This window comes from Sturnira hondurensis, unplaced genomic scaffold (genome assembly GCF_014824575.4).
Source record: "Sturnira hondurensis isolate 20B ecotype Veracruz unplaced genomic scaffold, ASM1482457v3 Scaffold0001074, whole genome shotgun sequence".
NCBI lineage: Eukaryota > Metazoa > Chordata > Mammalia > Chiroptera > Phyllostomidae > Sturnira > Sturnira hondurensis.
In genome coordinates this window covers 1,406,767-1,513,441 of record NW_028073705.1, presented here as the reverse complement: position 1 = coordinate 1,513,441, position 106,675 = coordinate 1,406,767, and the positions used below count along the sequence as shown (strand labels likewise).

General features: G+C 37.0%; 1 protein-coding gene and 1 non-coding gene across 4 annotated transcripts; one reads left to right on the top strand and one right to left on the bottom strand.

Moving 5' to 3' along the window:
* Positions 1-1,070: 1,070 nt before the first annotated feature.
* DNAJC15 (DnaJ heat shock protein family (Hsp40) member C15) lies at positions 1,071-84,461 on the top strand. Of its 3 annotated transcripts, none has more exons than XM_037060108.1 (6): positions 1,071-1,221; positions 20,940-20,991; positions 23,435-23,508; positions 41,763-41,839; positions 55,370-55,440; positions 58,206-58,283. In XM_037060108.1, exons 1-6 carry the CDS (start codon positions 1,117-1,119, stop codon positions 58,208-58,210), a joined length of 384 nt encoding a protein of 127 aa, XP_036916003.1. In that variant the 5' UTR covers positions 1,071-1,116; the 3' UTR covers positions 58,211-58,283. The 3 variants fall into 3 exon arrangements, with proteins under 3 accessions (XP_036916003.1, XP_036915993.1, XP_036916013.1); XM_037060098.1 differs by lacking the exon at positions 58,206-58,283 and adding an exon at positions 83,950-84,461 and having other exon boundaries at positions 1,073-1,221; XM_037060118.1 differs by lacking the exons at positions 1,071-1,221; positions 58,206-58,283 and adding exons at positions 19,186-19,215; positions 83,950-84,461.
* On the bottom strand, positions 74,279-74,385 carry LOC118997100 (U6 spliceosomal RNA). The gene has a single exon (XR_005068610.1). It is a non-coding gene; the product is annotated as a U6 spliceosomal RNA (small nuclear RNA).
* Positions 84,462-106,675: the final 22,214 nt, after the last annotated feature.

Here is a 106,675-nt window from a genome sequence, read left to right as displayed (position 1 = left end):
TTGCACAGTTATACAGATTACTTCCGTATCTTTTTTCATTTTATCCTTACAACTTCCCTGAGTCAAAATGTTGGACAAATGTTGCTCTCCTCCATAGAGAGGAAGAAATTTGGAGAGGTTACTGGACATGCTCAGAGATACAAGCCTAGAAAAAAACAGAGTATACACTGGACTTAAATCTTTCCCATCCTTCTAGTCCAGTTCTTTATACTGCTGGACAATGCATGTGTTCATGTTCTGGCATGTGTTGTTACACTCTGTGTCAGTGTTAGTTCCCCTGCAAGACTGTACATTCTTACAATCCCTAACTTATTGGACTTGTTGGTAACAGTAACTAAATAAATAAGTTAATAGACCCTCAAAACTTTAAATTCAGGAATAGAGAAAAGAAATTTCTCTTCTTGTAAGCTGCTTTTGCAATGGGTATAAAGGGCAAAACTGCTGTCAAGTTGGTATACAGGAGTTGGAAAACAATATACATGCTTCATCTGTTCGTTAATTTTTGCTCAAAAAGGCTTGACTTGAAAATTCAAAATAAAGTGGGGTCTTTCTACATTCAGGTCTCCAAAAAACCATTTGTGGTGAGATTTATTCTTTGCAAGTTTGTCTTAAATATAGCCATTTATATTGGGGAGGGGTAGGCAAGTTGCCTCTAATATTGCTTTCATGGATGGGAGAATTGTGGCATCAAACAGAAGTATAATCAGTAGTAGGGGCTAGGAAGAAAGGTCTTATGTGAGTCAGGGACCTTCAGGCATTGCAGTTCCATGATACCAACACCAGGGCTTAGGCTTAAACCAAAGCCCATGGGGCTACTTGGGGAGCTGGCCAGGGCCATCCTTGAACTGTGTCCCAGGAGGCCTTAGTGTTGGCTTTAGACCAGCAAATCTGAGACAAACAAAACACCCTACTCAGCTCCGAGTGTGACTCTATACTTTAACCGAACAAGCTTGCCCCGGCCTAGGTGAGATCTCCCAATGACCCGCCCTCAACCAGCGGGTGCAACCTCTACTAAACCAGCAAGCAACCCGCCTAGTTTGTCCCTGCTGCCATCCCATAGGCGGCGCAGACGCTCTCGGTGGGCGGCATTGTTGCGTCTCTGTCGGCCGGATTGTCATGGCTGCGGGTGGTGGCGTCTCAGCGAGGAGCGAAGGCCTGCGGTATGCGGAGTACTCGCCGCCCTCGACCAAACAGTCCGACGCGGAGATTGACCAAGGACTGGTGAGTCCCCCTGCGCTCCCACCGGTCTCCAGCTCTTAGCTGCGGGCTGGGCCTGGTAGCAGCCGCCGGGAGTCCCTCTGAGTCCCGCCTCGCCTCTGTACCTCCTTTTCCCTCGAATCCTGGTTCTCGGCTTTCATTCACCATCGTCACCCCAAGGTTAATTCCTTCGGCTCCAACGCTGTGCTGTGCCTGGCATTGCAATGAGGCGTGTTTAGAGAATTTCTGTCCCCTCAAGGAGCTTGCAGTCTCGTCGGGGATACAGACCAGAACAGGCGTTTGGAGATTGATTGTTGTGAGTGCTGTAGGGTGGATTCTCTTTATCACCTAGGAGATCCCAGTCCAGTTTTGGAAAGAAAACAGTGTATTTTATTCATTATAGCCACCATAATATTTCAATCATGGTAAGCAACGTGAAAGAATTGGGATATTCTGAGGACAGTGGTACCATTTTGATGAGTTTTAAGTGAACGAGTGATAGTAGGGCCATTGTACGATTCTCTCTGGCCATGATTATAGGAAGAATGAATTAGATGGGGGAAGTCCAGCAATGCTTTATCCCTTTTCTGCACCACGTTCCCTGCTACACCAGCCCGGAGTGACGTAGCTTGTCTACTTAGTGTCCAGTAGAGTCTTAAAATTTTGAGGGATGCAGACAGTTCTTTGATTCCGGGGTTGTCTGTCTCATACTTAAGGACTTCTAGGATCCATAGTCCTCCATCCACCAATTATCTTCTCTCCTACCCAAATTATTGTGACAACCAAAAGGAATAACAGATTTTCGAAGTGCCCCCAAAGGCCTGTTCTGCTCTTGTTGGGAATCATTCGTCCAAGTAATAACCAATGAAGATGTAGAAAATAAGAGTTGAGAATAACTTTGGGGAACTTGGAAGTACTAAGAGTGATGGGAAACTGAAAAAGAGTAAGCGTTAAGAAAGAATAAATGACCTAGGTCGGGGACATATTCAGTAATCTTTTTGAAAATAATAGAACATAAAATGTTTCTCAAGGAGTTGAAGAGAAAATGTGTCTGCTAGATGGTAGATAACTTTTTCTCAAACAAATAGTAGTAGAGTTAAATAACTTTTGCTTAAATAAGCTTCTCTTTAGGAACTAAGAATTAATGTTTATTAGCATGTTTAAGGGATTAAAAAGAAAAAAGTAGGTAAAAATATTTGTGTAGTAGTTTTGAGTGAAATAGTAACACAAAATTAATTGTTTAATAATTAGAGGTCATAGTAAAACTTTGCTTTAGCAAAGCTGGTTCTCATTGAAAAATAGGAAAGAAACTTCAAAGTTAAAAAGGTAATATTGTCAGTTTTGAAAGCAGTTAGAACAAAACTCAGGTTGTGTGAGGGGTAGCCTTTTAGTTTGCAGTACCTTTCTGATGGTATAACTCCCTAGTGTCCATTAGGGTAGTGTAGCGATTTTCAACTGATTTGCTGCAACAATTTTTGAAACACGTGATACCTGACTATTTAGTCAGGGGCACTGACTTCATTTCCATTATACAACAATAGCTATCTGGTGTGAGTAAATCAAAATTATACTTACTTTTTGTCAGATTGGCAAAAATATATTTTTTGATGTGCCACAGAATTTTAGTCATTAGTTTATATGTGCTTTGAGGTGAAAAGGGTTGAAAATCGCTGGGATAGTGATTTTCGTAAGAAAAGTAGCCATTGATGTGTTTAATATGAACAAACCTTATGTATGAAGGCTAAAACCTGTCAAACACATAAATTATCAAGTATTCATTCCCTGAAAAAAGAGACCACTTCTACAATTGTTCAATTCCAGTTTTATATAAAACATGTTTTACCGTACTACCTGGAAGCTTCCATTTGAAGAAATCACCTGGGTTATGTATTATATATCCATATTTTTAACTTTCATTTTTTCCTTGCTGATCTTTATATCATAAGAAGAGGCTGAAACGTAAGACAGGAACTTTATTTGCTCTCTGATTGCGAGCCTTTATAATGATGCTTGATATGTGATTAGCATTCCAAAAAGAAATTGTTGAATGAATAAATGTTATTCTGGACTGGGAATGAATGAGAACTATTCTTTCAGTGAATAGAGTTAATATATTCAAAATACAAAATTCAGCTTATCTAAAATGTGACTCATTATATCTTCTTGCCAAACATGCTTATTCCCTTATTTCCCTTATCTTAAATAATCCCATACTCAACTCCACCTCTCCTATACTTCCCACATCCAGTTCATTAGCCACTTACCCTGCACTCTGTGGTTTCTTTCTCCCTCCCTTCCCATTGCTCTTCTGTTAGTCTTTATCACCTCTCCCTGGCCTAGAGTAGTATCCTTTAAAAATTAGTCTCTGCTTCTAGTACTTTGCCTTTTTCAATCTCCATACTGCCATCAGTTATTTTTCTGTAATCCTGACCTAATAATGGTATCACCCCTTTTAATAAACTTACCATGGCCCAAACTTTCTTCGAGGCAGTATACTGGATTCTTCATAGACTGATCCACAAATCACTTATCTAGCCCCATCTCCCATCCTCTATCCTCTACTGCATTCTGTGTTAATGACTTACAGTTTTTGCCTCTGTTTGAAACTTTGCCTGGCAAACTCCTGTTTATTTTTTTTAAGGCTCAGCTTACTGATGTGAAGCCTTCCTTGACTCCAGTTCCCTCTCCCTAGTAGAATTAAGTTGTTTTATCCTATGTATTTCCTTAGAAAGTTATATAATTTTTTTATTCTAGTATTTCTTGCATAAAAAATATATTTACCTAAGAACCTTGGTTGTGAAGTCTTTGAGGCAAGAATTTTTTTATTTGCTGTGATTGACATTGTAATTGACATATGGTATTCACTTGTTTATTATACAAACAGCTATTAACTTTTATTACTGTTGAGTAACTTAATGAAAAAATAATGGATTTTTGGTTCTAATATACTGATGCACTTACTATTTCTCTGTAGGATTTTTCCTTTATGTTACCTTCTAAGGGAGAACAGTAAACTCTGGATCTGTCTTGCTCACTGCTCTCTCCCTAGAACTTAACACAAGGCCTGGTGTATGCTAAATAATGTTTGTATATTTATATGGCAGATGTTGTAAGTGTTATAAATAAATATTTATTGAATAAGAGAATAATCTCCATCTTTCCTCTCCATCACAGTCACCACTTTGCTTTTTGAGGCAGAAGAATAACTCTTCCTTGTTAATTTCCCTCTGGTATAACTGTTGTTTATCTTGAACTTATGCTTGCAGTCTCAAGATAGAAGTTTTAACATTTTATAACACTTTGAGGCAGTTTACATTTATCTAGAAAGTTACCTACTGCTTATGCTGTTTCGGAAGAATGAAATGCCTTAGAGATTTGTAAACAATTTTGATGCCTTTTTTCCCCCCTCAGCAGTAGCAGCTTTGATGGAGTAGACTGTTATACCAGTTTTCAGAAATTCTTTGATTCATGGTAGTGGAACATTTAATTTTTTCATTTTTTTCCAGGTGGATATTTGAAACTAGGGGACAGTTAACACATACCTGACTTGGCCCACTTGTTGATTTGCTGGCATTATTTAAATAGTGCTTGTTTTCCTGTTTGGGATATGTATTTTTAACTAAGATTAGTTTTTTTTTAATTTATTGATTTTTAGAGAAAGAAAAGAGAGCGAGAGAGAAACATCAGTGAGTTGTTCTACTTATATGTACATGCATTGGTTGATTCTTGTACGTGCCAGAGCTACTGGGGGTTGAACCTGCAGCCTTGGTTTATCAGGATGACACTCTAACCAACTGAGCTACCCAGCAGGGCAAATTAGATATTCTTTTTAAAATTTTAATTGTTGTTCAAGTACATTTGCCTACATTTTCCCCCCATGCCGGCCATCCACACCTCCCTCCCCTGATCCCACCCTCCTCTTTGTTTTGTCTATGTGTCCTTTATAGTTCCTGAAAACCCTTCCCCCCTTCCCTCCATTATTCCCTCCCAACTCCTCTGGTTACTGTCAGATTGTCCTTAATTTCAATGTCTCTGGTTCTGTTTTGCTTGGTTGTTTGTTTGTTTTATTGATTAGGTTCCACTTAAAGGTGAGATCATATGGTATTTGTCTTTCAGCGCCTGTCTTACTTCACTTAGCATAATGTTCTCCAGTTCCATCCATGCTGTCACAAAGGGTAGGAGCTCCTTCTTTGTTTCTGCTGCATAGAATTCCACTGTGTAAATGTACCATAAATGTACCATTCATTTACTGATGGACACCTAGGTTGCCTCCAGCACTTGGCTATTGTAAATTGTGCTGCTATGAACATTGGGATGCATAAGGTTCTTTTGGATTGGTGTTTCAGGGTTCTTAGTATATAATCCCAGCAGTGGAATTGGTAGGTCAAAAGGCAGTTCCGTTTTTAATTTCTGAGGAAATTCCATTCTGTTTTCCACAGTGGCTGCATCAGTCTACGATCCCACCAGTAGTGCACTAGGGTTCCCTTTTTTCCACAACCTCTCCAACACTTGTTGTTTGTTGATTTATTTATGATGGCCAATCTCACTGATGTGAAGTGGTATCTCACTGTGGTTTTAATTTGCATCTCTGTGGCTAGTGATGCTGAGTCTTTTCATAGGTCTCTGGGCCCTCTGTATGTTTTCCTCCGAGAAGCATCTGTTCAGGTCTTTTGCCCATTTTTTAATTCCATGTGTATAATAGCTTATGGGAAACTTCATTCTGGGTCACAACTCTGCATCTTAATAATCCCATTTTTATCTTCTTACTCAGCTCTTCACCCTGTATAGCTAATGAGGTTTGAGAGTAAAAGATTTCCTTGTCATGGAGTCAGTGATTTCAGCTTTCAGTCCACCAGAGGAAGTGTAATTACTCCTGCAGCTTCAGCAACCCTCTCTTTTCGTTGATTAGTTATGTCTTTATTTTTGTTTTTTTAATGTCTGGTGTTAGGGACTACTAATAGAAGGTGCCAGGGGAATGTGAAAGGAAGGAGGGACTTATCAATCTTCTATAGGCATACTTCAGAGATGTCGTGGGTTCAGGTCCAGACCACTGTAGTAAAGTGAGTATCACAATAAAGTGAGTCATAATCTTTTTGCTGGTGGAGGGTTTTGCCTTCAATTTGTGAAAAAATAACACCTGTAAAGTACAATAAAGAGAACCACAATAAAATGAAGTATTCATACTTTTAAATTTGTTTGTTTTTTTCTGTAAGATGGCTTTAGTAGTACTTAGCTGTCTTTAACTTCATTCGAAATGATTTGGTTAGATTGTATTGTGACAGCTGTTATATCAACATGCATTAAGAAAAACTTACCAAAATTGATGAGTTTTTGTGTAGCCATTTTAATATTGAAGATGGAAGAAAATACGTAACATTTTCAGCATATTATGCTTTATTATTTCAAGAAAGATAAAAATGCAACTGAAACGCAAAGAGAGATGTGTACAGTGTATGGAGAAGGCACTGAGACTGATCAAACATGTCAAAAGTGGATTGCAAAGGTGCATGCTGGGGATTTCTCACTGGGAGATGCCCCACAGTTGGGGTAGACAAGCTGAAGTTGATAGTGATGAAATCGAGACCATTAATTGAGACCAATCAAAGACATTTTACATTTTTACCAATAACTTTATTGATTTGGATATTTTGAGTATGTTGGCTGATCCTCCCATGTGGTATGATATAGATTGTTCTCAGTTAATGTCTAGATTTTATTATTATCAACTTCAGCCAGTCTTCCTCAATCATCCAATAAGAAATCTCCAGTTTGCAAACCACTTTTGATATATTTGATCAGTCTCAGTACCTTCTCCATATACTGCACACATCTCTTTCTGCGTTTTGGTTGCATTTTCACATTTCTTGAAATAATAAAGCATAATATGCCAAAAATGTTACATATTTTCTTCCATCTTCCATCTATTAAAATAGCTACACAGAAACACGCCAATTTTGATTTTTTTTATAAATGCATGTTGATATGACCCCTGTCACAATACAATCTATCAAAATTGTTTCAAATGAAGTTAAAGACAACTCAGGGTTAATAGAGCCATCTTACAGAAAAAAACAAGTGAACTTTTTGGCCAACCCAATACATAGAACTTAAAACATTTCCAAATATATTATATGATTTTGTAAAAATCATATGATTTTTGATTATATGATTTAAGTAGAAGTTTTAATAAGTGGCATAAATTGATACCTAATTTGTATATTCTCTTGATTTGTGGTAACCCATTTCAGCCTTTCTTTCCATTCTAGAAAACTTGCGATAGTCTATAACAGGGGTATCTAACCTTTTGGTGTCTCTGGGCCACACTGGGAGAAGAAAAATTATCTTGAGCCACACATTAAATACACACACATTAACAAGAACTGATGAGCAAAAAAAGGTCCATGAATAATTTTCATGATATCTGCCACCACAGATGAGTGAAAAAGTCCTCACGTAATAATCCTAATTATCTAGTGGGCCTTTCAATAATCTTTTAAAATTTTTGAATAGGTCCCACGTTTGTGATCACTAATACAGGAAATGTACATATCTAAATAATAAAACTAATGTTTTAAGTAAATTTATGGTTTGTGTTGGGCTGCATTCATAATCATCCTGGGCTGCGAGTTGGAACATCTGTGGTCTATAATTTAGAAACAGTTGGAATATCATGCATTTTAGAATTGTTGACTCATTCGTTCTTAGTTTTAAGTGTCAACAGATTTATTTCTAACACCATATGTATTGTCTGTTTTATCAATGTGATGAGATTTTTTTCACTGAGGTTTTTGTAAAAAAGGATCATAATTTTATGTCAGGGGTGTCAAACTCATTTTTACTGGGTGCCACATCAGTCTTGTGGTTACCTTCAAAGTGCTGAATGTAATTTTAGGACTGTATAAATGCAACTCTCCTTAACTAGGCGGGTAAGGAGCTTGGCGCTGCCTCTGGGTAGGAACCAGGTGCCAGGCGAGATAAAACAAGGTTGCAGGCCTGCTGTTTGCCACCTGTGATTTAGGTCCTTATAGTAAAAATTCACTTGTGGACATATGTATTTTTGCCTTTATTTACCCTGAAACAGTTTCCCAATCTTTTCAAACATAAGGTCTGAAAATTTTAATAACTGTCTCCTGCTCCATAATGTCAGTAGTGTTTTCAATTTTTATTCATTGATTGTATAGAAATCAGATAAAAATTAATGATACAAGTATATGTACTGAGTCCATTAAGGAGGAAGTGAACTGGCAATGAGTGTATGTCTACTACATTCCAGACACTGTGATTATATTTTTCTATTTCTCTTAATAGTCTTGGGAAGTTCGTTTTTACTTTTCACTATTTCATATATAAGAAAACTGAGGATCCGAAAAGTTAATTAACTGTCTCAAGGATATATACCTAGTAAGTGGCAGGTCTAGAGTATGAAACCAATTTTGACTCCGAAAGTTCTTAACTTTTTAACTGGACCATATTCCTGCTTCATCATTTATATAGATATCAGAAATTGATGAACTTCAACTTAAAGAAATGATTTATAGTCTTTTGTACTAATTTTCAGTCTTTAGATAGCTCAAGACATGTTTTAAGATTTTTAAATTTCAAAACAGTTCATTTCATTTTGAAAAATTTTTTTAAATGATTTATTTTTAGAGAGAGGGGAAGGGAAAAGAGCGAGAGAAACATCAACATGTGGTTGCCTCTCACATGGCCCCCACTGGGAACCTGGTCCGCAACCCAGGCATGTGCCCTGACTGGGAATCAAACCAGCGACCCTTTGGCTCACAGCCTGATTTCAGTCCACTGAGCTACACCAGCCAGGGTGCAGAGTTCATTTTATTTTATCTTAACTGAAAAAAGACGGAAAGAATGTGATGAGATTTAAGCTGTAAGCATTACTACTTTAAGAAATTGCTGCCTTAAAGTAAATAAAATAGACTTTTATAAGAGAATAAAAATATCTTTCAGATAATAGGATGGTTTCCCAAGCAAAAAGAATTAGCAAAGCTACAGAGTGTTGCAGGTAAGTATAGATCAGGTGTAGGCCAAGAGAGTTTAAGGGGTACTTGCCAAGGACTTACTTCAGAGTTAGTGTGGTAAGTCTGTAGAAATACACGATAGAGGGACTGGCTAGAGACACAGCCAGATCGTTTTTATGGTCAGAGTGTAAGATTAAAAGGGGGGATAGCAAAGATTAATGTATTTGTTTTTATTGAAGAGTGCTAGGAAGAATTTGTATTTATTTTTAATAAAGTTTTGTTGATTGGTTTCAGAGAGGAAGTAAAGGAGAGGGTAGGAGAGGGAGAAACATCCATTTGTTGTTCCACTTACTTATGTATTCATTAGTTGATTCTTGTATGTGCCCTGACTGGGGGTTGAACCTGACACCTTGGTGTATCGAATGATGCTTTAACCAGCTGTTCTATAGGGCCAGGGCAGAATTTGTTTTTAAAGTTTATTTTAAAGTACACAGGTCAAAAGTTTTTCCTACTTAGGAAATTAAAAGTTATTAACTGTTGACCAGGTAGGATCTTCCCAAGATTTTTCTAGTAAGTTTCATTTTTCTCCTGTTTTTCAAAGAAACAATTGTATAATAATATCATATTCTAATTATAATAGCTACAATTTATTGAATGTTTATCCATGTAAAGTACTAGGTGATATGTTTAGATGTCCTAATTTATAAAAATTCATCCCAATCTAAGGAATCTAAGGAAGTAGGTATACTTATTACCCTCATTTTACAGATAAGGAACCACTAGTCTAGAAGTTAAGTAACTTGGCCAAGGTCATGGAGATGACAAGTAGGGAGCCAAATTTCAAGCCATATTTCTTTGATGTGTAATACAAAGACATTGTTCTAATGATAAAAGGTAAATACTAAGACGATGTAATTACTGTTAACATTTTGGTGTGTATCACTTTTTTCTATATCTATATGCTGTACATTTTATTATATAATTTCTTCTTATTCTCTGTTTAACATATTGTCTGTAAATATTCCCCAATGTATTAGTTAATTTGTCTGTGTATAGTTCATTTAGGGCCCAACTTATTTACTTATTTTCCTACTTTTGGGTCTTCATATCGTTTTGTGTTTTTATATTATAAGTAATGCAGTGATGATATCCTCATGTATAATTTTATGCACCTCATTATTTTCTTAGGGTAATATGTTTAAATTGTAGTTACATTGGCAGGTCGCTAAATAAATGCAAAGCAGTGCTTATAGGTTATTTTTAAGAAATCACAATGTATAACAAGGACTTAAGTTTGGAGAATTTTTTTGTTAATTATATTAGAGAGTGGAGAAGTACTCATTAGTCATAACCCTAAGAATTTTGTTTCTTACTGTGTTTGACTTTTGGTTTGATTTGCTCTGTTTTTGCTTTACTCTTCTATTTACTCTCTAGTGTTGCTGTAGAAATTAATGCTTGCCTGTGGTTCATAAAATAAATTAAGTTACTTTGAAGTGGAGCAAATACGAGTTATTTAGTGTTATCTTTCCTTTTTTACTTAATTTAAGGTTTTAATGGGAATTGGTGTTTTGAGAGGAGTTCAGTTGTATTTGTTTTTGGCAACAGAGTAATAATAGTAAGGGCCAGGTAGATTAATATGAGTTGGTCCAGTTTAAATAGGAATATCTGTGAAAGTCATGTCAGCTTGTCTTGAAAATTGTATAGAAGGATAATTGTAAGCATTTTTTCCTAAAGTCATTTTACCATTTCTGACACTTTTTCTTGAGTGTATATTCCCCTCCCCTCCATTTGATCTCCATGTTTAATACCTCTCATAAACTTTGCTGATTTGCTGACAGTCTTTCTTATTTCATTTCTTTTCTTTCTTCCACTTGCTGTTGTTTACATTCATAAAGCTTTCTTTATAGAAATTGAACCAAATAATAAGGCAGCATAAAACACTGAGTTCAGCAGAAAGTGATTTGCTTGTGATTAACCCCTGAGAGTTGAGTCACTGTCAGATAGGAATGTTTTTTGAAACAGCCTGCTCATTCTTCTTTTTTGCTAGTAGATGAGACCTTTTTAAAAAAAATAATGCTGTGCTTGGACTTTTATTATCTCATAATGGCATGTTTTTAGAAAAAGAAGTTCAAAGGGGAGCTTATGACACCCCTTCTGCCCCCACCCCCCGTCTTCTTTTTTTTTAAATATAATTTTTATTTAATTCTTGTTCAAGTACAGGTTTCTGTCTTATATTCCCAACCCTGCCCACCACCCGCCCCGTGCTCCCCACCTCCCTCCCCTTTCCACCCCCCACCCTTAGTTATTGTCCATGTGTCCTTTATACTTGTCCATATGAGTCCATTCCCTTTTCCCCTTTGATTCTCTCCCCTCTCCCCTCTGGACCCTGTNCTAAGGAAAACAGTATCAAGATACAAAGAGAAGCAACTGTTTGGGAAAACATATTTGCCAATGATACCTCAGATAAGGGTTTAATCTCCAAAATATACAAAGAACTCATTGGATTCCACTCAAAGAAGACAAGCAACCCGATCAAAAAATGGGCAGAGGACTTGAACAGACATTTCGCCAAGGAGGACATACAGAGGATCCCCCATCTTCTTTTAGTCTTTCCTTTCAGCAAAAGGGAAGTCCATTAAGGCAGTAACTGTGGCATTCTTTTTTCTCCCCCCGGCTTTACTGAAGTATAATTGACAAATTCTATGTGGTTAAGGTATACAATGTGATTGAACATACACATTGTGAAGTATTTACCACAGTCAAGCTAATTAACAAATCCATCACCTCACAGTTACTGTGTGTGTGTTTGCATGTGGTGAAATCACTTAAGATCTACTTTCTTAGCAAATTTCAAATATAAAACTTATTTTCTCATAACAAAAAGTTTGACCAACCTTGTCCCACTTTCCCTACCCTCAATCCAGCAACCCACCATTCTGCTCTGTGCTTTTGTGAGTTTCACTATGTTTTACATTTTCTTTATCCATTCATCTGTTAATGAACACCAATTTTTCTCTTTCTCTCATACCTCATATCTAGTCTCTCAACAAATCTTGGCTTTATCCTGAATATATACCAAATCTGATCACTTTTCCTTATCTCCATCACTAATAATCACTCTGGTCCAAACTACTGTAACATTATCTTTCTTGGATTATTTTAATAGATTCCTAACTCCCTTCCATGTTTTTGCCTTTGACATGTGTATTCTCAACATGACAACTAGAGACCATTTTAGGATTCTGAATAAGATCATCTAAAGCCTGTGCTCAAAACAGTAATGTCTTATTTCACTCAGAAGAAAACAACTGAAGTCTTTATATTGATCCCTAAGGGCTGTCATGGTCTGCTGCCCATGTTACTCTCCGACCTGATTTCCTATTGTTTTTTACCCGTTCTCACATTCTGCTGAGAATGGCTCTGCCTACGCCCACTGGTCTTCCTTTACTTGCTTAATTTTTCTCCATGTTGTATACTTTCCTCACTTATATTGTTTGTTTTCTGTCTTGTGTTAAAATGTAGCTTCACAAGGATAGGGATTTGGTCTGATACATCCCCAGGGCTTAGAATTGTGATGGGCACATAGATACTCACTGAGTGTTTATTGAAATCAGTCAACCAATCAGAAACAGGAGATAGCCTCCAAATGGCTGCTCAATAAATTACCTAACTCTTATTGGAAGTTGCTTTATTTTTCTTTATGTTTGTTTAGCAAATCAATCATTCCTTTATGCTTTTGTACTGTGGATTATTTTTGTTTCATTTTTATAATAAAATTTACCTGACACAAGGCCTTTAATATCATTTTCTGTGTCTTCCATAAGACTTTTGGGTATATTTACCTGGTCCAGGGTATTTTGAGGCATGATTATATGTTAGTCTCTTAATTAAGTTTTACTATCACTGTCCTTTATAATTTTTCTACTTCAAAACATAATTCCAGTAACTGGCAGACACCAATACAGTACACAGAGGCATCTGGATGGTAGGGAAGGTTTTTAAGACTGTTTTTATTCCATCGTACAAACTTCCTGAAAACACACTCTGTGTCAGGTGCTTTGCTGGATTTTGGAAATCCAGATAAATACAGTTCCTATCTTCAGAAGGTCTCATTTTAGAATGGATTTGAAATAGGTAAAACATTATTAAATAACATGCAGTGTATTATAATAGGTCTTCTAAGTACTGTGGGCCAGTGAAGAGTTTTACCTAGGTGAGGAAGTGGTCAGGGAAAGCTTTACTGAGAGATGACCTTGAAATTGGTTCCTGATAAGTAGCAGAGCAAACAGACTTGGTGGTCTTGGAAAAGGATTCTGTGTGGTAACTCCCACCATTTTAGAACCAACCAATGGATGATATTGAGAATTTACCCTTTGATGATGGCTGTAGTGCTGTTATGCATATGCTTGGAAATATTTAAATCTGAATTACTCATGCATTGTGTATGGTCAAAGGGAATGCAGTGAAAACTATGTTTTTTGGCAGTTAGTAAAAAATATAAAGTCATGCATTTTTAAAAACTTAAATATCACTGATCAATATTACATAAATTTGTTATGCACATATATATCATCTTTGTTTCCATGGTGACCATTGTTTGATCCACCAACCGGGAGAACAAATGTCGGAGATTTTCAGGGATTCAAAGATGTTAATTTATTGGCCAAGTTTAACCTGTGCAGGGGCGATCCCTCCAAGTGTCCGGAGACACGGTGCCCGCTGGGGGCTCGTCCGGGACTTACAGCTAAGTCCTTATATATAGGCCATCAAGCAAGCGTTTTGCACAGAAGCAGATTATTGGCTTATAGGGCCCACACACGAGAAAAAGGGTGAGGTCTGACTCAACTGAAAGGGAAATTTTGAAACTAAACAGATGGCAATCAACTTACAGGGTGTCTGCTAGGGTTTCAGGCTCCTTGGGGCTGAGGCCATTTTTCTTGTTCCCAACAACCATGATGAGATTGTTAAAAACTGAGTTTAGAGATTTGGTATAAGTTTATTGTTTTCTGTTTTTCTTATATAGACCACTGTTCATTCCCAAACCCTAATTTGAACCAATTATTAAAGAATTGGTTGGTGGAATTTTTAACTGACTTTTCTTTTAGGTATATATGTACACATATTTCTAGGATCAGATTGTTCTAAGTATGTGGTGGTCTAATTTTGTGTGTGTGGATCTTCTGCAGGCCTGCAAAATGTTTGCTCTTTTTCTAACACATAAACATCTGGATCTTCAGAAAAAATCTTTCAAAACTAAAACTTGCCCAAGGCAATCTTGTAAATATTTTTTAAAAAGAAAAGAACAGCCCCTGGTGTGCATCCACGTTTACCGTGCCCTGTCTCCTGCGTGTGTGCGGCACCTGTGGCAGTTGCAGCTTAGGCCAGTGTACAAGGTGTTCACGTATCTTGCTGCTTAAGTCACACTGCCTGATTTTATTTTCAGCACACTTTCTAATTTTTCTAGTCGAAGAAATCACAGCATTTGTCTACTTTCTGTCAATTCACAGATGTACCACGATATCAGTCTAGTTGCTTGAGCAATTTTAGACCTTTAACCTGGTTATTGCCTAGTTAGTAGAAAATGACTGTACTGTGGCACTAACACTATGCCTGAGTCACCATGTTGCTTTTAAACTGCCTTTCCAATGTCATTTTTATCATTCTGTTACTGCCAGTTTAATTTTAAAACATCATTGTTTAAAAAACATTCAGAATAAAAATTGAAGTACATCTTTGTGCTTGCCACCAAATCAGATACTGTGTTGCATTATAAAAGAAACAGATCCTGTTAGCCAGAGGATACAGTACTGAAGTTTAAATAAATGTGAAATGGCATGGTGATAAAGCAATTTTTTTTCAACAGAAGTAAAATAGAGAAGATGTTGATGGAATTGTTTATTAACACAGTAATGTCAAATGAACTATGGGCTATTTAAAAGCCCCAGTATGTTTTTAGGTGTTATTATACTTTTTAAATTAAAAATTCAAATAAAGTTTAGGTCAAGAGTTCTGTGTGGACTACTTGCTCAGGTTTCAGATCAACTGTTTTGTACTGCTTATTTTCTGCATTTGCAGTTGGTTTGTTTTTTCTGTTTGGGTCATTCACATATGTGGAGGGTTGGGGGAACTTGTTTTAGAACTCTTGAAATTTGTATCTGAAAAAACAAAAACATAAGCCAATGACTTTTTAGTTAGTGAAAAAAGGTAGTATTACATATTTTTTTCTTTGGGGGTAACATCATATCCTTATTCTAGGCTAGTTAGGGTTAAAGTTTTAACTTATTTGCTTATGTCTAAGAGCTTTAGTATTTTTTACAGATTTTATTGATTTATCTTTAGAGAAGAAGGGAAGGAGAGAAGGAGAGAAATATCAATGTATGGTTGCTTCTCCTGAGTCTCCTGCTGGAAACTGGCCTGCAACCCAGGCATGTGCCCTGACTGGGAATCGAACCTCGATTGTGTGGAAACTCAGTTCGCAGGCCCGTGCTCAATCCACTGAGCTACGCCAGCCAGGGCAAGCTTTAGTATTTTTATAGAAACCTTTATGAGGACCATTACCCTTATTTCAGAGTACAAAATCTGGTTGTGTAGAACATTTTTTTTAAATTTCAATTTGGACTCAGTTTCCAAATAATATATTTTTGCTTGTTATCAATTGTTTATGCTAAAAAATATAAACTATTTTAATATCAAGTTAATGAAAAATACAATTAGAGAAGTAGATCAGGTACAATACCATTTCAATAAGGAATTTTAATTGCAATAAAGAATTGAGTTTTTGATTACCTGTGCTATACTTTGTCTTCTCAGTGTGGATAGATGAGATTTTGATTGCATAGTTTTTAGTCATTCATTGAACATCCTTTTCTGCTCTAGTGATCCACCTAATTTGGGTTTCTTTTTGTTGTTTTTAAAGGTGGCAAGGCCTTCCGTATTTATTTTTCTATAATGTTAGACTTTAGAAGTAGAGGTTAGTTCTGGAAGCAACATTATTTTTCTTGAATTTTTGAATGAATGGAAAACTAATATATGTGGCAGGTCTTGCTCTAGGAGCTCCAAGGTGAATGAGATGCCCTCCTAGACTTCAGTGAGCTTGCTTGCTTGCTTATTTATTTATCTCATTGTTTCTTACGTTGGGGCTTGTCAACTGAAGGACTTTAGGGGGTGTGTGTATGTATGTATGTGTGTATATACATGTATTTGTGGTTTTCGTTGGTGATGATCTAGAGATTTCATCATATTTTCAAAAGGCTCTTGATATCTAGAAAAGTTAAAGGAGACAGAACACTGAACTATGAAGGGAGACTCCCCTCAAAACAGGAATTATGTTCTGGAAGGTGGGGCCTCTTGTAGTACAGGCTTCCCCCACTAGGTGAGTGTTCTAGGAACCCAGTTGTATCTGTGTACCAGCTGGCATTGTTGTGAGAGGCTGTGTTTGGCTGCAGCAAATGTTTTTTGAAGATTTTCAATGCTTTTGTCCATTTCACAATGGGGGATTTACAGAGGGCACTTGCCCACACCCACCACACTTAGTGTTCAGCAGTTTTTGACCAAAATGGCATGACCCTCGTGCTCTGCACCCCTCACCCCTCGTTCATCCCATCTCTCTCGGAGCAACATTTTGTTTTTCCGTGGATAAAAAGAAGTCCTTAAAGGAAAACTTTTGCCAAGTGAGAGATGTGAAACAAACAGCAGAAGCCTTAAAAGGCATCAAAATTAAATAGCTTGTTTGATCCATCAACCGCGAGAACAAATGCTGGAGACTTTCAGGGATTCAACTATGTTAATTTATTGGCCAAGTTTAACCTGTGCAGGGGCGATCCCTCCAAGTGTCCGGAGACACAGTGCCCGCAGGGGGCTCGTCCAGGATTCGCGCCTAGCGCTTACAGCTAAGTCCTTATATATAGGCCATCAAGCAAGCGTTTTGCACAGAAGCAGATTATTGGCTTATAGGGCCTACACTCGAGAAAAAGGGTGAGGTCTGACTCAACTGAAAGGGAAATTTTGAAACTAAACAGATGGCAATCAACTTACAGGGTGTCTGCTAGGGTTTCAGGCTCCTTGGGGCTGAGGCCATTTTTCTTGTTCCCAACATAGCTCAAGACTGTTTTGAGCAGTGGGGACGTCTTGGTAGGTGTATTGTATGAAATGGAGAGCACTTTGAAGGCAACTAAAATTTAAACATGTATGAATAAATACTCAATTTTTACAAATTGTGGTGTTTTTCTGGGGGGCTCTTCTCTTGTATAATGTACTGTAATAAATGTTATAAGGATAAAAAGAAGTAAAGATCTTTGGGAGATTAGCATAAATATTGGAGGCCAACTATATTTAAGGTCCTACACAGGGCTCATTGCCTTGTTCGTGTTGCTACAGCTTTTGAACATAGTATAGTGACCAGTATAAAGTGTGATGCTTGTATCGGTGCTGGCTATGGTAGTAATAGGTGGGTGGCTTTTTTGAAGATAGTTTAATGAAAGGACTATTTGCAGAGGTGTGGGCATAGGTAATCAAAAGAGATGATGAATCTGTCAGGGACCAGCAACAATTGGAAACTATTATCCCCCTGGGCAAAGGGCAAGGAAGAGGATAGGAATTATGTTTCAGAACTCAAGAGTGGTAGGCATGGAAGAGGAGCCACATAAACAGGAAGTGTAGCCAAAAAGGAAACGTACCTGGTAAGAAATTGTACTGTTATTTCTGTCTCCTTCCACCTTTTGCTTTTCTGCTGGTTTTTCCTGTTGGGAAAGGCAATGTCACGCACAGATTTTTGACCTCACTGTACCCACTTTGGCTTCCAGCACTTCCTTACTGAGAGATGAGGAGCCACACCGACTGTACTGGGCTTATCACCTTAGAGGGACTATCATCCTCTTCTTCAGGCTCTGAGTGGTCTTTGTTCTGTTTAAGCATAGTCAGTGGCCCTCAGGCATGCCCCCAGCTTTCAGTACTTCAGACTCCAGGGGTAGGGTGGAGCGTGGGGTGGAGCGTGGGGTGGAGCATGGTGGAGAGGAGGTGAGTGGGGTCTTTTCTGCTCCAGCACAAGAGCATGCTCCTGGTCCTGTTCCTTTTGACCACCACTCGGGGCACCCAGTAAACTATAAGGGACCCATGCGCACAATTGGAGCTGATGTTACTCTGTCTCTTCTCTGTGTGTTAAAGCATTGTTCTATCCAGTACCGGACTATGTTGTGTTTCCTTGGAAACTTTGATCCCATGATGCAGTGGGCAGAAGTGTTTGGAGTCCTCCCCTGGGATTGGTGACCTGAGTATGGTGTTTTGTTCCACAGGTCCTCTGATTGGCAAAACCCAACCAAAAGCAAGAGGGCAGCTGAGGACTAGATAATGTAATCCTTAGAGACCAGGGGAGGCAGAGGTACAGAATAAGGCAAAGAAGGGTGTAGAATGTGTCCAGAGGGACAAACAAAATAATTAGCAGAGTTCAATTCTTATTTGTTAATTTAAGTTGAACTTTTATTGTTAAACACAATTTAGCCTTACATGTTACTAGATTAAAATGTTTAATGTTTAATGTTTCTGGTATAAATACCTTAAAGTGAAAATTCCTTTGTAATTATAGAGGAAACTATTTGTCTCATGTATTTTGAATAGTTGAGATAGTAAAAATGATGTAATAATTATTAATCTATAAAATGTGAAATTAGGATAACTCAACTTTTTAAGACTTTGTATTTTTTAAATATGCATTTTCCATGTGGAAATTTGGATTATTTAATCTAGAGAAGACAATTCATTTTCTAGGGCCTGCCTCAAAAACCACTTTTAGGAATTTCCTTAGATAAATTTAAATGTATTAAAACCGTGTTTAAATGTATAAGTGGTATACTTCTGTTATGCCACTTATATTTATTAATGCCTAGTTGTTTTTACCATGTGCCAAGCCACTATGCTAAGTCCTTTACATAATTATTACATTTTATCCTCACAGTGATCCTAGGAAGTGTAGACACTGTTGTTGGTGTTTGAGATTCATTTATGGATAGAATATGTTCCATAAAGGCCAGAGATGTTTTATATTCTGGTATGAATAGTTCTGTGCCTATTGGTGTTTGTTGTTGTTGGTGGTAGTCCCTAGTTACTTTTCAAGTTGAGCACCTTTTCATATGTTTATTAGCCATTTAGATTTTTTCCTTGAGGTCCCTGACCTGGTCTTCGTCTTTTTTTATTGGGTTGTTTGTCATTTTATTTTTGATGTTGCAGAATTTTATGTATTTTTGGATATATGCTCATTGTTACATATTACAGATGACTTCTCCCATTCTGTGGCTGAGCCAAGCTGAAATATTAAAAATTGGTTAGATCTGAGAGGCAAAGATAAGTATTTCTACTCAGATGAAAAAATTAAAAAGTTCGTAGTGAAGTAAAGTAAATTCACCCGTGACACAGTTGAGTAGTTTGGTTAGACTGAGGGTCCTTAACATGGACCAGTAGAAGATAAGACTAGAGAACGTAAAATGTATTAGTACCAGGGAAGCTCTAGGAAACTGCAGAAATATACCTCAGCAGAACATATGTCAGTACTCACCTTCTTACTGGAGTATAAAGTTAGAGCACCATCATTCATGTCCTTGGTGACCTGATGTTTCTCATTGTAGAGTCTCCTCCTAATGATGTGGCGCTTGGATTTCTGTCCTTTGCAGAACTTTAAGACCCATGTCTGAAGGGCTTTTTGGTTTCAGCAATGCTTTCAGTCTCAGCCCTTCATCTCAGAACTCCTGAACAATGTGAAATGAACCCATTCTGTTCCCTAGTGAGATTATTCTAGCTTTTAAAAAAAGCTTTGCTAGCTCTTAGGGATTTGCCTTTCACACTACTATTCAGACAGAAACATTTCTCTGGTGTCCCTCCTTAATTCTGTATCCACAGGTAAGTCTAAGGGAGGCTTGGAAATACATGGCTGGCTAAAATGGAACCTTTGACCCCATAGAAGAAAGGGAGACAATATCGGGGAACCACCATTGATCTCTGCTACATAAACCCTTTTCTGTTGTACTTACATACTCTCCTGAAGTGGTCAGCAGTGGTGTGAGAGGTAAATCCATAAAATCCAGCAGAATTTTTTTTAAAGCTAGAATAATCTCACTAGGGAACAGAATCCCTCACTAGGGATTCATTTCACGTTGTTGCAGAAGTTGTACGATGGAGGACTGAATGAGACTGAAAAGCAAATAATAAAATGGAGTGGGTACCAATTTAAAATAAATTTTTATCCAGATTAGCTCATAACTTTAGATCGAGAATTCTTGATTCTTATTTTAATTTTTTTTACATTGTTCTAGAAAGGTAGAAATAGAATAACTTTTAGATTATTATTTTTAACAATTTTTGGATTTTGACGTATTTACTAAATATGCATCTAATGTTTTACTAAATTTTTACATATAGCAAATGCCATTGAATATCACAAGTGTGATGGAGGATGAAATATGTGCCATTTATAGGAAACAAATTTATTAAACCCACTATTAAGAATAGTAAACATTTTACCAATAGGTAATATAAAAGCTCTAGGTTCGAATGAATTCAAATATATGGAAGTTAAATATCAATCTAGAATTACTTCACTGAAAATTGACTGATGTAGTGCACTGCAGATAAAATCTCATAGACACTGAAGATTTTTTTAAGTTCTATTCACAGTAGAGCTTGAAGAAAACTGTTTAACATAGTTGTTCGTATTATTAGAAATGATTTACTTGAAAAACCCGGTGTGTAACGCTGTAAGTAACTATTTTTCCTTCATAGGCAAGAAGCCTGATAACTGTAGGACTGGGCGTTACAGCTTTTGCATTTGCAGGTAAGATAATTGAAGGTACATACCAATAAATGTTATGAAATATTTCCAAATTGTTCCTATAATGATTCGTAAGCAGACTCTTAGTATTCTGCAGTTTTTGGTTTTAAGACATTGTGCATTTCTATTCTCTCCACCATTTGTATTCACTAAACCATTTATATTTGTTAGTGCAGCAAAATCTAGATAAAATTTGTGGTGAAGAAAAGTAATGATGGAAAAGTTAGGAAATTAGGCTTGATACTAGTGGATCTTCCTGGCAATTTTTTAGTCTGGGCCATGGTGTACTGTAAAAAAGAATCTTTAATAGGAAGCAGTATAATTGATATGGGGTTCTTTCATTTTTTATTTTTTATTTTGAGAGTACATTTATTAAAGCTGGGGACAATGAAACAAGGAGGGGGCTAGGATAGAGGAAACACCAGGGGAGAGACTAGGTGGGGCTGCTTTGGCTCTCTAGAAACATTATGGGGAAGAAAGTGAGCTAAGACAGGGTTGCTATCAACTCACAGGAGAGTCAGAAGAGGCCTTGGAGACAGTATTAGGGGTCAGCCCAGGACTAACCAGCATTGCCCATAGCTCCCCTGTTGCAAGTGTCTGGGGTCCCTTAGAGCTTAGCTGATGTGGGGCTGTGGGGAAAGAAGAAGGGAAAGGGAAAGAGGCGGGGCAGCTCCCAGGAAGGGGTGTGTGCAGATATGGGGTTCCTTTATTCTCTCATATGTATTTTTTCTTGTGGGTAGGATTGCAGATTTCCTGAGCTATAGTTCATTCTTTCTTTTTTTCCCCTTTACATTGAATTTTTTTTGGATTACACTGGTTAACAAAATTATATAAGATTCAGTGCACAATTATATAACATGTCATGTATACACTGTATAGTGCATTCACCACCCCGTCAAGTGTCCTTTCTTCACCATTTATCCTCCACCTCCCCCACTTCCACACCCCCCTTCAATCACCACACTTTTGTCTGTGTTCACAAGTTTTTTCCCTCTTTGTTGCCCAATCCTTCCACACCACTAGTCCTACCCCCACCCCCACTGTCAGTTTTTTCTGATGAGCATAGCTGTTGTTCCCTGTAGTGTATTTATTACTTCATTTTTAACATATTGGTGTAATGTCTTTAATAAACTGCCAAAGTCACATTTTTAAGAAAGATTTTAAGGGAAATTACTGTTTCTTCAACTTACAGTTTAGAGTCATCAACTTAGTTTTAAAGTGCCATTTACATTTAATGTTAGATTTACATTTTTTAATTTAAATTTAGCATTTGCATCTCTTAAGGTTCATGGAACTGATCTTGTTCATTGAATCTTCTTTTTAGGTGAAGCTACATTCCATTGTGGCTGTATGGAGTTTAGTAAGATCCAGTAGAAAAAGATTTTTGTTTTGTTTTGTGTGGTATTTAATTTCATATCAAATGGAAGTTGATATCTATATGATAAGAGATCTGGGTGAGTTGGGGCTTCAACCTTTTGTAATTAATGTTCTCCTTGATCTCAAGAGCTTTTTATCTCTTAATTAGATTAGATGCTTCACCTCTCAGGTCTAGCACCCTGTTTTTCACTATAGTGAGTTTGCACAGGAATAGGTGTATTCAAATGGGTAACTCCTTCTAAAAGATCTATGTGGTTCAATTTTCCCAGCAGAAATCTTGATTTGCAAATAAGGTTATAGTTAGAAGTTGAAGTTCAGAGTGTCAAAACTGGTTTTCTATCAAGACTTTTGGGAAGAGAAACAGTAAGATTCTGTTTCTTAGTCATTCTGATTAGGGTACAAAAGGTAAATATTTTATTCTATATCCCCAAAACAATTTAGGCCCTCTTTTGTTACTGATTCTTAGTTGTCAGGACTTGAGAATTTTTTTATTATTAGAATGTCTAAGAAAGAAATACTAAAAATAAAATAAATTTTTAGGAGATTGGTTCTCTTCAATAAGAAATTGCTAATGGACATTGGTAGTAAAATATTGGTAAATGTTTTCTACATAATCATGCTTTTACTTTAGAGCTAACTCCATTAAAATCACTCCTATGTTGTATAGCTTCTAAACTGTATTTGTTTTCTATATATTCAAAGTGATTACTCCTGTGAAAAGTAATATAAATAATCATTTTAAATTCATGCGTATCTTTATGTTAAAGGACTTAGTCTGCAGTGTGGTGTGGAAAGAGCATTAAGACTTTTTTGTGACCTATAACATTGTATAGAAATGTAACATCAGTTTTTTGTTGACTTTATGAACCAGAACTTGATAAATTTAATACCTGCAATAACAATAATAAATCAGAAATTTGAAAAATATGACTTTGTGATGAATTTTGAAATAGTTACCAAAATAATACATATAAAATAAATTAGTAAATACTGTGGTAAGCACCTTATGAGTATTGACTTTGATTATAGACAATATATTATGTTGGCTTCTATCCTTGTTACTTTTTAGGTCGCTATGCATTTCAGATCTGGAAACCTCTACAGCAAGTAATCACAGAAACTGCAAAGAAGATTTCAACTCCTGTAAGTTAATAATACCTTTCATTGGAAAGCTCATTTTGATTTTTAAGTATCATATTTGGTAGTAATTCAGAAAATGTCTTGAATTTTCCAACTTTGTATAAGGTTTATTTTAATTATGTCATCAGAGAATTTGTCTCATTCATTGATTTAGATTTTTTTAAGCTTTTTGAACATGTTGTTTTTGTATCTAACCTTTTTCCTGGTTTTGACATCTATTTCTTAGTATTATATTCCTTTAGTAGTATTACATCCACTTTGAGGCATTTTCATTGGTTAATTAATATTCATTCACTCTGTGACTGGTCACTATAAACCAGACCTTGTGCCCAGAGCTGGGTGTGGCTGGTGAACAAACAGGTATGGTCTGTGGTCTGGTGGTGCTTCAAATGTTTATTTCATCATGAAATTTGAAACTGCTTCCTTATACCACCACTACTGGCCATCTCAAACATGAAATTTTAACATTCCAACCTTGAAATCCTGTAGGGCTAATACATTTATCTACCAGCATTGTAGTTACTCTGCTGAGCCAAATATAAGTAAAGAATGAATGACAGCGGCATCTAAAAACTGTAGTGTGGTCAACTGTGGTGTGTGACCATTGGAGACAGTGCAGAGAGAATTCACTGAAGTGGTACAGCACAACCATCAGCTGCTGGGAGATAAAAGCAGGTGTAGGATAGATCTGCTTGGCTTGCAGCAATTTGAGAATGTATTATTTTGGCAAAAGCATTACAACTTTGTGAGGCTTAGTTAGCCATAAGCAGTAACCTCACTTTCAAAGGATAATGTAGTGACAAATAATTAAACTCAAGTTCAAAAGAACTATAAGAAGTTTTCCAGATCTATAAATGCATGTCTCTGATTAAAGGGACTATGCATTTATTCTCTGTTTTCTTATTTATATTTTATTTGGGTAAAGTATTAATAGGTGTTTAGCATTCATTCAATAAATAATCATTAACTGTCTACTACCTACCAGGCATTATTATGTGGAGTGGGATATGGTAATGAATCAAAGACACTGCCCTCTGGGAGCCTACATTTTTAGTAGACAATTGACAAATGAGTAAGGTGTGTACTATGTAAGTGTTGAATGCTTTTAAGAAAACTGAAGGAGAGTAAGCGGTCAAAGAATAACAGCAGAAAGGAATCTCTGTTAGTAGGTCTGGGAAGGCCTCTGAGGAGATGAGGGAGTAGGTCTTGTAATCACATCAAGACAGGAAAGAGTTTTCTAGGCAATAAAAACACTGCAAAGGTCCTGAGGTGGAAATGAGTTTAGTATCAAGAGTAACTCCAATGAAGTATGCTAAGGGAATAGTGGTAATTTGGGCCCAGATCACTTAGGGCTATGATAAAAACTGCAAATTTTCTTTTAAGTATGATGGAAAGTCTATGGAAAGTTTTGAGCATGGGAGCAATGTGATTTTTTTATTTTAGATTATTACTCTTCCTGCTGCATAGAATATTGACTAGAATGAACCAGAGTACAAGCTGTGAAACTGGTTACAAGGCATTGAGATAGTCAGATAATAAATGATGGAAACTTGAAATAGAGTTAATAGGAAAGGTAATGCTTACATAGTTCTTTATTTTATTTATTTTTCTTAGTTCTTTTTTAAAAAAATATATTTTATTGATTATACCATTACAGTTGTTCTATTCCCCCCCTTCATTCCCCTCCACCCGCACCCTCCCTCCCCGACCATTCTCCCCCCCTTAGTTTATAACCATGTGTCTCAAGTGCTTTGGATTCTATATTTCCCCCACTATTCTCTCCCTCCCCCTATCTATTTTCTACCTGCCATCTATGCTATTTTCTGTGCCTTCTCCCCCCTTCTCCCCCTCCCACCCCCCTGTTGCTAACCCTCCATGTGTTCTACATTTCTATGGTTGCACTCCTGATCTAGCTGTCCTCTTGGTTTGCTTTTGTTTTAGGTGTGGTTGTTAATAACTGTGTGTTTGCTGTCCTTTCACTGTTCATGTTTATCATTATCTTTTTCTTATATTAGTCCCTTTAGCATTTCATATAATAAGGGCTTGGTGATGATGAACTCCTTGAACTTGACCTTATCTGAGAAGCACTTTATCTGTCCTTCCATTCTAAATAAAAGTTTTGCTGGATAAAGCAATCTGGGCTGTAGGTCTTTGGATTTCATGACTTGGAATCCTTCTTTCCAGCCCCTTCTTGCCTGTAAGGTCCCTTTTGAGAAATCCACTGACAGTCTGATGGGTACTCCTTTGTAGGTGACTGTCCCCTTATCCCTTGCTGCTTCTAGGATTCTCTCCTTCATTTTGGTCTTGGCTAATGTAATGATGATGTGCCTTGGTGTGTTCCTTCTTGGGTCCAACTTCTTTGGTACTCTGTGAGCTTCCTAGATTTCCTGGAAGTGTATTTCCTTTGCCAGACTGGGGAAGTTCTCCTTTATTATTTGTTCAAATACGTGTTCCACTCGTGGCTGTTTCTTTCCCCCTTCTGGTACCCCTATAATCCGGATGTTGGAACGTTTAAAGATGTCCTGGAGGTTCCTAAGCCTCTCCTCATTTTTTTGAATTCTCATTTCTTCATTCCTTTCTGGTGGGATGTTTTGTTCTTCCTTCTGGTCCACTCCCTTGATTTGAGTCCCCGTTTCCTTTCCATCACTTGGTTTCCTGTGCATCTCCCTTCATTTCAATTAGTTTAGCCTTCATATGTTCCTCTAATTTGTGACTATTTTCCTCTAATTTGTGACTATAATCTACCAGTTCTGTGAGCATCCTGATAAATAGTGTCTTGAATTGTGCTTCTGAGAGGCTAGCAATTTCCCGGTCGCTTAGAGTTATTGGCTCTGGGACTTTGAGTTCTTCTTGCACCATCTTTTGGGCTGTTCGTGCCTGTCCTGTAGCAGGATCAGAGCCCAGAAGTGTTCACTAGAACAGGGCAACTAAGTCGTTGGGTTGTGACCTTGTATGTGGGGGCGGGGTCAAAGAGGGACTATGGCGTCCTGTCTGCCGCCTGCCGCCTGCCCCCTGCCACCATGGCCCTCACTGGTGCCGCAGTTGCTGCCGTCACCGGGCCCACACGTTTTGTCCCACTGCACTCGAGTGTGCCACCACTGTCAGCCCTCGCCCCCTGGGGCCTGCGTGGTCTGTCTCACTGTGTGCCAATGTGCGACCGCATTCAGTCTGCCCTGCACCCCAACTGGTTCCGGGCTGCCTGCGTGCCTGGGTCAGGGGACCTGTCCTGCCCGACCTTGCTCGCTGCTGACTCTGCCCCTCTTACTGTCCCCATTGAACGGTTAGACGTAGTCGGACTTCCATATAATTCAATTTTCTGTCCTTTGGTTGTGTCTTTGTTTCTCCAAACCTTTCTTGTATTCAAACTTGGTTGTGGGAGAAGGCACAGTGTTTCCACCTATGCCTCCATCTTGGCGGAAGTCCATTCTTAGTTCTTTATTTTAAAAAAATATTGATTGATTTTATACAGAAAGGAGGCAGGGGAGGGGAGAGAGAGAGAGAGAAAGAAACATCAATTTGTTGTTCCACTATATATACATTCATTGGTTGATTTTTGTATGTTCCTTGACTGGGGATTGAACCCACAGCCTTGGTATATTGGAACAATGCTCTAACGAACTGAGCTAGCTGCATGACCTAGTTCTTTAAATGAACATTATTTATGTCTTTCCATATGTTTATATATAATAAATGGAGAAAATTTAAGAAATCATTTATCTTCTGTTAGGGTGATTTTTAGTAGATATATTTATAGCATAAATAGAAGACTCCCAAGTTTTGTAGAAGTACATTATTTAACATTGTAAAGGATGAGAAAGCAAGAAAATGTGAAAATTTTCACTGTTTTGTGGAGACTCACAAATAAGGTTGAGTACACTGAACCTGGCACCTCCATTTCTTAAGGAGAGAGAAATGATACATGCCTCCGTCTTTTTCCTTCTGGGCTTCAAGTTAAGAAATATGACTCTAGATATATTTTGCCTCGTTTTCATAAAATTCTTGCAGTTTGCAGTGAAATATCTTAGAATATCTTTATCAATTTTTTCTTAAAATGTTATTTGCTTCCTCTAACATCATCTTGTTCTTAAATCTCATTTTTCTTTTTCTCATACATTTTTTTTCTTTTTCCATTTTGCTGGAATACTGCCTAGAGTAATTTTTTATATAGGTTGTATGGATTTTTTCATATGGGGTACCTGGATGATAAATGCTTTAAGTTCTTTGTTAAATAATTTGTATTCTTTAGCCCGTACTGTTAATTATCATTTGAGCTGCTGGCTCCTTGGAATCTGCTGGGAACAGTTTTAGAGAAGTACGGTCATCTCTGCTCAGACTGGATCTCCGTGCCCTTCCGTATCCTTTCTTGTGTATTCACAGCTAGATTTTTTTTGGTACTGCCAGACTCTCAGCCAGATTCCTGATGTTCTTATTTCTTTGTGTGCAGCCTGTTTTAATTTTTTGTTGTTGTTATTGCTTATTCTTTCAGTTTTAGGTTTTGGTGATTTTTGTTTGTTTAGTTCTGGAAATTTGGGGGACTTTCTCTTTATTTTTGATGTTCTGGTATTTCACAGAAATTCTTAGTGAGCCTTAACTCTATGAAATTGTCTGTCTTTATGTTTTTCCTTTAATGATTTTATTTTTTAAGTTTGTTTTTATAGTATTTTTTCCATTACTATTTATCACTCTTATTCCCTCTTCCACCTCCATCTACCCCTGTCCCCCTGCAATCCCCACACTGTTGTCCCTGTCCATGAGTCCTCCCTCTGTTGCTCAATTTCTCCACCCACGATCCCCTAACCCAGAGTTGTTGGCCTGCTCTCTATCTGTTTTGCTTGTTAGTTCATTTTGTTCATTGGATTCCATATACAAGTGAAATCACACAGTATTTGTCTTTCTCTGACTGGCTTATTTCACTTAGCATAATGTTCTCCAGGTCTGTCCATGCTGTTGCAAAGGGTAAAATTTTTCTTCTCTTTTATGGCTGTGTAGTATTCCATTGCATGAATGTACCATAGATGTTTTCTTCCATGTGTTTCTTCTCTGCTCCTAGAACTCTTTATTACAAAGATATTGGGCCCCTAAGTCTGTCCCTTATGTTTCTTAACATTTTATATCGTCTTTCCGATCTCCTTTATCTTTCCATTCTACATTCCGCAGTATTTCCAGAGGTTATTTTCCAGATCACCAGGTTGGCCCTTAGAAATGGTCTAAATGGTTATTCAGTCTATCCACTAAATTTTTTACATCAATAATTTTTTAATATTCAAGAGTTTTTCTTGTTTCTTTCTCATAGCAGTTCATTCTTTCATGGATGTGTTATTTATTTGAATATCTCTAAAGACATTAATTCAAACTTTAAGTTCTCTTCTGTTTCCTAATTTATCTCCTTCCTTCAAAGTCAGTTGTTAATTGTTTATCTTTTTTCCAAAAAGATATTTATTGCATATTATTAGTGATCATATTTTATAGCAAAATTTAATGTATACAGTTTTTACAAACATAAAATGGAAATAAAGACATCTATCAAATTTATATGGTGAACCAAAGTCCTGGTTTTTCGAATTTAGTAGTCATTATTCTGGTCCAGGGCCATCAGTACATGATTTACGATAGTTGAGGATTTTGTCAGTAATTGGAACAAAATCTTTATATGTAACAGTTGTTTCCTATATAGAACCCTTTCAGGGACTCTCCTAGTTCATCCTTTTGCTCTAATTCACTGGTTGGCTCAGGAATTTTATTTGTTGAGACACCTTTTTGTTCTATTTCATTACCTAATGGCTCACTCTTTTTCCAGCTAAAGAATAATAAGAAGCCCAACATGGTCCGAGCACCCAATGTGTATGCAGGTCACAGACATCTGCCAGTACCAAGATGTGGCCTGGTCCACCACATGGCCTAATTGTTCATCTTGGTTCTATTCCCTTCCCAACCACCACCACCATGATATTGGATTTATTTAAATGTCTGATGTTCTTTGGTTTTTGATTTATATTTATGAGGACCAAGTTGATTGATATGCATGTCGTCCCTCAGCAGTTTGATAGGCTTGCTTCAACACTTGAATTGAATGAGAGGATTTACAGTGGTGTGTGGCTACATAGATGTGCTGTGTCAGTAACCATGTCTTCCAGAGCAAGGAGCCCAGAGGCAGGCTTGGGACCAGAATCCAGGAGCAGAGTACTTGGTGTCACCCTCACCAGCCTTCTGAGTTCTGGAATGTGATCTGTTGGTACTCTTTGCTCCTTTTGGGACTTGTGCCACCTGCAATAAGATGCATCACAGGCATATGATTCTGTTTAAACATGAGGGTTAAAGCAGCATGTGGGAAGCTCCTTATGATCTATGTTGATAGAATTAGGAATGGTCTATCTCTGCTCTTCTGCTTTAATTAAGTACCCTGATACTGTTTTTTTCTATTTGTTAACTCTGAATTCAGTGTTTTTTCCTTGATTTCTGAGAAGTGTATCTTTCTGTCCTCTGATGATTGGGGCTGCTATGGCTTTTCTGTATGTGTAACCTTATGTTTTCAGCCTTCCGGGGTTTCTCTAAACTTTCTGGTTTGCTACTCACCCCATTTCTTGTTTTCTAGGTCTATTATGGATTTTTATTGTTTAAAATAAAATATGTAAAAAAAAAAATTTAATGTTTTCTCATTTCAAGGTCACTTTGGAAAACAAAAGACCTTTATTATCTAGTCTGTTGTTTTGAACCAGTCCCCTTTTGCTTGCTTTTTAAAGTGTGAGTGTATATTATTGACTCAGCTAATGTCTCATTACTCCTAATGTTTTTCCTGGGGGAAAACCCAAATCATTGACATTCTTTTGAGGCTTTTATTTTCCTTTATGTGGATTTTATCCTTTTACTTGAATATAGTTTTTCTTTTTTTAAATTAAATTTCTATTGTTTATGGTTAAGAGAAATTCATGGAAATAACATTAATTAGAATCATCATTCTGTGGCTCTATAAATCAAATAGATTATTGTATATAATAAAAAATTACAGTTTATGGTAAATGTATTTCTTCTCATAAGACTGTGGAATGATAGAGTTCTCTGGTTGTCTGGTGGGACTTTCGTATTTCAAAGTACTGACTAAGTAAATTAGCTAATGACTTTTGTGTAACTTCATATACATATGAAGTTCATTTCATATACATATCCTTTGATAACATATGACACTAAAAGGATTTAATGCTAATTTTAGGAGGAAAATGGTTTTGAGTTCAGTTGTATATATACAGGGGTGGGTAAGAGTAGGTTTACAGTTATGAATGTGCAAAACACAGAGTTTATTCTTATTTATTTTTTATTATATATTTTTCCATATGAACAACTGTAAACCTACTTTTGCCCATCCCTGTATATACTTTATGAATAGAAAATACAAATATAAACATGATCCACATACATGCTATCTACAAGAGACCCACAAAACAAAAGATCTACACAGGCTGAAAGTGAAAGGATAGAAATAGAAAAAAGTACTCCAAGCAAATGGGCCTGAAAGATATGCTGGGCCAGAATACTTATATCAGACAAAATAGACATCAAAACAAAGGCCATAACAAGAGACAAAGATGGTAGCTACACAATACTTAAGGGAGTTATTCAATAAGAGGGTACCCTTATAAACATATATGCACCCAACATAGGAGCACCTAATACATAAGGCAAATCTTGGAGGACTTAAAGAAGGAGATTGATAGCAATGTACAGTCATCGTAAGGGATTTTAACACCCCTTTGTCAACAATGGGTAGATCTTCTAAAGAATCAATAAGGACCTTGTGGCACTAAATGACATGCTAGATCAAATAGGCTTAACTGATATATACAGAACTTTTCACCTCAAAGAAACAAAGTATACATTCTTTTCAAATGCACATGTATCATTTTCAAAGATAGACTACATGGTAGGACACAAATCAAGCCTTAACAAATTCAAGAAAATTGAAATCATATCAAGCATCTTCTTAGATCACAATGGCTTGAAACTAGAAACCAACCTCAAGGGAGAAAAAAACCTGAAAAACCTTCAAATACATGGAGACTGAGTAACATGTTGTTAAATAATGAATGGATTAACAATGAGATCAAGAAAGAAGTCACAACGTGTCTAGAAACAAATGAAAAAGAACAACAATACAAAATCTATGGGACATAGTGAAGGCAGTCCTGAGAGGGAAGTTCATACCAGTAAGGCCTACCTAAAGAAGATAGAAAAACTCAGATAAACAACCTAACCCTACATCTAAAAGAACTAGAGGAACAACAATAAACAAAGCCCAGAGTGAGTAGAAGGAAAGAAATAATCAAGATCAATTAAGTGACAGAGAGACTAAAAGAAAATCAAAAGAATCAATAAATGCAGGAGGTGGTTCTTGAAAAGATAAAAACAAAATTGACAAGCTTTTAATCAGACTCATCAAGAAAAAAAGAGGACCCAAGTAAAATTAGAATCAAAAGAGGAGTAGTAACGACTAATACCACAGAAATGCAAAGGATTGTTAAAAAAATTACTGTGAACAACTATATGCCAAGCAACTAGATAACCTAGGTAAAATGGACAAATTTCTGGAAACATACAGTCTCCCAAAACTGAATCCAGAAGAGGGAGAACGCCTGAATAGACTAATAAAAACTAGCAAATTTGAAGCAGTAATCAAAAAACGCCCAGGACAGAAAAGCCCTGGACTGGATGGCTTCACAGGTGGATTTTACCACACATTCAAAGAAGAAATAACAACTGTCCTTCTCAAACTATTCCAAAAAAATTTAAGAAGAGGGAAGATTCCCAAACTCTTCTTATGAGGCCTGTACTATCCTAATTCCAAAACCAGGTAAAGATACAACAAAGAAAGAAAAGTACAGGCCAGTATCTCCAATGAACATAGGTGATAAAATCCTCAACAAAATATTGGCAAACCACATCCAGCAATACAAGCAATACATTAAACAGATCATACACTATGATCAAATGGGATCTAACCCAGGGATGCAAGAATGGCATAACATTCACAAATAAATAAATATAATACTTCACATAAACAAAATGAAAGAAAAAAGTCACATATCATATCAGTAGATGCTGAAAAACCATTTGATAAAATCCAGCACCATTTGTGATAAACACAATTAGCAAAGTGGGAATAGAGAGATCAAACCTCAGCTTAATAAAGGCCATATGTGAGAAACTTGCTACCGACATTATACTCAATGGACAAAAACTAAAAGCATTCTCCTTAAGATCAGGAACAAGACAAGGATGCCCACATTCATCACTCTGACTCATCATACTCCTGGAAGTTGTAGCCACAGCAGTTAGACAAGCAGAAGAAAGAAAAACCATCCAAATTGGAAAGGAGGAAGGAAAACTGTCATTATTTACAGACAACATGATAGAATACGCAGAAAGTCCTATAATCACCAAAAAACTACTTTACCTAATACGTGAATTTGGCAAAGTAGCAGGATACCAAGTCAATATTCAGAAATTGATGGCATTTATGTATATCAAGAATGAAGTATCAGAGAAATTAAGAAAAAATCCAATTTACTATGACAACAAGAAAAATAATGTACGTAGGAATAAAATTAACCAAGGTTTTAAAAGACTTGGAAGATTATAGAACACTGAAGAAAGAAATTGATGAAGACAAAAATAAAGGGAAGCATATACTGTGTTCATGGATTGGAAGAATTACCATAATTAAAATGTCCATACTACCCAAAGCACTCTATAGATTCAGAGCAATTCCTCTTAAAATACAAATGGCATATTTCACAGATCTAGAACAAATAGTTTAAAGATTTTATATGGAACCAAAAAAGACCCTGAATGGCCTCGGCAATCCTGAGAAAAAAAGGACAAAGTTGGAGGGACCACAATTCCTGATATTAAACTATTCTATAAGGCCACTGTAATCAAGACAGTCCTGTACTGACAGAAGAACAGACACGTACATCAGTGGACCAGAATAGAGAGCCTAGGAATAAACCCTGGTCTCTATTGTCAAATAATAATCATCAAAGCGAGTATGAGCATACAATGGAGTAGAAACAGTCTCTTCAATAAATAGTGTTGGGAGAACTGGATTGGTACATGAAAAAAAAAATGAAACTGGACCACCACCTTATACCATACACCAAAATAAACTCAAGTTGTGATATCATAAAAGTCCTAGCAGAAAACATAGGCAGTAAAATTTTAGAAATTTCACGTAACAATCTTTATGCCAAAATATCTATCTCCTAGGGCAAGAGAAATAAAGGGAAAAAATAAACAAATGGGACTACATCAACTTAAAAATTTCTGTGTGGCTAAAGAAACCATTGAAATAAAAAAGGGAACCCACCATATGGGAGATATAATTGATGTACTGATATCAGTTATAATGATACAACTGATAAGAGATTAATATTATAAATAATGCTATATCAGTTTGCTAATGATATAAATGATAAAGGTCTAATCTCCAAAATATATAATTTTTTTCAGGGCATAAAATTTTTATTTATTTATTAAGATTTTATTTATTTATCTTAGAGGGGAAGGGAAGGGGGGAGAGAGAGAGAGAGAGAGAAATATCAATGTATGGTTGCCTCTCGTGCATCCCCTGCCGGGAACTAGGAACTGGCCTGCAACCCAGGCATGTGCCCTGATTGGGAATCGAACCGCGATTGTGTGGTTTGCAGGCCCGTGCTCAATAATCTCCAAAATATGTAAAGAATTTATATGACTTAACATCAGGGAAACAACCCAATTAAGAAATGGGCAAAGAACCTGAATAGGGACTTCTCCAAGGAGCACATACTCATGGCCCATAGACATATGAAAAAATGCTCCACATCATTAGCCATCAGGGAGGTGCAAGTTAAAACCGCAATGAAATATCTCACACCTGTCAGGATGGCATTAATAAATCAACAAACAAGTGCTGGTGAGGACGTGGAGAAAAGGGAATCCTAGTGCACTGTTGGTGGGAATGCAGACTGGTATAGCATCTGTGGAAAATAGTGTGGAATTTCCTGAAAAAATTAAAAATGGGACTGCCTTATGACCCAGCAATTCCAGTGCTGGTAGTACCATATTTTTCAGACTATAAGATGCACCACCCCCAAATTTGGGAGGAAAAGCGGGGGGTGTCTTAGAGTTCAAATATAGCTTACCTGGCTTGCTGTATGTTGGGGGGAGGTGTTGGAGTGGGATCACAGAAGTCAGGAGCAGGGTCGCTGCTACATTTTCCTCCCAAATGGCGGGGGAGTGTGTCTTATAGTCCAAAAAATATGGTATACCCTAAGAATCCTGAAACACCAATTCAAAATAATTTATGCACCCCAGTGTTCCTAGCAGCATTGTTTACAATAGTCAGCTGTTGGAAACAGCCCAAGTGCCCATCAGTGTATGAGTGGATTTAAAAAGTATGATACATTTACACAATGGAATACTATGCAGCAGAAAGAAAGAAGGAGCTCTTCCTAACTTTTACTGTAGTATCGATGGAACTGGAGACAATTATGCTAAGTGAAATAAGCCAGTCGACAAAAGACAAATACCATATGACCTCGCTTATCACTGGAATCTAATGAACAAAATAAACTAATGAGAAAAAGAGAACCAGAGACATGGAAATGTAGAACAGACTAAACAGCTGTAGGAGGGTAAGGGGGAAAATGGTAGAAGGAATCAAATTGGAATTGATTAGTCAACAAATATGTATGAGTGGCTCATGGACATGAACAATGGAGAAAGGATTGACTCTTTGTGAGAGGCGAGATGGAGGGATGCCAAAAGGAGAAAAATTGGGACAACTGTAATAGAATAAACAATAAAAAAAGTAGAGAAAAATGCAAATAATGTGTATTTGCAAATAATGTGTAAATGCAAATAGCATAATAAAATAGTAGAATTCCATTATTTCTATTTTTTTAATTCCATTATTTCTGTTGTTGGAAATTCTGTTAGAAAAATATGACCACTTGCTTTGTCTTTTTGATAATATTGCTGTTCCTTATTATAATAATCTCATTTTTATGGGTCTAAATATTACCTTTGCCAAAATGGCTCTGCATTGCATTATATTTATATATTCTAATATAATATAATATTGGTATATTATCTATAAGCTTGAAAGAGCCTTTTATCAATAGTTATAGTTTGGGAGGGTCAAAGAGTATAGAGTTATAATTTTGTGCTTGCTCATTACGTAGATACTAATTTAAACAATAATGTATTTTGGACTTCGGGCCAAGATGGAGGAGTGGGTAGATACACTGTGACTTCTCGCACATCCAAGAGAAGAACAACACATTTAAAAACCAAAAACAACCAGAACTGACAGAAAATCGAACTGTATGGAAGTCTGACAACTGGAGTTAAAGAAGAAACATTCATCCAAACTGGTAGGAGGGGCAGACATGCAGCCAGGGCAGAAAGGACTTCGTGGCAAGGTGGTGGCTCGAGGACTGGGGTGGGTGTCTGCTGTCAGAGCAGGCAGTCCCACATTTGCATTGCAGATAAACTGGGAGGAACAACTGGGGAGTAAGACAGACCACACAAGCCAGGGTTCCATCATGGAGAAATAAACCAACAAAACCTCTAACTGGAAAAAAAACCCGTGGAGATTGGGCAGCGGGGGAAACTCCCACCCTTGCAGGAGAGTTTGCTGGAGAGACTCACAGGGTCCTAGACTGTACACAAAACCACCCACCTGGTAATTAACACCAGAAGGGCCCAATTCGCTTGTGGTAGCAGGAGAAGTGACCGAAAGCCAGCCAAGAGCTGAGGAAGCAGCATTGTTCCCTCTTGGACCTCTCCTCCACATACAGAGCCACAAAACAGCATCATGGGTTGCCCTGCCCTGGTGAATACGTAAGGCTCCACCCCTTACTATGTAACAGGATTGCAGAGATAAAAAAGAAAAGGCCCAAAAGAAAGAACAGATCAAAGCTCCAGAAACAAATACAATTAAGCAATGCAGAGATAGCCAGCCTATCAGCTATAGAGTTCAAAACACTGGTAATCAGGATGCTCACAGAAATGATTGAGTGTGGTGACAAAATAGAGGAAAAAGTGAAGGCTATGAAAAGGGAAATACACAGGGAACCAACAGTGACGGGAAGGAAACTGTGACTCACGTCAACAGTTTGGAGCAGAAGGAAGAAATAAACATTCAACCAGAACAGAATGAAGAAACAAGAATTCAGAAAATGAGGAGAAGCTTAGGAATCTCTGGGACATCTTTAAAACATTCCAACCTCTGAATAATAGGGGTGTCAGAAGAAGAAGAAGACAAGCAAGAAATTGAAAACTCACTTGAACAAATAATAAAGGAGAACTTCCTCAATCTGGCAAAAGAAATAAACTTCCAGGAAGTCCAGGAAGCTCAGAGTCCCAAAGAAGTTGGACCCAGGGAAGCACACACCAAGGCACATCATAATTACATTAGCCAAGATTAAAGATAAGGAGAGAATCTTAAAAGCAGCAAAAGGAGACAGTCACCTACAAAGGAGTTCCCATTAGACTATCAGCTGATTTCTCAAAAGAAATTTCAGGCAAGAAGGAGCTGGAAAGAAGTATTCAAAGTCATGAAACACAAAGACCTACATCCAAGATTACTCTATCCAGCAAAGCTGTCATTTAAAATGGAAGAGCAGATAAAGTGCTTTCCAGATAAGGTTAAATTAAGGGAGTTCATCATCACCAAGCCCTTATTATATGAAATGTTAAAGGGACTTATCTAAGAAAAAGAAGATGACCAAAAATATGAACATTAAAATGACAACAAACTCAGCTATTAATAACCAAACCTAAAAAAAACAAAAACAAACTAAGCAAACAAGTAGATCAGGAAAAGAATCTCAGAAATGGAGGGTTATTGCCGAAGGGGGTGGGGGAGTGAATGGGAGAGAATGGGGAAAAGCTACAGGGAATAGGAAGCATAAATGGTAGGTACAAAACAAGGTCGGGGGGAGAGGTTAAGAATAGTATAGGAGATGTAGAAGCCACAAAACTTAAATGTGCAACCCATCAACATGAATTGAGTGGGGAGAACGCAGGTGGGAGGGGTTGCAGGGCACAGGTGAATAAAGGGGTGGGAGATGGGACAACTTTATTGCATAATCAATCACATTTGAAAGAAAAAACTTAGTATATTTTAAGAACCAGTAAAGTTTTTAATCTATTTAAAATTATGTAAAACCTAATTATATAAAACCTAAATATATAGTTTAGAAGGATGATTATTTCTGAAGAAATGTGCTGAGTAACATAAGCAGTTTTTTTCCCTCTGTCTGCTTTTCTGTATAAAGGCCCCACATATTAAATTTCTATCCTCAAAATGATATAATTATATAAGGGAGGTTCTAATGGTTGTATATATATCGATTGACTTCCTCATAAGTAGGTCTGTGTTTTAGGATATGAGCCTCATCCAGATGCTAGCATTTAAGTAGCCTTTTCTGAGTTTTTCTTTCTACCGGGGTAAACTGAAAGTGTCTTTTAAAAACCTCAGATAAAATACTTTCTTGTAGGGGTAATAAGTTTTGTGATGATAGTAGGAATGACAGTCCATGAAACATCAAGTTATGTTTATTATGCTGAAAATTTGAAATTTTGGAGCTCCCTAAGGAACTCATCAGACTATCAGGGAGTATGATACACACCTAGGAAAAATTTGTTGTATATCATACTACTCACCAGAGAAACCTTAACACCAGCTGCTGTTTTAAGTCCCCTATCCATATATATTTTCTGTGTATCCCTTATTCCTTTATATATTTACCTGTGTATATGTGCATGTGTATGTGCATATATATATATGTATGTATATGTATACATACATATATAAAATTGTCCACGTAGATATGATTACTTAAACAATTTGATTCCTTTTTTCCTCTCACTACTTGGTGTGAGGGATTTTTTCTACTAAATTGTAAATTTTCAACTGAAATTTGGAATAGTAGATCATATTCCTTACAGTTTAGTACATTGATACATTGTCATCTAAATGATGAAGGACAGGATTTGGCCCCCTCTCATTTTAAAAAGTTCCCAGCATATAGTAGGTGCTAAAATGTTTGTTGAATGAATTATTGCCAGTTAGAAATTTATAACAGGATCTTCAAAGAGAGCAGCTTATACAAATTAATAGATCTGGCTCCCTGGGACTCTTTTTTAAAAAGATTTTATTTATTTATTTTAGAGAGAGGGGAAGTTAGGGAGAGAGGAGAGAAAGATCAATGTGTGGTTGCCTCTTTGCCCCCAACTGGGGACCTGGCCCTCAACCCAGGCATGTGCCCTGACTGGGAATCAAACCAGTGACCCTTTTCTTCACAGGTTGGCACTCAATCCATTCAAGGCACACCGGCCAGAGCACAAGACTCGTTTTTTTTAGCTCTGATTAGTTCCTTGTATTCTTCTATTTAGTCCTTTAAAAAAATTTATAAGTAGCCTATGTTCACTGTTGAAAGTTTAGAAAGTAAAAATAAACATAAAAAATTATTCATAAAACCCCACCACCCCAAAATGATATTTTGGCATATGTACTTTCAGACTTTATTTTATGCAGATGTACACTTTATTCTTCTTAGAAAAATATGAATTCATGTTTTAGGAGAAGTGTTTCATTCAGTAATATATTGCATTTTTTCCTTCTAAAAACTGAGTTAATGGATCCTGTTTCTCTATTAAGAGATTCTGAAGAGTTCTCTTTACTTGCTGTCTCTCATTCCCTTCCACCTGTTTTCTCATAAAGCCACTCTAATCAGACTGTCGCTCCTACTCCTGTCAAAGTTTTTTGACTGTGCTAAATTCAGTAGTTGATTCTCAGCTCAAATCTTACTTGATCTATCAGAAGTGTTTGAAACTATTTTTCACTTCATCACTTTTTGGCTTCTGCTTTTCCTCCTGCCTCACTGTTGGGTCTTCTCAGTTTCCTTTGTTGATTCCTTTCCATTTCTATGCCACTAAATATTATAGTCTCTAGGATTCCAGTTTTTGGACTTGTTTTCTGTGCTCACTCTTAGATACATCTCACACCTGTCAGAAAGGCTGTCATCAGTAAGTCAACAAACAAGTGCTGGCGAGGGTGTGGAGAAAGGGGAACCCTTTTGCACTGTTGGTGGGAGTGCAGATTGGTGCAGCCACCATGGAAAGCAGTATGGAGATACCTGAAAAAGTTAAAAATAAATAACTTTTGACCCAGCAATCCCACTTCTGAGAATATATCCAAAAAGAACCCAAAACACCAATTTGAAAGAACATAAGCATCCCTATGATCGTTTCAGCATTATTTACAATTGCCAAGATATGGAAGAAGCCCAAGTGTCCATTAATAGATGAGTGGATAAAACAACTATGGGACATTTACAAAATGGAATAGTACTTAGCTGTAAAAAAAAGAAGAAAGTTTTATCCTTTGGGGTCATATGGATGGACATGGAGAACATTATGCTAAGTGAAATGAGCCAGTCAGAGAAATACAAATACCGTATGATTTCCTTCATATGTGAAATTAAATGAACAAACTGAACTAACAAGGAAAATCGGGACAGGCTCATTGATGGAGAGCAGGATGACAGCCCGTGGGGGTTGGGAGGTGAGGGAGTGGAGGGATCGAACAAAAAGGAGAGGACTCATGGACATGGACAACAGTGTGGTAATTGCTGGGTGGAGGGGTGTGTAAGGGGACTAAATGGTAATGGAAAAGAAATACAGTACAATTAATTTTGAAAAAAAATAGGTGATCCTGTTCAGTCTGATAGGTTTACATACTGTCAGCACACTCATGGCTCTCAAATGTTATCTGTAGGTCAGACTTCTCTTCCATTTTATAGACACTTCAAACTTAATCTAGCCAAAACCATTCTCCTGATGTCATTACCCACAACACAGAACTGCTCCTTCTCTAAATTTTTGAGTGGCAGTTTAAGCAGAGACCTTAAAGCCTTTTGCAGTTTAAGTCTCTGGAAGGCAGATTGAGACAGAGATTAGCAAACTTAGTTTATTAAGGAGTATAGAATCAACAGCTCAAGGAGGGAAGAGAAGGACAAAGGGTGGGGGGACCATTTAAGCTGCAGTGCAGTCTTAAACGAACACCTCAGCCTGTGCCATGTAGAATTTGGAAGCTCAAGTGCTCATTGTGGTTGTCCCAAGTTAGGGCAAGGAGTCATGAGACTAAATGACATCATCTGGGAAGTGAATAAAGATAGGAAGTCCAAAAACAGAGCCATAGATAACCACACTGGCTAAATCACATCAACCAGTTGTAAGATACTGCTCTGAGAAGGGGCATGAGCTTGACTTTCTTCAGCCAAGGCAATTTCTAAAGAGTTTGGTAGCTGAGTGCTGTCTGCCAGTAGCAGCCCATGTCTAAGGAGTAAATCTTTCACTTCTGGGGGAGAATCTGCAGTGTGTAATGTTTACTACATTTTTTTAATTCCTCTCCTTTTCTCATATCCCACCAAGCAAATATTCTATTTTCAAATACATCCAGAATCTGAACACTTTTCACTTCCTTCTTTACTACCATATTGGTCCATACCACCCTCATCTCTTACCTAGATTGTTGTTATGCTCTCTTAACTGGTCTTTTGCTTCCACTGTTGCATCTTTCTTCTGTTCTCTACATAGTAATTAGAATAATCCTTCCAAAACAAGGTCAAGTTATATTACTCTTGGCCAGGGCTCTGATTTCCAGGAATAAAAGTCTAAATTGTTTCCATTGCTTACAAGGCTCTCCACATTCTGGTTCTAATTACTTCTCTACTACTGGTCTTGCTCATGCCTCTCCAGCCACATTGATTTTTCAATCCAGTTTTCTGGTCTCTGTTGGCCTGCCTATCTACTCTCCTGACATCTTCCCCACTTTGTCAATTTCTCCTCGTATTTCTTCTTGGTCTAGTGGATTAAAACAGTGTTGGTCATATCACATTAATTGACTTGGTCAAGGTAATCCAATGAGAAAATTACTGCAGGCCTTAGAAAAAGTTCATCTGTTGCTTTTATTGACCTTATTCTTTTATTTATATCTCAGTGTAGAAATATTATATTCAAAAGTAAAAAAAAGTTAAGTTTTTAAGTATTCATTGTGGTATTAGTAAAGGATCATCTTTTAGTGCTTTCTTTGCCCCTAGAATTTCAAGATGACTTCCAGTAAAATGAATTACTCTTACTGCAACTATGTGATGAGATTGAGGTTATGCCACTTCATACATGGAACTAATTATTTCTTGTTCTTTTTACCTGTACAGAGCCTTTCTTCCTATTATAAAGGGGGATTTGAACAGAAAATGAGTAGGCGAGAAGCTAGTCTTATTTTGGGTGTAAGGTAGGTATCCTGCATAAGTATTTTGCTCTGTGGCCAAGTTGGTATTGGAAGTGGAGAAAATGTTACAATAAAGTTGTCCATATATTTTAAATTATGAATGGGAGACAGAGGAGAAAATGTCAAGTTTTTACATTTTAATACCTTATATCTTAGAGAGTATCTCACACCCCCATAAAAAAATCAGGGAAAGTTGTGATGTGTCTTTATTCCTTAACAAGGAGTTATATTCAATCCTAAAGTTTCAAAGCAATTATAATATTCCTTATTGTGACACTGAACTCTTTCTGGATTCAGTTCTATATTTTGATATGTATTATATTTTCAATTATAATATGGGCTTTGTTTCACAATTCTTTTCTAGTTCTATAATTTGACATTTAGCATATTTTATTATGCTTTCACAGTATGCATTTATTGTCTAACATTAGACAGTATAGGAGAAAGTTAATACTATATGATTGTTGTGTGATGCCATTTAACACTTAAAGTTAATAATTTCCCTACTGTAGATTTACCAATAGCTGTGTTCAGGTTTTTATCTGAGGTTCCTTTAGAGCTCATGTAATTTTTGTGGGAGTTGGTTATAGTATATAATATGTCATCTACAACAAAATCCCCTGGTAATGTGATCAACATAATTAAGCAAATAGATCATGAAGTTTTGTATTGGAATAATGTTTTTAAAATTTTATTTATTTTTAGAGGGAGGGAGAAAGAGAGGGAGAGAAACAACAATGTTTGAGGGAAATATCGATTGACTGCCTCTTGCATGCCCCCAGCCCAGGACCTGGCCCACAACCCAGGCATGTGCCCTGACTGGGCATCGAAGCAGTAACCTTTCAACTTGTAGGGTGATGCCCAACCCACTGAGCCACACCAGTCAGGGCAATATATTGGCATAATTTTTTTTTAATTTTATTTTATTTATTTATCTTTAGAGGGGAAAGGAAGGAGAGAGGAAGAGAAACATCAATGTATGGTTGCTTCTTGTGCATCCCCTGCTGGGAACTGGCCCCTGCCGGGAACTGGCCTGCAACCCAGGAATGTGCCCTGACTGGGAATCGAACCGCAATTGTCTGGTTCACAGGCCCGTGCTCAATCCACTGAGCTACACCAGCCAGGGCTTGGCGTAATTTTTTAAATGTCTTATAGACTAGCAGATTTTTGAGCCCCAAACATTTATTATTTCTTAAAACTTAGCAAGAAAAAATAAAAAGGGAGAGGGAAGAGAGAAAATGGCTCATTTTAACTTGTGCTTTATTTAAATAAAGAGATGAGCACTGTCTTAATCTGAAAACAGAAAAAGAAAAATGATTTTAAGGAGGGGAACCAAATTAGCAAGTTATATACATTGCTAACTATTGTTTGCTTTAATATTATTCAGAATAGCCTTGTTATTTTTTTTATTTCTATTGGGTCCCCCATAACATCCCATTCATAGTCTTGAAATGTGGATATGAAACAGATTATAAGCCAAACACAAAGGTTTTTGAGAATATCGTTCGTAATCAGCCTTGATACTCATATTAGGACAGATAATTAGAAGTTGACTTAAGGTACATTGGGTACACAGTTATAAAGTTTAGAGCACAGACTCGGATAACAGGTAAATCTGGGTACCAGAACTAGTTTTACCTGCATGCACGTACTACCTGCTTGACCTCAGTTTTATTATTTGTAAAATAATCATTTTGTAAAATAGAGGTAATGTTAATTTCTACTGCATATGACATTCTTAACATCGCCCTGGCTGTGTAGCTCAGTTGGTTATCTCATCAACCTGATAGGCCACATTTGCAGATTCCATCCTGGGTCAGGACACATACAAATATCAACCAGTGAATGCATAAATAAGTGGAACAACAAATCAGTGTCTCTGTCTCTCTCCCTTCCTGTCTCTAAAATCAATAAATAAAAATTTAAAAAATTATTCACATAAACATGGCACTTATTAACTACTCAATAAATGCCATATAAACAAAAACAGATTCTTATTCAATTGCTGAAGCACTGCATTGTATGATCTTGGTGAAGTTATTTTTAGCTTTTCTGCACTTCTGTCTCTTTAATTTTGAATTGGAATTAATAATATGTAGTCTTATTAGAATAATATAAATTGATAGGCCAATACCTTTTTTATAAAAGTGCCTGTGAAATAACAGGTGTTGAATAAATGTTGGTTCCTCTTTCTCCCCATCTTCATCATGAATGCAGAAGCTAAATATTTGCTCTTAACCTGTTAGATAGAAGGGTAAAAGTAATTTGCTCTCCTCTAGCCTCTTCTTTCATTTGGGTAATGTTGATTTTGAGGAGATTCTTCAAGATGTCAATACACTGTTATGGTTCTGTATTCTGTGGTCAGTGAATCTAAACTACTTACACTATGGAACAAGTAGATAAAGGTAATATGGAGCAGACTCTTGATTTATTTAAAAAATACTCTGTGTGCTACTAAATGATTCTGTACTGTATATTCTTACAAAGCCTAAAAGTTTTACTGTCCAGGAAAATTATCATACCTGAGACTTTCTGAAATGATGCACATTTGTGACTTTCAAACCTCTACAAGCCTCTGTGGACTCTGTTTAAATGTTACTCAAAAGACCCAACAGGAAAAGGGATGAGTTCCAGGGAGCACAATTTGAAATGGCTAATCTAGGCAACACACTACTTAAAACTGTATTTTCAGTTTTGTGGTGAAATTATCTACTCTGGAAATAAATTAGAACTACGTTTAATTTTTATATTATATTTAAGAACTAGGATTCTCCCACCTTGTGTAATCTTTACAACAGGTAAATGTATTAAAATATATTAAAGTCTAAGGGACTTAAAGAAAAGGGGACAAACTCTGAGGCAAAGGATAGTACTTCATCCCCACAGCTGATCACTAGGAGTCTTATAATTTTTTTCTTAAAGGTAGAATTTTTTAAATTTATTATTTTTATTTTTATTCAGTGGTGTTTTTATATATATTTTATTGATTGTGCTATTACACTTGTCCCATTTCCCCCCCTTTATTTCCCCTGTGCCCTGCACACCCCTCCTACCCACATTCCCTTTTTAGTTCATGTCCATGGGTTGTACATATAAGTTCTTTGGCTTCTACATTTCCTATACTATTCTTAACCTCACCCTGTCTATTTTCTACCTACCAATCATTTATGCTACTTTTTCTCTGTACTTTTTCCTGCTCTCTCCCCCTCCTATTCCTCCACTGAGAACCTTCCATGTGATCTCCATTTCTGTGATTCTTTTCCTGATCTAGTTGTTGGCTTAGTTTGTTTTTGTTTTTTTAGGTTCAGTGGTTAATAGCTGTGAGTTTCTTGTCACTTTAATGTTTATATTTTCGGTCATCTTCTTTTTCTTAAATAAGTCCCTTTAACATTTCATATAATAAGGGCTTGGTGATGATGAACTCCCTTAATTTAACCTTATCTGGAAAGCACTTTATCCGCTCTTCCATTTTAAATGACAGCTTTGCTGGATAGAGTAATCTTGGATGTAGGTCTTTGTGTTTCATGACTTTGAATACTTCTTTCCAGCCCCTTCTTGCCTGAAATTTCTTTTGAGAAATCAGCTGATAGTCTAATGGGAACTCCTTTGTAGGTGACTGTCTCCTTTTGCTGCTTTTAAGATTCTCTCCTTATCTTTAATCTTGGCTAATGTAATTATGATGTGCCTTGGTGTGTGCTTCCTTGGGTCCAACTTCTTTGGGACTCTCTGAGCTTCCTGGACTCCCTGAAAGTCTGTTTCTTTTTCCAGATTGGTGGAGTTCTCCTTCATTATTTGTTCAAATAAGTTTTCAATTTCTTGCTTGTCCTCTTCTTCTGACACCCCTATTATTCAGATGTTGGAATGTTTAAAGATGTCCCAGAGGTTTCTAAGCCTCACCTCATTTTTTTTTAATTCTTGTTTCTTCATTCTGTTCTGGTTGGATGTTTATTTCTTCCTTCTACTCCAAATTGTTGATTTATGTCCTTGTTTCCTTCCTTTCACTGTTGGTTCCCTGTGGCTTTTTCTTTATTTCACATAATTCAACCTTCTTGCTGGGTCTTTTTTATGCCATTGAAGTACCCAGAGAGTTCCTCGAGCATCCTGGTGATAATCAGCGTTTTGAACTCTGCATCTGATAGGTTGACTGTTTCTTTGTCGCTTAATTGTATTTTTTTTCTGGAGTTTTGATCTTTTCTTTCTTTTGGGCCATTTTTTGAGTCTCAGCATGCCTGTTACATAGTAAGGGGCAGAGCCTTAGGTGTTCACCAGGGTGGGGCCACCCGCATCACTGCACTGTGATGCTTTATGTGGGGGAGAGGTCTGAGAGGGAATAGTGTAGTTTACTGTGCTCTCTGCCAGTTTTCAGTCACTTCCCCTCTACCCACAAGCAAATTAGGCCCTTCTGGTGCTGATTCCTGTGTGGGTGGTTTTGTGTATGTTCTAGGACCCCTTGGGTCTCTCCGATGAACTCTCCTGTGAGTCTGGGAGTTTCACCTGCTGCCACCTCAACCCCCACAGGTGTTTTCAGTCAGAGGTTTTGAGGCTTTATTTCCCCACATTGGAACCCCAGGTTTCGTGGTCTGTCTCGATCCCCAGTTGTTCCTCCGGATTCATTTGCATGCAAATGTGGCACCCCCCCCCCCCCCGTCCTCCAGCTGCTGCTTTGCCCCCCCTGGACCTCCAGGACAGCCTTGCCTTGAGTACTCCGCCCAGCTGCCTGTCTCCACCCCTACTACCAGTCTGGTTGAAGAAACCTTCTTTAACTCCTTGGTTGTCAGACTTACATACAGTTTGATTTTCTGTCAGCTCTGGTTTTTTGTTTTTAATTTGTTGTTGTCTTTTTGGTTGTGGGAGGAGGCACAGTATGTCTACCTACGCCTCCATCTTGGCCAGAAGTCCAAGGTAGAATATTTTGAGTGGGCATTCTTGTGTGAAAGGACTTTCCACTGACTTCAATCTAGTTCATTTGTTGGTAGACCTCAGGGTACGTAATACTTAGGGAGTTTTATATACAAAACCATGTGCATTGTTACTTATAGGCAATGCAAGTGATTTTCAATGATAATCTTGACTCAAGTGCTACATTTTGTCTTTCATGCTAAATTAAAGCTTAAAGTCCAAAAAGAGATGCAACTTAACATACATACTCCCTCCCAAAACAGATACAGTGGAAATTTGGATGAGTAACCCATATTTGATTAGCTTTAGAAAATAAAGTTTTTAAAACTCCCCCTTTTTTATTTTAAGATTTTCTACTATGGAATAATCTTTTTAATTGTTAGTATTTACTAATACAGAGCTTTTATTCTTTCAAGGAATTTAACATTTTATAACCCGTTATTTACATTTGGAAGGTGGTATGAAATGCATTAAGCACCTGTTGCATATTTAATACTAGACAATATTTTAAGATCCATATCACAGCTTCTGTCCTTAAGTAGTTTAGTAGCTGCCTCAGGAGACATGTCAAATGTATATACACAAAACTAGAAAACATAACTAACAAATGAAATAGTGTTATAGAGCACCAAAAAATGGGAGGGGAATAATAAATGTAGCTTCAAGACACTAAATCATATAGGAATTTTTCATAGTGACATCTTATTAATACTTAATAGTCAATTAAACAATAAAATATTCATAGCCTTGGTAGAGTTATTAATGATTTTTTCTCAAAATTTGCTAGTTTGTGTATTCAAACAATGTCTGTTGTTCTGGGGAGGAATCTAAAAACCAAAAAGCAAGTTAGAAATGGTCCCTAAAAGACTTCCACAAGCAGCCAAAAGAATACTCTTAAGTTTTTATATTAAAATACTTATTATATATTTATATACTTAAAAAAAACTTAAATACCCCCTAGTTTTTCTGAGATATAATTGGCACATAACATTTTATCTTAGTTTTGGGTGAACAACATGATTAAATTTATGTACATATTGCCAAATGTTTACCACAGTTATGTTTAGTCAGCATCCTACACCTAATATAGTTACTGATTTTTTTCTTGTGATGAGAGTTTTTATGATTTACTCTCTTAGGAACTTCGAAATATACAAGACAGTATTGTTGATTATAGTCACCATGCTGTATGTTCCATCCCCAGGACATTTATCTTACTGGAAGTTGTACCTTTGGACCACCCTCATCTGTTTTCCTCCCACTCCCTCACCTCTGGCTTCTACCAGTATGTTCTTTGCTTCTATAAATTCAGCTGTTTTAGATTCCACATATAGGTGATATCACACAGTATTTGTCTTTCTGTGTCTGACTTATTTCACTTAACATAACACACTCAAGTTCTACTCATGTTGTCACAAATGATAGGATTTCCTTTTTGTGACATTTCTTTTTAAATATTTAAATATATTAAAAGTAATGTTTCATTTTACTTTTATACATATAAATAAGCATATGCATATATAGTATAATCTCACATTTTCTTCATCCGTCAATGGGTACATAGGTTATTTTAATATCTTGGCTATTATAAATAATGCTGGAATGAATGTGGGGATGATGATATCTCTTTAAGATAGTGATTTCATTTCCTTCAGATACACTTGTATACCAAGAAGTAGAATTACTGGATCACATGGTAGTTCTCTGTTTGATTTTTTGAGGGACCTCCATACTTCTTCCATAGTGGTTTTAACAATTTACATTCCCACCAACAGCATAAAAGGGTTTCCTTACCTCCATGTCTCATCAACACCTATCTCTTGTCTGTTTGTATCTTTTTAAAATTTTGTATTTTTTCCAAAACCATTTATCTCCCTTATACTCTCTTCTGCCTTACTCTTCCTCTCTATAATCACCACACTGTTCTCCATGAGCTTTTTTCTTTGTTTCTTGGTCCATCAACCCCCTAACCACCCCACCACAGCTGTCAGCCTGCTCCATCTATGAGTCTGTCTTTATTTTGCTGGTTAGTTCAGCTAGTTCATTAGATTCCACATATGAGTGAAATCATGTATTTGTCTTTGTCTGACAGGTTTATTTCACTTAGCCTAATGTTCTCCAGTTCATCCATACTGTCACAGAGGGTAAAATTTTCTTTTCTACACCAGGTTTATTTCCATTGCATAAATGTCCCATAGTTATTTTATCCACTCTACTGATGGACACTTGGGCTGCTTCCAAATCTTGGCTATTGTAATTAACACACTACGACGAACATAAGGGTGTTTATATTCTTTTGAACTAGTGTTTTGTTGGATAAATTCCCAGAAATGGAATCACTGGGTCATAAGGCAGTTCCATTTTTACTTTTCTGAGATACTACAAAAAAGAAAACTACAGGGCAATATCCCTGATGAACGTAGATGCTAAAAACCTGAGCAAAATAATAGTAAACCAAATACAGCAATACATCAGATAGATCATACACCATGATCAAGTAGGATTTATTCAGAAATGCAAGGTTGGTTCAACATTTATAAATTTTTAAATATGATATACCACATGAACAAAATGAAAGATAAAAACCACATAATCATATCAATAGATGCAGAAAAAGCATTTGGTAAAATTCAGCACTCGTTCATGATAAAAACTCTCAGCAGAGTAGGAATGGAGGGAATATACCTAAACATAATAAAAGCCATATAGGACAACAAACCCACCACCAGCATCATATCCAATGGACAAAAACTACAAGTGTTCCCCTTAAGATCAGGAACAAGATAGGGTTTTCTACTTTCACCTTTCTCATTCAACATAGTGCTGGAATTCCAGGCCACAGCAGACAAGGAGAAAAAATAAAAGGCATTCAAGTTGGTAAGAAGAGGTAAAACTGTCATTATTTGAAGATGACATGATCTTGTACATAGAGAACCCCAAAGATTCCACCAAGGAACTACTACAACTGGTAAATGAATTTGGTAAAGGAGGAGGATATAAAATTAATACCCAGAAATTAGTTTCATTTTTATGAAATGAAATTACTATCATATTTTATGAAGTTTCATTACTATCATACTGATAGTAATGCACTATCAGAAAGGGAAGTCAAGAAAACAATCCCATTCACAATTGCTTCAAAAAACAATAAAGTACTTGGGGATAAACTTTGTTTTTCGATGATAGTCATTGTAACAATTATGAGCTGATATCTCATGGTGGTTTTGATTTGCATTTCCCTGATGATTGGTGATGTTGAGTATCTTTCATGTACTTCTTAGCTTTATGTTTTCTTTGGAAAAAATTCTGTTTAGGTCCTCTGCCAATATTTTAATTGGCTTGTTTGTTTTTCTGATATGTAATTGCATATGTTATTTATATATTTTGACTATTTACTCCTTATTGGATATATAATTTGCAAATACCTTCTCCTATTCAGTAGGTTGTGTTTTCATTTTGTGAATGGTTTTCTTTGCTATGGAAAATCTTTTTTAAATATATTTTATTGATTATGCTGTTACAGTTGTCCCATTTCCTCCACTTCATTCCCCTCCACCTTGCACACCTCCTCCCACCCACGTTCCCCCCCTTTAGTTTATGTTTATGTGTCATAAGTTCTTTAGCTTCTACATTTCCCATACTATGCTTGCCCTCACGCTGTCTATTTTTTGTCTACCATCTATGCTACTTATTCTCTGTACCTTTCCCCCCACCTCCTCCCACTTCCCTGTTGCTAACCCTCCAGGTGATCTCCATTTCTGTAGTTCTGTTCCAGTTCTAGTTGTTTGCTTAGTTTGCTTTTGTTTTAGATGTGGTTGTTAATAACTGTGAGTTTGCTGTCTTTTTACTATTCATATTTTTTATCTTCCTTTTCTTAGATAAGTCCCTTTAACATTTCATAAAATAAGAGCTTGGCGTTGAACTACTATAACTTGACCTTATCTGAGAAGCACTTTATCTGCCCCTCCATTCTTAATGAAAGCTTTGCTGCATAGAACAATCTTGGATGTAGGTCCTTGCCTTTCATGACTTGGAATACTTCTTTCCAGCCCCTTCTTGCCTGGAAGGTCTCTTTTGAGAAATCAGCTGACAGTCTGATGGGAACTCCTTTGTAGGTGACTGTCCCTTTATCTCTTGCTGCTTCTAGAATTTTCTTCATTTTAATCTTGGCTAATGTAATTATGATGTGCCTTGGCGTGTCCCTTCTTGGGTCCAACTTCTTTGGGACTCTCTGAGCTTCCTGAACTTCCTGGAAGTCTATTTCCTTTGCCAGATTGGGGAAGTTCTCCTTTATTATTTTTTCAGATAAGTTTTCTACTTGTTCCTCTTCCTGTTCACCTTCTGGTACCTCTATAATTCAGATGTTGGAACGTTTAAAGATGTCCTGGAGGTTCCTAAGCCTCTCCTCATTTTTTGAATTCTTGTTTCTTCCTTCTTTTCTGTTTGGTTGTTTCTTTCTTCCTTCTGGTCTACTCCATTGATTTGAGTCCCAGTTTTCTTTTCATTACTATTGGTTCCTTGTGCATTTTCCTTCATTTCACTTAGTGTAGCCTTCATTTTTTCATTAAATTTACAACCAAAATCAACCAGTTCTGTGAGCATTCTGATCACGAGTGCTTTCAACTGTATCTGATAGGTTAGGTTTCTCTTGGTCACTTAGATGCATTGGCTCTGGGGTTTTGATCTGTTCTTCCACTTTGAGCCCTTTTTTTCGGTCTGGTCATGCCTGTTATGTAGTGAGGGGCACAGCCTTAGGTGTTCACCAGGGCAGGGCAACCCATGTTGCTGGGCTGTGATGCTGTATGTTGGGGCAGGGTCAGAGGGAACAGTGGCTCTCGCTCATTCTCTCTTGGATCCCAGTCCCTTCGGCCGCCTCCCACAAGCAGATTGGGCCCTTCTGGTGCTGATTCCCATGTGGATGGGCTTGTGTAAGCTCTAGGACCCTGTGGGTTTTTCCAATAAACTCTTCCATGAGGCTGGGAGTCTCTCCTGGCACCTGAACCCCTCACAAATGTTTTTAATCAGTGCTTTTAGGCTTTATTTCCCAGTGCTGGGGCCCTGGGTTGCCTGGTCTGTCTTCCTGCCTTTTTTCCTCTGTTTACCTGCACGTAGATGTGTGGTTGTGGTCTGCCAGCCACCCTACGTGTGCCTCGCTGAGTTTGCTTGTTGCCACCCTGCACCCGGGGTCTGTCGGCCGCTGCCTAACCACCCGGGTCCACCAGGCACCGTACCTTCCTGCCACAACTCCTCTCCACCCCTCTTACTGGTCTGGATGAATGGATGTCGGACTTCTGTATAATTCAGTTTTTTGTCAGTTCTGGTGGGTTTTTTGTTTCTAAATTTCTATGTCCTTAATTTTGGTTGTATGAGGAGTCACGGTGTGTCTACCTACACCTCCATCTTGGCTGGACATTTCAAAATCTTTTTAGTTGGATATAATCCCATTTATTTATTTTTATTTTTGTTCTGTCCTAAGGACACTGGTCCAAAAAAATATTGCTAAAACCCATGTCAAAGCACTTACTGCCTATAGTTTTTTTCTAGGAATTTTATGGTTTCAGTTCTTATGTTCAAGTCTTTAATCCATTTGGTTTTATTTTTGTAAATAGTGTAAGATAGCAGTCCAGTTGTACTCTTTTGTGTGTAGCTGTCAGAATCTGTCTTTCTCCATTGTATACTGTGGCCTCCTTTGTCATAGAATAATTGACCATATATCTGTGGGTCTATTTCTAGTTTCTTTATTCTGTTCCACTTTCTGTGCCTTTCTGTGCCTTTTTGTGCCTTTTTGTGCTATTCTGTGTCTTTTTTGTGCCTGTATAGTACTGTTTTGATTACTGTGGCTTTGTAGTGTAGTTTGAAATCAAGGAGTGTTTTACCTCCAGCTTTGTTCTTTTTTCTCAAGATTGCTTTGGATATTTGTGATCTTTTGTGCCTCCATGCAAATTTGAGAATTCTTGTTTTAGTCTGAAAAATGCCATTGGTATTTTTATGGGTATTGCATTAAACCTGTAGATCATTTTGGGTAGTATGGACATTTTAATATTGTTTCTTCTAACACAAGATATGATATATCTTTTCATTTATTTGTATTGTCTTCAAAAGTTTTAAATCATCTTATAGTTTGCAGAATACAGGTCTTTCACCTTCATGGTTAAATTTTTTCCTAGGTATATTATTCATTTTGATACAATTGTAAAAGGGATTATTTTCTTAATTTCTCTTCCTGATAGATTGATATATAGTTTTATATAAATGCAACCTATTTCTGAATATTAATATTCTGTTCTGCTAGTTAATTCATTTTTTGATTCTAATAGTATTTTAGTGGGACTTTAGGGTTCTCTATATATTGTATTTATATTATGTCAACTGCAAAGAGTGACAGATTTACTTCTTTTGAATTAGGATACCTTTTATTTATTTTTCTTGTCTGATTGCAATGGCTAGGACTTCCAATATGTTAAATAAAAGAGTTGCTGTGGGTTTGTCATATATGGTGTTTATTATGTTGAATTATGTTTCCTCTGTTCTCACTTTGCGAAAAGTTTTCATCATAAATCAATGCTAGATTATGTCAAATACTTTTTCTGCATCTACCAATATGTTCATATTACTTTTATGATTCATTTTGTTTACGTGGTGTATCATGTTAATTGACTTGTGGATATTGAACCACAAGTCAATATCAATATTATTATTGATATTGAACAGCCTTGCATCCCCTGTTGGGAGATTCTTAATTACTGATTTAATTGTATTACTGGTAATTGGTCTGTGCTGAGTTTCTGTGTCTTCATGATTCAGTCTCTGTATGTTGTTAGTTTGTAGGAATTTTTTCAGTCTTTTTAGATTTTCCAATTTGTTGTATAATTTTTCTTAGTAGTCTCTTGGCATGCTTTGTATTTCTGTGGTATTATTTTAATGTCTCCTATTTTTGATTTTATTAATTTGAGTCCTCTTTTTTCCTTGGTGAGTCTAGCTAATGGTTTGTCTATTTTGTTTATCTTTTCAGTAACATAGTTCTTAATATCACTGGTCTTTTCTATTATTTCTTCAGCCTCTATGTCATTTATTTTCACTCTGATATTTGTTATTTCCTTCTACCTAGTTTCTTCTCTTTTTTCTAGTTCCTTGAGGTGTGAAGTTAGGTTATATGAGCTCTTCCTTTTTTCTTGATGTTGTAGTTTATTGCTACAAACTTTCCTTGTAGAACTGCTATGGCTGTATCATAACTTTTGCTATGTCGTAGTTCCATTTTCATTGGTCTCAGAGTGTTTTTGATTTCTTCTTTAACTCAAGGCATTTTATTCGTAGAAAAATGTTTTGCATGCTTTTTCAGCAATTGATAGTGCATTTTGAATGTTTGGTCATTTAACCCTAGGAGATTAGAAGTAGCAAGTAACTGGCAATGGACTGAAACATTGGCAGAATTGAGGATTGACAGCCCATAGTGAGGGAGGCAGTGTTCAAAACACATGGAAAAATGTAAATGAGTAGTAGTATTTGACCATTTAGTAGAAGGGCAAGCAAACCTCTGCAGACTGGAACCATTTATTTGTACTTAATTAATAGTCATGATAGTGCTTTGAGTCATTTAAGGAATGTTAAATTAGGTTATTTATACTCCATTTTAAAAGTAGGAAGTATATAATCTCTAAAAGTACCTGCTTTTATCTACTACAACATGAATCATCCATACAAATTAAATTATTATGAGCTTCACAAACCACCCCATACTTTGTCAGGTATGATTATTTCCATTTGAGGCCCAGATAAGCTCAGTACCTTAAATAAGATCTAAGTAGCAATACTAAGATTTTGTTGTTGTTAGTGTTATTTTTTTCTTTGCCTAAAAATGTACTAATGAGAAACATTTCTAATACTAGATAAATTAGGTTTTACCAACCTAGTTTTAGGTTTATTTAACTTTTTAAAACTTTTGTTTAGAGCATAGATTCTATCAGACAAGCTTTTTCCATAGGATTCTTACAAACTTAAATTAATTATGAGCTACAAAACATTGAGATGCTCTATTGAAAAAAATAGTAATAATAATAGAGCTAACTATTAGGGAACACTGGTTATACAACACATGCTATTAGCACTTTGTTGACATTAACTAATTTAATACCTACAGTTACTCTGTTAGGAATGTCTTTCCTAACTGTGGTGTATAATGGGAAAACTGAAGCATAGGGAGGTTGACAGATTGAAGAAGGTTACCATTCTACATGGCAGTGGGATTAAAATTAAGCAGTGGAGTAACTCTGGAGTCCAAGAACCTGTCTGTTAAACTCTATATACTGCCTTCCCCCCCAAATAATTTAAAGCATAAGTTTTCAGACCTACAGTATAATCTGTAAACTGTGATTCCCCTACCCTTTGTATTGTTTTATTTTTAAATTGGTTGAAAATAAAGACTGACATTACAAAGGACTGAAGAAAAATACATGCACATTGAATCAGTGATTCATTTTGGTGGTTACTAGAGTAAGTGATAGGCTGTAATTTCATATTTATCCACAAGATGGTGAAATTCTCATTAGTTTTTAATTTCATGAAACCCATATAAACCATTAATTTATAACCACATTTGATATAATTTATTATAAGCTCTTTAATTTCTTTTTACAGCCCATCTGCTACTAAGGCCAAGATTAGGACCGCTCACAGAAGAATCATGATTTTGAATCACCCAGATAAAGGTAAGTAAAATTCTTACTTTTCATAATATGTGGTTCAGAATCTGCTCTGAGTTACTTTCAGTTTACTTAAACTCATTATAAGTGATTCAGAGTTGAAATTGTTACCGAACAGAGTTCTGGGGGTGGGCAGTATTTGGCTCACCAAGGTATGCCAAAAACTGCTACAGAAAACAGGGGCCCCTCCCAAGGATGGTACACTAATATCTACTGGGCTCGTCTGTCTGCCGCCAGTTGGAAAGACATCTCTCAATGCCAGAGATTTGTGAAAAGGAAAGGAAAGGTTTATTTAAAGCTGTACAGACTTAAAGTAGTGACCCAATGTCCCCATAAAAATATCAAATTTAGGATATCCATACATGCCCACAGCACTTCCTTCTCCCCCTGCCCTGATTTGGGGTACTGTATCTCAGGAAAAGAAGCACATGTCTGTGTTTCAGGTCACTGGCATTGTGAGCTGTGTCGCTGTCCAGGCAGGATCTCCAGTTAATCCAAAGTCATGTGGCACCTTCTCTCGGTCCACTGGCAAGAGTTCTTCATACCCATTTTCCAGGCAAAGTCTCTCCTGCTTTCCAGGCCATGCAGTCAAAAGGAGCACCCCGAAGCCGTGTGGGCCTCTTTTACCAAAGCTGCAGGGGTCAGCCCTCTGTCCAAAAGCATGTGGCTTTCTTCTTCACCTGGCTGCAGAGGTCCCCATTCTGGCAGAGCACATGGTTCTCTTTCACCTGGGCAAGAGGGGGTCCTAACTCTGCTCAAAACCGCGTGGCTCTCTCCTACATCACTACAGGGGTCCTCACTCTGCCCTAAACCGAATAGTTTTTCTCCAATGGCTGCCATGTCGGTTTAAATCCCCTCACCAGTCCTCCTTTGCAGCCCCATTTCCAACTCCTCCCACAATTGGTTACACCTGCCAGGACTCCCATATTACAAGTTTACTGGGCTGCCATTGTGAGTCTGGGCAGGTGTGGCCCCATGGCACGGAGCCAATCAACTCCAAACTCTCACGCAGGTGCTGTAACTCAGGGAACCAGCCCCCCAGTTACATCCTGGGTGGAAGTCACTCCCTTCTCCCTGGCTCAAAGCATGGCCACAGCTATTTAACATATCTATGAAACCAGTTAAAGGTTATAGATATGTTAAATGACCATTCCAGAGGGTTAGCTGCAAAACTGTTGCTATGCAAAACAGCTCTCAATGGCCCTGCTCCATTTGTCCCTTCTCCCAACTGACACCTGGGGTGGGGGCGGGAAGGACATCTTAATATTACCTGGACACCCTGAGCTCTGGACCCCATCCCAAATCCTTTTCTGGGGCCCCCCCTTTTGGCTGCACCCTGTTACAAAATGAAAGTGTATGTGCTAATGTATTGTGATATTTTCTTACAACAAATGAGACTTTAGGTTGAAATTCAGTGACCCGCAGCAGTGGTAGATTTATATTATCAGCTTTTAAGAACTTAGTTACTAAATTTTATACAGGACTACCTCACCCTTATTTGAGGTTGCTTGATTTTTGACTGAAAAACTACAGTCCCACTGCTGGTACTGTACCCTAAGAATCCTGAATCCCCAATTCAAAAGAACCTGTGTACCTCAGTGTTCATAGCACCACAGTTTACACAATTTACAATAACCAAGTGCTGGGAACAGCCTAAATGCCCATCAGTAAATGAACAGATTAGAAAACTGTGGTACATTTATACAATGGAATGCTACACAGCCAGAAGAAAAGGAGCTCCTACCCTTTGTGACAACATGGATGAAACTGGAGAGTATTATGCTGAGTGAAATAAGCCAGGCAATGAAAGACAAATGCTATGTGATCCCACCTATAAGTGGAACCTAGTCAACAAAACAAAAAAGCAAGCAAAATATAACCAGAGACATTGAAATAAAGAATAGGCTGACACTGACCAGAGGGGAGAGGGGAAGGGAATAATGAGAGGAAGAAGGGGAAGGGGCAAACAAAGGAACATGAATAGAGGACTCATGGGCACAGGCAAGAAGGTGGGGGATTGACTGTGTGAGAGTTGGGGTGGGCGGGGTTGTGGTGAGCAATGAGGATACCTGTAACTGAACAAAAATAAAAATTAAAAAAAAAGAAACTGATTTGTGCATAATGAAATGCATTTATTTAACCTTAAATATAGAAGCACAAGATTTAGAGGATATCCTCCAAATCTCTGAATATACTATGTCATCGAAGATTCCGAATGTCTTAATGTTATTCTGGAAGGCTCTGAGGCTGAGCCATTTATTTTTAACTGGCCAGGTTTTTAATGAAATTTATCTTACAGAAAGACAATTATTATAACTTTAACTACACTACAGCTGCTTGAGAGAGGAAGCCCATATGTTCCTTACTGTTTCTGCTCTAAAATAACAGATGGTAGAAAGTTGTGCTGTATTTCAAAAGTTAAGGTGCGGGGGGAGTGTCAGGGGGAGGGGGAAAGGGAAGTGTCCCTTGGATGTTTATTTATAGACACTTGTTTTATAATTTTTTTGAAAAACATTTTAAAACAAGATTTGAATTCATACCCATCTTAACTGACAACAAAATGAGACTTTTTTTCAGCTTTCTCACTTAATTACTATAACAATTCTTTTTACTAACCATTATCTCCTTTGGTTTTTGAACTTGCTGTTTTTTAGTGTGAATAAACAAGGGAATCACCTTTTAAATTAGTTTTTCCTTAAAATTTCTAAATAGCTTCAACAGTTAACTGAAAGATACACTCACCTAATTAACTTTGCATTGTGGGCTTTCAGAGTAATTGCTTCAGAAAGAAGTGTGTTTACGTACCTCCTTGAAGCTTCTGTCTCCTAAACACCCACTGTCCCTTTCAGGTCTGGTGGATGCCTTTCTCTTATTGATTGCATTGGGATCAAGTACTCATGTCTTTTAGATGACTGACAGGTTATCGATTGTGCCTGCTGGCAAGGAAGCTAGTTGTAAAATGTATCTAAGAGAATAGGTATTTTTAGGTATCTTCCGTAAAAAAAAGAAAATGTTTATATATCTTATGAGCCAGTAGTATTTAAATAATTAATAACCTGATTTGTTCTGAGATTGTATACTTAGCAGAGGTGGATTGATGCCTGACAGTGGTGTGCTTACTAATACAATATCCTCCTATCTGTCCCTGTGAGGGTAACAGGGTATGAGAACGTGGACCTGGAAGCAGGAGGCCAGCAAGAGCTATTTCCTCTAGCTCCTGTCTTCTAGTTAGCAAGGGCCTGGACACTCTCCAAATGCCAGTTTTATCATCTGTAAAATGAAGGGATTTATTTTGAAAGCTCTTTTTGCTTATGTATGATATAATATGATATCTTTATATGCCTATTTAATTTATAAAGAACCTATACCCTATATTTCTATTCAGATCACATTTTTCATTTAATAAAAATGCTTTTAACCTTTATAGATTATTGTTCCCTCTAAGAATGTGTTGGAAACTGGACATTTTGCCCATATAAATTGCTTATCCACTTAAAGTTTTAAAATATTTGGAATTTTAGAGAGTTCACAAACTTCCTAAAATTTATTTGTATACTCATACTTAAGAATTCCTGCTCTAGTGGAAGCATGGGGAGTTAAGGAACCTTGGCACTACTGCAGGGAGAGAACTTGGGAAAGAACTCATGTATCATGGCGTTGGGAGAGGGCAGCTTAGAAATCTGTGAATTGTCTCTTAAGAAGGAAGTTTCTTTTATTTTGTTTTGGTTTTAATGGGAAGACAAAAACCAATTTTTAACAAAAAAGGTCTGATTTTCCTTGGAAAGAAAGCTAACAGCATTTGAGGAAGTCTGAGAATGGGTAACTTTAAAAAATGGTTTTAAATTTTACAAATGCAGTTGACATTCAATATTATATATTGAATGTTTCAGATATACAACATAATGATTAGACATTTATATAACTTACGAAGTGGTCCCCCGGATAACTCTAGTACCTACCTGGCACCATGCATAGTTATTACAATATTATTGACTATATTTCCCATGCTGTACTTTGTATCCTGTGACTCTTATAACTGCCAATTTGTACTTCTTAATCCCTATGCTCCTTCATTCAGCTCCCCAGCCTCCCTCCCACTATCTGGCAACCATTGTTTTGTTCTCTGTATCTGAATTTGTTCGTTTTATTTGTTTACTTTGTTCTTTCAGTTTAACGTATAAGTGAAATATATGGTGTTTGTCTCTGTCTGTTATTTCACTTAGCATACTATCCTGTAGGTCCCTGAGAGTAGGCAACTCTTAGTTCTGCCTCTTCTTTTTATAATTTTCACTATGTTTGTTTTGCCCAAATCAGCACTGTTACAGGTGATTGCAAAATCTGAAATCCTCTACCCAGTGCTTCTGAAATGAATGTGTTCCACCCCCGGTACCCCACCCCAAAGTTACTTTTCTGTTGGTTTTGCTACCTGATGGTAAAAGATTAGAACTTTAACTGTGTGTTCAGCTACTATTTGTTACATATTTCATTACCAGCTTGTGTAAAGAAAGTGACACTAGAAAATTAAGTGTGAGAAGTGGCCCAAGATAAAATCTTTTGTAAGTTTTAAATGAGCATTCATATGTGTTTTGGTAAAAAAAAGGGGAATTGTGCTATTTCAGTTTGTAAAAGTTTAATGCAGTAAAAGAGGTTTTTTTTTTTTTACTGTATTAACTTACATACAAATCTAGGCACCTGATATTTTTTTAAAAATTACTGTGGAGTCAAAAAGTTGGTAATTACTACTATTATTATTATTATTACTATTATTATTATTTTGTGAATCAAAATTATATTTATTTTTTGTCAGGTTGGCAGAAATATTTTTTGGGTGTACCACAGGATTTTAGTAATTAGTTTATGTTTGCCACAAGATAAAAAAGTTTGAAAATCACTGATTTAGAAAAATTTGTAGCAGTTTGACATTGCCATGACATCTAAATGTGTGATACTTTTTTATTTTGTAAATTGGTCTACTAAAGAGTAGGAAAATTTTTTTTTTTTGCTTCTTCAGCATAGTTTGAGAGACACTGACCTAAATCAGTGCTTCCTCCTAAACCAAGATTGTTTCTGCTGTCTAAGTAAATAATAATGGATAGCTGTCCTAAAGATTTCTAGGGATGGGCAGCTCCCTGTTTTTGTAAGGCAGAACACTGGTAGGCATATCTAACTACCAAAAACTTCTTCCTTTCATTCTGCTAATATCTGCCTTCCTACTCTCAGTCTTCCATTTATGTCCCCTTTCAATAAACATAGTATTCTTACTTTTCTTTAACAGTATTTAAATCAAAATAAGATTAAATGTTGAGATTAAAAGCAAATCAAAGTAATTATACTATAGAATGGATTTGCCATGATTACTCTCATTGTAAAAGAAGCCAAATTTGACATGAAGACCTGGTATAATATATTATAATTTATTACAGTATATTACACTTAAAAATGAATTGTAAACATTTAGAAAAAGAAAGACAGGATCACCAGGAGTCAGTATGGATTCACTAAAAAAATGTGATGCATAATTAGCTCAATTTTGTCTTTTGATAGATGACTAGTCTATTATTTGTTTCAGTGGGTTCATCTTTACCTTCATTGCAACATGTTATCAGATTGAAGGCATTGTATTTGAGTTCATTTTTTAAAATATGCATTTATTTATTTATTTGTTTGTTTGTTTATTTATTTATTTTTGAGAGAGAGGAGGGGAGGGAGAAAGGAGAGAAATATCAATGTATGATTGCACATCACATGCCCCTCACTGGGGACCTGGCCTATAACCCAGGCACGTACACTCTGACTGGGAATCAAACCAGCAACCCTTTGGTTCACAGGCTAGCACTCAATCCACTCAGCCACACCAGCCAAAACTCTTTTTTTTTTTTGATAAAAAGATCATTTGATCTTATCATATTGATTTTCCTTAATTAATGGTAAGATCTTTAGAAGTAAAGAACATGACTTATTCCATTTATAACCTGTATGGCTGACATTTAGTATACTACCAGTGTCTTTTTTTCAAGAGTGAATGAATAAGCAAATGGTTAAAAAAGAGATATACAAATAAAATTTATAGACAAAAAATTGTGAGTGATAGCTAATACATAATGATCATATCAAAATTTTAAAATACTTTTTGGAACTATTTTTTTATTCATTCAGATTATTTATTCAACTTCTATAGTGCACCGGACATAGTACTAAATCTTGGGACTTTAACTGTAAAACAAGTTAACTAGATTCTTGTTCACATTGAACATAAATTTTAATGGAAGGACAGACAAAGAACAAGTAAGCATATTTCAAGTTAACAGGTACAGTGGACTGAGATAGACTGTGGGAAAGAGGCAGCTTTACATAAGGTAATTTGGGGAAGGGTTTTCTCTGAGGGACCCTAAAGGATGAAAAGAAGCTAGTTGTGTTGTAGTGGTTGGAAAGGCAAGGAACTAGCATGTGTGAAGGCTTTATGGGAGGAAGAAATTTAGGGTGCCTCAAAACTTGGGAAAAAACAGTGGGAGGCCTGACTGGTGAGGCTCAGTTGGTTGAGCATCGCAAGGTGAGAAAGGTCGCTGGTCCAATTCTCAGGGCACATGGCTGGGTTGCAAGTTTAGTCCCCAGTTTGGGCGTGTGTGAGAGGCAACTGATTGACGTTTCCCTCTCTTTTTCCCTCTCTTACCCTTTCTCTATAAATAAATAAATAAACAAATAGATCTTTAGAACAAATAGTGGGACAGGGGTATAATAAGCAAGGGAAGAGGTAGCATGACATGAGGTGGTATACAGATTTTTAAAACTAGGTATATTTTAAATAATGAAACGCTATAGGTTCTATATAACATTTGGACTTATTCTAAGAAGTTACTTTCAGCTTTTAAGCAGTAGAATGATATAATTTAATGTAATTTTTAAAAACATTTTTCTTGCAATCTTGATTTTTTTAATATGTGATCACTTTTCAAATTTTATTTTTCAGTTACAGTTTACATTCAGTATTATTTTGTATTAGCAGAATTTTAAAAATGTATTTTTAAAATACAGTTAACATTCACTATTATATTAGTTTCAGGTGGTTAGACATTTATATAACTCACAAAGTGATCCCTCTGATAAGTGTAGGACCCATCTTATTCTTAATTATATTTTATATTGAGGCGTGTTATACAGGTAGAACATTGTACAAATCATAAGTACATATCTAAGTAAATTTTTACAAATATACCTGTATAACCAGCTCCCAGATTGAGAACTAGAACATCACCACACTTCTGAACCCCCCCTCAAGACCACTCCCAGTTTGCCATACCCTTAAAAGCAACCACTGTCTTGATTTATATCATCATAGACTAGTTTTGCCTCTTAAATGCATATAGTTGTTTGCATCTGGGTGCTTTCAGTCAGTATTATTCTTGTGAGATTCCTCCTGTTGTAATATGGAACAATAGTTTGTTCATTCTCATTGGTATATAGAAGCCATAACAAAGCTCTTTGGACAACCAGGGGTTCCTGAGACCCTTTCAGGAAGTCTGCAAGGTGAAAACTATTGTCCTTTATTGGGTTGACATTTTGCACTGATGGTGCAAAAGCATCAGTGGGTAAAACTACTGGTGCCTTTGCGTTAATAAAGGCAATGGCACCATGTGGTCATACAGAGAAATTAAATCTTGACCCTATCTCACACCACTTGGAAAATTTATTCTTAATGGACTTTATCCTACTGGGAAAAATAAAACAGTAATGCTGTTCTTTAAAAAATGAAAGAAAAACATAGAATGGGCAAAGATCTCTAAAACAGGGCATTAAAAAGTGCTTACTGTTTATTTAAAGGAATTAAAATGTTTCTCTGTATAATAAGAAAAATTAGCCTGTAATTTTGCTGTTTTGGAAAGTGGATAAATTTTGTTGTCAAGGTTACTCTAGAGTCTTAAAAGGAAGTAGGCAGCGTTCTCCTTTATTTCTTAAATGAATTTGTATAACACATTATTTAATATTTGTAAGAATTCACCAGTGAAGCCATCAGGGCTTAGAGACTTCTTTGCAGAAAAGTTTAAAATTATAGATTCAATTTATTTAAAAGATAAATGTCGCTTCAGATTTTTTGTTTCTCCTTATTTTAGCTTTGGCTAGTTTTTTCCCTAGGAATTTTTCCATTTCACATAAAATTTTAGATTAATTGGAATAAAATTGTTCATAATATCCTTTCATTACTTTATAAATAGCTGTAGTTGCTATAGTATTCACTACTTTTTTTTCCTAATGTTGGTAATTTATTAATTTGTATTCTTTTTTTTTGGCAAGTCTTGCTAGAGGTCAATGTATTTTTACAATGTATTTGCATCTAATTTGTTATACTCCATTTGTAAGTTAAATCATTATTTTGTTGTCTCTATCATCTTTGTGTTTAATTTGCTTTTCTTTTTCTAATCTTTAAAAATGAATACTGACATCATTTGTTTCATTTATTCAGCTCATAATACTGTAATTTCATTATGGTTTTTTTCTTTGGCCTATGTATTATTTTACATGTATTGCCAAATTTCTTAGCAATTGAAGATTTTCTAGTTTTCTCTATATTATTGACTTATTGCTTAATTCCATTTGGGAAAAGAACATACTCTGATTCCAGTTCTTTGAAACTTGTACTTTTATGGTCCAGCATATGGTCAATTTTGGTAAATAGTCTGTGAGCAGAATGTATCTTCTGTAACTCTTGGATGCAATAGTCTAAATAATATGTAAGGTATAATTTATTGTGTTGATCAGATTTCCTATATATTCTTACTGATTTCTTGTTTACCTGATATGATGGTAGATTTGTCTATTTCTTCATTTAGTTCTTTTTTTTTTCTTATTGCAACAGTATGATTTGGGGGCAAATAAATTAGAATATTGTATTTCCTTTTGGATTGACCCCTCATTTAGAAATATCCCTCTTTATATCTAGTAATACTTCTTGCCATAAAGTCTGCTTTGTCTCAAGTTATTTATAGGCACATTAGGTTTCTTTAGGTTCGTGTTTACATGGTACCTTTTTCTATCTTTTTTTTTCAATCTTACTGCACTTAATTTTTGAAGTTTGAAGTTTGTCTCTTTTAGGCACCATGTGGTTGGATTATGTTCTTTTAATGAGTGATAATTTTAGGCTATTAATACAAGTATTTAATTTTCATATGTAATGTACTTACATTAGTATAAGTGCATTACATATAAAAATTTGTTTGTCTCTTTTAGGCACCTGAGTATATTTATAGCATGTTACCATTTGTCTTACCTGTTTATATTTCTTTTTCTTCTTGACTTTTGGTTCATTCAAAATTATTTTTAAAAAACTGTTTACTTTTTTCTTTTAGTAACTTGAGAGACTTTAAAAACTATTTCATAATGATTAAAGAATAGAACATACTTTTTTGACTTACTACAGTCTAAAATAAAATATTACCTTAGCTACCTCTCAGGCAATGCTGGGACTTTAGAATGCTTTTAAGATTTTTCTCTGATTTTTAGCAATTCTGTTGTGATACAACTTGGTGTAGGTTTCTCTGCACACATCCTGCTTGGGTTTATACAGCTTCTTGAAGCTATGGAATGATGTCTTTAATCGTTTTTTGAGGTTTCTGCTCCATTAATTGTAATCTGTTTAAATATTGCCTCTTTTTTCTTCTCCCAAAGCTCAAATTCAATGCATTTCTGGCTCCCACCTTTTTCACTGTGTCTAGAATGTCTTTTATGCTGTCGTAGGTAATTTCATTATTTTTATAGAGATATATTTAGTTAAGTTTTTTCAGTTTGATATTTTACAGTGTCTGATCTGCTCTTAAACCTATATATATTTAATTTCAAAATTATTTTTGAAAAATTGCCAATTCTTTTTTATGGAATCTAAATCTCTTTGAACTCTCTATATGTTTATTTATCTTTTCTACTTTTACACTGTTTTCTTGGCTAGATTACTCATAGTTATTTGAGAGCCTTTGTCTGATACCTGTGGTGTCTAGCTCATCTCTGTTTCTCTTTCTGTTGCATTCCTTCCCCTTTTGGTTTTCTGTGGTGGACTCCAGCCAGCAGAGTCCGCCTGTTGTAGCTGACGATGAGAATGAATGCACAGGCAACAGCAATCCTGTGGAGAAAAAGGGAACAGTACGGCTACTCTCTCAAGGGGAGAGTGCCCCAACCCTTGTCTAGACAGGCTTTTATTGTTTTTCTCAGGTCTTACATCAGAGAAAGACTTATTATCTATTACATGGCATATTATTGTCTACATTTTAGGTACAATCAAGAAAATGAAAATAATATGCAGAGGGGAATGGCAGTGAGCTGATTAGCTCTGTCCTTGGGAGAACTCATACAGGCTTTGGATATTACCTTGAAGATAGACAATACATATTTGTTGTTTTAGACCAGGGTTGGAGTTTTAGCAAGAGCAAGCCATAACAATCTGTATGCATTTTCTAGGCCCCGATTCCCACGGGAAAACCAGGTTTGGAGGTCTGGCTCCTGCCCACTACTTCACTTCTGTGGGTTTTCCATACGGAGCTGAGTCACATTTGGCAGACTAAAACAAACCAGTCCCCTGTAGTTTTCAGGTCTTCTTTGTGTATGCAAAGTAATTTTGAATTAAATTTATTGGGCTGATAATTGGTTTGTAATATTATATAAATTTCAAGTGTATAACATTCTGATATGGCGTTTGTATACTCAATTTCGTGCTTACCACTTGAAGTCTAGTTTCCATACATTGCCATATATTTGACCTCCTTTACTCTCTCTGTCTTTCTCCCACCTCCTTCCTCTCTGGCAACCATTGTTTTGTTCTGTATCAGTTTGGTTTTTGTTGAGTTGTTGATTTGATTTTTTTGAATGTCATATTTTTTATTAAAGAAATAGTATTCAAACTTTTTGGTCTCAGACACAAAACAACTTTATATGGATTATATCTATCAAAACTTATAATAGTAGAAATTAAAACTAGAAAGTTTTGAAGATATTTATTGCCTCATTTTAAAATATTAATCTTGCTACATTTTAATGTAAATGTCATAATCTTTACAAAGATTTGTATTTTGCAAAACAAAATCTAAAAAAATAGAGAGAGAGTGCAAAATGGAGAGAATGGTGCCATGGAAGGCAAGACAGGACTATATTTAAGGCAAGCAGATGATCAACTGTGCTGCCTTGCTGTGAAAGCTCAAGATAAGGAGAGGAGGACTCATAGTAGTTTTGCAACACTGGTAGACTTTGATGACTCTTAAAAACAGTTGTACTTGCTAGGGTGTTGAGGAGTGAAAGGAAGATAAGGAATTTGAGTTAGCTCTTACAGACAGCTTTTTTGTTTTGTGGGAAGGAAAGAAATATATTAGTAGCTGGAGGAGAGGGTGTGTGATGTTAAAGGACAAAATGTTTTTGCTCTCTTTTATTGTATATTGAAAATATACTTTAATATGGAAACTTATTGAATACTTTCAAGCTTGTTTGTGTATCAGTAGAAATGATCAGCTAAAGAGCTCAGTGATTTAGGAGAAACTAAATTTAAATTAAACAAGGATAAAAAACATGAAAAAATTGAACACAGATAAATACAATGTTCTTTTAGGTCCCAAAAGTCAATTGTGTAAATACAAAACAGCTCCTTGCCAGTGTTTATCATGGAAAAGAGCCTTGGAGGGTGTATTTGATCTCAAAGCCTGTAAAATTCAACAGTGTAAAAGCTGCTAAAAATAAGTGAGTGCAGTCTGACAGTGTGTTGAGAATCCACAGTATCTGTATTATAGGACTATACATGACCACAATTTTTTCTGCTTGTCATCATTAACTAATATTTATTACACAGCTATGCCGAACTAGGCAGTTAGACCTTATCTAGAACTTTGTTTCCTTTTTGGGTGCCAGATTTCGAAGGACAGTGACAGACTGAGTAGTTTTCAGAGGAAACCAAACAGGATGATGAACAGCTGGAAGCAGTGTCATGTGAGTAGTGAGTCATTCATTCAGCAGATAGTTATTCAGTACCTGATGCAAGCCAGACAGTGTGTACTAACATGAAGAAGAAAGCAAATACATCCTCTTCATGGATCTTGTCTTCCTCTAGGAGACAGATAGTAGATAGTAATTCTATAAATTGAAAATGGCCACAATTTCTTCACAACAACTGTCATGAAGAGGTGGTGTATTCCTCACCTTTTACCTTTAGGCTGGGCTTATCAATTGCTTTGACCAATAGAATACAGCAGAAGTGATATTGTGTGAATTCAGAGCCTAGGCCTCAAAAAGCATTGTAAGTTTAGCTTTTACTCTCAGAGAACCCAGAGACCAGGTGAAGAAGACCAGGCTCCCCTCCTGAAGGATTAAAGGCCAAGTGGAGACAGAGGCCTAGCCATCCCATCTGAGGTTCCAGTGAGACCACCTGGACCATCCAGCCCTCATTGACCTGACACAGCTCAGAAGAACCACCAGCTAGTCCATAGAATAGTGAGATAAAAAATGTTTTTTGCCACTAAGTTTTGGGGCAGTTACACAGAAAAGGGTGATACGGGAAATGTCCCATGATGGTAAGTACTTTTAATAAAAATTAGTAGGGAGGATAGAGATTGGCAGCTGAAGGGGAGGCAGATGCAGTGTCAATTTATAGCCACCTTAGAAATTTTCTGCGAGGAGATAATACTGGAACAGAGGCCTGAGGGAGTAAGTCATGCAAAAATAGGAAGAAAAGGTATCTCAGGCAGAAGGAAAGTCAAGTGTGAAGGTCTTGAACATGAGAACATATTTTGTGTTTCTGGAATTGAAAGGTGTGCTAGAGCACAGTGAGCAAGGGGAAGAGTGATAGGAAGTATGATCGGAGAGGATGCCTAGGGCGAAATGATGGAGCAACTTGCAAAGTATGCTAAGAACTTTGGCTTTTATTTTTTAGGTGTTATGGAAATTATATTATCTGATTTACAATTTTAGAAAGACTACTTTGGTAGCTGTAGAGAAAATAGAGAGTCAACAGTGAAAGCAAAGAAATTAGAACAGAAAATTGTAACCCAAGAATATTGGTTGAGGCTAGGGTTTTGAAATGAAGGAGGTGAAGAATGGCCTAATTCAGGAAAGCTGATGGACGAGGAGTGAAGAAAAACGAGGAAGGATCCTTGGGGTTTTGGCCAAAGCAGTAAGAACAAGAAACCTTCCTACAGTGAGAAAATTAGAGGAGTCCTGTGTAACATCTAATACTTAAAACGTGACCTATATATATGGAGTCTCGCTTCTATGCCTTTGTGGGGGCAGGATTATGTTCACAGAGTAGCGCTATGAGCAGCAAAGACTGAACTTCTGTTAAGATGGCTGTTCTTACAGTCGGAGCCACCTTAGTTTCCCTTCACATCAATCAGCTAGTAATTATGAGTACCTACTGGAAGCAAGGCCCTGTTCTAAACACTGAAGCTGCAGCGGGAGAAAAAGTGATCGATGTTCAGGCAGAGCAGTGAGGGTAATTTGAGAGAGAAAACTGCGGGAGGGCAATTTGTTAGAGATGCCATAGGAGATGCTTAGTAATATGCAGAACCCTTTAAGACCCTTCCAGCTCCAGGTTTCTATGATTCTCTAATAATCTGATAACCTGAATCAGACTCAAAGTATTCTTCAGATCCTTCTTTCTCTACTTGATTTTTAAGCCATATTGAGATACAATTTATGTACCATACAATTAATCCATTTGTGTTGTACAATTCAGTAGTTTTTGGAATATTGAAGTGCAGCTATGGCAATTTTGGAACATTTTCGTCACCTCCAAAAGAAACCCCGTATCCTTTAGTTATAAACCCCCATCCCTGTCTTCGAATTCTCAGTTCAGTCTCATCAATTTATATGTCCTTGTGCCGCTATCAAAGTCTTGATAACTTTTGCTTTTTAATCTTTTAATTTCATGAAGTGTGAGCCCTAGTTTATTCTTCTTTTGTAGGATTGTTTGGGCTATTTTGGATCTCTTACAATTAAATAAGCTTTTTAGAATTTTAGAATTAGCTTGTCAGTTTTCACAAGGGCAGCTGGAATTCCAAGAGATTGTGTTCAATCAGTAAATTAGTTTAGGGAGTGTTGTTGCTCCATGGGTCATGTGATGTTTTCTCCTTTATTTAGAGCTTCAATGTCTTTCAATAATGTTTTGTAGTTCTAAGAATATAAGTTTTTGTCCTTAAATTTATTCCTAAGTATTTTATTCTATTTGATGCTATTATGAACAAAATAACTTTTTTAATTTGGGGGGGATGAGGCTATTGCAGATGTTTAGAAATATCATTGATTTTTCTATAAGCAACCTTGATGAACTTATTAGTTTCAGTTACTTTTTAGTGGGTTCATTGGGATTTTCTGTATGTATAAAATAGGGATCGTTTTATTTTCTGTATGTATAAAATAGGGATCGTTTTATTTCTCTTTTTGAATATGGATGCCTTTTGATTCTTTTTCTTACCTAATTACCCTGGCAAGAACCTCCTGTACAATGTTGAATAGAAGTTACCAAAACTGACATCTTGTCTTCTTTCTGATCTTAGGGAAATGCATCCAGTCTTTTTTGAATTAAGTATTAGCTGTGTCATGGGTGACCTTTATTGGATTCGGAAGTTCCCTTCTATTTCTAGTTTGTTGAGTATTTTAATCATGCAGAGGTGTTGAATTTTGTCAAATACTTTCTCTGTATTTATTGAGATCATTATGTAATTTTTGCTTTTATTCTGTTAATCTAATGGATTACATTAATTGACTTTTGGCAATTAAACCAACCTTCCCTAGGATAAATCCCACTTGGTTATGGTGTATAACTTTTTATATGCTGCTAGATTCAGTTTGCTAGTATTTTGTTGAGTTTTTTGCATGCATATTCATAAGAAATAGACTGGTCTGTAGTTTTCTGCTATTGTCTTTTTCTGATTTTGGTAGCAAAATAATATGGGCCTCATAAAATGAGTTAGGAAGCATTCCTTCCTCTTCTATAAATCATTTAGTTCTGGGCTTTTCTTTATGAATAGTTTTTGATTACTAATTCAGTCTCTTTACTTGTTATAAGTCTGTATAGATTATTTATTTCTTGAGTCATTTTCAGTAATTTGTATCTTTCATTGAATTTGTCTATCTTTTTAATCTAATTTTTTGAAATACAATTGGTCAAAGTATTTTTTATAATTTTTTAATTTCTATAAGATTGATAGATAGCAATGTCCTCTTTTTGATTTCTGATTCCAGTAATTTTAATCTGTTCTTTTTTCTTTGTCAGACAAGCTAAGGTTTGTTTTGCTGATCAGGTATTAAAAGCTTCTTTTCAAAGAACCAGCTTTTGGATTCATTGATTTTCTCTATTGTTTTTCTAGACTTTTATTAATTATGTTTTAATCTTTACTATTTTCTTTTCTTACTTCAGGTTTAGTTCTTTTTTTTAATGTCCTAATTTTGAAGTTTAGAATATTGATTTGAGATGTTTGCTCTTCCTCAACACAGACATTTACACTGTAGTTGCCCTCTAAGTACTGCTCTAACTGTGCCCCATAAGTTTGGGAATGCTGTATCTTTATTTGTCTCAAAGCATTTTCTAAGTTTCTTTTTGATATTTTTCCTTTAATTCATCTATTGTTCAAGAGGATGTTGCTTAATTTCCACATACATATTTGTTTCCCAGATTTTTCTTGTTATTGATTTCTGATTTTATTCTATTGTGATTAGAGAACATAATGTAATATTTTTATCCTTTTAATTTATTTAAGATTGTTTTTCTTGGACAGACCTAGCATATGGTCTGTCCTGGGAAATGTTCCATGTGTACTAGAGAAGAATCTATATTCTGTTGTTGGGGAGAATGTTCAAAAAATACCTGTATGTCTAGTGATTTAAAATGTTCAAGTCTTCCATTTACTTATTCATCTCTTGTCTAGTTCAGTCTGTTATTGAAAGTGGAGCATTAACTTTTATTGTAAAATTATCTTTTTTATTTTTGTTTTTATTTGTTATATGTTGGTGTTCTGTTGTTAGGCACATGTATGTTTACAATTGTTATATCACCTTAATGAATTGGCCCTTTTATTATCATAAATTTTTTTTATCTTTAGTAACATTTTTTTGTTTCAGAGTCTATTTTGTTTTATAAGTATAACCCTCTAGCTTTTTTTGGTTGCCCCTTTCATAATATACAATTTTCTATCCTTTTTCTTTATCATTTTTTTGTTCTTGTTCGAATAGAGTTGTCTCCATTTTCACACCACCACTTTCGCCTGTCTCAACTTCCATACTTCCCCTCTGGCTTTGTTCATGGGTCTTTTCCCGGACAACCCTTTCTCTTCTTTCCCCATTATCTCTCTCTCCTCTCCCCTCTGGTTACTGTCAGTTTGTTCTTTATTTCAATATCTCTGGTTATAATTTTCCTTCCTTCTTTTGTTGATTAATCTCAGTTAAGTTCATTTTATCTAGGGCATCATTCAGTTCACAATATCATTGTTTATATCTTGTTTGGAAGATCTATCCATTGTTGACTGGGGGCATTAAAATCTCATAGTATAAGTGTATTGCTATCTGTATCTTTCTTGAAGTCCTCCAAAAGTTTTCTTATATATTTGGGTGCTCCTATGTTGGGTTTATATTTGTTTACAATATTTATGTCTTCTTGATGGATTCTTCCCTTGAGTATTATGAAGTGTCCTTCTGTGTCTCTTTTTACGGACTTTGTTTTGAGGTTTGTTTTATCTAATGTAAGTATTGCTACCCTGGCTTTTTTTTTTTCCTGTCCACTTACTTGGCATATTTTTTCCAACCCTTCATTTTCAGTCTGTGTAGGTCTTTTGTTCTGAGGTGGGTCTCTCTCGTAGGCAGCATATGTGTGTGTCATGTTTTCTTATGCATTTAGCTACTGTGTGTTTTTTGATTGGAGCATTTAATCCATTTACATTTAGGGTTATTATTGATAGGTTCTTATTCATTGCCATTTTACTCCCTTTGTACCTGCATTCCTCTCTCTCATTCTTTTTCGTCCTCTTCTTAAAGCAGTCCTTTCAGCATATCTTGCAATGCTGGTTTGGTGGAGTTGTATTATTTTAGCCTTTTTTTGTCTGAGAAACTCCTTATTTGGCCTTGCATTGTAAATAAGAGCTCTGCTTGGGTAGAGTAGTCTTGGTTTCAGGCCTTTGCTTTTCATTACTTGGAATATTTCTTGCCATTTCCTTCTGGCTTGTAATGTTTCTGTTGAGAAGTCAGCTGCTAGCCTTATTGGGTCTCCTTTATATGTTAACTTCCTTTTTCTCCCTTGCTGCCTTTCAGATTCTCTCTTTGTCTTTGAATTTTTTCATTTTAATTATGATGTGTCTTGGAGTGTGCTTCTTTGGGTTCCTCTTGATTGGGATTCTTTGTGCTTCCTGGTCTTGAGTGGCTTTTTCTGTGATCAAATTAGGGAAGTTATCCATCATTTCTTTTTCAGATGAGTTTTCTATGCCATACTACTCTTCTTCTCCTTCTGGTTTCCCTGTTATACAGGTATTATTCTGTTTCATGTTGTCCTGCTGTTCCCTTAACCCCTCTTTATTCTTTGTGAGTCTTTTTTCCTTTTCTTGCTCTTCTTGGAGTTTTTTTTCTACCTTGTCCTCCAGCTTGCTGATTCGGTCCTCTGCTTCATCTTGCTTGCTTTTGATTACTTCAGCTGTGTTCTTCGGTTCTGAAACTGTATTCTTTATTTCATCTTGGTCCTTGCTGATTGTTTCTGTGTCCTTTTTTATGCTGATAGAGTCTGCAGTAAGTTCCTAATAGTTTCCCTATAGTTTTTGGTAATTTTCAGTGAGCTCATTGAACTTTCTTATAACCATTGTTTTGAACTAAGTATCTGATAGTTGGCTTGTCTCTATTTCATTTAGCACTCTTTCTAAGGATTCCTCCTTTCTTTTAGATTGGGGGTTTCTGTGCCCATTATTTGTGAGATTCTTCTTGTTTGCTTCTGCTTCTGAAACTGATCCTGTATTTGTGGTATGAACTGTGGTAGGAGACCTGTGAGATTCAGTGGTGCAGTCTCCTTGATCACCTGAACTAGATGCTCTTGGGATGCTCTTTATGCTGTTTATGTTGGTTCTGTGGATGTAATTGGGTTTTGATTGTTGTTGGATCTTTATTTTGTGGGTCCTTCCTTCCAGCTGGGTGACTGAGGGTCACTCTGCTCAGCATGTTTTATATTCTGTTGTGCAGGTGCAGATAGGTTGTGCTGAGGCCGATTCTTCTATCTGTCCCCAGTTGTAAGGCTTCTATCATGATATTGCTCATTTGTTTGTCTGGGTGGTTTCTCCTCAATTGAATTGTAATTCCAGATTGGCCCTGGGAGGATATTAGTATGACTTCTATTCAATCCTCCGTCATCTTCCTCCTTCCCTCTATCCTTTTAATTGTAATCTGTTTGTGGTTTTGAATCCAAAATTTATATCTTGTAGACAGCATATAGTTGGATAATGTTTCCGTTTAAATTTTTTTTAATTTTTTTAAATAAAAAGAATGCACAGACAGCAAAACTCCAAGAAAACCAAGGGAAATTGTAGCTTTTTAAAAAATTTTTATTTTATTTTATTGAGATTATTTATTTATTTATTATTTAGAAGGGAAGGGAAGGAGAGAGGGAGAGAAATATCAATGTATGGTTACCTTTCATGGGTCCCCTGCTGGGAACTGGCCTGCAACCCAGGCGTGTGCCCTGACTGGGAATCGAACCGTGATACTCTGGTTCACAGGCCCGCGCTCAATCCACTGAGCTACACCAGCCAGGGCCTGTTTAAATTTTTTTAAAACTTTTATCAATACTTATTTTGTTTTGAATTTACACCCAGGCCATAAGTTTTTGTTTCTTCAGTTTCTTTTGGGATATCATAAACATATGGAATATGTTACAAATTTGTGTGTTATCCTTGCATAGGGGTCATGCTAATCTTCTCTGTATTATTCTGATTTTAGTATATGTGCTGCCTAAGCAAGCACAGATCATGATTTTGTAATTTAATCAGACAACCTTTTGATTGGTTGTATTGTTTCAGTCATTCGCATTTAATGTGAATTTATTATATTGTTGATTAAGTTGGATTTATGTCTGCATTTTTTTTGTTTTCTGTGTCTCGGTTCATTTTTGCTTTTCTTTTCTCTTTGAGTGAATATTTTCTTTTTTGCATTGAGTGAATATTAATCTCATTAATTATTTTCCCCTGTATTTGAGGGGTTTTTGTTGTTGTTGTTGTTGTTTTGAAATGATTGCTCAAGTGTTTGCCTATCTTAATTTATCAGAATTAGCTTCAGGTTTACACTAGCTTAATTCCAGTAATGTATAGAAATATATCTCCTATGTAGTGCTATTCTCATTTCCCCATTTTTGTGATATTATTGTTAGACATGAATTACAAACCCAAGAATGCATTGTTAGAATTATTATTCTACCATTTCCTATTTCCTTAGTTCATAACAGCTTCACTCCCATCTACCTCCTTTGTGTTGTTATTAGCAAATATATTATACATATATTTCTACATTTTATACACTCAACAGTACATTGTGTGTATATTCTTTTATATAACTGTTGTTTCTGTCCGTCAAGAGAAGAAAGGAGAAAACTTTGCATATTTATTGTCTTTTATAATTACATAGTGGCCTTTACCAGTGCTCTTTGTGGATGTGGATTTGAATTATCATCTGAGATCACTTGCTTTCTCAATAATTTCCTGTAGTATTTCTTCTGAAGTAGGTCTGCTAACAACAAATCCTTTCAGTTTTTGTTTGTCTTGGGTAGTATTTGTTTCACCTTTATTTCTGAATGACAGCTGTGCTGATACAGAATTCCTGGTTGACAGTTTTTTCTTTGAGGAGTTTGAACATGTTACCCCATTGTTTCATGGCTTTCATTGTTTCGGCTAAGTTAGTTGTTAACCTTATTGGGGTTCCTTTATAAGTGATACATTTTTATGTCTTTCTACTGTTAAAAGATGAACTAAGGCATATTAAAAATGGTAAGCCCTGGCAGGTGTGGCTCAGGTGGTTGGATTGTTGTCCTGTAACTGAAAGGTTGCAAGTTAGATTCTCAGGCCATATTCCTAGACTGTGGTTCAATCCCTGGTCCATGCATGGGTGCATGCGACCCCCTTCTTGTTACGTATGATTCCCTGTCTGGATGCCAGTCCTAGTTCTGGGTGCCAGTCCCTGGTCTGGGTATATACAGAAGGCAGATGATTGATGTTTTTCTCCCTTCCTCCTCCTTTCTGTCTCTAAAAGTCTTTTAAAGGAAGCAATGAAAAAAAAAGTCCTTCTGTGAAGATAAAAAAATTAAGAGTTTATATGAACAAAAATCTATTCAAATTTGGCAGTACCAAATCAGAAATGGTTAGGAGCACTCCACTGACAGGAGCTAGGGGCAAGCCTTTTAGAAAGAAGGGACAGAGCACAGCAAGGAAATCATTTGATAGGCTGTACCTTTAGCATTTTCATTATTTGGAAAATCTTAGTTGTTAATTGTAATTAGTGTTTCTCAGGATTTGATTTCTTAGTATTGAGGGATTTTTAGGTTCAGATTTTGGTTATATATACTACTAATGCATTAAAGTCACATCATTCTAATGGCCTCCTTATTTAATGTATTAGTACTTCCAGATTTTCTTCTACCAACATTAGTAATTTTTTAAAAATATTTTTACTCTGGTGTGTCTGTTTTGGGGTCCCTTTTTAGTCATTCTATTTGGAGTTTGTTGAGCTTCTTGGATGTATGGGTTATTGTTTTTCAGTAAACTTGAAAGTTTCTGAAAAACCATTATGTATTTATTTTTCCTTCTCCTTTCCTCTCCTTTCGTATTCCTATTACACATAGATTGATAGAGGTAATGATGTCTCATACATTTCTCTGAGGCTCTTTTTCTTTATTCTTTTTTTTCCTGATCTTTGGCTTGCATTATCTCAATCACTCTGTCTTTAAGTTTATTTTTTTCTTATGCAAGAGGAGATTGATTCTTGAGCCCCTCTAGTGATTTTTTCCCCATCATTTTATGTCTAATAGCCACTTTGAAATCTTTTTCCATAAGTTTAACACTGGTAACTCTCACAGATAGTTTCTGTTGTTGCTTTTTTTCAAGATGTATATATGAGTCATACTGTCATATTTTCCTGTTTCTTTGCATACCTTGTAATACTTGTTGGAGACTGGCTGGATTCTTTTCCTGAAGCCTGTACTCTACATTGTCATCCCCCACAGTGTCAAGCCTCTTGCACGGCTCCTCAGGGAGGCACAGCTTTGCGTATGCCCACAGTCACCCTGGGATGATGGTGGTACTGGTCAGACTCTCTTTCTCTTATTTCTTGATCACACCCAGCTGCTAAACTCCACTAATTCCTGACCAATTGCTTGGTTGTTTTCAGCAATGCCAGGGGACATCAATTTCTCTACAAACTCATAGTAGCAGACTGTAGCTTCTTTGATGGAATAGTTTCTGAGGTCAGTGTTTGATATTTGTTCTGACTCCAGAAAGGCTCCTATTCTGCTCTCTTATTCTCTGCTTCTCCCCTATGAACTGGTTAATAAATAGTCTAAACTGTATCTCACTTAAGCAGATTCATGAATCTCCTTCCAATTGCCTTTTATCAGAACCTCTACTGTTCTTGCACTATGAGAGTGCCCTTCGTACTGTTTGAAATGAAGTCAGTTCCTTTGGGAAGAGATTAGGAACTGTTGCCTTTATGGTCTGTTTATTCTCCTGAGCAAAACCCCGACTGTAGCAGCTAAGTGTGCAATAGAGGGGGTCTTCCTGGCATACTTCTCATGCAGAATCACCTTGCCTTATGGACTGGGAGAAGGGCTCTGAGCTTCCAATATTCTTGGGGAATTAGACCTTTATTCCACTTGTCTGAGACTTAGCCTCATCATCAGGCAGCTGGGTGCAAGAAGAGAAATATAGAGGTTTTGCCCCTCCCAGGAAGAAAGCCCTCTCTGCAGGAGCCGGATGGAGAGGGAACCCTGTGTTCTTGGCCCCGTCAGTTCGGGTTGGAGCCTCTGCCTCACTGAGCTCCGCAGGGGGAAGGAAGGAACCATTTTGGTTCAAATACCACAGATTCCTCCAGTTTTTACTGAATTTTCATAGATTTTCTTTAATAGATGTTCCTTTTTTATTTTTGCTTTTAATACCATTTCCAGAGGCTTCAGATAGTTGGGGCTTTTTAATAGTTTTTGCTAATTTCTGGGGAACAGAACAGTGGAACTCCTCATGCCAGAAGTCAAACTCCTATCTGCCTCCACATGATTGTGTCATCTTTCTTTTTAGAAAGGTAGGTAGCCTTTAAGAACCCTTAAAATCAGCAAATGGCAGTATTTTATTTATTTCTCACAGGTTTGGAATGTAGATATTGATTAAGTTTCAGTGAGAGTTAAGGAATCTGCCTAAGACCAAAGGATTAAAGGGAACATATATCTTCTCAATCTTCAGGTTGGTATGCTAATTATGAAATGTACTGAAGCAGTAAATTACACACCTAACTTTGAAATAATGTTAATCATGGAATGTTTACTTATTTTCTCTTGTGCTGGTTAGTATTTCTCACATAGATGTTTCGTAGACATTTATTTTTAAAGCATCCTCTCCTAACACACTTGTTTTACCTGTTTTCTCTATCTCTGGAGTGGTTTTACTACTATGAAGCTGGTAGTTGATGAAAGAAAATAACTTTCTTCTCATCATAAAAAACACGTGTCTTGAAGTCCATTTGTGTACTCAGAGCTGTGTTGATAATACAGAAAAATCTAAGACGTGATTGTTCAAGATATTTATTATTTAATGGGTAGATATGTGTTTTAAAATATGAATCACAAGGCATCATTTCAATTCTTTCGAAAAGGAAGAGGATCTGGGATGTGATACATGTTTGAAGAGAGAGAAAAGGTTTATCGTAATCACATATTAATAAATTCTAGTAACAAAATGAGAAGCTGTATGGTGTAGTGATTGAGAAGTGTGCAGGCTCTCACTAAACTTTTTTGTGATTCAGTTTCTTTGTATAATGACAAAAAAGAATTGAGCCAACTATAAGGGATGGTGGGAAGAACCAAATGAAATAATATTTTAGAACAATGGCTAGTCATTATCTTCATCATCATGGTCTTGATCCCAATGATTTTTAGACGGTATGAATTTGTAGTGTCTTCAAATGACAAGGAGGTTAACACATCTCTAGTATTAGTGTTTCAATAAACTTTTAAAAATTGAAATAAAAGTTCATAAAAGTACAACTCAATGAATTGTCACTAAGTGACCCTGGTTATGTAGCCAGTACTCATATTAAAAATTAAACCATATGCCCAGACCAATGTGACTCAGTTGGTTGGGTGTCATTCTGTGAAGTGAAGAATTGCCAGATAGATTCCTGGTCAGGACACATGCCTGGGTTGAGGGCCCAGCCCCAGTTGGGGTGTGTGCAAGATGCAGCCGATCGATGTTTGTCTCACACATTGATATTTCTCTCCCTTTCTTTCTCCCTTTCTTTCCCTCTCTCTAAAAAAATGAAATCTGCCCTGGCTGGTGTAGTTCAGTGGATGGAGCGCGGGCCTGCGAACCACATGATCGTGGTTCGATTCCCAGTCAGGGTACATGCCTGCGTTGCAGGCCAGTTCCCCGTTCCTGGAGGGGGACGCACGAGAGGCAACCATACATTGATATTTCTCTCTCTCTCTCTCTCTCTCTCTCTCCTTCCCTTTCCCTCTAAGATAAATAAATAAAATCTTAAAAAAAGAAGTCTTCTAAAAAAATTTAACCAAACAAAAACTTTGCTCATGTACTTTTTCAGTCATTCCCCATTCCTCAAAGTTGACAACTATCCTGACTTCTATCACCATAGATTAACTTTGCTTATCTATTTTTTCTGTTGTGTTCTCTTTTTCTTACTGGCTTCTGGTAAGAACATCCCGGATGGGGCAAAAGTATGTTTGTATTTGTTTGTATGGAAACAATACAACATAATAATTAATAAACAATAATACAAGAATAAACTGTGTTCTGTGTACTCACAACTATAAACCACTTTTGCCCCCAACTTATATGCTCTGGTATTCTGTATATGAGTTCTTTGTATTGTAAATAGCTTTTTTCTGTAGCTTGCTTTTGCATATGCTTAATGGTGTCCATTCATGAATGGAAATTCTTTAATTTTAATATAACCAGTTTATCAAATTTTCCCTTTATAGTTGTTGCTTTTTTATTTTGTTTAGGAAATGTTTGCCTTTCTCAAGTTCATAAAAAGCTCCTAAAGATCATTTTTTGAACCTTTATCTTACATAATTATATCTGTAATAAACTGGAACTGGTTTTTGTATATGGTGAGAGGCAAGACTAAAGCTTCAGTTACTTACATACAGATATCCAAATGAGCCAGCATTATTTATTGAAAAGGGCATTGATTCCCCAGTGATCCACAGTGTTGTAACCCTGTTATAATCAAGTAACTGGGTATTTATGGAAATGCTTTTTATTTTGTCTTTCTTCATTGATTAATGTCTTTTTAAAAATTATTTATTTATTTTTAGAGACGGCGGGGAGGGAAGGAGAAAGAGATGAAGAGAAATAACAATCAGTTGCTTCAACCAGGGACCAAACCTGTATGCAATCATGTGCCCTGACCAGGAATCAAACCAATGACCCTTTGCTTTGAGGGACGATACCCCGCTAACTGAGCCACACCAGTCAGGGCCTTGTTGTGCCAGTACCACACTTTTTAAATTTGCATAGCTTCACGAGTTTGTTTTTTTTTCTGGTAGTGGAAAGCTTTCAATTTTTTTTGTGATATAAGGTTTTCATGCTGTGCTTGTCCCTTTTCATTTTTTTATAAACTGGGGATCATCTTGTCAGTTTGTATGTGCACATGTGCAAACACACATTCACAAACACACACATCTCCTGGGTTACGATTGGAATTACTGTGAATCTGTAGATCTATTAAGGGAGCGTTGACATCTTTACAATATTGAGTTTTCTATGGAGAAGATATACTCTTTCTTTTATTTAGGTCATCTTAATTTATTTCAGTAAGGCTTTTCAGTTTTCTGGGTTGTGGCCATATAGATATAATTTGTTCCATTTACCTGTAGGTGTTGATTTTTTAATGTTATTATAAATTGTATTATTTTTTAAATTTATATTGTATAGTTACTTATTTCTAGGACATAAAAATGGTTTTCGTATATCTTACTATTTTATGCAGCGACTCGTTAAATGTATTTAGTTCTTTGATTTTTGTCTTTGGATCCTTTTAGATCCTTTTGTCTAAAGTATCCTTTTAGATCCTTTAAATCCTGAGATTTTCTACAAACTCAATCATGTCATTTATGAAGAATGATAATTTCTTTTGCTCCACTCTTTCTTTTTTTTATTGGGGATAGAGGAGGGCATTCATTACACTGTCTAGAACCCTTAATAGTGTTAAATAAAATGATGATAGTAGATATCCTGTCCTTGTTGCTGATCTCAGAGCCAAAGGTTTCAACATTTTACTGTTAAGTATAATTCTTGCTATATTTTTTTATAACTTCAATGGCATGGTTTTATTTTTGGTTTACTTAATGTTTTTTATTATGAATATGCATTGAATTTTCTGCATCTATTGAGATGATTATATGACATTTATTCTTTATTCTGTTAATGTAATGAATCAATTTGATACATTTTCTGATATTAAGGCCAATCCTGGATTCTTGACATAAACCTAATTAAATTAGAAAACAATAAACACATCAAAGGGATCTCAGTGTTTAGAAACTATCAGTATACTTCTAAATAACCCATGCATCAAAGAAAATACCACAATAGAAATTAGCCTTCAAGAGAACCAACATAGTAAAGGTTAGTTTGCTAAGGAAAAAAAAAACAATCAGCTTCATACTAAAACATTTCAAATTTAGAAGAAATAAATTCTAGGAAAAACATTTCAAAGAATTCTGTCTATTTGAGAAATTTAATCTGTAGTTAAACACCTTCCTAACAAATAAAAAGATTGGCCAGGATAGTTTTATAAATGAATTTTTAAAAAAGAGAGAGAAGAAAAAGAAAAGGGATTTTGATTTTTTGATGGGGATAGCATATCTTTGATTACAAGTCCTGATGAAGAAAGATCTCACAAGATATACATAGATACAAAAACAAACAAAATAAATATTAGCTTACCAAAACTCAAAAAAGTTCTCTAGTGTTCCTTCCCATTGCTAGCCCCTACCCCAATTTGCATAATTGTTGTTCTACTTTCTGCCACCATAGATTATATATCTCTTCTCTAGCATTTTATATAAGTGGAATTGTATAGTAGGTCTTGGCTGGTATCTGGTTCTTTGAAGGGAAAAAGTAGTACAGAATGTTGGCTTCATCACAAAGAATTTTCCTTACCTCCAGGATCTTAACCCTCAAGAGTTGGCTGACTTGGTAGGCCCTGTTCTTTCGTATTGATGTGTTTGTATTTTGTTCAACTCTTCTAGTTGGTTTCAGTAGGAGGATTGGTCTAAAATATGATAGTTCATGATTGCCAGAAGCAAAAAAGCTTCAGCAGTATTTAGTGGAGGTGCAAGTGGTACAGAGGTCAAGGGTGAGGGTGAGTATTCTAATAAAATGGAATCTGGGTGATTCCCACAAGAAATCTGAGCAGGATTGAAAGGTTCAAGCGTATGTTCTTCCCATTAAGTATAGGATATGTATCTTATAATGTTATATCAGTCAAGATTCCATGCCATAAACGACATGCCTTAGGCAGGGGAGCATTTAGTACAGGAATTAGTGGTTACACGTTGTTAGAAGGTCTGAAGGAGTAAATTGTAGGCGAGGCCTATAAGAATGACTCCCCACACAAGCTGCTCTGTCAGCGAAGACTCCACCTCATAGACTGCCCCTAGAGCTGTACAATGGCCCAGTGGCTGCCACTGCTCCTGCAGTCTCGCTTGCTAGCAGCAGTAACAAAGAGACCCAGCAAGAAAGCCTTTTCCTCACTTCAGCCTTTCAAATTTCGCAATTTGAATCAAACACTACTTGAAGGGAATATAGGAATTATAGGTTTTGGCTTAGGAGGGTAGAATGAGAGCCAAGTCAAAGTTTCTACTGTGCACATCAATTAGAATTAGTGTCCATCCCTCTAACATTGCCATCAGTAAATATAATATTTGATGAGGCTTTTCAGTCTTCTTTGCCTTTGCTTTGTTTTGTCTTCTAAGTGAGCATATTATAGCCTGTAATTTAAAATATCCAGAATGCATATCAATCAATTAAAGGTTGTGTTTAATATTTTAATTTTTACTGAGGACATACAACATGCCTTGCATTACCTTAGTAGCTCTAAAAATTTAAACAGCCTATCAAAATTGACATTAACCTAATTCCAAGATTATTTTCAAAGATAATCATAAAATCAGTTTGTTTCATAATCAAGTATATATGAAAATTTCATCAACTTCATCTATAATTCTTTTTGTATATTGAAGGACACTCTGATGATATATTCCATAAGTTTAGCAATTCAGATCTTGATGTGAAAATGTCACTGGTATACTCAAGGGCGAAAAGCTAAATATAGCTTCCTTCCACGTTGCCTTTTTGCTATAGTACCGTGTTTGTTGATCTGTTTTGCCTTCTTTCTTTTTCTTAATCAATAGAAGGCTTGAATAAAGTCAGGACAGTTTGTGCCAACACTATCTGTATGTTTTTTGGTTTGTTGTAAGCTACTGATGTCCTATGGTGTTTTCAACAGTTGTAGATGATTTTTACTCAAGGGGAGAATACAAAAATAAAAACAAACAGAAAGAAACTGGTGAACTGTAATGCGATTGTTAGGTTGACTGTTAAGCAATGAAAGTGTTCAGGCCTAGACATTAGAAGGCATATGATGCTTAAATAGGTTTTATGTGACAATAGTATTTTTGTATGTCAAATAGGTTCTGTTTGTGATTTATAATGATTCTGAATTTGAAATTCACCTCAATTTTTCTCTTGTGGTTTGCATTAGAAAGAATTCATTTTAAAGAAGTCCAAGAAAGAACTGACTTGATTTTATTTTAGTGCATAGTGAATGTAAGATTGTATTTTATAAGTATTCTAATAGGCTCACTTCAGAGGACAGGGAGAATTTTATTTAACATTTTTATCATCATTCATTTATTAGTTTGCTCATCTGTATTAGTAAATAGGATTTTTAAAACTGGGAAGTATATAGTTGCCTTTCTAACATGTATTTTATTTTTATGAAATTAAAAGGTTTCATTAGACTGAAAAAGCCCTCGGATTTGTTTACTTTCTTCATAGAGATATCCTTTAAAAGATAGTCTTCCCTCTTAAAAAAGTGTCCTGGAGAAGGACCATCATTTTATTTACTTAACCATCCAGTAGAAAATTCACTGGTTAAATATTTGAATGGTAATGTCTCATCAGTGCAGTGTTTGAGGATGACTGTGGAAAAATATCAGAGAATTATAATTAAGAGTGTTTTTACTTTGAGACGTTTAAAAATATCAGTAATGAAATGTGTCTTAACCCACTTGTTTTTCTTTGTTCTCAGGTGGATCTCCATACTTAGCAACCAAAATAAATGAAGCAAAAGACGTGCTGGAAGAAACCTCCAAACATTGACTGATGTGCATGGACTGCTCTGGAGGGAAAAAGCAGGGAGGTTAAAAACAAAGTCTAGCAAATTTAATCAAAACCACCAGTGTCATAATTTTCATACACGTGCCAACAATAAATAATTTATTCTCTATTAAATGGTATAATAAAAGATTAATAATATCTCTGCTTATTATCTTTTAAAGGTATACCTTACAATTTTATAATGGATTTTTTTCTTATTTTCTTACTTTCTCTATGATAGTCATACCTTTTAATATTTCTGTTCTGTTAGTTTTAAAACCCTCCACACCCTCCTCCCCCACACAAAAGTATCCAAAAAGTATGATCATCAGTAATGTCATTGGTGTTTGTGAGCAATGAGTAGAAACATTTTCACTGGTTATACAGGGGTGGGCATTACAGTTGCATTGTGACATTCTTTTGCGTTAATAAGGCTGTTGTAATCAATAAGAACCTGTATGTCTTTTCCATATGAACAACTGGAAACCTACTTTTGCTGCTACCCACACCCCGTGTTTATACTCACATTGTCCCTGTTTCCTTGGAAGAATGTAGTATGTTGCCTCTGTAAAGGGTTTTTAAATGTTTTGAGACCAAACACTGACTGCCATCCAATGGGGAAATGATCTGAAATTTAATGGAATTTACAAAATGGTGTTTTCTAAAGTAGTAGTTAGGACTTGTTGAAGAACTCTGCTCTCTCTGAGACCCTGTAACTGAAGCATGAGAACTTGGAAAGCTACTAAAATGATTAAAGATTTACAAAATGAGCCTTATGAGGAAAGGCTGAAAAGAGCTATGAGAAGTCTGAGGAGTTTGTATTTAATTACAGTCTTCAATACTGTGTATTATTCAATTATTCATTCCAAATATTCAAATATTATATATTATTATATTATATTGTATTATACTTATGTTTATTATTATATATTATATATTTATTCAAATATACCACTTCAAATGCATAAGGTGCTATAGTGGCCCATCTGAGAGTTGTAGATATGAGCTAGTTGTGGATCCTGACCCAAAGGAACTTATATTTAAAAGAAAGATAAATCACATAAATACTAGTGGGGATGTATAGATTATATGCTGAAGAAATTCAAAAGAAGAAAGGAATATTTTGAATTGAGAGCATTGGGGGAACTTCATAGGGTAAGTGGCATAGAGCTGGGCTTTAAAAATAAGAGGGATAGCATGTGATTGGCGAGTCTCTTTCTTCTGAGAGAAGCCAGAATAGCAGAAATGGGGTATTAATTACTATAATTAGAGTGATTAAATTATTTTCTGAAAACAACCCCTGGTCATCCTCAATTTACTATTTCAAGGGTGAGCAAGCAGATTCAGATACAGAGTACCAGGATTATTTTCTAGTGCTGCTTTACAAATTCTGGGTTCATCCCCAGTAAACTGAACTTACTTCATCTATCTTAAAATACTTTTTAATATTCTAGATGCATCTATCACTTTATTGTCTCCCTTAGTTGGAGAGTTTTCAGTGTTGGCAATATTATCAGTATTGAGTTGAATAGTTCCTTTTTGTGGGAGCTCTCCTGTGCAATGTAGGATGACTGGCAACGTGCATACCTGTGCCTGCTAAAGGCCAGTAGCACCCACTCATTTGTGACAACTAAAAATGTTTATAGACATTGCCAAATGTCCCTTGGAAGGCAAAATTGTCTCTGGTTGAGGGCCATGGTGTAAATATTTTTTCTTTGGGCATATGAAATAATGGCCTAACTTAAAATTGATTGAATTTTAGAGTTAGTAAAATATTGTTCTTGCTTTAAAGTCTCCTTATATGTCCTAATTTTATTGTGCTTTAGTGGTTTTCATTTTTCTGCTCGTTATCTCTGTACCTCAAGTGTCCTTCTGATCCTCAGATCTTCACATGCTTAAAGCTTAGAGATCATTGAAGGTCAAGCTAATGTGTCTCTCCTTTTCTTGTGCTTCCAGTGAAAGTGATGAATCAGCTCTCTGGGAGCCAGGGACCATATTTATCTTGTTTACTGCTACATTGGCACCCAATAAATATTTGTTGAATGAATGAATAAATTCCCATACCATTTTTTCTTTTTTTTCTTAGTAATAATGTGCAGCAACAGGAACTGTAATATAAGAATATGGAAGCAAAATAGTACAGCCACTTTGGAAGACAGTTTGGCAGTTTCATACAGAATTAAATATACTTTTAACATAGCAATCTAGCAGTTGTACTGTTTGGTATTTAGTCAAAGGAATTAAAAAGATATCCACACAAAGCCCTTTTCACAGATGTTTATAGCAACTTTATTCATTCTTACTAAAACTTGGAAGCAACCAAGGTGCCCTACATTTGGTGAGTGGATAAACAGTGGTACACCCAGACGATGGAATATTATTCAGCACTAAAAAGAAATAAGCTACCAAGCCATAAAGAAACATGGAAACCTAAATGCATCTTACTTAATGAAAGGAACCAATATAAACGTGTGGCCTACTATACGATTCCAACTATATGACATTCTGGAAAAGGCAAAATTATGGAGACAGTAAAAGGATTGGTTGTCAATGGTTAAGGGGGAGAGAGGAATGAATAGGCAAAGCACAGAGGAGGTTTAGGGCACAGAAACTGTTCTGTATGATACTATAATGGTGAATACATGTTTGTAGACATTTGTCCAAATCTATAGATTGTACAGTACCTTAATGTAAACTGTGAACGTTGAATGCTGTATCAATATAGCTCATTGATTATAACGCATGTACTGATTCAGTAGAGGAGATTGATAATGGAGTGGGTTCTGGGTATTCACTGAGGGAGACGGTATTTGTAGGAACTCTCTGTACTTTTAACTCTATTTTGCTGTGAATCTAAAAATTTCCATAACATTTTATCCTTCATTTTGCAGTACTTCTATCTTGGTATCATGTGTAACATGGCTTATTTCTCCACTAAAGTATACGAGCAAAAATGATGTCATTCATCTTTGTAACCTCTTGTGTGGAGCACTTGTACTTAGTAGACATCATAAAGTTGTAAATGCTCAGAAAATGGTTTCTGAATAATACAAAAATTGTTAGTGCTAGTTTTGAAAGTTATGCTCAGCAATATGGGGGGACCCTCAGGACATACCTTTTGACATGTTTTCTAATTCATACTGTGTGAGGATTGGAGTACCAAGCATTAGCTTGGAATTTCTTTCATTCCCATTTTCCTGCTAAGCATGTGCCTTGGAGTTAGATCTGGTTTTTAACGTTACCCTCCTATTACATGATCTTAGGCAATGCCTATAATTGCCTCATCTATAAAAAGGAGATAATAATCCTAATAAGGTTATTGCAGGGAATAAGGATGTGTGAAATATTTAGTCACATAGCAAATGTTCAAAGTACATAATTATTACTTCTTTCACTACTCCTTGAAAGTTAAATCTTAAAATACCTTGAATTAGAGTTTGAGGTGTGTTCTGGTAATCATTTTTCTCACTCTTGAATCTGCAGTTTGGGAGAACATGGTGGGTCCAGCTCATCTCTGTTTCATGCAGCCTGTACTGGGGCAGGAGCCACATCATGTTAGTACTGGCTCTTGACTGACAACCTCAGTTCGTCTCCACAGAGTCTTCTCCAGAGGCTGAGTGTCATCACACAATGGCAGCTGGATTACAAAGAAAGTGGTCCAAAGAGACAGGAAGTGGAAGCCGCAAACTCAGCCTGGGTCTGAACACGGTTAGCTCTTCTGACAGCCCCAGAGCCTACCTAGATTTCAAAGGCAGAGAGGATGTAGAGGATTGTGAAATAATTAGTGGTCATCTTTACTATGTAGCAGGGCAGGACTTGCGTCTCTCCCCAACCCCAGTTAAATCACTTACGGCATTGTTTTAAAAATATCGGGAATGTAGAATTTTAAGTACACCTAGCTGAAGCAGTTTCAGATGATATGACTGCTATTTTAGGTACATACCAATTCATCAGTCATTCTCTAAACGGCAGTGTCTTTACAAAACTGGATCTTAAACAGCGACCCGCCCTCAACTCCTTATTACCTGTAACAGCTTATTTGAATGGGTATCTGTCTTTAGTAAAGATTCCTTTCCCTATTTGCTGTCTTTGCATGTTTTTCTTAAGTTCTTTGTTGATATTGCAGCTTCTGTTTATTCTTATATCTTAGATGCAATCTGAGGGAGCAGGAAAGACCTTTAAAAGTAAAACAATTACTTCTCAGATTCCAGAGAAAGTGTAAGTCAAATGGACAGTTAATTAAAGGGGAACCCAGAATGCCGTTTAACACTGTAGTCCATGGTGCCGATCTCCAGCATGAAGTCAAAAGTGGAGGGAAGTTATTAAGGAGAAAGTATGTCAGTTGTGGAAGACAGTGTTTTATTTAGTCCTCAAACCATTTCCTGTATTTGGTTTGAAATGCGTTTTAGTCATTCAGCAAATATTGTGCACTTACCACATCATGCAGTAAAGATAGAAGATAAATTCATTCTTAAAATGTATAGTATGCTCAAACTAAATAGAAAAAAAATCCTTAACTTTCTCTTGATACTTTTGAGACATGCTTATGCTCCAGCAGGGTCATTTGAAAAAACACATTTTATCTAAGTGCAGGGATACTTTGGTTCTCATGGGAAACCTCAAACATAGAAAAGAACTTTTAGTGACGTATCTTAAACACATTTGGCAATTAGCTTAAGGTAGTTTAATGACATTTGCAGAAGATTAATTAGCCAGGCCCTTAATGTCGAAACGGTCAAGTTTCTCTGACCCAGCCCACTTTGGACGAACTACAGAGGCTGTGGTGAGAGTTAAATACCCAAACAGGCAACTCATCTCACCCATGGGAACACGCCATCTGCAGGCACTCTGCACTTTGCTCAGCAGTCATCTCCTGCAGTAAGGCCTCTTGCTACAAAGGGAGTTCCATGGCAGTAAATGTGTCAGCATCACACCTCCCTCCTAATGGAAAGGCAACCCGAAGAGCATATCCTGTTAACACCAGATCAGTATCATGTACTTGCCAAAAAATATTCTATGAGTTAGGAGCTAACATTTCATTTATGGTAGAGTTAAACGTATTAGGAAATTAGAATTTTGTTGGAATACTTATTAGCTGGAAATGTTGAGAAGGTTTTCTGAACTCTTTTTTTTTTAAAGTGGAATCTAAGTGATCTGGATTGTTGCCTACCAGTGAAATTGCTAAGCACGGTAGACAAAGGAAATGTTCCTTCTAATGATTTTTATGAGCTGAGTTGCTATTGTTCCTAGCTGAGTGCTCTTTTTCCTTTTTTATTGTTGCTGAGCAAAAGAATTTATAAAAAGCTTTTCTGAAAAAAAATTGTTAAAAATCCTGCTCAATTGAAATGCAAGTTCATTAAATACTATTCATTTCTCTTCCTGCCATAAATAACCCTTTTCCCCTCTGCTCTGTTGAGTGGTGCCTAGCAGCACTGGTCAACATGTGGAGTCTGAACAGGAAATTATATAGCTGTAGATATGCAGTCTCCATCTGAGGAGTGAGTATAATTTCACATTGTCAGGATGTGATCACTCAGGCTAGACGTTAGCCCAAAATTTCAAATTTGTACCTCAACTTCGAGGAATAAATGCCCCTGGAAAATTAAATCAACAGTATGAAACATAACTTGATTTCGATGAAAATCACGATGACATACTACTTCAACAGTGACATCAGAGCTATACTTCTAAAGACCAAGAAATTAGAATCGGCTCATTTTCATAAATCCAAAACATTTTAATAATAGCTAATATTTGTTAAGTACCTTGTGCCACACTTCCTAACTACATTATCTCTCTTAATTTTCATAACACCCTGAAGAGATTGGTACTACGATTGTCTCCATTTTACAGGTGAAGAAACAAAGGTTCAGCGGAGTTTAGGAACTTTGCCAACATTGCATAGCTAGTCAGTGGTGGGACTGGGATCCAAATCTAATTTGGCTTGACTGAAGCACATGCTCTTTCCTATTATACTGTACAAATGTATATACATGGGAATCATCGTGGAATACCATCCTTTGAGTATGGATTGTGAAGTAGGTGTATGGAAGGATCCAGTGCCATTGGCATTACAAGCAAGGAGTGCCTAATGTCTTTATTTCTGTCCTAGGAGCTTATGATGTTCATCCAACTGCACTTTGCACAGTTCAGTTACAAAGTTTTCAGTGTGGGTTTCTCTAACTTAGTGTGGGAATGAAGGAAATTGATGAGATTTTATTTGAAACATTCCTGGTCAAGAGCTTCCAAGGAGAACATCTAGAGCAGGTCCAGAAAACAGCTCATGAAATGAAGCAGTGGAACTTGGGAAAGGAAGAAATTGTGCCATAAAAGAAATATGGGAATAAGAATGCTGAATTTATTGAGAGAAGCAGAGGGGCAATGAAAAAAATAAGGTTTAAAAGAGAAACAAGAAGAGAGAACTTGCAGCATTTGAAAGGAAGTTACAGTGCTCAGTTCAATTTTTGAAAATTGCTTTCCAATGTTCTTAACTATGAACTGGGTTATTCATGCCATGCTTTGATGCCAAATTTCAAAATTGTATTTTGTAATTATAGAGTGTCCAGCAGAACCCATAGAACTTTAGTCCCCACCTAAGAAAGTCTTTGAAATTACCACTTGAAATGCTTTCAGCTGCTCTAATCAAGTAGTGAAAAAATTCCAACTCTTAGAGGTTTCTAACACCTCATGACTGTAATGCTCATAGTTGACTTGTGAGTACCTTGAACATTGACTAGGTCTATATTCAACAATAAGTACATTCCAAAGCCAACTCCATCATTTTTCCATTTATCTACTCTTGTGGATTTTCAGTGCCTTTGCTCTTCTATGAATGTGGAAAAGCCAGAGTTGACTTCAGAAGTGTTAACATTTCAGTTTCTATGCCTCCAGAGTAGGATGAAAGTCTAACAATGTCTGTCCTCTGGTGGTGAGATGTCAGTCAGACTATATCTGCAAAGCTTGCATCTCGGACTGTATCTCAGGCTGTCCCGGAGTGTTGGAGAGTGCACTGTTGCAGAAAGAGCAGCATGTGCACACAGAAATGCAACCCCCCTAATTAACCTCACTCAGATCTGATTTATGCTTCACTCCTCAGCTTCTAGGTACGTAGGTATTCCGTTTCCGTTCTAGTCTATTCCATTTTATACTCATACTGTGTGCTTGTTGGGGCTTTCTGCCACTTGTAAACAGATTTTTTTAACCCAATACGTGAAGATAAATACTGTTGTTTTGCTTTAAAATTGTAAAAGATAAACTGTAAGATGATTTTATCCTTCTAGTTTTCCCAATACAGTTAAAGTTAAACCTGACTTGAAAAAATTGAATATACACTTGATTTTTCCATTGTACAACTCTCAAGAAAAGATGCTAACCTTATGTAATGTCATCTACACTGTGAGCTCCCAGATTTTTCTTCTTACTTCAAGAGCTGTTTGGCCTAGTCCTACCTCAGGATACACTATTGATTATTCACTTCAAAAGGCAACTATAAGAAAACACAATCATTACATGCGGGTTTTCTCAAAAGAAATTAATGAAACTTTGGTTTTACTCCTCATACCAAGAAAAGCAATGGAAAAAGTAGAAATCAGCCCAGTAATACTTTAAAATTGACTTTTTTAAAAGATAAATTTCTTTTTAGGGTAGGGAGAGAAACACCAACATGTGATTGCTTCTCATGGGCCCCTTATGGGGACCTGGCCTGCAACTCAGGCATGGGCCCTAGACTGGGAATCCAACCAGTGACCCTTTGGTTCCCAGGCCGGTGCTCAATCCACTGAGTCACTCTAGCCAGGGCTAAAATTGACTTTTGTATTTATTTTGTGATGCAAAGAAAGTGCCTGGTTCCTTGGTTTGTTTACTTAGTTCTTGCCTCAGGTATCTCCATATCAGGTTCTGTCTTGTAGCACTTCCAGGGCCTTGATAATATAAATGCTGACACAACTGAACTGTTACCCCTAAAATATATTATTGGGTATGTCTGCATAAGTGCCTGGGTCCCATACTTCATGTATGAGAAAAATAAGGTCACTTACTCTTCAGTATCCAGCTTCTAACAGGAGGACAGGACAGGCAGATACCCCTCTGCTTCTCTCTCGCCCTTTCATCATCTTCCTACCCCCACTACCCCCACACTGTGCTCATGAAATGGTCGTGTCTTAAAGATCTACCCAGGCCAGTTAGACATTCAGTGGGTACCTTGTGTTGCCAATCACTGCACTGATCTGCAGGGGCCTCTTTTTGTCTTGATGCTCCACCCTGTGATCTGTTTTCAGACAAGTGGAGAGGACTGATGGTGTTGGGCTAACATAACATAAAGGGCCTGTCTACTACAAAATACAAGTTTGAATTTTGTCAAGGGAGGAATGTGTTGCTCACAGCAGTCTGGTGAGTTGAGAACAATATACAGGATCACATGGTGAATGTGTTATCTTTGACTATTGATGGGATTTGTATATGGAACATCAATTTTCTTTACAGACATAATTGAGTACATATTACCATGATATGAAACTGTAAGAATACATATGGTGTGTGGGTTGTTAAATTTTAACAAATCTAATAATGAAAGGGAAAATCAGAGAAAACCTGAAAGTATGCAACTGATAAAATCATTCCTTCAAATTTTTTGCTCAAAATGTACACAAAGCAGCTATTCCCTACATATTTTCTGTGTAACAATACAAAGACAGATGATTTAAGATTGTTACCAGCTTTTTTAAAAATTGATTTTTTAGAGCAAATGCCTGAAGGGTCCGGTGTGTAGCTCAGTTACAGCTTCTCACCTTGGGGCTCCTAGCAAGGTGTCTGGTGTCAGCAGGCCTGAGGGCCTCACATTTTTTAATATCAAGGGACTAGGTGTTTCCCCCCCCAAGCCTGGCTGACAGTGCTCTGGGGAAAGAACAATCTGACTGACAACTTTGTCACTGGTCTAACTGACCGAAATAACTGAAGCCACGGACAGCTCTTTAGTGAAGGTTAACAAGAGGTCAGGCGGTAATTGTGAGCCTCATTCACTGGCAGCAGTGGAACTGCCATACTATAAGTTGGTTCTAGGGAAAACACTGATCAACCCAAAAAGGTTTAAAGAGTTTTAGTGTTCAGATTACAGGTGGGGTTCTAATTTCCTGTACTCAATGAGGAAATGCAATGCCTGTGGCTCTGAGGTCTTAGTTCCCCTCCTAAACCCCTACGGCAATCGCTTTTGTTCTCAAGCCTGCCTAGCCTGTGACAGCTTTCGGTCTTTGCTGTCTTGGAGTTATAGGGGAAGGGCCATCAAGGAACACGTATAAAGGACACAAGGACAAAGCCAAAGAGGGTAAGTTAGAGGGTGGGAGGAGGGGATGGGTGGGGCAGGATGACTTGGTGGGGTGAAAATGGAGACAACTATACTTGAACAATAAAAAATTAAAAAATATGTATTAGAAGACAAAAAAAAGCACAATAGCAGGGAAAGTTTCTCTTTCTCCTAACGAGCCCTAGTAAATCATCTGCCTTTGTCCTCTCTGACTCTACCTCTTTCTACTTTTGCACCAGCACACCTCTATCAGCCTCAGGGTGCTGGGGATGATTCCTGCTGGGCCATGGGTAAGCTCAGGGACTGTGGCTCCGCTGTTCAGTTTGCCTTCCCTTGCTTTCTCCTTCTGCAATACCACATGCCTTCCTGTCCACAGAGTGAGATGGTGAGACTAATGAGAAAGGAGTGGAAAAATAATGAGAAATGCATCAAATGTTCTGGACTCCTTGAAGAGAGGTTGTTTGTTCAAGGCATTATTAATATTTTTGCAAGGAACAGCAACATCAATTTCTCATCTGCGAATCATTCTGCATTTGCCGTCACTAGAGTGTTGGACTCTTTTCTTAATGTGGGAAGTGCCTCACACATGACCTAATAGCAAAGACTTTGATGTTGGTGTTTTTTTTTTTTTTATTTCCAGCTCCAAGCACAAATCTTTGCTGCATTTTTCAGGTAGGTGGCTAGGAGAGCTTGTCTTTGTTTAAATCTGTCTTGGGTAATTCTACATTACTTTGTTTTCTGTCTGGGGCTGGGTGTATGAGTCAGCCAATGTTGGGCACATACTCCATTGTGTAGGATCCAAGCTGCAACTTAGCACAACAATGGTTTTAAATTTTTTCTTTGCAACCTAGCCCATCAGGTGTCCAACTGTACCTGTAAGCCAATTAGTATTTTTCCCAGAGCCAGGTACAAAGCTGCTAGGTAGCATCTGCAAGTGACTGGCATTGCTCTAATGGGATCTACATATGTTCTGCTGTGTATGAAGACGTTTTTCTCTTGACACAAAGTCATCTTTGGTCTTGTTCTCCACCTATTCCATTAAGCAGGCACACCTACACACGTTACCAACTTGATCTGCCTTCAGAGGGGGGGCGGTGCCTAGTGCTTCTCTTCCTGGTGTTAATATTTACAGGAATGACTCTCAGGAAACTACCTGCCTATCTAAAGTGCTTCCAGAGCAGGAGGGGCAACAAATCTTTGTGTTATTATCATGCCATTTTTCTAGTAATACTGCATGTGTAGCCTAAATTATCCAATAGAGATTTATTTGATGTCTTATTTCCTATTTAAAAAATATTTTATTTCTTTTTTTTTATTTTTAGAGAGAGGGGAAGGGAAGGAGAAAGAGAGGGAGAGAAACATCAATGCGTGGTTGCCTCTCACCTGACCCCCACTGGGGACCTGGCTCACAACCCAGGCATGTGCCCTGACTGGGAATCAAACCGCATCCCTTTGGTTCACAGCCTGCACTCAATCCACTGAGCTACACCAGCCAGGGAGAGGACCGATGGTGTTGGGCTAACATAACATAAAGGGCCTGTCTACTACAAAATACAAGTTTGAATTTTGTCAAGGGAGGAATGTGTTGCTCACAGCAGTCTGGTGAGTTGAGAACAATATACAGGATCACATGGTGAATGTGTTATCTTTGACTATTGATGGGATTTGTATATGGAACATCAATTTTCTTTACAGACATAATTGAGTACATATTACCATGATATGAAACTGTAAGAATACATATGGTGTGTGGGTTGTTAAATTTTAACAAATCTAATAATGAAAGGGAAAATCAGAGAAAACCTGAAAGTATGCAACTGATAAAATCATTCCTTTGAATTTTTTGCTCAAAATGTACACAAAGCAGCTATTCCCTACATATTTTCTATGTAACAATACAAAGACAGATGATTTAAGATGATTCTTATTTCCTTTTAACAATATGTTTAAAGATGGTAGTTTTTCTCAAATGAAGTTGCTATAACTTTGAGCACCTGAAATGTGGGTTCTAGCCCACTAACTGCAGCTGATGAGTTCTGGAACTCCGGGCAGCACACAGCCGTTTGGGGCCACCTGGACTAAGGCTCTCCTGCTCTCCAACAGTCATCCTATCTGCAGAGGAAGCCACACTGCTGATCTGCACAGGCTTAAGTTTAAATCTGTGATACACTCTCTATCAGCACAGTGATCTTGTGGAAGTTTTGTAGCCTCTTTTTTCATTTTAATTCACAAAATGAGTATAATAATATGCATCTTAGAGGGTTATTTGGGAAGTTTAATGATTTCATAGATATGGATGTGACGTACCTTCTTGGTGTTTGTACATGGTAGCTTTTTAAAAATGTTCATTTTTATTGCCTTTCTCTTTGGCTCTGCTGGTTTTTTATTTCAAGGACAGTACAAATATTACAGCAATAAGTGTTTTTTAAATAAAACACAAATTACCAATAATTTCAACATCTTAATATTAGCCATTTTCTTTTCTTCTGGTGGCCCTTCCAGTACATCTTAATATAAAGACTTAGTCATTTGTCACAGGAAATGCCTGTGGACAAATATGCAAATCTCTAGGTTGAAAATCAAACTATAGTATTTTACAATGACATTGTAATGAAATTAGGATCTTGTTACTAAAGAAATAACTAATAAGCAAGATTTGTGACTAAATAAGAATGTTTAGTCTTATTTATTAATAGCTGAAAAATTGAACCAAGAGAATATAGAGGAAAAAAATTAGCCTTTGACCAGGTTTATAACAAAGCAAGGTATAATAGTAACAGCTGTCAGTTCCTAAGTGCCTGATATTTGCACCAAACATCCTCTATATACATTATCTCTTCAATCCTTGTAAGGACCCAGGTACCTAGCTATTTTTATATCCATTTCTTCCAGTTTTGAAAGCTTAAGCACCTTTCTCAAAATCACAATTAGGAAGAGATGGGGCTGGATCTGTCCAGGTTGTCTTGTCCTGAAGTCCGGAGGTCTGTCCTCTGTCCCCTTTTCCTGCTGTCTCCCGGGAACAGTCCCAGCTGAGTACAAACTTGCCCTTAAGATTCTCAGCCTATGTCCCTAAAAATTTCACACCTAGCTTAAAGTAGATGCCTGGAATTTTAGTGTCTCCTTGGGCAGTCATTCATTCCAACATGATAAGAGTCCAAGGACCTCACTACCTCCCAGAACATCTGTCACTTGTCACGTTGCATTTAGGACACCAGAGGAGGCATTTAGCAACATGAACTGTAGTCACTTATGTGACACACTTAAGAAGCTGGGGCTGGAACTGGAAAAAACCTTGTGGATCTCCAGGCCACCGTTAGCTGCCGTCGATGAATTTCCAAATTATATACTTATTGATACACACTTGATTACAGCAAAGGGGACAAATGCTGTGAGTTAAAAGGAACAGCATCAGGTCTGCGGGCAAGAGAAAATGTTCTCACTTTTATGTTCCCTCCATTGGAAAACAGAAAGATTCTGAAAACTCAGGCTATGGAGACAGACTAATGGGGGTTTAAATTCTGGCTCACTTACTTACTGCGTGGCTTTAGAAAAGTTTCTTAACCTCTATAAGCCCTCGGTTTCCTTACCTCTAAAATGGCGATGACATCACCCACTTCACAGGATTGCCATCAGGAGGATATAAAGTGAAGTATGTAAAACATTGAACGTAGTGCCTGGTCCAAGGTGTGTTCATAAATGATTTCCTTTCACTCAGACAGTGATTCTCTACTTTGGCCATTCCTTGGAGTCACCTCTGTAGCTTTTCACAACTGCTAATGCCCAGGGCAGCACCGCAGACTATCGGAATTTCGGGAGTGGGAGCCAGGCAACAGTATTTTTAAAGCCCCTCTGGTACTTCCCGTCCTGCCAAGGTTGAGCTTCCTGGACCAGAAACAGGCTGTGTGCCCCAGCACGCGCACAGGCTGGGCCCGGCTGAGCCGGTGTGTGGGAGCACAGGTCGGGAAAGTTCATCATTACCAGGCCTATCTTACAAGAAGATTGCAGAAAGTTCTTCAATCTGAAATGAAAGGATGCTAATTAATAACATGAAAATATACAACTGGCTAGTAAAGGTAAGTATATAATTAAATTCAGAATACTGTAAAATAGCAGTGTGTTACCACTTAACTCTAGTAAAAATGTTAAAGGACAAAAGCATTAAACTGTAACTGAACAATTTTTAAAAATAAAAAATACCTATAGCTATAATTATTTGTTGGTGAATACATACTATAACAGCAGGTAAGTTGTGACATCAAAAACATAATAAAGAGCCCTGGCTGGTGTAGCTCAGCAGAATGAGCATAGGCTATGAACCAAAGGGTGGCCAGTTCAATTCCCAGTCGGGGCACATGCCTGCTTGCCAACCAGGTCCCCATTGGGGGCCATGTGAGAGGCAACCACACATTGACGTTTCTCTCCTTCTCTTTCTTCTTCCTTTCTCCTCTCTAAAAATAAATAAAGGAGGGATTTAGAGGAACAAATACAAAGGATACATGAACAACAACTAAGAAGGGTGGAAATGGGAGCGGGGAGCACAAGGGGATGGGTTAGGATGGGAGTAATAGAAAACTGTACTTGAAAAAAATAAAAAAAAATAAAATATTTTTTAAAAAAATTAAAAAACATAGTAAAGGAAATGAAAAAGTAGAGTTTTTGTAAAGATCAAAGTTATCAGTATAAAATAGACTGTTATATCTGTAAGATATCTGTAAGCTATTGTAACCACAAAGCAAAAACCTGTAGACAAAAAAAGGGAAATGAATCAAAGTAAATTACTATGACACATCATTAGTTCACAAAGGCCAACAGCAACACAGGAAGAAAGTAAAAAGGGAACTAGAAAACAGAAAATAATTTAAAAGAAAGCACTAGTAATTTCTCACTTATCAATAATTACTAAAATTGTAAATGGATCAAAAGGCAAAGAGTGATTGAATAAATTAAAAAAAAAACAAGACCTGCCTACAAGATATTCACTTCACCTTTCAGGACAGACTTGTTCTCAAAATAAAAGGATGGGAAAAGATGTTCCATTCAAGTAAAAACAAAAGTAGAGCAGAAATATATATATATATAATCAGATGAAGTATACATATATACTTCAGATGAAGTAAACCTTAACTGAAAAGCTGTAACCAAAGAAACAGAAGGTCATTATATACTGATAAAGGGGTCAGTTCATGAAGAGAATATAACAACTTTGCAGTACCCAAATGTATTAAGCAAACACTAACATATCTAATATGAGAAATTTGCAACAATACAATTGCTAGCCAATATGGAGAGTTAGGTATATATACTTTGCCTCCTCACACAACCAAAAGAAGGACAACTAAAAATTTATTTTTTGTTTGCCTTTTTATTTTTTGTATTTATTCTAGTTTATATTTTTTTTCCAAATTTTTTGATTTAATTATTTTTTCAAGTACAGTTTTCTGTCTATTACTCCGATCCCATTCCACCCCCGTGCTCCTCCCCTCCCTCCCATTTCCACCCGTCTCAGTTGTTGTCCATGTATCTTTTATATATGTTCCTCTAAATCCCTCCCCTATTTCCCGTGAAATTCCCTCCCCTCTTCCCTCTGGTCACTGTCAGCCTGTTCTCTATTTCAGTGTCTTTGGTTATATTTTGCTTACTTGTTTGTTTTGTTGTTTAGCTTCCTGTTAAAGGTGAGATCATATGGTATTTGTCCTTCAACACCTGGCTTATATCACTCAGCATAATGCTTTCCAGTTCCATCCATGATGTTGCAAAAGGTAGGAGCTCCTTCTTTCTTTCTGCGGCATAGAATTCCATTGTGTATATATACCCTAGTTTTTTGATCCATTCATTTACTGACGGGCACCTAGGTTGCTTCCAACTCTTGGCTATTGTAAATTGTGCTGCTATGAACATTGGACTGCATATGTTCTTTGGGATTGGTGTTTTAGGGTTCTTAGGATACAATCCTAGCAGTGGAATTGCTAGGTCAAAAGGCAGGTCCAATTTTAGTTTTCTGAGAAAATTCCATACTGTTTTCCATAATGGTTGTACCAGTCTGCAATCCCACCAACAGTGGACCAGAGTCCCCTTTTCCCCACACCCTCTCCAACATTTGTTATTTATTGCTTTGTTTATGATAGCCATTCTCACCGGTGTAAAGTGGTATCTCATTGTGGTTTTAATTTGCATCTCTCTGATAGCAAGTGATATTGAGCATCTCTTCCTGTGTCTCTGGATCCTCTGTATGTCCTCCTTGGAGAAGTGTCTGTTCAAGTCTTTTCCCCATTTTTTAATTGGGTTAGTTGTCTTCTTAGAGTGAAGTCCTGTGAGTTCTTTGTATATTTTGGAGATTAAACCTTTGTCTGAGGTGTCATTGGCAAATATGTTTTCCCATACAGTTGGTTGTCTTTTTATTTTCATGCTGTTTTCTTTAGCCGTGCAGAAGCTTTTAATTTTGATGAGATCCCATTTGTTTATTCTTTCCTTTATATTCCTTGCTCTATGGGACATATCAGTAAAAATGTTGCTGCATGAAACATCTGGTATTTTCCTGCCAATGTTCTCCTCTAGGACTTTAATAGTGTCACGGCTTATATTTAAGTCTTTTATCCACCTTGAATTTATTTTGGTGTATGTTGTAAGTTGGTGCTCCAGTTTCATTTTTTTGCATGTAGCTGTCCAGTTCTCCCAACAACATTTGTTGAAGAGGCTATCTTTACCTCATTTTATGATACTGCCCCCTTTGTCGAATATTAATTGACTGTAGAGAGTTGGGTTTATTTCTGGGTTCTCTATTCTGTTCCATTGGTCTATGTGCCTGTTTTTATGCCAGTACCAGGCTGTTTTGATTACAGAGGCCTTGTAATACAGTTTGATATCAGGTATTGTGATCCCTCCTACTTTCTTTTTCTTTCTCAAAATTGCAGCTGCTATTCCATGTCTTTTATGGTTCCATTTAAATTTTTGAAGTGTTTGTTCTATGTCTGTGAAATATGCCATTGGTACTTTAATAGGTATTGCAGTGAATCTGTAAATTGCTTTGGGTAGTATGGACATTTTGATGATGTTAATTCTTCCAATCCATGAACACGGTNTCATCTAGGGTGTTGTTTAGTGCAGCTATATCTTTGTTGATATTTTGTTTGGAAGATCTGTCCATTTTTGACAGTGGGGTGTTAAAATCCCCTACTATAATTGTGTTGCTGTCAATATCTTTCTTGGAGTCTTCTAGAATTTTTCTTATATATTTGGGTGCTCCTATGTTGGGTGCATATATATTTACGATGTTAATGTCTTCTTGGTGGATTCTTCTCTTGAGTATTATGAAGTGACCTTCTGGGTCTCTCTTTATGGCCCTTTTTTTGAAGTCTATTTTGTCTGATATGAGAATTGCTAACCCTGCTTTTTTTCTTGTCCATTTTCTTGCAAAATTTGTTTCCAGCCTTTCACTTTTATTCTGTGAAAGTCTTTTGTCCTGAGGTGGGTTTCCTGTAGGCAGCATATGTGTGGGTCATGCTTTCTTATCCATTCAGCTATTCTATGTCTTTTGATTGGAGCATTTAATCCATTTACATTTAAGGTTATTATTGATAGGTACTTATTCATTGCCATTTTTGTACCACAGTTCCTCTCTGCCTCTCTCTCTCTTTTCCTTCCTTTCCTTAAAGCAGCCCTTTTAGTATTTCTTGTAGAGTTGGTTTGGTGGAGACATATTCTTTTAGACTTCTTTTGTCTTTGAAGCTTTTTATTTGGCCTTCTATCTGGATTGAGAGCCTTGAGGGTAAAGTAGCCTTGGTTGTAGGCCTCTGGTTCTCATTACTTGAAATATTTCTTGCCATTCTCTTCTTGCTTGGAGTGTTTCCATTGAGAAGTCAGTAGCTAACCTTTTAGGTGCTCCCTTGTACTTTACTTTCTTTTTCTCCCTTGCTGCCTTTAAGATTCTCTCTTTGTCTGGGAATTTTGCCATTTTAATGATGATGTGTCTTGAAGTGGGCCTCTTTGGGTTCCTCTTGAATGGGACTCTCTGTGATTCCTGGATCTGTGTAACTTTTTCTCTCATCAAATTAGGAAAATTTTCCATCATTACTCTTTCAAATAAGTTTTCTATCCCTTGTTCTTCTTCTTGTCCTTCCTATTATTCAGATATGATTATGTTTCATATTAACTTGCATTTCTCTTAATCCCTCTTCTTTATTTTTGAGTCTCTTTTCCCTTTCTTGCTCTTTCTGGGAGATTCTTTCTACTGTGTCCTCCAACTCCCTGATCCGGTCTTCTGCCTCATCGATCCTGCTTTTCATTCCTTCTACTGTGTTCTTCAGTTCCAAAATTGTATTCTTCATTTCCTCTTGGCCTTTGCTGATAGTTTCTATTTCCTTTTTCATGTTGATATAGTTTGTGGAGAGCTCATTGTAGCTCCCCTCTAGTTTCTGGTAGCTCATTGTGAGCTCTTTGAATTTCCTGATAACTAGTGCTTTGAATTCAATATCTGATAGCTGACTTGCCTCTCTTTCATCTAACATTATTTCTGAGACTTCCACCTTTTCTTTCATTTCAGCGTTTTTTTTTGTCTTCCCATTGCTATGAGACTCTTCTTGTTAGCCTCAGCTTCTTAAATTGATCTGTTCTGACTCCCTGGGTTTATGGTGTGAACTTCTGTGGTAGAATACCTGTGAAATTCAGTGGCGCAGTCTCCTGCAGGTATCTTGATGTTCTCCACTTCCACCTACTCCTTTCTTTGTGTGTGTGTGATCAGCTGGAGGGGGAGGCAAAATGGGTTATGACAGCAGGAGAGTACTTTATGATATTTACAGTTACAGCTGGTAGAGAAGAGATACAAGATCTTTAGGCTATATATAGTGTTAAGTGTAATCTTCAACCCAATTTGCCACTTTTAAGAAAGGATAGACCAAAGATAAGTCTCTTGTTGGGGAGGGAGGGCTTGTGAGTTGTATCTAGAAAGCAGTGAGTTTGCGGGTGGTCAGATTTTGAGGTAAGGTGAGAGTAAAGAATAGTAAATAGGCGGAGCGTGAGAGCAAGTAGAGTTAATCACTACAGTAATAGAATTCAGGAACCTGTAAAGTGGGCTAAGATCCGAGGGATGTGTTGTGAAGTATTTACAGTGGTATAGAAAGCAACAAACAAACAAACACACAAAAAAAGGGCAAGAGAAGTGAGGAAAAAGCAATAAGTTTGGGGTGAAAGGAAGAAGAACTAAAGCAGGAAAAAAGAAAGAAGAGGAACAAAGTACTGACAGATACAGCAACAATAAAATTAAAAAAATATATGATTGCTGAAAAAAAGTTTTAAAAAAAAGTTAAAAAAAAAAACCAAACTCCTCCCTTGTTGGTTTCAAACTGTCCAATCTGGTTTTTCTGGTTTCAGCAGGACCCCTCTACGGGCTGGCTTGTAGGCCCAGGCACACACCTGCCTGCCAGCCATGCTACCAGATTTAGGTGCAGTCGCCCTCCCACCCAACAGGCTGCCTGGGTCCCACAAGATCTGGTACTGGTCCTACCCAGTCCTGTGGCTGGGTGAGAAGCAAGTCAAGGTGCCTTCACAGGAGAACACCTCAGTTCACTTTCTAGTAAAAACTTCTCCAGAAAGTGTGCCTCTCAGCCCAGCCCAATCCCCAACCTGACTGGTTAGGACAATGCTCCTCTCAAATTTCCTGGGCCGGGAGCCTGGTGGGCTGGCGACCACAGAGATTGCAACTGAACACGGCCCCCTGTCCTTGCCACCCTCCCTGCACACCTAGGCAGACAGGTCTCTGCCACCCAGCCCCGCTTAGATGGTGAGGGAGGGAGCCAGCTCTTCCAAGGACCCTGCAGCTGGCCCAATGCTCCACTGGGTGCTGGGCTCCCTATGAGTCCTCCGTGGCACTGGCCGCAGACGGAAGCCTCTACACCCCTAACGCTGCGGCAGCAGCAGCTCCAAGGCGTTTTGGGCTGGCCAAGGGCAGCTGGCCCTGCCACTGCCGCTTTTGTCTTTACTCACAGGTGTTGGGCTCCCGATGGGTTGTCTGTGACAGACGCCCTGACGCTGGCCGTAGACAGAAGCCTCTGGGCCCAGGAAGCTGTAGCAGCAGCAGCTCTGAGGTCTTTACACACCGGCCAATGGCTGCTGGTCCCGCCGCTGCTGCTTCTGACTTTACTCTGGGGTGCCTGGCTCCATAGGGCAGCTGGCCCTGCCACTGCCGCTTTTGTCTTTACTCACAGGTGCTGGGCTCCTGATGAGTCCTCTGTGTCAGATGCCCCTGTCTCTGGGCTCAGGGAAAGCCTCTCTCTGAGGTCTTTATGCGTCGGCCAATGGCTGCCGTCCTGCCGCCACCACGGCCGCCACCACCCTTGACTTTACTTAGGGTTGCCGGGCTCCCGATGAGTTCTCCATGGCAGACGCCCCTGTCACTGGGCACAGACAGAAGGAAGCCTCTGGGCTCCGACCGCTGCAGCAGCCGCAGCTCTAGGGCCATTACGCTGCCAGCCGAGGGCTGCCTCCGGCCTGGCTGCCTCCGTCCTTACTCGTGTCCCTGAGACCCCACGGACCTGTAGCTGTCTGGTCTGTCACTATCTCTGGTCCTAAAAATTTAAAACCAAAACCAACCAGAACTGCCAGGATATTGAACTGTATAGAAGTCTGACAATCAGAGAGTTAAAGAAGAAACATTCATTCAGACGGGTGGTGGGGGTGATGATCGACAGCCAGCATGGAGAAGATGTGGGCAAGGTGGAAGCTGGAGGACCAGACGGTCAAGGCGTTGGCTGTCAGAACTGGTGGTCACACATTTGCATGCAGATAAACAGGGAGGAACAACTGGGGAGTGAAACAGACCACGCAACCCAGGGTTCTAGCACAGGGAAATAAAGTTTCAAAACCTCTGGCTATAAATACCTGTGGGGGTTGTGGCAGTGGTGGAAGAAAGTCCCAGCCTTATAGGAGAGTCCATTGGAGAGACTCACAGGGTTCTAGAATGTACAAAAACCACACACCTGGGAATTAGCACCGGAAGGGTCCAATTCGCTTAAGGGTAATGGGAAAAGTGCCCAAAAGCTGTCTGAGAGCCAAGCAAATGGCGTTGTTCCCTCTTGGGCTCCTGCCACACATACAGCACCACAATGCAGGGACATGCATTGCCCCACCTGGTGAATAACTAAGGCTCTACCTCTTAAAGTGTAACAGCTGCACTGAGACAAAAAAAATGCCCCTAATGAAGACAGATTTAGCTCCAAAAATAGAACTAAGCCATGAAGAGATAGCCAACCTATCAGATGCACAGTTCAAAACACTGGTAATCAGGATGATCACAGAATTGGTTGAGTATGGTGGCAAAATAGAGAAAAAAGTGAAGGCCATGCAAAATGAAATTAAGAGAAATGTACAGACCACCAACAGTGAAGGGAAGGAAACTGGAATGAAATCAATTTGGAGCAGAAGGAAGAAATAAACATTCAACCAGAACAGAATGAAGAAACAAGAATTCAGAAAATGAGGAGAAACTTAGCAACCTCCAGGACATCTTTAAACATTCCAACACCAATACAGGGGTGCAAGAAGTAGAAGAGGAACAGAAAGAAATTGAAAACTTATTTGAAAGCATAATAAAGAACTTACCCAATCTGGCAAAGGAAATAGACTTCCAGGAAGTCCTGGAAGCTCAGAGAGTCCCAAAGAAGTTGGACCCAAGGAAACACACACCAAGGCACATCATAATTACATACCCAAGATTAAAATAAGGAGAGGATCTTAAAAGCAGCAAGAGAAAAGGAGACAGTTACCTACAAAGGAGTTCCCATAGGACTGTCAGCTGATTTCTCCAAAGATATCTTGCAGGCAAGAAGGGTCTATAAAGAAGTATTTGACCTTATGAAAGGCAAGGACCTACATCCAAAATTACTCTATCCAGCAAAGCTATCATTTAGAATGGAAGGACAGATAAATTGCTTCCAGGGTAAGGTCAAGTTAAAGGAGTTCAGCAATACCAAGCCCTTATTATGTGAAATGTTAAAGGGACTTATTTAAGAAAAAAATATGTTCAAAACTGTGAAAAGTAAAATGACAACAAACTCACAACTATCAATAACTGCACCTAAGGAAAAAAGCTGGGCAAACAACTAGAATAGGTACAGAGTCACAGAAATGGAGATCAATTGGTAGTTAGCAGTGGGAGAGGGCAGAGGGAGAATGGGGGAAAAGGTACAGGGAATAAGAAACATAAATGGTATGTAAAAAATGGACAGGAGGAGGTTGAGAACAGTATAGGAAATGGAGAAGCCAAAGAACTTACAGGTGTAACCCATGGATGTGAATTAAAGTGTGGGATGCTGGTGGGAGGGAAGGTGCTGGGAGGGAAGTTGCAGAACAGGGGGGAATAATGGGGGGGACTGGACAACTGTAATAGCATAATCAATAAAACATATTTTAAAACAAACAAAAAATAAAAATAAAAAGGTGAACTCCGGAATAAAACCATATGGCATTTACTTTTCTCTGACTGGCTTATTTCACTTAGCATGGTCTTCAGGTCTATCCATGCAGTCACAGAGAGTAAAATATTCATCTTTTCTATGGCTGAGGAGTGTGACATTGTGTAAATATCCCATACTTGTTTTATCTACTCATCTACCGATGGACACTTGGGCACCTTCCAAATCTTGGGTATTGTAAAAAATGCTACAATAAACATAGTGGTGTTTATATTCTTTCTAATTAGTGTTTTGGGTTTCTTCAGATAAATTCCCAGAAGTGGAATTGCTGAGTTAAAAGGCAGTTCCATTTTTTAATATTTTGAGGTATCTCCACACTGTTTTCCACAAACTGCAATCCCACCAACAGTGCAAAAGCATTCCCCTTTCTCCACAGCCTTGTCAGCACTTGTTGTTTATTGGTTTATTGATGATAACTATTTTGACAGGTGTAAAGTAACATCTTTTTGTGTTTTTTTAAATTATATTTTATTGATTATGCTATTACAGTTGTCTTAATTTTTCCTCTGTGTCCCCCTGCACCTGGCACCCCTACTTCTTCAGGCGATCCCCACACCATTGGTCATGAATGTACATTCTTTGGCTACTTCATTTTCCATACTGTACTTTACATCCTTATGGCTATTGTGTAACTACCTATTTGTACTTCTTCATCCCTTCACCTCTTCACTCATGACTCTACACCCCCTCTCATCTGGCAACTATCAAAATGCTCTCTATATCCATGATTTTGTCTCTGTTTTTCTTATTTGCTTAGTTTGTTTATTAGATTCCATTTTTGATAGATTTCTATTTTTGGTACTTTGTTGTTTATAGTTTTGATCTTTTTCTTAAATAAGTCTCTTTACATTTCATATAATAATAGTTTGGTGGAGATTAACTCCTTTAGGTTTTGC

What these genes read in the sequence shown, in the direction of transcription:
- DNAJC15 (XM_037060098.1), top strand. Translation starts at nt 1,117, where the DNA reads ATGGCTGCGGGTGGTGGCGTCTCAGCGAGGAGCGAAGGCCTGCGGTAT. An exon ending in CGGAGATTGACCAAGGACTG is followed by an intron (nt 1,222 to 20,939) that starts GTGAGTCCCCCT and finishes TTTCCTTCATAG; the next exon opens with GCAAGAAGCCTGATAACTGT. An exon ending in AGTCTTATTTTGGGTGTAAG is followed by an intron (nt 41,840 to 55,369) that starts GTAGGTATCCTG and finishes TTCTTTTTACAG; the next exon opens with CCCATCTGCTACTAAGGCCA.